This window comes from Glycine max, chromosome 4 (genome assembly GCF_000004515.6).
Source record: "Glycine max cultivar Williams 82 chromosome 4, Glycine_max_v4.0, whole genome shotgun sequence".
In the NCBI taxonomy this organism is placed as follows: Eukaryota; Viridiplantae; Streptophyta; class Magnoliopsida; order Fabales; family Fabaceae; genus Glycine; species Glycine max.
This window is the reverse complement of record NC_016091.4, coordinates 7,342,931-7,483,804: the sequence shown is the minus strand read 5'-3', so window position 1 is coordinate 7,483,804 and position 140,874 is coordinate 7,342,931. Positions and strand designations below refer to the sequence as shown.

The 140,874-nt window shown below is 32.3% G+C and overlaps 10 protein-coding genes, 1 long non-coding RNA gene and 1 pseudogene across 22 annotated transcripts; 5 read left to right on the top strand and 7 right to left on the bottom strand.

The window, feature by feature from the left end:
- Positions 1-19,253: 19,253 nt before the first annotated feature.
- Positions 19,254-20,698, bottom strand: LOC102661301 (uncharacterized). Of its 2 annotated transcripts, XR_005891147.1 has the most exons (4): positions 20,642-20,698; positions 20,175-20,291; positions 20,044-20,078; positions 19,254-19,901 (listed from the first exon to the last, which is right to left on the bottom strand). It is a non-coding gene; the product is annotated as an uncharacterized lncRNA (long non-coding RNA). The 2 variants fall into 2 exon arrangements; XR_413834.4 differs by lacking the exon at positions 20,642-20,698 and having other exon boundaries at positions 19,257-19,901; positions 20,175-20,515.
- Positions 20,699-24,559: 3,861 nt separating this feature from the next.
- On the bottom strand, positions 24,560-29,186 carry LOC100784218 (putative lipase ROG1). 2 transcript variants are annotated; one of them, XM_003523711.5, is made up of 10 exons: positions 28,664-29,186; positions 28,319-28,386; positions 27,656-27,726; positions 27,222-27,491; positions 26,863-27,023; positions 26,712-26,767; positions 26,373-26,425; positions 26,160-26,292; positions 25,180-25,277; positions 24,560-24,980 (listed from the first exon to the last, which is right to left on the bottom strand). In XM_003523711.5, exons 1-10 carry the CDS (start codon positions 28,924-28,926, stop codon positions 24,909-24,911), a joined length of 1,245 nt encoding a protein of 414 aa, XP_003523759.2. In that variant the 5' UTR covers positions 28,927-29,186; the 3' UTR covers positions 24,560-24,908. The 2 variants fall into 2 exon arrangements, with proteins under 2 accessions (XP_003523759.2, XP_025983984.1); XM_026128199.2 differs by having other exon boundaries at positions 26,160-26,286; positions 28,664-29,166.
- A 4,707-nt stretch (positions 29,187-33,893) lies between these two features.
- On the top strand, positions 33,894-47,766 carry LOC100783686 (uncharacterized). Its single transcript, XM_003523710.5, has 22 exons — positions 33,894-35,118; positions 35,721-35,836; positions 36,275-36,483; positions 37,332-37,451; positions 37,671-37,799; positions 37,878-38,003; positions 39,584-39,639; positions 39,736-39,835; positions 39,934-40,051; positions 40,142-40,351; positions 40,470-40,806; positions 42,274-42,367; positions 43,942-44,050; positions 44,297-44,568; positions 44,715-44,842; positions 44,979-45,213; positions 45,577-45,765; positions 45,885-46,171; positions 46,472-46,682; positions 46,789-47,031; positions 47,190-47,278; positions 47,369-47,766. Exons 1-22 carry the CDS (start codon positions 34,301-34,303, stop codon positions 47,514-47,516), a joined length of 4,344 nt encoding a protein of 1,447 aa, XP_003523758.1. The 5' UTR covers positions 33,894-34,300; the 3' UTR covers positions 47,517-47,766.
- Positions 47,767-50,469: 2,703 nt separating this feature from the next.
- LOC100783154 (calcineurin-binding protein 1) lies at positions 50,470-62,121 on the bottom strand. 4 transcript variants are annotated; one of them, XM_041014879.1, is made up of 19 exons: positions 61,791-62,121; positions 61,614-61,688; positions 61,256-61,375; positions 61,131-61,171; positions 60,183-60,394; positions 57,495-59,380; positions 56,990-57,196; positions 56,219-56,878; positions 55,877-56,136; positions 55,520-55,730; positions 55,237-55,392; positions 54,651-54,808; positions 54,371-54,563; positions 53,775-54,157; positions 53,216-53,396; positions 52,108-52,337; positions 51,312-51,975; positions 50,928-50,997; positions 50,470-50,830 (listed from the first exon to the last, which is right to left on the bottom strand). In XM_041014879.1, exons 1-19 carry the CDS (start codon positions 61,791-61,793, stop codon positions 50,595-50,597), a joined length of 5,946 nt encoding a protein of 1,981 aa, XP_040870813.1. In that variant the 5' UTR covers positions 61,794-62,121; the 3' UTR covers positions 50,470-50,594. The 4 variants fall into 4 exon arrangements, with proteins under 4 accessions (XP_040870813.1, XP_040870814.1, XP_040870815.1 ...); XM_041014880.1 differs by having other exon boundaries at positions 57,513-59,380; XM_041014881.1 differs by having other exon boundaries at positions 55,877-56,112; positions 61,791-62,120.
- Positions 62,122-67,032: 4,911 nt separating this feature from the next.
- Positions 67,033-69,778, top strand: LOC100775451 (serine/threonine-protein kinase Aurora-1). Of its 2 annotated transcripts, none has more exons than XM_006578182.4 (9): positions 67,033-67,286; positions 67,436-67,558; positions 68,192-68,338; positions 68,422-68,517; positions 68,635-68,730; positions 68,825-68,921; positions 69,025-69,142; positions 69,226-69,298; positions 69,402-69,778. In XM_006578182.4, exons 1-9 carry the CDS (start codon positions 67,248-67,250, stop codon positions 69,504-69,506), a joined length of 894 nt encoding a protein of 297 aa, XP_006578245.1. In that variant the 5' UTR covers positions 67,033-67,247; the 3' UTR covers positions 69,507-69,778. The 2 variants fall into 2 exon arrangements, with proteins under 2 accessions (XP_006578245.1, XP_003522724.1); XM_003522676.5 differs by having other exon boundaries at positions 67,036-67,286; positions 69,405-69,778.
- Positions 69,779-71,473: 1,695 nt separating this feature from the next.
- LOC100782614 (PLASTID TRANSCRIPTIONALLY ACTIVE protein 6, chloroplastic) lies at positions 71,474-75,812 on the top strand. The gene is made up of 6 exons (XM_003523708.5): positions 71,474-72,054; positions 72,156-72,224; positions 72,313-72,417; positions 73,762-73,881; positions 75,201-75,290; positions 75,370-75,812. The coding sequence occupies exons 1-6, from the start codon at positions 71,569-71,571 to the stop codon at positions 75,484-75,486; spliced, it is 987 nt and encodes a 328-aa protein (XP_003523756.1). The 5' UTR covers positions 71,474-71,568; the 3' UTR covers positions 75,487-75,812.
- A 2,210-nt stretch (positions 75,813-78,022) lies between these two features.
- LOC100819828 (serine/threonine-protein kinase Aurora-2-like) lies at positions 78,023-87,968 on the top strand (annotated as a pseudogene).
- A 1,411-nt stretch (positions 87,969-89,379) lies between these two features.
- Positions 89,380-97,409, bottom strand: LOC100818755 (ATP-dependent 6-phosphofructokinase 6). The gene is made up of 13 exons (XM_003522672.5): positions 97,012-97,409; positions 96,854-96,900; positions 96,718-96,757; positions 95,940-96,002; positions 95,685-95,822; positions 94,880-95,038; positions 94,678-94,731; positions 93,811-93,879; positions 93,552-93,681; positions 92,946-93,211; positions 90,793-90,841; positions 90,475-90,629; positions 89,380-89,988 (listed from the first exon to the last, which is right to left on the bottom strand). The coding sequence occupies exons 1-13, from the start codon at positions 97,114-97,116 to the stop codon at positions 89,734-89,736; spliced, it is 1,530 nt and encodes a 509-aa protein (XP_003522720.1). The 5' UTR covers positions 97,117-97,409; the 3' UTR covers positions 89,380-89,733.
- Positions 97,410-101,732: 4,323 nt separating this feature from the next.
- LOC100819294 (nuclear poly(A) polymerase 4) lies at positions 101,733-107,871 on the top strand. Of its 6 annotated transcripts, none has more exons than XM_041014878.1 (14): positions 101,733-102,132; positions 102,257-102,334; positions 102,574-102,681; positions 103,420-103,482; positions 103,569-103,730; positions 104,380-104,493; positions 104,593-104,655; positions 104,739-105,068; positions 105,145-105,309; positions 105,593-106,053; positions 106,138-106,312; positions 106,399-106,605; positions 107,378-107,420; positions 107,515-107,871. In XM_041014878.1, exons 1-14 carry the CDS (start codon positions 101,992-101,994, stop codon positions 107,517-107,519), a joined length of 2,115 nt encoding a protein of 704 aa, XP_040870812.1. In that variant the 5' UTR covers positions 101,733-101,991; the 3' UTR covers positions 107,520-107,871. The 6 variants fall into 6 exon arrangements, 4 of the variants coding, with proteins under 4 accessions (XP_040870812.1, XP_006578243.1, XP_040870811.1 ...); XR_413832.4 differs by adding an exon at positions 106,706-106,800 and having other exon boundaries at positions 101,735-102,132; positions 105,593-106,312; XR_413831.4 differs by adding an exon at positions 106,706-106,800 and having other exon boundaries at positions 101,735-102,132; positions 105,593-106,312; positions 107,374-107,420.
- Positions 107,872-108,367: 496 nt separating this feature from the next.
- LOC100782076 (receptor-like protein kinase HSL1) lies at positions 108,368-112,069 on the bottom strand. Its single transcript, XM_003523707.5, has 2 exons — positions 109,012-112,069; positions 108,368-108,925 (listed from the first exon to the last, which is right to left on the bottom strand). The coding sequence occupies exons 1-2, from the start codon at positions 111,644-111,646 to the stop codon at positions 108,525-108,527; spliced, it is 3,036 nt and encodes a 1,011-aa protein (XP_003523755.1). The 5' UTR covers positions 111,647-112,069; the 3' UTR covers positions 108,368-108,524.
- A 2,173-nt stretch (positions 112,070-114,242) lies between these two features.
- On the bottom strand, positions 114,243-115,905 carry LOC102661565 (uncharacterized mitochondrial protein AtMg00810-like). The gene is made up of 2 exons (XM_006579004.1): positions 115,769-115,905; positions 114,243-114,867 (listed from the first exon to the last, which is right to left on the bottom strand). The coding sequence occupies exons 1-2, from the start codon at positions 115,903-115,905 to the stop codon at positions 114,243-114,245; spliced, it is 762 nt and encodes a 253-aa protein (XP_006579067.1).
- Positions 115,906-124,749: 8,844 nt separating this feature from the next.
- Positions 124,750-130,234, bottom strand: LOC100780988 (amino acid permease 8). Its single transcript, XM_003523706.5, has 7 exons — positions 130,044-130,234; positions 126,896-127,129; positions 126,644-126,737; positions 126,285-126,502; positions 125,940-126,079; positions 125,598-125,825; positions 124,750-125,382 (listed from the first exon to the last, which is right to left on the bottom strand). Exons 1-7 carry the CDS (start codon positions 130,120-130,122, stop codon positions 124,960-124,962), a joined length of 1,416 nt encoding a protein of 471 aa, XP_003523754.1. The 5' UTR covers positions 130,123-130,234; the 3' UTR covers positions 124,750-124,959.
- Positions 130,235-140,874: the final 10,640 nt, after the last annotated feature.

The following is a 140,874-nucleotide window of genomic DNA, read 5'->3' as shown; positions in this document are numbered from 1 at the left end:
GTATGGTTTATACGGATGAAGTTCATTCGTATAATTCATACGAATCAAGTTGATCCGTATGTGAAAAATCTGTTTACGAATCATCATTCAGTCAGAAAAAGTAACTTAAAAAGTAACAACGAGCAAGGGGCATTTTGGACATTAACAAAAAATACATGGTGCACCAGCCATACTGCTGGGTGCACCTAGCAACACCCGTTCAATTCCGAGGGAAGGGGGTGTGAGCCCACAGCTTTTGTACGCTTAGCCATTTGTGTTGGTATCTATATCACAAGAGCATTCAATCTTGAAGGAAGTGGACCACCTAATACTACAAACAAAATCATTATTGGGTCCAGCCTGACTAATAAAAATGTCGGCGATTCCTTTTCATAACGAACCCAAACTAGCTAAAGATTGGAGGACCAAATAAAATATAGAACAAATTCATATGAAACAATATGTTACTACAACTACAAAAAATTAGATCAAATCTTCTCGACACTTTAATCCTATTTGGCATGGCATCCCAAAATAAGTTATACACTTAACTTTTCAAATTCCTTAGCCAGAAGTTTTTTAATTTTATATTTTATTTTTAAGTGTGGAACATGTAAACTTTACGTGGAAGATTTTGATTATAATAATGTCTTGGCACAAGGCATAATATAACCCAAAGTTCACAGGCAGAAGTATGAAGAATTGTTTACAGTCTGAAAAGAGAAAATATCGAAAAATTCCATGATATTATTCTAAAGTAGTTACTTGCTTGGTTGTTGTAACTCCTCACTAGGCACTTTCCTTGCTTGCCATGTTTGTTGTGTCTCTGAAACGGTCTGCTTATTCGGCTCGTGATTAAGTACAACTTCTGCCGGCAAATTTCCTCAGAAGGGGTGCCTTTACAAATTATTTCCCCAAAAGGGGTCGTTTTCAAAAATTTAACGTGGGGGGGTTGTTTTATACGTAATCTGCATGGGCTGTTCTCCAAATCGCCACATGCAATGGCGACTTTGCTCTGTAAATCCCACGTGGCCTGCAAACCGCCATTGGTATTGGCAATTCAGGTGCAGTGCAAATCGCCAGTGTCTTTGGCGAGTCCGTCGTTGCTTTGGGAAACCGCTAGTTTGACTAGCGGTTGGGTTCAGACCTAGCTTAGGGTAGCGGTGCAGCTACGGTGGTGCTGCAGGGTGGTGCAGGAAGCGCAGAAGGCCAAATCGCAAGTAATGGTGGCGATTTGGCTGTTCAAAATTTTTTTTTTTATAAAGCAATGCAGGAGCAGGTGCTTCCATCCTTCGTTTTTCTTCACTGCACTGCATTGCTTCTTGCTTGTGTTGCCATTGTTCTTTGCTTCCAGTGAACCATATTATTTTTCTGTTGCTACGTTTGTATTATTGGTAAGTATGGTTTTAACTGAATTTTTTTTTTTTGTGATATATGTTTAAGTATAATTGATAAATTTTTTGTATATTGTAGGTGAAGTTTTTGTTCTTGTTTGGCCTACACTTTTTGGTTGAGATATTAATGTCATTTAGGTTAGATTTTTGTAAGTTGTAAGTTATTAGCTGTTATATATATATATATATATATATATATATATATATATATATATTAGGTTAGTTTTAGTTAATTTATAAATATTAATTTAAGAATATTAGTTAGGTTAATATACATATGTTAAGTTAGTATTAATTGTGCTTTAGGTTAGTTTAGGTTAGTTTTTGATAATATTATTTTGTTTAGATTTTATAAATTAGTATGGTATTATTTGTCTTATATATGTGTAGATTTTGGTTAGTATATATATAGTACGTTTGTTTAGTTTAGGTGATAATAAAATTATTTGTGTTATACATACGTTGTAGTTAATTTGTTAATATGAATTGGTTTAAGTTTTTTAATTGATATGTTATTATTATTTGATTTAGATTTTTTACATTTGTATGATATTATTTAGGTTTATATTTTTTAATTTTTCTTGGAATATATGATACGTTGTTAATAATATATATTGTTTAAAGTTTTGTTTCCATTGTATTTTTTGGAATTTTTAAATTTATTTGTCTAATATATGTAATTTAATTTTAATTTTATTAATCGGAAAATAAATTGGTAATTTATTAAATTTATGTATGTATTTAAATTTTTAATTTTTTATTTGTATAGTATTTTAGTAATTTTTGAAATTATTTTAATTTATTTGTGTAATATATGTAATTTAATTTTAATTTTATTAATCGGAAAAGAAATTGGTAATTTATTTAAATTTATGTATGTATTTAAATTTTTAATTTTTTATTTGTATAGTATTTTAGTTAGTATTTAATTATTTTTATGTAATTTAATTTATAATTTTGCTAGAATGTTAATATTATTCAGTTGCAATTAACTTTTAATTTTTATTGGAATATATGATATGTTTTTAATTATATATATATATATATATATATATATATATATATATATATATATATATATATATATTGTTTAAATTTTTGTTTCCCATAGTATTTTTTGGATTTATTTTAATTTATTTGTGTAATATATGTAATTTAATTTAAATTTTATTTATCGGAAAATAAATAGTATATATATATATATATTAGGTTAGTTTTAGTTAATTTATAAATATTAATTTAAGAATATTAGTTAGGTTAATATACATATGTTAAGTTAGTATTAATTGTGCTTTAGGTTAGTTTAGGTTAGTTTTTGATAATATTATTTTGTTTAGATTTTATAAATTAGTATGGTATTATTTGTCTTATATATGTGTAGATTTTGGTTAGTATATATATAGTACGTTTGTTTAGTTTAGGTGATAATAAAATTATTTGTGTTATACATACGTTGTAGTTAATTTGTTAATATGAATTGGTTTAAGTTTTTTAATTGATATGTTATTATTATTTGATTTAGATTTTTTACATTTGTATGATATTATTTAGGTTTATATTTTTTAATTTTTCTTGGAATATATGATACGTTGTTAATAATATATATTGTTTAAAGTTTTGTTTCCATTGTATTTTTTGGAATTTTTAAATTTATTTGTCTAATATATGTAATTTAATTTTAATTTTATTAATCGGAAAATAAATTGGTAATTTATTAAATTTATGTATGTATTTAAATTTTTAATTTTTTATTTGTATAGTATTTTAGTAATTTTTGAAATTATTTTAATTTATTTGTGTAATATATGTAATTTAATTTTAATTTTATTAATCGGAAAAGAAATTGGTAATTTATTTAAATTTATGTATGTATTTAAATTTTTAATTTTTTATTTGTATAGTATTTTAGTTAGTATTTAATTATTTTTATGTAATTTAATTTATAATTTTTTTAGAATGTTAATGTTATTCAGTTTAAAGATTTTTAATTTTGTATTGTATTTTGTTATTCAAATTTATGTATTTTGTTATTTAGTGACATTTTAATTAATTTGTTGTAAGTCGAATAAATTTTTTTGTTGTTAAATTTTTGTTGTCAATTTTTTTAATATATTTTTTTTACAGTATCGATGGCATCTTCATCGTCGTCTTCATCAGGCATACAAATTAAGTTTGGTCCAATAGAAGGAGACGTTTTATGGATGCAACCCAAACATGTTTCAGAACATGTTTGGAATGGGGAACCAGACAGAAAATTGCATATTCGACGAGCGGTCCCATTTATCAGGTCAAGAAGAGATACCAGAGGAAATTATTCTCTGCTTCGACAATCTGGCTTTTACTGGATAATGAAGATGGGCTACCTCAAAATAAATTCGTCATTAATTACTGCCTTAATTGAAAGATGGAGGCCCGAGACCCATACATTTCACATGAGATGCGGAGAGTGTACAATTACTCTTCAAGACGTCTCTGTATTATTAGGTCTGACTGTTGATGGGGCACCATTAATTGGTCAGACTAATCTTGATTGGGGCGAATTGTGTGAAGAATTGTTGGGCGTCAGACCACAGGAGGGTGAACTATAAGGCAGTGTGGTAAAATTAAGTTGGCTCGCTCACCATTTCTCAGAAATAATATCCATGATGGTAACGTAGAATATCTACAAAGATTTACCCGTGCATGGATCCTCAGATTCATAGGAGGTGTTCTATTTGTTGATAAAAGCAGCAGTAAAGTTTCCCTAAGGTACCTTCAATTTTTACGGGACTTTGAACAGTGCCGCACGTATGCATGGGGACCTGCCGTGCTTGCTTATTTATATAGAGAGATGTGCAGCGCCACCGATTACAAAATTAAATCAATCGGAGGTATGTGCATCTTAATCCAAATGTGGGCATGGGAACGCTGCACGACTTTGGCCCCAAAGAGGACTCCTCCTGTACTAGAAAATAAACCACTGGGGCACAGGTTAGTTGTTTAAAAAAAAATTCATTTGAAAATAATCAATAATGTAACGCGTCGGCAGTAATTATTTCAATTTTTTTGTAGGTGGCTGCGACGTGGAAACCAACATATTGGCAATGATGATCTAATAGTTTTCCGTCGCAAATTGGATATCATGAAACGACATGAGGTAAGAAGATCATTATGTATTCGTTAAATAATAAATAAAATGTCATGTTTAAGTCAAAACTAACAATTGTCTTATTGTATGCAGTTTCTGTGGGAGCCTTACACAGCAACTGTTTTGTCGATGTTGCCTCCCATTTGTTTGGTTGGTACTGTGGCGTGGTGCGCAGTGATGCCACTCATTTGTTTCCATGTTGTAGAGTGGCACCAACCCGATAGAGTGTTGCGACAATTTGGAATGCAACAACCTATTCCGGAGCCTCCTTTGCAACCACAGAGTATCCATGGGCTAACGCTGAAAGGCAAAATGGATGAAAATTGGTTCCAGCTGTTGGCCCCATTTATCAGTCAGTGGCATAATCGAGCTGAGTTTAAGGTCGACGTTTATCCTCGACAGGAGGGCCTATTGAGTTTTAACTCGGATTACATGGTCTGGTATAGGCGAAAAACAAAGATGTTTGTCGACCAAAACAATGCAAAGACAGCTACATTGGTATTTATTTATTTTTAAATATTTAACTTCAATTTTTTTTAAAGCATCGACATTAATTTGCTGACCCTAATAATTGCAGGGTGAAGTTGCGGAGACTTTGCAGTATATGGTGTCACCACAAGGGCGTAACACATGGACAGTGGATGATCTTGTGCCTTATGTGGAGAAGCTGACGATTTTATCCGAAGAGCAAGAGAGGATCACTGAGCCTGTGGCACATGGTCCAACATCAGAGCGTCGCTTTCCGCCACAACAGTTTGACATGCTTCCATCCAGTGTGGAAACTCGAGGTTTTGACAGACGAAGGGAGATTGTTCAAGCGGAAGATTTTTCCCAACAAATGGAGCAGCGTGACCATGGAATGTACTACACGCCACCAACATTTTCTCAGTATCCTTCGCAGATGTATCAGTATCCTTTCGAAGGTCATGATACTGATATGTCTGCAAGCTCACATTCGTATGGTGGTGTTGCGGAAACACACCCTCATTTTTCATGGCCGACCATGACCCCTTCGCAGCAACATGATGCCCCAATGGCAACACCTAATGCCCCATTAGCTCCGCAATGGAATGTACCCGGAGCAATACCTGATATGGGTGATTTATTAGGTGTTGATTTGCGTCACGAGTTTTCTGCTGAGGCTGAGCAACAAGGGCGGCGACAGCGGGCAAGAAGAAATCCTGATCGTGAAGCCCGAAGGTGGGATCGATCATGTGGCACAGGCTCACGCCATCACGGACACCATAATGACTGATTTTTATGTCTCTATTTAAAATTTGTGTTGTATCTTTGTAATTTGAATTTCAGACTTAATTTATGGTATCTCATAGTACTTGTTATGGAATGTGTTATGGAATTTCGTTTTTAATGACTATTTGTTATGGAATCACGATCGCGGACACCATAATGACTATTTTTATGTTGCGCATCAAACTAGAATAATAAATAAACTCGTAAAGAAAAATAAAGTAGACATAACCAGGGGGGCACTTTCAAGTATCTGACACGCAGTCAGCTGCTGCTGCGGCTACTCTAGACCATCCGGTTTATATGCTATGGTTTACTAACGAATCATTGAACCCACAAATAAGTCATGTACAAAAGGCAAAATGTTTTAACTACTGAATCATTGAACCCCAAAAATAAAATACATTGAACAAAACGGAAACAAATACAAGTCACGAGACTAACATACATAAATCAAGGATTTGAACAACTCCCACGCTCAGATTGCATTGGACAGCGACGCCTGTTATGCCCTTCGGCTCCACATCTACTGCATTTTGTTCGGTGCTCAGATGGTTCGACCCAATCCATCTCATTTCTTATCCTTGTTGATTTTGGCCGACCTTTCGCACAAATTGTTGTTGGGTTAGGGATAAGTGTCCATGCGTCATCAGAAGGAGGAATAGCCGCTTCATTCCCAAGAGGCCACCATTGTGCGGAGTAAGCTTTTGAGATGTGCTCGTTTGTATAAACAACATCTATGTATTGGTAGTAGTTCATGCTCACATAACCACAAGCTGCAATAATGTGTGAACATGGATAGTGAAGCGCAGAATACCTTCCGCATTGACAATGACGACCATTCAAGTTTACTGCCCACTTTTGTCCGCCACGTTGCGTTATAGGGTTGAAGCTCTCCTCTACTTCAAACCTTGTGGAGTGGATATCATATACGCGAACGATGTGCGTACAAGCTTGTTCTTGATTTTTCCTCAGTTCTTTAACAAGCTTTGAACAATATACTTGGCCTTCATTTAACTGTCTTTGGGCTTGGCGGCCACGCTCAACAAAGTACTTTCGACACCTACTGTACGTTGATTTCACCAATGCTGTTATGGGAATGTTGCGACAATCCTTTAAAACCTTATTGATACATTCTGAGAGGTTTGTTGTCATGTGGCCATATCGACGTCCTTCTCTATCGTAAGCCATCGTCCATTTTTCCTTTGAGATGCGATCAATCCATGTTGCTATGGCTGGACTCAGTTCACAAAATTTTTCTAAATTTTGATCAAAAATGTGCTTGCAAGGAGTGTAGGCTGCATAAAATTAGTTATGAATAACAATTTTAAAGTATAAATGAAAGTAAAATAAATGTGACCATCAAATATGAAATCTTACCCAATTTCTTCAACATTTCTTTTTGTTTGGCATTATTGAATTTTCGATTGAAGTTGCTTGCTATGTGTCGCACACAGTAGACATGGTAACCGTGGGGAGGTTGCCAACCAAGTGCTTCGTTAGGACAGCGGACTTTATACTCGCGTGTCGATCAGATATGAGACAAATACATTTTTATCTGTGAATGTTCACGCAAGTGTGCCAAAAACCATGACCACGCTGTCAACGTCTCACCTTCGACCACGCGAATGCTAGAGGAAGGACGCCCCATTTCCATCTTGTGATGTGGCCATTAAGAGGGTCCCACGGTATTTGCCATACAAATGTGTGTCGTCAACTTGTATGATTGGCTTACAGTACTTGAAAGCCTCTTTACATTGGCCAAAAGTCCAGAAAACTCTATGAAATTGGCGGTGTTCGCGACTAACCGTATTTCCAACGATAAAATCGTCATGTATATTTGAAAATACGATCCGGAGAATGATTTTGCATGTGTGTTAGCCACGACGAAAGTTTCGCATATGACTCATCCCAATCACCATATTCAATAGCAATGGCTTTCTGTTTCGCCAACCAAGCTTTTTTGTACGACACCTTGTACGCAAATTGACTGTTAATCCTCTCTTGAATCAATGAAATTTTTATGATGGATCTTCTCTGATCATGCCTGTCAATAGAATAACAAATTTAAATGACAATTAAGGCTAAACAATAACATAATATGAACATAAAATACGTACCTACTACACAAGTGGCAATTAAATCTGAATCAAGTTTCTCGTGATCTTGGGTCATGGTCATATTGAGACAGTGTGTGGTCCACCCCATTGAGTGACTTTCATGAATCAGTTTTTTTAGATAGAATTGCCCTCATGTAGAAAAGGCAAGGACAATCTGCATTTCTATTCAAGCAACAAACCACATACTTGTCCCATTTGGTTTCAACCACTTTGAAACTTTGATGCACCCTCATAACATATTGTTTGACCGCATTCTTCACCGCATCTTTACTATCAAATTCCATGCCAACATATAATTCTTGGCCAACATTAAAAGTGGATGGCATTCCAAACCACAAATGTCTCCTCATCAGGATGGCTCCAGTTGATATTATTATAATGCAAAGCATCATTCCAAAATGGATTCTGAATTCCTTGTAACCTTATAGTCCAAAAAAAATTCAAATCATACTTATTTGGCATTAAATACAATTGTCGTGAAATAATAAATTATTGACTGAAGTATTTTTTAAGAAAATCATACCTTCTGCTGGGTGAACAATTCTTACTGGTGGAATCATCTCGGGACTTCATTGTCTGTATCTGATATACCATCAACACTGTCATCTTCGTCTAACGAATCTTCAACGTATGAGTTAGATACAAGATAATCATCGTCATGATGATCATCATCTTCGTCAAGATTTAAATTGCTCATATTTGTTGGCGGTTGTGTGTCATCATTAGATACATAATTTCCACATGATGTAAGAGAATTTGCAGAATGAAACATTGAACCACCAGCCACATCCTTTTCTATGTACAATTCTAGAACTGACATTTCTTGTTGTTGTTTAAAACTTTCCAGCATCGTTTCAACGTCTTCGTCATCGCAAATTTGCAAGGCAATATATTTTCCTGACACTAAAAATCTACAACTAATAGCAGAAATAATTTCATTATTTTCTAACTTTACCTTGTCTCCAATTTTTTTCTTCAAAGCATTGAAACTAATTCCACGTTTAATCTGAATCGCTTTTTTACTGCCTTCAAATATTACACCATCATTATCTTCATATACCCTTCCATTAAAATACAACACGGTTATAACCGAATTCATCGTGTACCTACAAAAACAATATTTTAATTAATTATTCATAATAAATTCAAAATAGTAAATATAATATAAGAAATAAAAAAATATAATACTATATATTTTACTACAAACTAATAAATAAAGAAAAATTACTTAAAAAAAATTACTTCAAAGCTGAAATCTAGTTTTAATTAAAAATTACTTTAAAAAATTATAATACAAATTATTTTACTGCAAACTAACAAATAAAAAAAATTACTTAAAAAAATTACTTGAAAGCTGAAATCTAGTTTTAATTAAAAATTACTTAAAAAAATTACGATACAAATTATTTTACTGCAAACTAAGAAATAAAAAAAATTCTTCAAAAAAATACTTTAAAGTTGAAATCTACTTTTAATTAAAAATTACTTAAAAAAATTACGATACAAATTATTTTACTGCAAACTAAGAAATAAAAAAAAATCTTCAAAGAAATTACTTTAAAGCTGAAATCTACTTTTAATTAAAAATTACTTAAAAAAATTATCATACACATTATTTTACTGGAAACTAAGAAATAAAAAAAGTTACTTAAAAAAATTACTTGAAAGCTGAAATTTACTTTTAGTTAAAAATTACTTCAAAAAAATTATCATACAAATTATTTTACTTGAAACTAAGAAATAAAAAAAATTACTTAAAAAAATAACTTGAAAGCTGAAATCTAGTTTTAATTAAAAATAATAAAAAAAATTATGATACAAATTCTTTTACTGCAAACTAAAAATAAAATAAATAACTTAAAAAAATTTCTTTAAAGCAAAAATCTACTTCTAATTAAAGATTACTTAATAAAAACTACAAAATAAAATATAAATCTAATTTAATTATAAAATTAATAAAAACTATACATTCAAACTGCTATAAATAATTACTTACATAAAATTATAACACAAATTATTAATTTCGAAAATGAAACATATTATTTTGACTTTCAAAAAATGAACGTATTATCAATTATAATTTTTTTATATATATATATATATAAGAACATGTCATTTTTACTTTCAAAAATGGAACATATTATTTTTTAACTAATAATATAAATAATTTACACCGATCATGTTTTCATATTTATTTTATTAAAAAAACTTTAGTAACCTATAAATAAAGTAGTATGTTTAAATTTAACATAATTTCAAAATGCACGTTTTTATTCTAGTCAGACATAACCTATATTAATGATACTAAAATTTGTTGTATGGTAAGTATTATTGTTTTCTTTTTTCCTCCTTGTAAATAACACAATAAATGAATTTATTATGAAAATTTTAAAATAATGCAAACCAAACATGAATAGTAACTGTGTCAAGTTGAGCGCAAAATAAAACAAGGGCATCTCCAAGTTATGCACATAAATCCCTAAACACTCATAGTTTTGGAAAAAAAAATTATAACACAAATTATAGTCTCATTCAAATATTTAAAATTAAACAAGCAAATACAAAATTTTATACAGAATTCCTAAACACTCACAATTTAAAAAACTAAAATCTCAATACACAGCAACCTTGAGATGAATTTCACGTATATAAAACCCTTAAATTTAAGTACACAGCAACGTTGAAGAAGCAAATAAGTGCAATTCCAAAACAATCACAATTTTAAAAACTGAGATCTGGGCAAGCAGCAACGTTGAGATGAATTCAGGGTATATATAGGCCCTAAATCGCTACCAGGAGTGGCTAATTGTTGTGCCCTAACTCGCTGGTGGAAATTGCAACTCCCTTACCTGAAAAACGTGCCTTCCGGAAAAGCTGCCTCCCTCTGAAAAGTGAAACTGGAAACCTGCAAAAGCAAAACCGCCAGTCAAACTGGCGATTTACTTACCTGTGACCGGACTCGTCAGACAAACTGGCGATTTGCACTGCGCCTGAGTCGCCAATACCACTGGCGGTTTGCAGGCCACGTGAGATTCACAGAGCAAAGTCGCCATTGCATGTGGCGGTTTGCAGAACAGCCCATGCAGATTACGTATAAAACAACCCCCCCACGTTAAATTTTTGAAAATGACCCCTTTTGGGGAAATAATTTGTAAAGGCACCCCTTCTGGGGAAATTTGCCACTTCTGCCTTTGTTATTGATAATTTGGTACCGAATTCTCCTCTTTGTAAATTTCATATCACTTTTTTTTTCACACTCACGCACTTGTCCCATTTAAAAAGAAACAAAAGCTTCTAACAGCATCCATGTTAAATTGCATGTGGCCTACTAGTACTATCACTATGGGTTGCTCAATCAAATTCCTGTCTTTTAAGTAACGAATCAGAATTTTTATCCAGCACCAAAATCAAGTACATAATCTATTCCTTTTGTAAATGAGACATTTGGAAATGAGCCATGTTCAACTGTAACATTGTCTACCACTTTATGATGACTTGAATTGCTTGGCTCCAAGATTTTCTTCTGCTGCTTTTCTGTTCCAACCCTTTTTAAATTTCCTACCTCTTCCTCTTTTATTTTTCTTAAACCTACAAATTCAAATTCAGAACCTAAACTTTTTGTCACCCTCATGAGAACCCTGGATGCACCTTCTCTTTGTTATGCTTCTCAGTTGTTGCATGTGTGTCTTCTTCACCTTCATCTTCTAATAAGCTCATAAGACCTTCCATCTGTTTTCCCATGTCTTCACCCTCTTCATCTTCATTTTGCTCCTCCTTCTCCTTGTCTTGTTCATCAATAAGATCTTCTACTTCCTCAGATTTTTCCTCTTCAACCTTATCCCCATCATGTATAACAACAACATCATCCCTTTCATGTTCGTTTTCTTCTGTATCATCCATCAACTCGTATGGTTTATAATTTGTCCATGGCTGCAACCCTTTTCTTCCAAGTTTTTTGGTTTCAAGACCAGCCTTTAGATTTTCAAATCTTTTTGCCGACCTTTCCTCGTCTAGTGAGTACTGTCTGAGTTGGTAAAGAACCCACATATCCCAACAATGATCAAAGTAAATATTATAAATCCTAGTTTTACCTTGAAGCCTTTTGTCCTCTGATTTCTGTTGGATAATTGCTTCAACATGGTTTACTCATGAAAAACAGGTGTCAGCAGAATCTGTGTAAGGAAAACATTCGTGTGACTAAAAAGCATACCAAAAGAAAGATAAAATAGAAAAGGAAAACAAACAAAAGCCACGGTCTTCCACAGAGTAAAGAAGCCTTAACTGTAGACAAATAATTAAGCATTCTTCATAACAAAGAAAATGATATCATGTTGCATTGAGGCTAAGGTAAGCAACTGAAAGCGAAATGATTGGTAAGTTTATCTATCACTATGACAATGATAGTCTTTTTTCTTCATTTTTTTCCCCACATTTAACTTTGGATAAGTTAAATTAGTATTTTACTGGGTGCTTGGTTGCTTGGAACACAGGTATTAGAAATATGTTAGTCATCAAAATAGTCAACAAGTAGGAAACAAGGAATTCCGCCAAGTGAAGTTTTTTCACCCCCTCTAAAGCTCTAAACCAAGCTATTCAGTATCACTCTTTCATCTAGGAAATTCATACTTCAAGCCTCCACTTTAAATGGTGGATTCTAAGATCAAATAATCAAAGAGTTTGCTATTTTATTTTGTATTGCTATGATGAATCCATTGACAGAGACAATAGCAAACATTCTTTAGGCCTTCAATCCATACTCCAAGCCTCCACTTTACATAGCAATACAAAAGAAAATAACTCTATGTGCTGAATCAAAGGCATAAAGAAAGTTATCCAATTCAAATAATTTTTTTTTAAAAAAAAATCTGTATCAAAGCATACTTGCTATTTCCAACTTGGAATGATGAGATGGCTAAGCACATTTTTCAAGTCCAAGCTTTGTGGACAAGTGATATTAATATATTTTTTAGAAGAGAGACAAAGCTAGGAAGGAAACAAACCAAGAGAGTGAACATAGGTGCCTGAAGGAAAAGTTGATGGTTTGAACTTTGAACTAACTAATAACTAAATAGTGGATATGATATGTGATAATGAGAGAGACAGTGAGAAAAATGAACCATATCCATATCTCTGATGCTGTGTTTGATGGAGCAAAGGACATGACTGACATATGCTGGTCATGGCCTCACGGGTCAGGCTAGCATGCATTACATCATGCACGTGCGTGTTTTAGCATTCGACCATTAACGGCCAACGGACGTTCGCAACGACGTCGTTCTCGCAGGAAAGGGTATTTAACTATTTATTGTAGGTAGGTAAAAATATCTCAACTTTTAATGCCAGGGTAAACCCTATTAGTCTTTTTAATGCAACGTATGTACATTTATTTTTTATTTATTTTATAGAATACATGGATCTTCGAGAGAGATAATAATGCTTACCCCTGAGCAGATTGTTAAGAACTGTCCAAAGCATAATATTTTATTAGTATAACTTAAAATATGTAATATTTAAGAAAAATATTTATTTTATATAATTAAATTTTGTTATAAATAAATAATTTTAAATACATTAATTATATTATACATAAAACTCGTAACAAATTAATATTTTTAACATATAGATTATCTTTTAAATTTATTATAAATAGTTTATATTGTGATACAAGTTTAATTTAGAAATGAAAATGTAGAAGGTAGATTGAAAGATATGTTGGGTTAAGAAAATTTTCTAACAATATTCTTGTTGAATATAGATCTTAAAAGGGCTCACATACTCTACCAATGAGTATGACTTATATTGTTAATATATAGTCTAATAAATACATCTTTATTTTCATGAGAAATGAGTGGTCGTCTCATTAATATTTTTTTTTATAATAAATTAAGGTATAAAAATAACAATAAATATCGTGATATGTTTCTTATTGTGATAATATGTTTCTTATAATTAAGATATAAAGACATTGTGATATGTTTCTTATTGAGTCAGAAATTTTTGTTATTTATATATATAATAATATTGAACTTTGGAATGGGTTTCATCCAAAACAAAAAAAAAAACAAAAACTTTGGAATGGGTTGGAAGGGCTTGAAGTACAGCATAAACCCATGTATCCACAAAATACATCGAATATAATTTCTAAATCTAAACCCATCAAAATTATCTTCAGATTGGATAGATCAGTAAGATAAGTCAGGTCATAAACATTCCTTGAATTCTATTTAAAAAGTAGAATTAAATAAGTATAAAATTATACTTAAAGTATATTTTATAATATATAAATATATATTTTAAAATAAATGATATCAACATAAATATAATATTGTGTTATATAAATATTATTTACCAAGTTTAAAAAAATCATATTAATATATATTTATTTAAAAAATATTTTTAAATATAATAAATATCAGGTCAAGTTAAAATGATCCAAATTAAAATCCATCAAAGAAAACTGTTAGAAACACATCTTCTAATAAATTTTTTAAATTTTTTTATTAAAAATAATAAAATTTTATGAATCTTACATTATATAATGATTTTTTTTTCAAATTTTATAGTTTTCAGTAAATTACAACCAATAAAAGAAAAGTGTGTTTATCTATCAAATCTAAATTCTAAAACTTATATTAGTTAGGATTGATTTGGACTGAACCAAATTACTGAGAATCTCTGTGTAGTTTAAAAAATATATAATTTTAGTCTGATCTTTAATTTTGTAATATTTTTTATATTTATTTGATTGAATAATTTTTTAATGATACATTAAATAAATATGTTATGTTTAAGATTTAATTAGGGTGAAATAAAAACAATAAAATATATGTAAAATTGAGAATTTGATCAAAATTTTAAAATTTTTAAAATGTAGAGACTAAGATTGTAGAAGAAAAAAAAAAGAGAATTAAAATTAAAGGGGACTATAATCATAACATAGTAAAAAATTAAAAGAAACAAATTTTTTTTAAAATATATTATATACAACTGACCAACTGACATTTTTTTTATTTTAAGAAAACAACATTTCCTAATTCATTTAGTGCGTGCATTAAGTTTTCAACCTACCATTTTGCATCATATTGTTGCAGCATCACTTCACCAATTCATATGGAATAGGGTTATATATGGATATGGATAAGTTAATTATAGTCACATATATACCATCATGATCATCAATCCAGATCTATCACTTTTTCTCATTATAAATATTATATAGTAAATATTTTCTTTTAACATAATTTATTTGAAACTTAAAATTATTAAAATTAAAAAATACAAATTATTATTATTTATGTCAATTATTATTGGTCGATGCTTCGAACCAAAACATGATAAGAAAAAAAATACATTATTATTTGTATTTTATTGTTTTTCACTATTTTTGTTCTCTTATTCAAACATACCAATACTACTTTTTCAGGGGAGACGCAAAAGGGGTACCTTCTGCTATGCCAGTTACCCAACGACCAAGTGAGTGGAAGTATTTATGCTGCCCAAAATAAAATAAAATAAAAACCTAGACAGATATAATTAGATTTTAGATAAATAAAGTCAACGAGAAATTTATAAATTTACAACATATTTGGTTGGAGTAAAAAGGTAAGAGAATTTTTTTTATTGTGTTATTTAGGTCAAAGATTTAGAATAAAGGGAAGAAGAAAGAAATGGATTAAAATCTCGCCTTTCGTATTTTTGTAACTTAATTTTTTTATTTATAGAAATAAAAAATATGTTTTAAAAAATTCATACACTCTACTCTATCAACTTTCCTTGATTTTCCTCTCCGATATTGAAAGATTAAAAGAAAGAGAAAGTGATTTACTACAATTTTTTAAATGTGTTGACTGTATTATTTTATAATCTTTTTTTTACTAACATATCTTTCATTAATTAATATTTATAACTTATAAGGGTAACATAATTTTTTTAATAATTTTCTAGAATTCATGCAAAGGCCAGTAATGACGCCAGTTACATTATTATGTTAATCTTTAACGCCAACTAGTAATAATTACCCTCCCAGTAAAAAAGAAGAAGTAATAAGTGCCCTCAATGTATTATTTAAAAAACTATAGAAAAAAATTATCAACATCCTTTTACAGTTTTACGTAATTTCTAATATAGCTTTAATTTTAAATATTTCTTTATTTATTAAGTTTAAAATCATTCGTTGTAGAATACGCCCAAGTCCTAACAGTAATGTGATGTCCATATATACAAATTTTATAAAGAGAATGTGTTAAAAATTGTTAGAATTATTCCATGATTTCTCATTCCACCATACGGTTTGAACTTTGAATTTACGGACAGGAGTGATGACAGGCTTGCATAACAGAACACGGGGCCATGCCAGCAGCATAAAAGATGGTGATGACGATGATGAATCAATTCATAAATGGTACAGTGCTAGCAGCAAATAAGAGTAACATTAAATATCACGCTACAGTGTCTTGCTGGACCAAAAAGAGATACATTGATACATAATAATGCAACTCACTCAGAAAAAATTCACCAAATCCTTTCCCCACGCTACATCAACTTGTCTTCCGCTTAACCAGAAAATTCCTTCTTCAATGGACCAAATGCCACTTTCATAACTATGTTTCCTCCCACCCGGAACACTCACTTAACACTTAATTAATGCACCACATACGTGCATGCGGCTTTTTTATTATTTACGTTTTTTTTAATTAGAGTATTTTTAAATAATCACCTAAAAAGGTAAGTCGTGTATTACGATTTCTTACAATTTTATTTTTTTTAATTAAAGTCATAAAATTATTTAAGTTAAATCTTTTTTTACGACTTTAAAATCATAAATATTTTTTTTTTCTTTTATGATTTCAAAGTCATAAAAGCTTTTTTTTTGTTTTACGACTTTGAAGTCATAAATTTTTTTAAAAAAAATGTTAAAGTTATTTGTTTTTTTTAAATAATTTTTATTTTTTTACTGTTTTCTTTCTAATTTTTCCAAATTATAAAAAAATTATTTATTTAAGTGTCAAATCAATAGTTTTAACTTTACTTATTAATAGTTTTTATTTAATATGATGTATATTTTTTATGGTTTTATTTTATATGTTGTTAATTTATTTTAATATTTTATTATTTAAAATATATTAAATATTTTTAATATTGTTTTATTTATTTAAAATTTAGATAATCTATTAATAAAAATACATACTAAAATTAAAAACAACATAATACATTAATATAAAATGAACAATATAAATTAAAGAAAAACATAAAAAGTAAAAACTATATTAATAATATACTTGTTTGTATACATGGATAATTAATACGATTATCTCTTTTATTTTTACACAATGAGCATTTCTTAAGCTTGTTTGAAATTAATTCATCTATCTCATTATATATTGAAGTCCATACTAAAATTAAAAATAACATAATACATTAATTTTAGTATGTATTTTTATTAATAGATTATCTAAATTTTAAATAAACAAAAATTTAAATAAAACAATATTACAAATATTTAATATATTTTAAATAATAAAACATTAAAATAAATTAACAACATATAAAATAAAACCATAAAAAATATACACCATATTAAATAAAAAATTATTAATAAGTAAAATTAAAATTATTTATTTGACAATTAAATAAATAATTTTTTTTGTAATTTGGAAAAATTAGAAAAAAAATCCGTAAAAAAAATAAAAACTATTATTTTAAAAAAAATAACTTTAACATTTTTTAAAAAGTTTTATGAGTTCAAAGTTGTAAAACAAAAAAAATTAAAAAAAAAGATTTTGCGACTTTGGAGTCGTAAAAGAAAAAAAAAGAAATACTTACAGCGGTAAAATTGTAAATTTTTCTTAACTAAAGTCATAAATAATTGTACGACTTCAATTAAAAAAAGAGAAATATGAAGTACTAACGGGTGTCACGATGATAACTGCTAAATATAAACTATTTTTTATAATAAAAATATATTGAAATATCTTTAAAAATATTTATTTAGCAGTTATTTTTGGCTTAAATGATAGAAATCGATATTTTTATTATTTATGGCTTGCGGATATGAAAAGGATAGATTAAAAGAGGAAAAGATCGAGAAAATATATTAAAAAAAAAAAATTTTTAGCATCAGGCCTAAGTCCACTTCATCAGCGATTTCATTTACTCCCTTTTTTCTTTCACCCCTTTTATTCCATCCATTCTTATACCCTATGAGTGGCTAAATCCTTAGTTAGGACCTGACAAACCTAAAAAGTCAAGTGATGCATGATGTACTTCTCATATTTATCAATGCAAAAGGAGTCATTTTCAGGCTTTTACTATTCTATGATCTTTTCTAGTTTATCTTGCATTCTCATCTTTACATTCTTTTAGGGGTTAGACACCCAGAGAGGATAACTTCTAATAAAGGTTTAAAGAAAGTATGCATGAATCAGTTTTAGGGGTTAGACAATCGGGGGAGGGTAACTTCTAATAGAGCAACAAAAAATGATTTCATAAGAAGATCATTGTTAGACATAAAATGATAGTTTTATGCCCATGCATTATCTAAACATCTAGAATTCATATTTCATGCATTTTATTTGTCGAGTCTTGTAGGGATTTTGGGAGATAGATAAATAAAATAGACTTATTATCGTGAGGAATCAGGGACAAGTAAATGAATAGATGTGATATAATAGATCCAATTACATTGCCAAAGAAAAACCGTAAACTCATACATCTTAGACCGACAAGGCAAGTCAGGTCTCAACATTATCATATCTTGAATTTATCTTAATCTTTTATCTTTCTCATCTTTCACTTTTCTTATCTTATCTTTTTTCTTTATCTTATATTTTTTATCTTTACCTTTATCTTATCTTCTATCTTTCTTTATTTGCTATTTTAAATTTATTATCTTTTGATTGTAAATTGGGTTTACATTAATATAAGTACAAACAAAATCCCTCTGAATTCGATATTCGGACTTCCGAACATTTTACTGCTTGTGATAAATTTGATACACTTGCTAACGAGTTAACATGCGACTTTAGGACTTATTCCCTTTTGGATAATTATTTAAAAATGATCCCAATTAAAAAATAAAAAATGCATTAAAAAAGACAGTGCATGCTTCAAAATTTTTCATCACTGAAATATTTGTGTCAGCTATTACTAACTAAAACTGAAAGGAAAAAAACGGGAATATTTGAATAAATGAGAGATCCCTAGGCACGTAGTAGTATATGTTTATTTATCCCTTCGAGGTAGGTAGCATTAGCTCATGCTCTCTGAATTCTGATGCAAACATATCTTAATCTTGTAGGATACGAAAACAAGACGCTGACACACTATTTTCTCTTGCTCTTTAGATCTTCTTATCTAGATTTTGCAATGGATCCCAAGATACCATCAACCTATCATACATTTTCAGTTAACATCCCATTGTTTTCCTTTCAAAAGCAACATAAATGGAAAATATGAAGATATACCCAGAGGTTTATACTATATGCTAGTAATTTATAAGTAGAAAACCCTTACAACAGCTTTTCCTTCTGAGGTAAAATTAATTAATAGAATAAATAAAGAAAAATAAATAGCTATGAAGATGCTTCAGATGAAATAAAGAAAAAAAACAAGTTATATTTAAGTAAGAAGAAGACATAATTGTCGACTATAATTGCCAAATATCTACAATATACAAGGTGGGAGGGATCAGGAGGAATATGTATAGATAATTTAAATCATACATTTCTTTGAATTTCTGATTCCCAAACAAATATGGGTGTTAGTTACCCCTTTGGGTCATGGATTGAAAAGGTAGTCCCCACACTTGCATTTCCAACTCATTGGTTTGTAATTGGAAAGATGATCATCTCTTGATGAATAAGTAACAGCTTTGGTTGCTCTTGCTGATGAATAATGCCTTCTATGGGTTTGAATTTGAGGTGCAACCGGGACTTGAACTGCTTCACAGTGCCCACAAGTGTTGCATCTTTTCTCACACTTAGGAGGCCTAGACCCTATCCGAGGTTTTGCCACCATGATTCTCATGTCCTTCTCCTGCATATATATATATATATATATATATGTATATATATATATATATATATATATATATATATATATATATATATATAAATAAGTATACATTACTATATAGTATATTACCTCACGTTAAATATATATGATTTTGATTTTGTACCTGGGCAACTTCTATAAAACTGGAAATTGCTCTTCCTGCATCCATATGGAAACATAAAATAAGCAAAGTTAATTAGATTAGATAAACAAAAAAAAGAAATGAAGGAAAGAAGAGAATAGAAGCGGGATAACCTTGGGCCGTGAAAACAATAGCAAAGAGAATGAGGCATATGAAGGTAATTTGTCTATATTTGTGGCAGGAGACACAGACTTGAGTTATGCTCATCTTCTCTCAGCAGGGGAAAGAGACTAGTGCAGAAGAAAGGATTCAGTCAATTGTAACTAAATACTAAAAGCTTGATAGAAGATAAATGAAGGTGGAAAAGAACAGTGGTGTGTCTACGCGTTTGTGTGTGTGACAAAGAGAGAGAGAGAGGGATATGTGGCAGTGGAGAAAGCAAAGCAGTGCAGCTGAAAATTCTGAAAAAGGTGTCCTAACGTGGGTCGTCAGATATTGAATGCCACCCCTATAATACAAAGGCAAATCACTCACTCACCCCTTTTACCCTTATTATTTCCCCATCAATTGATAAACATATGCACTGCAAAAGATGTATTATAAGTGTTGGAGAGAAAGAAATTACGGGCAAGCAAAGGACCTCGTTTACTGAGCCTCAAAACTCCAAGTTGTGTCGTATGGGGACAAAATCTTGAACTGAGGGGGGCATAATGGCTTGTAACCACACAGCAAACTTATGAATACCAAAATACAAGAGAAAAACCAAGACAGATAACCAAGTTCACATGCAGGGAATGGGTGGGAAGACTATTGCGGGATAAACTAAGATTTGATTTATTATCTTATTAATTTTAATAAATAATTATTTTTTATTTTATTATTATATTTATTATTTTATTAAATTGTTAATTTGATAGTCTTTTGATTAAAATTAGAGATTATGATAATCAGCTTTAAGTCATTTATAATTTTAAATGATTAAAATTAATATTGATAATATGATTTTTGTGAATAAGATAACAATAATCCAGATACATCAATATATATGTAATGATCTTTATTGGATAAAAATCAATAAATTTTATTTATTAAATTACATATATAGATAATATATATGTGGATGTCATTATATCATTTAACTTACTCAATTAAAAATTTCTAATGGTTAATATTATCTTGATATGTTAATAGGAAATTCTCACTAAGAAATATAATAGTTTCCTTTGACATAAGATTATTATAGTAATTAACAAGTTATTTGTTATTTTAATTTCAGACACTTAAAATGATTAATTAAGAATGAATCCATTAATTCTAGGTCATGATCGAATTTGAGCTCTATGATAAAATTAAAACTGTGGTCAATGCAACTGGATGAAAAAAGAAAAAACGTTTCTTAACATTCATTGATTAAATATTAATTAAGTATAATGTGTTAACTTATTAGAATTTGACACTAATATTATACTCTAACGTTAATTTTGGATGGTAAATGATGAAAGGAAATATTTTATTATTCTTCTATTAATTTTTAAAGGTAAAAGGTGTTACTTCATGTTATTTAAACATTAATAAGTGTTACCAGACGCATACCTTGATGAGTAAATTAATTATAATTAATTTACTATTGATTTAGTATTAACCTACGGGATCACACGCGAATGAGTGTTCCAATCTTTGCAATAGAAAAATAATTTATACGATAATTAAATTAGAGAACTTAATTTAATCAAATAAATATTTTAGTGAAATATTATTATATTTTTTACTAGCACCAAGAATATAATTAATATAAACAAAAAATGTTATTTTATAAATGTGGAAGTTATCCATAAAATAAGAATAATTTTTTATTACTCCATATCAGTATGACCAAATCATGTGATTGTAATTAATTATGTGATTATAATTAGTTATGTGATTATTTGAGAATTATTTTTGTCTCATATCAGGAGCTTCCTAAGATAAAGAGGGAAGATGTAATTTTTATTTGTCAAATATAAAGATAAAAAGATATAAAATTATTTTTAATAAAATCACTCCTTCTTTAAAAGGCTCAAATCCATGTGTATTTAGTATTATGAATAAAAGCGTTTACTTGAGCCAAAGTGTACCGACACAAACTAGAAAATTTCAAGTTTAATCGGAAAGTAGAAAGAAAATTTGTTCTATAGAGTTCTATTTTTCAAGAATTAACAATAAAGATTGATTTTAATGTGAATACACGCAACACGATCGAAGAAAAATTTTATTGCTTCAAAAAATGGATATTTGGAAACAAAAATCTATTTTTTCTATTTATTATTATTATTATATGTTTTTAAATACAAAATAAATTAGGAAAACACTTTTATATAACTATTAAAGACTTCATTGATTTTCTTCTTAAGTGAGGGAAAAAACGTGCTCAGCTATGTTTCAACTTTGAACACGTCAAACCCTGTCTTGTAATATTTCCCAAGGAAGTCACGGAGGGTAGGAATCTCCTATAGACAATGACAACTTATGGAAAATTAGGTGATACAAGACCATTACATTCTTGTTAGTATTTACATGAAACATAACTATGCATTATAATGTGTTATATAAACATTAATTAGTTGAGACTTAAGACTACCGGATGCGGCAAGTCAGGATCTTGTGGTGACACAGTTGACACACTGCATAACTCATACCACTTCATCCATAACCAGTGAGCTTCCCTGCATGAAAATAATAAATGCCAGGGACTCTCCTCTTCATCACCACACAAGGGACATAATAAGGCATCACCCTGTGGAACAATTTGTCTTCTGTGGAGATTAAGTCCATAGCCAATTCATTATTTCGCACGTGTCAGCCTTTGGTTCATATTAGACTTAGATGAAAAGACTTTGACGAAGACATAAAATATGTATACATATACATAAAGTATGTTATGTTCACATCATTTAACTTATTCTCAGTTGTATCCACAAAAAAAAACAATTTATCCTCAATATTATATTATATTTTTCTCCTTTTTTCTTTTAGGTTTATCGTTGTTGTAAAACATGTTATGGAAATATATACATAGAATTGATCATGTGTAAATACAAATATCAACTTATATGGAATTATTTTAATATTTTAACGAAATCTCGAGTTAAAATCTTAAATATATAATTACAATTGTTTTAAATAAATATTTAAAGGAGAAATTTTACCTTCTACCTATCCTGCTAGAAGAAAATTGGCTACAGTAATCTAGACAGAAAATTAAATATATAACTGTTACGAAACAAACATTAATGCATCTCCTTCCACTTCGCTCGCTGTTCATTACTAGTTACATACTTTTTGATGGGCTTAAGGAGCCGCTGAATTCAACAGTTGCTTACTGTTATAATACATGGTGACCAGTTGCTTACTGTTATTTATAAACTTTGGAGTCTTATACTAAATTTATTATTAAAGTTAGATGGAATATATTTCATTTATTTTTATTTTAGTTTTTAACTTCTTAGTTTATAAAATTATTTACCGAAGCTTATTCTTTTAATCCATTTTGGTATATAATTGATTTCAAATAAAATTAAGTAATTTTTGTTTAAAATATTTTTGGCAAAAAAAATAATTACAGTATTGCAAACAATATTTTACAAGCAATCATTATACGTATTATAAAAATATAATCTTTTTTAATATGATTTAATACTTCTGGCTTATTAGGTTTTATTTTTTATTGGCACTTTTTCAATATTTTTAATTTTAACAACTAAGGTCATCCATATTTGATGAGAAAACAAAACTTAAACATCTTTTTTACCCACTTGATTAATTTAAATGTTCGTTTCAAAATTTAAAATCAATAGGAAAATAAAATGAATTATTTACATGGGATGATGGAGGTAATAATCAATTAGTAACAGAAAATAAAGTTATAGAAAGAAAGTCTTAAGAGTGAGATAGAGAAATAGGAGAGAAGAGATTATTAAAATACAATTATATACTTAAAAAACGTTTTGATATAAAAAATAGTTAATACAATATACACGTAGAGTAAGGCATCAGAACTATTTACAATTCATTTTAAAAAAAAACAAACTATTTACAATGTCATAAGCGGAGTGTAAAATTTATTGATGTTATATTATGTACATAACAAATATAACAAATACAAAGCTTAAGAACTCGTACAAATTCAAATTCCAAATTCTCCGTCATTACCAATGTTACAAGCTAATGCTTCAGCTTGAGGCTCTTCTGTTTAGTTTGTTTCTTTCTTTGGGGCGTTAGCCCCTTTCAATCAGGAAAAAAAAGTCGACCTAGTGGCTTATTTACAAACCAAAAATAATTTTGTAAAATAAAAGAGTGTAATTTTAAAGATTTTGCTGATTATCCTTGTCTAAACTATTAGATTTGATAAGGTCAAGGGCAAGAGTGTATGTTTGAGAACTGTTTAAACTTTAATGTGTTTTTTTAGACCTAATTTAGTTATTAAATATTTTCTTAGGATTTAAATAGATATTTTATCTTAAGATTTACTTAAATTGAAGTTGTAGATAATTTATTTTATCTTATGAATTAGATAGATATCTTATTCAAATGGTACATATCTTATCTTAAGATTTCTATACATATCTCATCTACAACTACAACCAATTTTAAATAGGATCATTCTCCTTCCTCTACTTTCTATATTCTCATTCCAAATGACTCGAATATATACTGTGCAGTAAAAAAAATAGAACAGGCACAAGAATAACATCTTAGAGTACAATTATACGCCTCATTTTATCCTTTCATAATTTTATGGTTCCCTTTGTTTTGTTTTATAAACATTCTTAGTCTGTTTTTTTCTCCAACTTCAGTCACAAAAAGTGACGAATCCGTCTCAAAAAATTTGCATTGCCCTGTCTGTTGGAAGCTAGCAATATTGGTAAATTTTATATCTGAAAATTGTCAATCATATGTTGAATCACGTCTGCTCCATCGGAATTGATACGATAAGTTTTCACCTGGATATAAAACAAATTTCACGCATACAGAATTACTTAGTTAAGACTTAAAACAAGTGATAATATACCATGCTATCACTATAGCTTTCCAAAACATAAAATTTGTGATGTTGTAGACCCCATCATGGTTCTCCCAGCTGTTAAAGATGAGAAAAGGATTATACTCCTACATAATGTATTTCAAGAAGTAGAAACTTGCCTGAATAGTGCTATGTGCGAGAATTTTCTGCATACTACCACTGAAGCTGACATCAATTCGGTCCCAGCTCATTGTTGTTAAGCTTTTGATCATTTCCTCTAAAATTTAAATATAAAGCATCAATTCTTTTTGTTCAATCCGAATTTGCATAAACATGTATTTAAATTGCAAAAACAACATCCAGTTTGGTTCTCAAGGTTCTTAATCGCTAGAGGACATTCTCAGTGGATATAAGTACTTATACACACAGATTTTCCAAACAAGTAGGATGGGTCCACTATACCCCCGTAGACATCACTTTTACCTTGGCATAGAAACAAAATTAAGACAAATGATTGGATCACTCTGTATCTATGGTCTCCATCAATCTCTACCCAACACATACTTAAGTTTTTCAATTTACAAGAAAGAATTAATAACATTATATGTCTTGTATAAATTAATGAGGACCATGATAATCTTGAACCACCTAATAAATTTTCCCAAATCACAGCTCTCAAACCACAGTTTAAGCACTAAGCAGTTAAAGGCAGCAGTACTCTTTTATCTCATGCAAGCACAAATTCTTTTTCTTTGAAATTTCCTCCTTTTAACAGCATCATGGTATTATAGCATATCTAGATCTGATTCGCTTGTCAAAAATATGTTTCTCATGTCTAACTGCCCCCTCCAGAAAGGAAGACAATTAGTGTCAGGATGTCACTCCACCAAATACCCAGTATAATACAATTTAGTTAAATTGAACAAAGCCAATGTGTTTTCTTTAAACAATCTTCAAATGACATCAACTTTGATTTTATTTGTCATTTTCACTTTCATGGGCCATCTGAACTCACAAAGGTCTACAATAATGCTCATCTTTCGAGCTTCATAACAGACAAAACCTTGTCGTGTTATCATATTAGGTATGCCAAATATATTTTAGATATCAGCAGATATACAAAGATAAAGGTCATCAGTTAAAAAAAAACGTGAAATACCTTCGTAGTCAAGTTTACTGGATCCACTACTCACTTTGGATTCATCAGGAACTTCATCAGCAACAGAAGTAGATTTAGTTGTCTCTACATTTACAATATGCGGGTACTTCTCATGTCTTGAAAGATGCTGGCGCTGAATTAAAAACAAGTTAGACAATGACACAATTTACATAAATTATAGTAAATGTTATATTGCAGAAGCTTGACAATTACCTTTGGAAGCTCCTTTCGACGCCTGATCGATGACGTACTCCATCCAACAAGTTCTATTTAAAGAGTCAAGTTGTTCATGAAAGCATTAACCATGGCGATAAATTGTGTAGTAAAACATTAATTCAGGTCAACTTAATCCTTATCCTTAATATTAGCACAAAACAAAATAAATCACCGTCAATTAATATGATCCCTCCTATTTAATCACTAACATTACTAAATCAGTCAATTTAATAGTACTTATAGTTAATTTAATTATCAAAATCAATAATTAAATTGACAGATCCTATTCTTAGGACTTTAAACTCATTTGGTCTTTTGACTAAAAGACAAGGATACGGTCATAAAGAACATTTGCATAGGCAACACGGCGTTTGAAGGAGCGTAAAGCAGACCTATGGAGGAAGAGGTGTAAGTGTAGACTGTTATTTGTTCATCATGACTCAGAAAAGTCATAAGTGAGTCATAAAAACCAAACCATAAATCTTACAGGAATTTAATATCTTCGGAGTCATGAACCATCTGGAGAAGAAGAGGGGGCTTTCCATTGTCTCTATCCGTTAAAAATAGATGTTTTCCCGTTTTACCAAAAACCCCTGCAACACGAGATACTGCTTTCTCTAGAGAGTAAAATCCACAAAACATAGGAACCTGAAGTATGCATAATTCCAAAAACCATGTCATGACATGAAGTCATTATCAACACATATTAGTAGTAAGGTACTTATATATGTATTACACAATGGTCTTGCACACATTCAAATTACATAATATACAGTAAAGTCGCATTAGAGAACTCATAAAGTCATAACCAGAATATATTGAAGGCTAAAGCTACAAAAGAATGACCTGTTTATGCCCTCTAGAACCAAGGTGTGGCGTTGCAGAGGTAATGAAATTTATGGGCTCTAGTCCTGCAATTTTTCCTTCATATTTTCTATCATGACATTCTTGATCTGAAATCTGACTTTCACAATGTCCATTCCCCTGAGAAAGTTCCATAGAAATGTCTCTACCATAAAGCTTGGCTATTGCATATCTTGCCACCAAGCCACCTAAAGAGTGACCTACAAATGAAATTTTCTGAACACTTGGGTGACGTTTTATAACTGATATAACCTGACAAAAAAAGAAGAAAACAAATATCCTTTATCTTTCTGGATTTGATGCTACAGAGTTGAAGTCAAATGAACATCTTAAGAGCCTAAAGATTAGTATGAAACGAAGGCCAAAATTAAATTATTAAGAAGATCAAGCAGTTGAATGTCAAAGCTATAACACACCTCCTCTGCTAGTCTATCTCCCATTACATCAACACCGTCAAATGTCAACATGGAAGAATTGCGTTCACTGCCTGCATTGCACAATGGTGATGCATTCCATCAAATGGTGGAAGCCAATTTTGCTTTGAAGAGTGCAATAGAGAATAGAAATTTAGAATGAAGATAATTGAATCTGCATAACTTTTTAGCCCATTTAAATAAGAGCAGGGGATGAAGGTTGCTCCTAGTTTGCAGACAATAAAAACATCACTAACCGCACAGATGAGTCTCTAGAGTTAAACAATTTTCACCGACATTCATGATAAACTTCAACTTGCGGTCATTGTCTCCTATATATATGCGGCTACTTCATATTAGAAACATCTATGGAAAAATCATACTCTGATTTCTAATTGTTGACTGAATAAAATCTTTTACACCATGGTTTAATTTGAAAAACATTTGAAAATATAAAATCTAATTTGACAGACACGATTTCTAATTGGTTGACAATGTAACCGGTGGTACATAGAAATCAATCTCTTAGTACAAAAACAGAATCTTTTACCAACGATGCACTGTTTCAATGATATACCACACATTAATACGATTATATTGCTTAAATAATCAAGAACACAACAGGCAAAAAAGGAAGAAACCAGAACTGTGTTTGTGCCTACTTACAATGTACAATAGTATCTTCTGGATACCTTTTCAGAAACTGCTTTGCAGCAAATTTCCAATTCTGTGCGCTGCAGTAAAGAGGTATTGCTACATTACTCAACAAAAAGATTGATAAGCAGAATCACACAACTAAGTGTCATATATGTTTTGGCACAAAAGTTTGCTCAAAGAGTAGAGGCAAATCATCAAGCTTATGTTTGGATTTCAGTTGGGAGAGAGCAAAAATATATATTTTTTTCCAACTTTGATCCAAACATATCCTTAATCATTGTGTTTTTACAGTTATAAAAACTACCAAATAACCATAAATGGTTAAGAGTTAAAAGTAAGAACAGTTAGACAAACCTGCCTACAAGACCATTAATCATAATGATCAAGTGGGTAGGGGTGGGACGCTGACCAGATTCATCAACAACCTCAATATCAAAACCTCCACCAGAAGCATCATGTTCGATTCTGAAACAACCAAACCTGGGGAAATAAGAACTCCTCTTCTTTTTCTTCTTCTTGGTTTCATTTTTTACCTCCATCTTCTTGTTAGTCCCTCCACCGACACCTTCTTGCTCTATTTCCTGAACCTGGGGCAGTGCTCCTTCTGAATCCATCATTGAAGCCACGAAGTTGGGTTGAAGAAAAAAGCTATGAAACAGTGAGGTATTGGTTTGATTTGGTGGCTGGAAAGGGAATCAAAAGTAGAGTCAAATCGTAGGAAACGGTTTAAGTAGTTACAAGATGCATATAGTTGTTATGTAACTAGAAATCAAGTGCTTGAATGGGACAAGGGACTTCAATGACTTTTAGCTTCTGGTTCAACTTCTTGACTCTGATCCTCCCATTCATATACCCATTCTCTTTATTTAATTTTGTATCTATGTATTTATTAATTTTATATTCTATATATCCTTAATCGACGACATATCACATTTGAATTATTTGATTTGATACATCGTAATCTTATCTTACTTTATTCTTAGAGGCTATAGCATAGCATTCGTTGCAAGGCCCATTAAGATTTTGGTGGATCGTACAACGTGGTATCTTGATTTGGATCGTGTAAAAACTAGACGCGTGGGTTATTGCAGGTTTTATTGATTCAGATTTACGATGATTTGGAATTAATTTTTTACACCTAAAGTCTGTCCATGCAGGTAGAAATTTCTTCCAAACCACAATCCCCTAACTTACATTTTTCCTTCTCATTTTCCATCTTCGTTCTAGAAACCTAGAATACTCCATCTAGAAAGAAACACTTGACCCGTAAGTGGTCGCAGTTGTATTTAAATTAGTATTAGTTTAGTATTTTCTTGCCTACTCAAAAATATTTTTCTGCCCTGGTTGCTTATGCTATCGATTAATTGGGTGCGCTTCGGGTTTGTCCCACCATTTACCGTTTTAGGTTCTAACAAATAACAATGGTAGACATAAAATAATAATTCTTTTTGTACGTGACATCATATTAAGATAACTTAATATTTGAGCAAAAACTTTATAGTAAATAAATGTTTGAATATAATGTGTTTTTTACAAATATGTTCAAGAGGGAGACGTTTGGGCTCCTCCATCAGCAATGAAGTTCGTGAATTCCTTGTGACTTAACAATGTAACTTTTGAAGTTGATTGTGAAAGTGTAGTGTATAAAATCAAGGGTTCAGCTGTGGACAAATCTGAGTTTGGACAGCTAGTTTATGAGTGCAGGAGTTTGCTAGCCCATAATTCATCATTTTTTTTATATTAGATTTGCTAAGAGATAAGTTACACCATCTCTACCTAGTGTCTCTACAGTTGCTATGATTAAGTATTGAATATTTTTTTATGAATGAAATGACAAAAATATATTTTAGTAAAAAAAAATCATAGGAATTTTTCACAGATAATCAACTAATATTATAAATTAATCCCCAAGGTTTGTTATTATTAAACAATGGTATTTGACTTGTCACATAAATCATTATTATATATTTTTTATATGTATGGCGCAACCCATCTACCAATACTGAGTCCCCAAGGTTTGTTATTATTAAACAATGGTATTTGACTTGCCAAATAAATCATTATTATATATTTTTTAATATGTATGGGGCAACCCATCTACCAATACTGAGTCAGTGGTGGGTACTTGAAAGAACTCTGACATTTTAAGTTGGTATATGCACAAAAGAATACAAGTTAGGCGAAACATATGTCAAAAACAAATTTCCAACCATTCTTCCCTAACATGACTAAACTTAAAGTATGTAAATGTCTAAAGCCCATACCTTCTTTGTCTTTCCTCATGGATAATTTGTCCAACTTAACCAATTAATTCCTCTTCTGGAGTTTTTATTTAGTGTCCCACCAAAATAGTTCAACATCCTTAGAATTTCTTCTTGGAGGGATGATGGGAGAATAAAAGTGCTCACATAGTATGATGGGATTGTCTAAGCAACTGATTTTATGAGAACCTCCCTTCTAGCTTTAGGTAAGTGTTTTTCAGATCATTCTTGAGTTTGCTTCCAAAGTATATCCTTCAAGAAATTGAAGATATTTTTTTTTCTTCCTTCCTATCATAGAAGACATGCCAATAAATGATATTATTCTCTCTCTTCTTGGCCAAAATATTTTATTCTTTGATAAAATTATAAGTTTGATATTTATACATTATTAATCGACTAGTTTCATAATTTTGTACCAAGAATGAAGAATTCACTACAACTACTAATCTTCAAGAATTAATAAAAACAAAGATAATTGAACAAAATCAACCGGAATATACATAAATTTTTAAGGAAAATGCTTATAATGTAAAAGGAATATGTTTAATTAAGTTAAAAATTTAAGAATATGTAAAAATAATTAAGAATTTAATTATTATAGAAGGTGTAAAAAAATTTACACTTCGATCTATTATAATTCAAAACATGTGTAAAGCATGTGTGACTTTTAATGGAGTGTATTAAATTAGGATTTTAAAGAATTATAAAAAAAGTCTTGTGATATTAAATTATGATTTTTAAATGGTATAAATAAGTCTTGTGATATTCAATTAAGACTTTTAAGATTTTTTAATGAGGGTAAAAAAATCCGGTAATATTGAATTATGATTTTTTATAACTTATAAAAATTCTTTTTTGGTATTTAAAAATATATAAATTTCGATGGATTATTTTTTAAAAAATATTTCAATGGATTTTATCAGACATTTTAGTGTAAAACAACTATTAAACAATTTCATCCCAATTCTTGAGATTTTATTAGATTTTTTTCTTTATTTTATTTATTTGTTACTGAACTTTCTTTCTCTCATCACATATACCATCTTTTTTTTTTAATATTCTTCAAGATATGCTTGCCATATGTGTTTCTCCTATTATTTTAGAATAAAAAAGATGTCAAATATACTCATTCCCTTTGCATTTTTTTGTTTGTTTTTAAATTAATGTTTGTCTTATGTGCTAAGATTAACTATATTTTTCTTATTATAATCATATTCATCATGTGCTTGATGCAATCTTTTTGTGACGGTCACTAGTAATTCTTTTACAAATTTTTCATCCTCACCACTCCCTTTTAGCGTGTTTAAACATGTCATTGAATTTATTGTAAATAATTATAGTAATTAAAAAAATCAGAAAGCCACCCTATAATTTTAAATTTTTTGTTTAAATCCAAAAGTGAGAATGAGAATATTGCAAGAAGAATTAGTATGAAAAGACATAAAACTAAAATCAATTTAGGGATTAAAAGATTAAAAAAACCATATTGATTTTTCTTTTTTTATCCAAATCTCATCATTTCTTATTTTTTTCCATTAATTCTTGTAATTTTAAATGTGTTTTTAAAAATTCACAAAATCTTTATAAATCTACAAAGTCTTTTCAAAAATTCTTTAAATTATTATGATATAAATTCATTAAAATTCAAACTATCATAAAAGTCTTGTAAATAAATTTGATAAGTCATGTTATTCTTAAATAATCTTTAAAATTCACAAGATATTTTTATAATAAAATAACCTTTTAAAATCATAGTCCAATACATCTTAATGTGGTTAGAATAGTAGTCTAACTTTTTTTAAAGATGTCATATTTTGTGATCGATTGAGATCTAATTTTTTTTTACACTATCAATACATACCAATTAAATCCTTAATTTGAACAAATAAACAAATTGATAAACCAATTTGAAAATAATACTAGTTGAGATTTGAAAAATAAATTTTATCATTATTTTTTTAAATGGTAGAAAATTAATATTCAAACAAAATAAATAAAAAAGTATTAGAAAGGTGTGGTAAAAAAATATAAATACAAAGCAACGTTGAAATGAGTTATCTTTGTCTCTGAACCCCCTCGCTCCATCAATTTTAAGAACATAATAACTATATTTCATTACTATAAAGGTCTTCCTATTTTGCTTTATCTAAAATTTTGTTCTTTTTATTTTAAAACTTAGAAATTTGATTTTTTATTTTAAAAAATATGTAATTTTGGTTTAATTCTCTATTTTGTTTATATATTTTTTACATTTTAATTAATTAAATTATTTATTAATTATACTTAAGTAATATATTAAGTTTAGGGTTCAATGGAAACACAATATAAAAAAATAAAATGTATTTTTTTAAAATTCAATCAAAACAGTATTGAGGCCTTATTACATACAAGTAAATTATTACTGTATCATCATTATTATATATGATATAAATTTAATTATAAGAAAATTAAATTACAGTACCGTTAAATAAACAAAATATATATGTATTTGAAAATAGTGTTTCAAAACAAACACATTAATTAATTTGTATAAAAAAAGAAAGGTTAAATTAATCGTTTCGTTCCTATAGTTTTATGGTTCTTTAACTTTTTAGTTGAGAGTGATATTTTTAGTCCCTATAATTTATATTTTAATTCTTTTTTAGTTCTTATTATCTTTTTAATCCTTATAATTTATATTTTAATTTTCTAAACTTTGTAATTTGAAAATTATAAAAACTAAAAAAGTAAAAATCATAAAACTATAAAAACTGAAAAGATCACTTTTAAAATTATAGAGACTAAAAAATAATTAAAATATAAATTATAAGGACTAAAAAGAATACTTTTAAATTATAAAAACTAAAAAAATAAAAATCATTAAACTATAGAAAACAAATAAATAATTTAATAAAAAACAAAACATTAACACATTACCAAAAAGTTGTTGCCATTATTTGTACCATTGTAATCCATAGAAAACATGTAAGAGCAAATCTGTAGCAGCTGGCTGAGCAAGCTTCTTCTGCAGTCTCTTGGCACAGCTAAATGGGTACGCGTGTGCCTTTTATTATTTTTTCAATAACCAATAATAATAATTTTCAAGTGATGTGTGCGAGTGTGCGTGCGTGCTAAAAAGTCCGCTCCACGGCGGCGCCGTCGCTCTCCCCTATCTCCTCGCGGCGTTTTCCCACGCGCCAACGCGTGTTTTCCACGCGTACATGTCGCTTTTCACTTCCACATTCCACATGGGTTTCGTCCATTAATTCATTAATTAGGGGTGTGTCTCTGACGCTCCTTTAAAGCGGCGTGAGGTTCGGTAAACCGAGATAAAATCCCCCACGCTAATGTCCAGAATAATCCCTAACTCTCGTCCATTCTGATTCGAGAAAAATAAAGATCTAGTAAAAAAACACCGGGGTTCACATGAACAGCCCCGTACTGTAACACCCCCTTCTCCTTTACCACCAGAATTAAATAAAGCTCGCTCTTCCCCGTCGTGGTTCTTCTCTCCAAATCGCTTCGATCTTTCGTTTCCGAGAGATTCCTAGGGTTTTCAGTGAGATTGAATTGAATTTCCGTACGAACGCGGAGAGATACAGATACTAGGGTTTTTGTTTATTATTAGTAATTTTTTTCCTCTTCCTTTCTGTTGATGGTGACTCATTGCATTGGTTTCTGAATCAACTTCCACTTTCGCAAATCCGAATCTCAGTTCCTTCAATGTGATGAGTTCTATCGCCGCCGGTGAATGGCTAGATTTCGTTTCCGGCGCCTCCGATTCCTCGCCATCTTCGTCGTCGTCGTGGTGTTCGCGAGTGACGAATTGGAGTCAGAGCGCGAGCTCTCGGTGACCGATTTGGATTGGAACCTTTTCCACCAGGACTACTCGCCGCCGGCTCCGCCGCCACCGCCGCCTCATCCGCCGTCGGTATCGTGCGTGGACGATCTAGGCGGGGTGGGGACTCTGGACACGACGTGCAAGATCGTGAACGACGTGAACCTCACCCGTGACGTGTACATAGCAGGGAAGGGCAATTTTAACATCCTCCCTGGGGTGAGGTTCCTCTGCGAGATTCCCGGGTGCATGGTAACGGTTAACGTCACTGGTAATTTTAGTTTAGGTAGCAACTCGTCGATTGTGACTGGGGCCTTTGAGTTCGAGTCGGAGAATGCTGTTTTTGGGAACGAGTCGGTGGTGAACACGACGGGGATGGCGGGGGATCCTCCGCCGCAGACGAGTGGGACACCGCAGGGGGTTGAGGGAGGTGGCGGAGGGCACGGCGGGAGGGGTGCTAGCTGTCTCGTCGACACGACGAAGCTCCCGGAGGATGTTTGGGGAGGGGATGCATATTCCTGGGCGTCGCTGCAGAACCCTTACAGTTTTGGGAGCCGTGGAGGGTCGACAAGCAAAGAGAGTGACTATGGGGGGTTGGGAGGGGGGCTTGTGAGGATGGTTGTTCATCAAATTGTTGAGATGAATGCAACTGTTTTGGCTGATGGGGGTGATGGAGGGACCAAAGGTGGAGGTGGCTCTGGAGGCAGCATCTACATCAAAGCTTATAGAATGTAATAGTTTTTGTCTATTTTTTTTTACCTTTTTTGGTTAGCATAAACATAATCTTGTTGAATCAGAACTACTTTCGGTCGGCATCTTGGAATCTTCGTTCTTGCTATATTAGCTGCTTTTTTTTTTTTTTTGCCTCTCGTCCAAGTATTTATATTCATTATTTAAATCGACACTTATGATCGAGGCATATTTCGTTAACTTTTATACAAGGTATGACTGATATGACAAGTTACTAGTTGTACATTTCTTTCGTCCGGAATCTTGTATCTGAGGTTCTTTGTTAGCAATTCTTTGTGTTTCCATGTTGTTGCATTTGAGATGTGGTTGTCTATATATATCATTATCACAATGAATGTGATGCCATATGTTCAAATTCCCAAGTATAACTTATATTTTGTAGGAAGCTAACTGAAGCTTAAGACCATAGTCAGCTGATGAATGTATATGTTTAAAACATAAAATATACAGTGGAAGGATCTTTTCTCCCTAATCCCTTATGTTAAAAATTACTCTTGTGCTTGATTGCAATTGAAATGTGATGTACATTTCATGAATCTAGTTTTTATGCTGTTCTATTTACCTGTTTTTTCTTTATGAGCAGGACTGGCAATGGGATTATAAGTGCTTGTGGAGGTAATGGTTTTGCTGGCGGTGGAGGTGGCAGGGTTTCAGTTGATGTTTTCAGTAGGCATGATGAGCCCAAAATATATGTGCATGGTGAGGATTTTAGTTTTTTCACTGGTTAGTTATTTCTAAATATACTTTTCAGGGAACATGCACGCTTGATTGCAGTTGAATGACATTCTCTGTCGTTGATTTGTTAATGACAGATAAGGCAAATGCTTAGAAATCAACCGCTAACTTTTTCCTCATTTTGCACTAAAACTTAGGTTGCTCTCTAGAATTAAGTTTCACTTGAGTTGCCAAATAGGATTTTATGATCTACTCTCTAGGCTATTCATCAACCTGTATCCAAATTTTTGGACAACTGTGGTAGGTAGAGCAAGAGGTCATTTATTAATTTAATGAGTCCATACCTTTGGCCTATAGTTAGATGTCTTGAAATTCTTTTATGACTTTGTTGTTGTGTTGTTGGGACTCCAAACTTATCATCAGCTATGCTGATTGCAGTGGACAATTGATTTCTTATTTCAGGTGGTAAGAGCCTTGGCTGTCCTGAAAATGCAGGTGCTGCTGGGACTCTTTATGATGCAGTCCCTCGAAGCCTTATAGTTGATAACTTTAACATGACAACTGATACAGAGACACTTCTATTGGAGTTTCCAAATCAACCCCTTTGGACTAATGTTTATGTTCGAAATAAGGCTAGGGCCACAGTTCCATTGCTTTGGAGTCGTGTACAGGTTTGTCAAATGAAGATATATAAATTAGTTGGATAATCTCCTTGCTGATTTTCTGTGAATCAACTCCTTTTTTCTCTTCCTTGTTTACTGACACCTGACATTCTGCCCCCCTGTTTTTGCTTCTATTTGCAAGTTTTTTTTATATCAATTTTGAAATTCGTTAGAAAACTCAAGATGAGCATGTGAGCACTTTTGAGTACCTCCAATGAAACCAGGAACGTTTTTGAAAAGATAATTTACTGTTCTACTTTTACCCACTACCCAGTTTGATCAGCTATGTACCTGTTAAATCCTGATCGTTCTTGCCAAAGTTGGCCCCCCTCAAAGAAAGCCAAGTACTGAAAAGCAACTCTGCAGTTGTCGATTTGGACTTTAGATGTTTTTAATTAACTGCTGAGCCAAATTTAGTATCTCCCACGGACAAAATTGTTGAAGATTAAAGCAACAAAGAACCAAAGACAATAACTTCTTGATGTGTGTGTTTTCATATGCCTTTATATATATAAATCTTTCTTCAAAACTCTAATGTATTTGGGAGGATGAGTGATGTCTTGATTAGATATGCAGTGTAATAGGAACTTGGCTCCCTGCTAGTATTCTGGGTTTGCTGCTTCTTAGAGAGGATGCCTCTGTCTTTGTATTATTTTTTGTTAAAAGGTTTTCTGTTTATATTTGCTTTCCTTTCTAATGAATTCTGTCATCCTAAAAAATTGGTAAGTTTCCTCCCCACCCTGTCTTCCTTCATATTGTGATCCATGTTCTTTAATTTTAATCTGTTTTGAAAAAAAAATGTTTATGGCATGTGAGGGCTTTTGTTCAACCGTCTTTTCCTTTTATTCATTATATAGGTACAAGGACAGATAAGTATCTTGCAGGGTGGGGTGTTGAGCTTTGGGCTACGACACTATGCTACATCAGAGTTTGAGTTATTGGCTGAAGAATTGTTGATGAGTGATTCTGTGATGAAGGTAGTTGGAATCTATAAGTGTTTATTTAGTAGATCTTGTTTCTTGAGAGACATTGTTGACTCCTAGTTCCAGTATCTGTTGCATCTTTGAATTGTGCTGTAGAACTAGTAAACATAAAGTAGCATATCATACATAGGCTGCTCTCATTTTTTTATACTGCTAATAGTCACTGTACAATGTCATTTTCTGATGCTTTACTCTTGAAATTTTATGAAAAAGGTATATGGTGCTCTACGTATGTCTGTAAAAATGTTCTTGATGTGGAACTCAAAAATGCTCATAGATGGCGGGGAAGATATAACTGTGGCAACTTCGTTACTTGAGGCTAGTAATTTGATTGTTCTCAGGGTATTTGACAACTCCTTGACTGGACAATACTATTGCATGTGTTATCTTCAAATTTGACTCATCAGGTTTCATTAACAGGGGGCTTCTGTGATACATTCTAATGCAAACCTTGGAGTTCATGGACAAGGTCTGCTTAATTTATCGGGGCCAGGAGATTGGATTGAAGCACAGCGTTTGGTTTTATCCCTATTTTATAGTATTCATGTGAGACATTGTTTTATTTTCACCACCAATCTACTATGTAATTTTGTATAGTCTTGTAAACACTTGATTTCCCCCATCTGATTTGTCTAGATTAATGAATTAGGAGATCTCATTTGTTTTTCATTTGATTAACTTTTTTCCCTACCAATCTTTTCATATTAATGGTTAACTGTAGGAGTGGGTATACAGACCTAGGTCCACGGGCTGGCCCGTTAAGCCTGTAGATAACGGGCCTCTTTTTCAAAAGTCCAATTATCGTATTGAGTTTTTGAGTCAGGCCTGTTAAGCCCGCAGACCTAGCAGGCTATCCGCGGACTCACGGACTACCTGTTTAACCGTTTAACCCGCTTTAGTCCAATGTGCAAATATTATTAATTTGTTATTTTAAGATTTTGATCTTTAATTTAGGTTGTTATTGTTATTTTGTTATGTTTAAAATGTTGATATATTTTAGTGTGATAGATTTTAGCTTAAAAAATGAAGTCAAATTTTTTGCTTTTAATTTTATTCATTTTTCGCTTTTTAAAAAATATTTTTTTCAAATTAATTGTGGACCAATCTGTTTATTCGTGGGTTTTTGTGGATTGAATATGGACCCTAAAATAAAGTCCATTTATTTCGTGGATCAGGCTTATCCGGCCAGTCTGAAATGTGAGCTTCATGGGTCAGACCAGTCTGTATACCCACCCCTAATTTATTGTAGGGCATTTTTTTCCCACCAATCTTTTCATTTGTTTTTCTTATTAATTTGTAACATGTTTCTTCTTTTTTTTAATGGTTAACTGTCGGGCATTTCTAGTGGTGTGCTATTTTGTTCAGTTTTTAAAATAGAAAACAATCTAGTACAGTATTGAATATTCTAATACTACTCAATTGTTATTTGTTAATACCTTTTGGTTATTATTAGTATAATGAAATGATACAAAGAAATTTTCCTTCTGGTCAAAACATAATTCACTTGAACAATGAAATTTTGATATAGTATAGCTCTTCTATTAACATTTATCAGACAAATCTAACCTTGAGCTGAACATCAAAGAGATGATATGGAGACAATCCTATTATGTGCTGATCTAAAGCCAATGAGAACTCCTAAAATTTAACCATTTTGCTCCAACCAAATATCCAAAAGCAATGCATATAAAGCTTAACTACAAATTTTCATCGTTGTTATACCTTCCAAAATTTCTATAGCCAATCCAAAGAAACTGGTTTTTTTGTGTCTATGCTCAAAAATGATGAAAACAGAAACAGAAACTCTCTGAGGAAAATATCATAATGACTACTGAACATGGACAGTAGCTCTCTTTACATCTTGTCAGGATCTTGGGCTTTAGGTGCAATGGACTGTTCTTGTCCATTGTGCCATTCTTTTGGTGGCTTAGCTGCACCCTTCTGATGTTCTTGGTTGTCTCAGTACTTTGGGTCTGTTTCTTGTTAATTCCATCTTTTTAAATGAAAACATTGTGGTAACTTTGTTGTTTTTGACATTAGCAAGTGGTGATATGTGCTTGTGTTTTGGTTGAGCATTATATGGTCTTACCTCTACAACTTGAGTTTGTTTTTGACATTTCTCATAGGTTGGGCCTGGATCTGTCTTGCGTGGTCCACTGGAGAATGCAACAACTGATGATGTGTATGTTTGGATGTTTTCAAATCATTATTAGTTAATTTCTCATTATATTCTTTTATTTCTAGTTCTGCTAAATTTCCATACTTTTATGATTAATAGTACTCCAAAGCTTTACTGTGACAAAGAAGATTGCCCCTATGAATTACTTCATCCCCCTGAAGATTGCAATGTGAACTCATCCTTGTCATTCACACTTCAGGTACTTTGTAAAGTATTGGTGGTGTGGTACCTTTGGTTATACTAATATCTGCCTTTCTAATAGTTGAAACTTGAAAATTCTGTATGTTGGCTTTCTAGATCTGCAGAGTCGAGGACATCCTTGTTGAAGGCCTTATAAAAGGTTCTGTTGTTCATTTCCACAGGGCAAGGACCATAAGTGTTGAATCTTCTGGAACAATATCTGCCTCTGGAATGGGTATGCTTCTTTGTTGTGCGTGAGGTTGTTGTGACTTTTTGATTCAAATAGCTGCAGTTCCTATATTGATTATGTTAAAAAAAATTGCAGGCTGTACTGGTGGTTTGGGCCATGGAAATACTCTAAGTAATGGTATTGGCAGTGGTGGTGGGCATGGTGGTACCGGTGGTGAAGCATTTTATAATGATAATCATGTTAAAGGTGGCTGTTCATATGGGAGTGCAACCCTGCCCTGTGAACTTGGTAGTGGAAGTGGAAATGGCAACTCTACTGGAACCACAGCTGGGGGTGGTATCATAGGTAAGCCCAAGTTTATGTTTGGGTCAGTTAATGTTTCTTTATGAATAATAGAAGATGTTGATTGCCACAAGATCTCTTTTTAAATTCATATTCTTGTGTTGTATTTTCTGTTAAACAGTTGTTGGATCATTAGAACATCCTTTGTCAAGTTTGTCTATTCAAGGTTATGTAAAAGCTAATGGAGGAAATTTTGAACCGCAAATCAGAAACGAAAAATTTGCAATATTTGACAATTTTACTGGAGGTCCCGGGGGTGGATCTGGTGGCACTATACTAATGTTTCTACATATGCTCACCATTGGGAAATCAGCTGTTCTTTCTAGTATGGGGGGATATAGCAGTTCTAATGGAAGTGGTGGTGGAGGTGGTGGAAGAATTCATTTTCATTGGTCCGACATTCCCACTGGTGATGTTTATCTGCCAATTGCTAGTGTGAAAGGAGACATTCAGATCTGGTATGTCTATTGCAAGCTTTTGCTGTAATTCTACCATTTTTTTTCCTTCTGATTGTGCATAATATCTTTGGCTTCAATCAAGTGTGCAAGAAAGAATTTGTTGTTGTGTCTTATTGTGCCCACATCTGCGGAAGAATGTAAGCCAAGCTGTTTGAGCTTGTAGTCTGTTTTTTTTATTAGTCAAACATAGCTCCATTTTTAACAAAAAATAGTCACCGTGTCTGATGTTATCTTTGCTATCTTTTAAATAACTGTTGTTGATGTTAGTTTCATTTCATTTCTATCCTTTCCTTGTATCTCCAACGGAGTTTATTTATTCTTTTCCTTCCCTATCATCATGGTAACAGCTTCTTAGATAGGCATCCTTGCAGAAGAATAATATTATTATGAGAAAGCAGTTAACTATGTTTTTTGTTTTATGTTAGAAATTGAAGTATGATTAAAGAGATAAGCTCATCTGGAACAAGGATAGGCATCCTCAGGAGCTGGAAAAAGTTTTTTTAAAAAAAGAAGCAAAAATAAATAAAGGAAACCTTGGAAGCAGCAAGGCTGCCCAATACCTTTGAGTATAAGAGATGGATGCTCCTTAAAACAGCCTTGGGAAGAACACACGAGAGAGTATGAACATAACCCTATCCTAGACCAAATTTAAGGGCAACAAAATGCCCTTAAAGATTTGTGCACCCTGCTGCAGCCAGATGCACTTGATAATGGCCAAGTTAACACTTTTGGCCTTTCTACTCTAGTCAAAACCTCTTAACTGGACCCTAAAAGGCTGCTCTAGCATAGAAGGACAGTCACAGTGGTCATCACTCATTTCAGATCCTGAAATGTTTGAGGTCTGTGAAACTGTAGCAAACTTTTTCTGTTAACCTTTTAGGCCAATGTATTTCTTTTTCTTGAGTGCGGGGGTTGTAATTATAGAACTTTTTGCTTTTCATTGTTTGCTTTGGTGTTATAAACTTGTAACTTTTAGCTCGCATTTTTTAAGAATTTAATTGGAATAGACAATATAAAGATTTTTTACACTCGTTCAATTATGAGTTGTCATGTATGATTAGATTGTTAACTTTTGTGATGATTGCTTTAAAAGTCATATCTAGGATAATTTCTCGTAGGTTGGTAGTGTAAAAATCCTACAGTCAGTGTATCAAAATTTAATTCTTATTTTAGTCCCAAAATAATTTTTAGTGTGTATATGCTAATGGTAATTATTCCTCTCATGAGGACATGGACATGTTTCTCTTGGGGTTGGAGGGGAACTATGTACAGCTTCAGGGGGTGATTGCAGTCCCTAACTTTTGAAAACTTTAAAATATCCCCTCTTTTTTGTATGAATTTATCAAATTTTTTTTCAGTTAAACTTTTCTATTTTAGCTCTCTATTTCATTTCAGTTTCTGCCATTGCTTTTTGTTTGTGTCATAATGGCAATTTCAGAACTTCATAATTTTATCTGATTATGATAGGGGAGGAAAGGGTAAGGGCCAGGGTGGCTCTGGAGCAAATGGAACTATAACTGGGAAGGCTTGCCCCAAAGGGTTGTACGGTACCTTTTGTGAGGTATTTTTTCTTTCCACTTCCCCCAATTCTGTTGTGTGCTCTAGCTAGGCCTTTTGATCTTGGATTTCCATATTTGTTGGATGTGTGACCTCATTCTTTGTCCTGGTAGTTTGTCTAAATGTGTTACTTTTAATGGTTAAATGTATGTGGAGGGATATTAGTTTTATCATAATGGTCATCATCACTATTTAGGTTATGCATTATTTTTTTCCAGCCTCCATATGGTGGTTGGCTTATGAAGCCAGGTTGACAAGACTCTGGTATTTTGATCATATTTCTGGCAATGAGATACTGTAAAATCAAAAGAGAAGCTGACCTTTATTTGGGGGACCAATAGTGAATATTGGTGAAAATATGTTATGTTTCTGATTACATGTCACCCCCAAAAATCTGTAGGTGTTTCAATATTTATGTTTTGTTTTCTAAGTTTAGTTTCCCTATTAGAAGGAGCTATACTCCACTGTTTCTTACTTGTAAAAGTTAGTTCATATCAGAATGGTATGTTAATTTAATTCCATTCTGTCCCATTACATACCTTTCTGTTCCATTACACACCCATCGTCAGATATTACACCAACCTTTGTATTTTGGTGAAAAATATTCCTTGAAGTCTTCTATTTGCAAAGCTTTAGCACTGCAGTGTTTAAAGACTTTTGGGGCTGAAGAGGCCAACGGACTGGGTTGTTTGTTTTAGTTGAGGCATACTGTCTTTTCTTTTCTTAATTTTTCTACTGTGCCAAAAATATAGTATATTTCTATGAAGCACCAATACTTCAATTTGCTTTCAAGCTTTATATAAGGTTGGAAAAAGGAAATTTTGTCCTTGCAATGCATAGCTCTATGACTACTTAATACTATATTGAAAAAGGTCCGTCTCATACATGTTACCAGGATAGTATAGATTTAAGGGTGTCATGACAGTTGTGCTGGTGTTGAAGGATTTTGTATGACTGAACTAAATAAAAGCCTAGAAGCTTGAAACGTGCTGCTAATAAGTATTGGCAGAAGATGAGTGCTGGATTTGACTGCAGATGACTGGGGAAAAAATGGACTGCAATTTTCATGTGAAGACAGGAGACGGAGGAATGCTTTAACAGGAGCCCACATCAGCGTTTTAGCCTAAAGCTTGTTACCTCTCCTGTCTTTGACACTGACAATGACCTTTAATTTTGTAGTTTCAGCTTGCCTTAGTAGGATCCAGTGCGCCTTTTAATTGGATACACATTGGCTAGTAGTGTTTTAAAGATGAAAACAATTTATTTTGTTGCAATGCCATAGTTGCAAGTTTTTTGTTCATCATGCTTTGCCTGAGAGTAGCCTATTCTGATGTTGCTACTCTGTTGGTGCTGGTGAGCCACTTGATTGGATCTCACCTTCCTCTGCACCTAGACTGACCACTGCTTTGACAACACTGGATTAGAGGAGTCTTACCAAATTAATAGGAGCTTTGTTTTTACCCTCTTTGTCTCGTGTTCTTTTGCTACTTTCTTGCTTTCCATTTTTTGATGATTAACTGATGCTTGTACTTACAAATTTTGTACTCATAAGCTTTTACACTTCTTGCTTACCTCCAGGAATGTCCAGCTGGGACTTACAAAAATGTTACTGGATCTGATAAATCACTTTGTCACAGTTGTCCTGTCAATGAGCTTCCTCACCGTGCTGCTTATATTTCAGTCCGAGGTAGATTTTATAAGTTTAATGGATGATTACGTAAACAGGCATGCAAGAGACTTTTTTCTCATTCAAGTATTATTATATTGTGGATGCTATTTGTAAATCTAGCATTCATTTACTTTATTTATTCTTGGGAGTATGTGGTATAATGTGGCCCCATTCTTGCTTCATAGTATTTTCTAAAAGATACCCATCTTATTTTAATATCTGGTGCATCAATGCATAATTTGCTATCTTGTTTCTTTTGTGCAGGTGGTATTACTGAAACCCCTTGTCCCTACCAATGTGTTTCGGACAGATATCATATGCCTGATTGTTACACAGCCCTTGAAGAGTTAATTTACAGATTTGGTGGGCCTTGGCTATTTGGTCTTTTTCTTATGGGTCTCTTGATCTTGTTGGCACTGGTGCTTAGTGTTGCAAGAATGAAATTTGTTGGGGTTGATGAATTACCAGGCCCAGCACCCACCCAACATGGTTCTCAAATAGACCACTCCTTCCCTTTCCTAGAGTCACTTAATGAGGTTTTTCTCAAATCATGTGGTTCCTCTTCTGTTTCTTTATTCTGATATTTGTGAATAAAGATTAATATGCCCCTTAACAGCAGCTATTTTGTTTTTTTATTTGCAATAATTTTTTATTAATAGCATGATGATGATGTGTTATGTAGGTGTTGGAGACAAACAGAGTTGAGGAGTCCCAGAGTCATGTTCACAGAATGTACTTTATGGGACCTAATACTTTCAGTGAGCCCTGGCATCTGCCACATACACCTTCAGAGCAAATAAAGGATGTTGTGTAAGAAAGACATTTTTCTGTTTGATCATTATAAATCCCATGGTCTAAATTTGAGGATGTCAATTTTTTTATTTGTTAATTATATTTGCTTGGTTATGATTTTGTGATGGATATCTTCGAACATTTGACATGGCAGTTATGAGAGTGAATTCAATACATTTGTGGATGAGATTAATGCTATAGCTGCTTATCAATGGTGGGAGGGAGCAATACATAGCGTTCTTTCTGTTCTTGCTTATCCGTTTGCTTGGTCCTGGCAACAGTGGCGAAGGAGATTGAAGTTGCAACGCTTACGTGAGTTTGTTCGATCAGAGTATGACCATGCTTGCCTACGTTCGTGTCGATCACGGGCCCTCTATGAAGGGATCAAGGTTTGACTTGTTCTTATACTTGTTGAACCTGTGAACAGTGAAATATTTGATATTCAATTGATTTGCTTGTGTCGAGTTAGGTGCATCTCTTGATCTTGTTTTAATTTGCACTCATATGGTCCACTGTAAATGTTGAGTTCATAATTTAATGAAAGTGGGAGACAAAAATTTCTTCATAATTTTCCTATTCTGCCTGATGTCAGGGTCATGTATGTTGCAATTTTGAATGAAAGTGTTGTTTCATTAAGAATAAAAAAATATTTATAAGATAGCTTTTCAACTTCTAATTTATTGAAATCTGAACAGAAGTATTTAATATTAATGCTATGTCATAATGTTTAATTGACCTGTAAAATAATATAGGTAAATGCAACTTCTGATTTGATGCTGGCATATATGGACTTCTTTCTTGGTGGGGATGAAAAGAGGATAGACCTTCCTCCTCGATTACATGAAAGGTTCCCAATGTCATTGCCTTTTGGAGGTGATGGAAGTTATATGGCTCCATTCACCCTTCACAACGATAATATCCTTACCAGCCTCATGAGTCAGGTTTGTTTATCGATTTTGAGGAACTCAATTTTATGCACAGATGCACTTAGACACGTGCCTTACTTTTTGTTCCAATTTTCTGAATTTAATTATATGCATACTTTTAATGTTGTTTGCAGTCAGTGCAACCTACAACCTGGTACAGATTGGTTGCTGGGCTGAACGCACAACTGCGGTTAGTTCGGCGTGGACGACTAAGAGTAACATTTCGACCTGTCCTCAGATGGCTCGAGACTCATGCCAATCCTGCATTGAGTGTCCACGGTGTGCGCATTGACCTTGCCTGGTTTCAGGCTACAAATACTGGCTATTGCCACTACGGGCTAATGGTTTATGCTCTTGAGGAAGGTTATCCAGCCACTGGAGGAAGTGCTGACGGAGCTTTAAGAACTGAGGAAAGATCACGGTAATCCTTTATACTCTTGGAGTGCTACCACATCATATCTTCACGAGAAAAATAATAATGTTCTGATTATGTTTTAGATGAATGTGGTATGATTTTTTATGTATGATACTTCATAAGGAGTGCTAATAACACTCTTTCTAACACCATTATTGGTTGAAATTTATTGAAAACTACAAAATCAAAAGAGATTTATTAAATGAGAAGTGAGATCCACCAAAATTTGTAATTTCTAATAAATTCAGTGTGTTGTTAGCATTTCTCTACCTTTTAAGTGTTAATTATATAATTTTTGGTTTCCAGGGTCCTGAGTGTTATAAAGGAACTTCCTTTGGGGTTTGCAATAAGCAGAGCTCATTTAAGCCCTGGTGGAAGAGTTGAAGACAATTATATGAGGCGACTAATGAATGGAGCTGCTTTAGATGTAAACAATTTGCAGATGCTTGACGAGAAGAGAGATATCTTTTATCTTCTCTCTTTTATACTTCAGAATACAAAACCTGTTGGGCATCAGGTATCTCTTGTATTGATAGTTTCTACTGATTTAATAGACAAAATTGCTTGCATCATTTGATAACTGATTTCTTTATTTTTTCTTTTCCTTTATGTGTTGCCTGCAGGATCTTGTTGGTCTAGTAATATCAATGTTGCTTCTAGGAGATTTTAGTTTAGTATTACTTACGCTGCTTCAGTTGTATTCAATTTCTATGGTGGATGTCTTCCTTGTGTTGTTTATATTACCTTTCGGCATTCTTCTCCCATTTCCTGTCGGAATTAATGCTCTCTTTAGTCATGGACCAAGGCGTTCTGCAGGCCTTGCACGTCTTTATGCTCTGTGGAATCTTACATCCTTCATAAATGTTGTGAGTTATCTATTGAATTTCAGCTGATTACCATATTTGATCCTTCAATTTATTTGTTTGTCAGGCTGATGGACCTTTCCATTTATCAGGGTGGAATATAGTAATATGGATTATATTTTTCTGGTTTTAACTGGGGATCTCGTGTCATTTGTCACTAGGTTGTTGCATTTCTTTGTGGATATATACATTACAACTCTCAATCGTCTTCCAGTAAAAGACACCCGAGCATTCAGCCATGGAGTATCATGTAAGGGTATTCTTAACTTCGTTAAGAGCCTGTTTATTTATTTGGGAAAATCGAACTGGTTATTAATTTCTCAACTGTCTGGGGATGCAGGGACGAAAGTGAATGGTGGATTTTCCCAGCTGGATTGGTTTTGTGTAAATTATTCCAGTCTCAACTCATTAATTGGCATGTTGCCAATCTGGAAATTCAAGACCGTTCCTTGTATAGTAACGATTTTGAGCTGTTCTGGCAGTCATGATGTTCAAAGCATATATTCAACATTAACTTTTTACCCTTTTACCCACCTCTTCTCTCGATCCATCACATGTTCTGAGTACGGTCATCTAGAATAGGTCAAAGATTGACATAGAGATGGTAGTAGGATAACTCGAGGTGGGGAGAAATAGAACTACAGAAATCCAAAGTAGAAGTTGTAGAGGCATTCATTACTGTAACACCTAATGTTCAATAGTTCTTTTTAAAAAAAATTAAATTATTTTCACCTTGAATTCCAACTGTGTAAATATCAAGTAACTAAAGCACATTTTAGAATATGTTGTAGGTTTTGACTCATGACTACCTATTTTATTATGTTTATTTGGCGAACGGCTTCAAATTGAGTAGAATCGGCAGAGAATTTGGGTTTCTTGGGATAAGAATTGTGCTTGATTGAGGCGTTTTATTCCCCTCACCCCCCAAAACAGTTGTATTTTTTTATGGTATCAAAATTAGTAATTGTTTGTTCGTGAAATGGGTTTATATCTTGTTGCAATCAGACTACGTGAAATCCTTTTCTAAAATTTTCCTAGCAGTAACTTGTGTCTTCGCACCTCGTTGAAATATCTTCGACATGATTAAAGAAGAGGTAGTTAGCAGACTTTGGAATTTGTGCTGGTTAATATTGTATATTTCTGTTTCATTCTGCACGAACAATATATAAAAAGACCTCATAATTTTGTTACCTGCGATGACGGTTTTCTAGATGTGTTTATTTACTTTGGTTAAATTTAAAAGGAGGTGCTAGAATTATTTTCATGTTTTTTTTTAATGAGGATTTTCATGTGTTTTAGTTAATGACATGGTTTCTGATTATGCTGTCGATGAGTTTTCTATTTTACCAATTTCCAGGTGGGCTTTGAATGTTTTTGTTGAGGTGGTTTAGTATTATTTTAGTTTGATTCATTTTTATAAAATTGCATATATATTTTTGTAGTAATTCAACCTACATTAGTTTTTAATATTAATGAAAAAGATAAAAAAAATGTAAAATTGAGATTAAATTAAAGTTTTTTTAGAAAGTCGAGAAATTGAAATAACAGCTTTTAATTTTAAGAATTAAAATAAAAGTTTATATACTTTTGTTTTGTCCCTAAAATTTGAATTTCTTGAACATAAAAAAAGGGTGTTTCATTGGCTAATCCGTTTTCATTTTTATTCAAAATTTTATTTATAAAATGTTCATTTATATATTTATCAACTAATAGTTTGGGGGGAAAAATAAAAAATAATTTATAATAACTAATAAGCATACCAAAATATCAATAGCAATTTCAAATTAATGCCCGACGTGTATTTAAGAGTCACTTTCAATTCTACTCTTATTTTATTAGTTAAAGAATTTGAAGTGAAAAAAAAGTATTTTCTTAGGTGTTTTGGTTAGTGAGATTTTTTGTCTATACTGCCATAGTGTGCCATTGCCGTGCTTCTAATTTTGATATGTTTTGTGGAACGGATTCTCGAACAAACTTAGTACTATTGTACTGCATGGTTATGAATGAATTTTTATAACGCTTGTACAAATTAATATGCTTTATTTAATGCTTGCTTATTGTAAAGAATAAATAAATATCAAATTGTGTTTTGAAATATAATAACTTAACAAGTATCTTTAATTATATTCTATTTTGTTTCCTAACTATTATTCTTTGTGCATTTTTCGTAATAAAGTTTTAAATTGAATTGATACAGGTGTCAAGTTCTGTAAAAATATTTATTACATTTAATGACCTTGAGGGTTCGTTTTTATGTAGGCATTTTAAATTTTATAATTTTGTATACATTTGTTTATGATTAGAAGTGTATAACTATAAATATAATTTTAATTTGTACGTATCACACACCTCACACCTCTTGAGATGGTTGCTTTGCTTTTGTATTCTTGTGGCGTTTTTTTTTCTGGCCGTTTGACTTTAATTTCAGAAACTATATACTTTTTCTTTTGGGTTAAAGGACTATGAGAAAATAATATACACTGAATTTTTACACGATTAAGTAATAGAAGATTGTGATGTGTGATTATCCTTTTTTATTTTTATAATAACTATCTTAAAAAAATATTCATAAATAATTAATTATTATTAGCTGCCAGTATAGAATTGCTTTAAACTATATGTGCATAAATTTTAAACTCCGAAGCTATTATTTTTACGTTGTTTCACATTTATAATTTAATAATTGTGTAAAATTAAAATTTTTAGTTGAAATTGAATTTCTTTTTACCCTTGAGTATATGAATTAACTGACACATGATCGTTTAATTTAATCATTAATTTTAAATTTGAATTCAACGTATACAATTACATTAAATATTTATAAGAATTTTATCACCATAAAGTGATACCTATGATGTCTAACAAACAAAAACTTAGACATCTTTATTTTAAGAAACAAAAAATCTATTCATTACCATGAAAGACTCCTCACCCATTATCCCTCTTAATTTATTATTATAAGTTGAATATGTATTATAATATTAAACTTATTTTAAAAATAATCATTAATTTTTTGCAAGTAGTCATTTGCTAACCAATAATTCCAAAACCGTTGATGTAATTGTATAAAATCTCATTGCATTCATATATGAAAAAATAATCTACTTATCAAGATTACCTGTATTCGATCTATTCTGTGTGCAAAATTTCCTTCAATCAACAACAATACATCATGAATGAAATTAATCTAACTCGAGTAAAGACACCCGTCAAAAACCATTTGCTAACAAATATTTTAAATTAATAGCTTCATTAATTATTTTCAGCAAATAACCTTCATGAAAGTATATTTTGAAAAGTTTCAGATGATGCCGGTTAAATCTGAAATAATTATGATATTAAAAAGAAAAAGTAATTGTGTTTACAACTCTACATTCATCACAACTTCAAGGTACTATGTACAGCCGTCATGCGATTAAAACAATGCATATCGTAAAGGTCTCAAGTAGAATCGTATTTACATTTTCTATCACAAAAATGGGATTTACAAGTTCTGTATATATATCATTACAATGTATATCGTAGCTGTCACTGCCCTAATCAAATTCGTCCCACGTACATGAAAGTCAATCTCCCTCTGTATCTCCTTCAAGTGCTACCAAATTGCTTCGTTCTGCATCGTTACTGGTGCATTGATGCAGCTGGGGAGAAGCAAAGAGATTTTTCTGAATGTCATATGAAGGAAGTGAATTCACAAAATTAGTGGTATTGCCACTAGAAACTGAACCGGACCCCACTGTTGTGACATGTGCAGAATCAACGTCAATGCCTCCGGCAGAATTTGGTCCATTTTTACCGCTACCTACAACCAGCAAGCATCGTTAAAAATATTGCCCTTTATTTTTGTATAGACTTTTCTTTCCAAATAAGACCTAGTAATTATTGCGGAGGACAATAACCTGGAAGACTAGGGGCAGGAGATGTGTTTGATAACGCAGGTGACGTTCCACTTCCTCTTTTCATCTTGGACTGCAAAGCAGAGCCGTAAGTAAGGATTAATGGTCAGCAGATAAAAGGAAGAAACATTATTCATTATCAATTTTAACTAGGAAACAAAAATTGTACAAATTTTGCAAGGTCAATGAGTCCTTATGCTTCAATTGTCGTGTGGAGAAGTACTCCTTAACATATAGCTCGCAATTCAATTGCCTTGTGACGATTTGAAAAACTAGTAAGATTTGAATGTCAAGCACCTTTCTCGAAGATGCATGCTATCAGGGTTTGTTTTTGCTAAAGTTGTTCTGGTACAGAAAAGTACTTCAGTAAGCATTTATTTAGCATACCTTCGACATTTCTTCACAATGCTTTACAACAATTGAGATATTTGCACAACGTCCATGGGATAGCACGTAGGCCCACAAGAGAAGCTTCCTTGGTATGCTCAGATCAAGTGCTTCAATCCCAGCAGTACTTGGGTTGAATGGTGTCTGTGTTACTGATTGAGATGGAATCAAATAAAAGTTGAGTCCAGAGGTAAGCACTACAGAAGAACTCTCCCGGTAAAAATTATAGCAAGCTCTGAGCAAAGTGTTTGCAGTTTCCAAATTCTCATCAGAAGCTTTCTTGATAATAATATTTTTTACTTTAGATAAAATAGTGCTCCATTTTGTTTCAATCTTTTCTAAATGAGTTGGATCTTCAAAAGCTGTACTCCATAATTCTTTTGGCTGCAAATCAATACAGAGCAACTGGCTATTATCCATCCCACCATCAGTCAAACTAAGGACCTGAATCCCATTTGAGAATTCACAAGATAATGGAGTTATTTGTGCCAAATTATATACAAGAGATCGACACCAAGCAACAGAAGCATGCTTGCCAACTTTTGCACAATTACTGTCTGAGAACTTTGGATTCTTAGAACGCTTCCTAATCTTCTCATTTGTTGCTTCAAGAGTTTCCAGTTTTCCATTTTTCTCCAACAATACAATATGTTCATGAAGATATCTGCAAAGATTTGAGGATCTGAATTAGTTTTTACCATTGAAAAACAGATGGCAAACGCATTATATATCAGTGGAAAGATGTTCAGTGAACACAAACTGTTCAAAAATATCATATTTGTTTAAATCTTATTACCCATATATGATAGTCTCTGACATATCTGAGCCTTCAATTTCGGGCAAACTGCATATTTCTGGCCATAAGCTCCCTTGCTCCATGAACAATGCAAACATTCTCTCCAGCACATTGTTAGAACTGCTCACTGAACCAGAGGCAGTAGTCTGAGAATGGCACATAGTTGAAATCAGGGCCTTTAGATACCTTCCGATAGCCACTGGTATAAGATCTTCAATACATAATGAAAACTGCATTCGTGGTGGAAGTCAAAAACAAAACAAGCGAAGTTTACAATACTATCAAACCAGAGGATATGATATGCAAAATTGAAAGAAGAAATGATGCTTGTCGTAGTTGACAGGTGACTAATAACATATAAACATTATTGGATTGTAGACATAATAATAGAAATGTTTAGCCTTTTTTTTGTGAGGCAATGAGAGGGATTGTCACAGGACACACCCAAATAAAAAGGACAACAAATAATAAAGCCTCAAAGTCTGCTTAAGAAACACATTTGAAGTGTCTAGGAGAGGAAGAAGCAAATAAATGAATAATTAGTGCAATTCATTGTATTATTGCTGATGAATACATAGTAAAATTAATTGGCAACAGGAACTTCCAAATTTTTATACCAAGGTAAAATTGATCCACTTAGGTTTGGATTTGCTAGTTAACCACTTTAGTTATTTTATATAAAAGAATAAATAAAAAAAGAGGAATAGGAATCCACCTGAGTCAAAGTACAAAACAGAAAACAACAAAGAAAAAAATTCAAAGGAACAACTCTTGGATTATGAATATTTTCCCCTAATATATCTGATGGTAAATTCTTAGTTCAAGATCAGATTTTGCTCTGGTTGTGAAGGGGCTTCCTTCCCATGTGCCTGCATAAACTGTGTATCCATATCTCTAACGGTAATTTTCATCACCTTAATTAAATAAACCAATCTTAGTCTTACTATGTAAAGGCCACAAGTCAAAATCATCAATGATTCACATTAATCAAGTGCAAAAACTGTCTTAAACAAAGAGTGCTTCCACAAGAACAAACACAGCATAAAGTGAAGCTATTATCAATTTACAGACATGTAACTTAAACAGTAAATCAGACACTGGAATTTACCCGTTTATCTGCACGAAGAGCAACATATGAACGTTCGAGAATACATCTATCTCCAGTCTCTTCCAATAGTTTGAGATAAAACAGCAAATACTTTCGAATGCAAGTAATAAATTTTCGAGAACTTTCAGGTAAGTTAACCTCAAGGGATTTTTTGTTCCCAGCAGTACCTGGTGTCTTGCGCCTGATGATATTAAATGCAAAATAGGTTAGTTCTAAGTTGCGGACATATTGATGTTTCCTTCCTCCTGCATAGCATGGATAACAAATCCATCAAGTGTTACTTTATTTTGACAAGGGAATCCCGCAAGTTACACAAGACAATTTGGGTAAAAATTCTTTTCATTTGAGATAAAAAGAAAAGGTTCCAAGAGACCATATCTTTCAAATCTTCAAAGTTTTTGTTGGGACACTAATTAATATTACCACAAAGTATTAGTCATGCATTCTTGGAAATTGCCATAGCATGAGACATCAATAGTTAGTGACAAAATGCCATTTCATTCAAGTTCAATCAAAGCAACAAAAACTTAAAAATGAAAGGATAAGAACAAAATCGTACCTTCCTTTTTTTACTGTGCTATCAATTTCCCACATATTTATTGTAAATGATGAGCGTGAAGATTTGAAGCAGAAAGATAGATGATCTTTTGCCCTCTCTATATCACCACTCTCACCTCTTTTGTACAGTCCTTGAGCCAGCATGTATCTGGCCTTATGGAAATGTTTGAGATCCCCCTCTACGCATGTTTCAAGAGCAGAAAGGCAATCATTGTAAAGCATAGACCATACTGTATCCAATTTGAGCAACTCTTCATGCTTTGTTTCCACAAAATTGGCATCAATATGTCTCTCCTTTGTATTTAAAAATGAGCTATCAATACCAATAAGAATACTTGTGACAGCTTCTTTTACAGATTGATTAAAGGAGTTTGCCGAGAGAACCTGTTGAGGACCAAACAATACTAAAATATAGATAAAGTGCCCAAATTATCTAGTCAATTAAAAAATTGAAGGTTAACCTTTGAATTAACTGCAACTGTAAAGGACATAAAAGCTAGAGATATGACAGTTAGTGCAGTCAGAATAAATGGACAATGTCAAAGACAAATAAATTAATAGCAAAATAGAGTTTAGTGATCAGAAAAGGGAGGGAACCTTCAAAATCTCCAAATTCTGCTTTCCACACTTAAATAATAATTTCAAACGTGAGGCATGCATCCTATAGACAGGATCAACAGCTGATGTGTTCAAAGCAATAGCTTTATTGTAATATGATAATGCAATTTCGTGTGAATATCCAAGTTTTTTGCTGAGTTTACCCAAGTAAAAGGCATGCAACCAATCTTGCCTGTACAAAGAATCAAAGTAGTTCATAAACATCATATTAAAGCTTGAGAAGTTCAGAAAATAAGAATACACAAGAAAAAGGATATACTTAAGTGCGAAGGCTTTCTTAAAATGCTTCATTGAGTTCTCACAAAACATCATCCATGCCGCATCCTTTAAGGGCAAAGCAGATCTCTGATCATAAAATGGGACTACATTTTGAAGACTGTCGTAGTACACCAATGCCAATAACTCGTGTATCTCACACTGGAAATATAGCAAATGCAAGAAAGAAGTTAAATATATAAATAAACAATAATCTTAGCAAGGCAATGATGACATGCCTCAAGATTCTTAGGGTGTAAGCATTCATGTAAATGTCGTAAGCATATAAAGTTGCAAATCCATAACATAAATCTTGAATATTACAGCATATAAATTTTTATTGCACATTTTACTAGCCTTAAAAATATTATCAGACATTTAATGTGACCAAGTAGCTAGCATAAACAATGAATGGCACTGTCTTAATAATTTACAGTGCAGATAACATTTGCAGGGAACTTTTGGGGGTATAAACACTGCTTTTCTAATTAAATTCTCATTTTGATTGAACCCAACTGTTAACAACCAGATGGTAGTGACTAAAGAAAGGGAAATTTTAAAAGGAGTAAACATATAAATAGAGGTAAAACCTGCTGAGCAGATGTATTTGCCAAAGCTAAACTCATTAGTAGGCACCGTCTACTCCTCCTTCGGCTTGTTTCCACTCTCTCGGATAAAGTAGCATTGTTCCTCCACCCTACTACATTAACGTGCTTGCTACCATCATTTAGTAACAAATCTACTTCCTGGTTCAGTACAACAAAGAAACAACTATAAAACTGTATAAGGCAACATATTTAGAAATTAAGACATCATTGTTTACTTGTAAATTTAACGGCATTCAGGGTTTAAGAAGCCCAATATTTAACTTACCTCATCATAAATATTTCCAAGTCTCTGCCAGCTTTCAAAGCGCAGAGGATTGTACATGAGATCATATTTGAAGAGCTTTGCATTTTGTTCAACAAATTCTTCCCCTTCCTTGGTCAGCACAAATCCAGGCCACTTATCTGTTGCACTCATTTCCTCAGACAGAGCCAAGAAATAATACAAGTTACAGTATACCTCCAAATATGGCTCAGACCTGAAAGTCATATACACTTTGAGATAACATTAAGAAACTAAAAACAAGGAATATCATGGATATATTATAGCCATTAAATTTAAATATGAAACAGGTTACGAGTAAAATAAATTAAAAAAGAACCTACAGTACTGTACAATGTATACCTCCTCAATAATGTTGCATTATACTGAGCAAGGCCACCCACATCAGGAAACATTCTCTTAGTAATAGATTCAAGAAACCCATCAGACCCAGCCTCCTCTGAGAGCTTATCTTCACATAGATTAGGATCATCTAAGAACTTATCAATAGGGTTTCCTGCCAAGAGGTCCTCTGGTGGCTGCAGAATGTGCTTCCTAATAGCTCTTAAAACTCTACGAAGTTTGACCAGTCCAGTCCTCTGATACATAACAAAAATTTTAAGCTAAATAAAATCACATGAACTTTCTGTACAATATTCCATAGATGAGCAGTGCTATACAAAATTAGGGATAGAGAGAACTCACAGAAGATGCCTTTGCATAGGGAAGAACATACTTGAAAACATCAGCACATTGTTCCTTGGTTTGATAATCTCCTCGGCTTGTGTTTTTGTGCACCACTAGATCATCCTCATAAGATGAATCAGATCTCAGATGTAATCCATATAAACAGAAAAAGCACTGATCTAAGGCACAGTCAATTTTAGACTCAAGTTCCTCCCGTTCATATTCAGAAAGTTCATCTTCACATTCAATCAATTGATTGCTTAAATTTTCGCCCTTAATTAACTTACTGCCAGTGCCAGCACCTCCATGATTTTCAAACTCTACTTCCTTACCGTCTTTATCATGAACTCTGCAAGATGAAATGCCTTTGGATATTATTCCTTCAGAAACATCCTTTTTCTCTGAATTAATTTCATCAATTTTGGTCAAATCCATCTGGATGTCTAATGCATCCAATTTTGATTCTTCAACAGACACATTGACGAGACTGTTTTTGGACACTTCTTCACATTGCATTGATTCTTTATGGTTAAAGCTGGATTTAAGCTTCGTATCCAAGGCCAAGAGATGCTTTATCGCAAATCTAAGAAATGTTCCTTCTTCACCTTTGCCACCTTCACCCAAACAGCAAAGCCCATATTCAGCAAGCAAGTCATGTGTTGCAACAATTAAATCAACCTGAGTTTTGAATGCAGAAAAGAATGGTAGAGGTTTTCAATTAAAAAAAAAAGGAAACACTAAAACAACAAAATCACTTAAAAGTATAATTCTTTAAAGAAGATAGCTAACTTGAGTCTTGATAGGCATGGTTGGGCTAAGATGCTGGAGTTTGCAGAAAACAATGGCTGCATCAACGAAACAGCTGCTTTCAGCTTGATCAGAAATTACTTGTGCTGAGGCTTTGTTGAGGGCAAGTATGTTGCCAACATAGCTCATGATTAACAACAGCAGGGATTGCATTTGACAAATGCTGCTTGTTGGAACAGAAAGGCCATCCTGCAAGTATAAGAACACGCTTTTTCTTTTTTAATTGCAATGGATAACTTGTTTATCACGTTGATGGCACATATTATGTTTATTCAAAAAGTAGTTACCATTTCTAGATGTTCATTACTAGGCTAATTATTAACAGTCTAATAATAGATAACTAGTAGGTATATTTTAATTAACTGATTTATTTGTTGTGTTCAGGAAGGGAGAATGGCATGTAAAGTTCATGAACTTAATGGATGAACAGGAAAATAATTTTTAAGAATATGCCTCATGGCTATAACATCGTAGAATCCAAAACTACCGGAATGGTATAGCTTACAGAATCTCCATGTTGATCGATAATTTTCTTCACTTGTGAAATACAGTCAGAGAGTGCCTTCACTTCATCCGTGACCAAGTGACTACAGTTCTTGCTAGAACTTTCCTTTGAATCAATATCAAAATTAGGAGACACAGTTAAAATAGGTGCTTGATCAGAAGACTTAAATGATGTAATACATGTCTTTAAACCCATCTTTGTCATAAGTATTTTCAGCTTTCTATAATGACAATTAAAATACATCTCTACATCCATTGGCTTTGTTTTTTGACATGCTTCCATTAGAACATCTACAGCCATAAGTTCAGTGGAAGTTATCTTTTCATCTCTTTTATCAGTCATGGATAAAGAGAATGAATTGGGGTAGACATCCTGTGTGGAGAATAGAAGTGGAGAAAGCAGGGATACACACTCCAAAAACTTTTCTTGTTCCATCATCTTAATGACAGACTTTTCCATCAAGAAATTGACCTTTAATATATTAATTTCATCAAGAACTCTATCAAAGTTTAGCTCTTTTACAGCCTTGCAATGTGGGCGGGGGACTGAACATAGAGAATTTTCCTTTTCTCTCTTCGCCAAAAGTGTCAAAGCAATACAATATTCTTGACATGCTTTTGCCCTGTTGTCATCAACAATAGACAATCTCCCACTTAGCCAGAAGAATCGAGACCAAAGGGGACAGTTTTTCATCAGAAGTGAGCTGTCTAAATTTGAATTGCTCTCAGTCGAGGTATTTATTGTTTTTCCATGGGTCTCTTGGTTACTATCTATTGAAAAACTATTTTCATTCAAGGCATGAGTCAAGTGAAAAGGATAATCTAAAGCTACAGATTCTATAATCTTACAAAGATGATAAGACGTCTCAGAAATAAATTCCAATTGTTTAGAACCAGTGGGGGAGCATGACCCAAAGTCATAATACAGCTCAGCAAGAAAAATATTACATTCAGCAGTTCTCTCCTTTCCCCAATGCCTTGTCAACTTTTCCAACTCCAAAAATTTGACAAAAGCATCCTGATATGTGAGACCTTGTCTTGCAACTTCTTCTAAAAGCAAGTGCCCCATATGATAAGCACCATAATTGTTTGAAGTTTCTCTTAAAAATGCAGAAACATTATAATATTCAGAATTTCCTAAACAGGATACTTTCGTGGTATCTCTATCAATTGTATCTTGACCCCCCAATCCACCAGAAATAAATGGCTCTAAATATTGAATGACAACCTTGGTAGGGTCCTTTCCACAAGAAGAATCAGATTCTTCTTTCCCTGGTTTACGACTCCGGAGCCTTTCAAGTCGAGAACTTCGCCTTTCATGCGGTTGTTCTTCTTGGATATTAGCTTCTTTCTCTTTAAAAGCACTTGATCGTTCTATGTTACCATCACCAGAAACACTATTTTCACAATTGGACCCTTTCATTTCCACAGTGTTCATAACAGCTTCTGAGCTACTAGGTAAGATTATGCTTAGCCTAATATCAGGAGAACTGAATGCTTTTTCAGGATCCATCTTGGAACTTTGTGGTGATAAGATTTCCAGAAGTGCATCAGCAAGAGCCACCCAGGAAACTTCTGTCAGGTGCAGTTCTTTATTCTGGTTCAGCTTTTTGAATGCAACATCCTCATCTACATTCTCATTAGTAGCTTTCCTCTTGTCAGGAAATTTGAGCCGCACATGTTGAGGTTCCAATTTGTCTATGCCTCTTGGAGCAAATCGCAAAGGTTCTGATTCTTCGATGGTATTTCTAACATGCAAAGCACGAGAATGCGAGGGCCAGTGCCTCAAAATCAATTTAGAGACAGAAAGGCAAGCAACCTCATCACCAATTGCAATAAGAACTTCCAAAAGCTTCTCCATGCAATTCCCTGTAGACAAAGCGTGGATCACATATGTGTAAATACATATGTCTGCATACACTATGAGCATGTTTGCATAATCGGCATAGAATTAATATAGAAAAGGAGGTCTTTTTTAAAATAACTTCAAAGGATGAACTTCATCGTTGAAAATGATTATTTAAAGTGATTTTGAAAAAACTAGTCTTGTTTGGATAAGGATGAGATTTGTTACAAGTCACAACAATAAGATTTCAACCTCAGGTCCCAATGCTCACATGGGTAAAAGGATTCACATGTCCATTCTTGCCCATACCTCATAATCACGGGAGGCCCAAGTACTGGGATGCCTTTTTTTTTTGTTATGCTTGGATGGTGTTAGATGAAAATTACTTTTGAAAAAAAAAGTTTGACAACAAATTTAAAATTAGCATTTAAATGCTATGAATGACAACATATTTGTAAAACTATGAGCAAAATATATCAGAATCAATTCTTGCTGAATGCCCATTCAGCCAGAATCAACAAAATATTACTTCTGGCAGAATGGCAGTTCACACTGCTCAAGATGTAAATTTTACTTTTGTAGCTTAATGAGGTAAAAAAAAATGCCAAAAGTAATTCTACAGTCCAAAGTGCATTTTGTAAAGTGCAGAAATCATTCCTCACTTTTATTCAAAAGACACCCAACTGTAGTACATGAAGGGTAATGATAACCCAAAGAGATCAACAAAAAACTGGATTTCACATACAAGAAATACTGAGAAGCACTCCATTAAGTAGCCATTAAAATAAAATGACTTGTTAAGATCTAAGAGTATTAGGTGCTTACAGTTATTAGGGCTACATGAGAGTCCTTGCTCAAATGCCCAACGTGAAATACTCAGTGAGCCCATCAAGCATGACAGTGTTCCCAGCCGGTTCCAGACAACAGAATCTTTAGAATCAATCTCCACAGCTTGAAGATAACATCGTAGAGCATTCTCATAATGTGTAGAGCCTTGCTGAAGAAAAACAGCGGCAAGGTTTTTCAATGCCAAAAATCTGTAGAAACGCCTGTAAGTACTAAGAAACACTGATATAGATATATATATTTGAGTGTATATCACATTCACAATACATTAAAGTAACTTTCATATCCAACCGGTCAACTGATAAAACACTTGTCACAAAAACTTAGTATCCAAACCAAAAGCACTCAACAATGCTGAGTTGATATTGAATTGACCCAGTTAGAATCAGAAGCATTGCCAGCAAAGTGACAACTTGTGCAGATAGAAGAATGAAAACTGCAACAAGTATGAACTAAGTGTATAGGTTTTACCTACGTGATACCAAATAAACTAAGATCCATTTTGTTTTACTCATACCCACAAAGAAGGGTAGTTTTAAAACTAACTTCACCAGTTATGTGCTTCATGAAAATTCAAAATAGTGACAGATTTATCAGGATACAAGAATCAAGCGCCCTAAAACTTGAGGTGAAAGGAATTTATTGTGATATATTCATGTCAAATGTTACTTTAATAGACTAGAAATTGGAAAGGAGAAATTCTTGCACGAGCACAGTACCGATCAAAGGCTGAAGTAAAATATTAAAATAACTCTATCAGACTAGCGCAAACTTTAACACAGACTTTCTTGTTATTTTTTATGCATTCTGGGCTTTTAGTTGGTCGTGCAAGAATTGTTTAATTGAAAGGGGAGATTATGAGCAAACAACAATGACAGAACAGTGGACAACTTGATAGAAAAAATGTAGTATAGTGCAGAGCAAAACCTGAGTTGCAATAGATGACCATCACTGGCACTACTATCCACCTGATAACAGAAAACACATCATACCACCAATCCAAAATGACATTAACAGATTGAGCAAATTGTGCGTTATGCAAAAACCAAAACCTGAGCATTAGCAATAAGAGGATCTTTAAGGACAGATTCTAAGAGCTCGCGAGCCTTCTCATACTCTTTTGCTTGTAACTTGAGAAGTCCTTCATGATAAGTTTGGGAAAGATGAAATTCCTGAAATAACAGAAAAGAAAAGAAAAGAAAAATTATGTGGAACCAATAATGGTAATGTAGCATTTGAATTAAGATTTAAAAAAAAAAAAAAAAAGAATCAATAGCACATACATATATGAATTAACAGAGCTATTAAGAGTATCAAGAGTCCTAATCTTTGTACCCTAAGCAAAGCTATCAGAAGTGCTTAACATCATCATTTATCATAGAAGAGGGTGAAATAGAGAGAGAAACGTGCCTGTGCTTCTTTCGTGGGAGCTAGGGGTTCCCACTGACTTTTCGAGTCAGTGTCATTGATAGCTGCAATTGAGAACTGAAAATGCAAAACCAAAGCCATTTTATCATAACTAATAATTCAACGCTGCGAATTCAAGTAGCTACCAGGATGCATAGAACCTCAAATTTAGTCTCATACCATTTTTCAATCTTCAGAACGTTTAATGATCATGCGGTTTGTATCGCCTCGGTGTAGATTCAGCAAATTAGGGTTTCAATCTTCGATTTCTCAGTTAAGTGTTTTAAATTAAACACTTAAGTTATAAGCGAGCGCGCTCTGAGAACCGCCCTTGAACCATTCCAGAAACGACGTCGCGCTACGGGCTTCTCTGCTAATTTTTTTCAACATACAAACTGAAGAGAGTGTTTCTCTGCCATTACTGTGGTTTGGCTTCCGATGTTGCAAAATAGGAGGAAAATATCTTCCGCAATAACCCGCCTCTGGTTCGTACCGTAACGTCACTCTATGTTTTGTCTTAAAAAATAAAATAGGTTAAATTAGTGGATTGGTCGTTCTAATTTATTCTTTACAGGTTTGATTTATTTCGATATTTTTTTTAGATTCAATCTAATTTTTTAATTTTCAAAATCCATTCAATTTAATTTTATTATTTAAATTAAATCAATTATGTTAAAAAATCATATTGTGTTATTGTATTAATTAAAATCACTTAACAGCAATTTTAAATCATTATAAAATATATATTGACTACTCAAATTAATTAAGAGATTAAGATCAAACCAAAAATATTTTAAATATTAAATGATCAAATTGAATCAAAAAAATAAAAGACAAAATCAAATATAAAAAGAAAGTAAAGAACCCATAAACTAATTTAATGAAAAAATATTGAATTAAAATATGGATATATATATATATATATTACTTAATTTCTGAAAAAAAATCTTCTACTTTAATTGTAGTTTAATTTTAATTTAAATTTAAAGTAAAGTGTATTTATTTTATAAATAGGGTACTTTAAATTTTAATTTTGATTCAATTAATTATTAAATTATTTCTCTTTTATAAATACACACCTTGAATCTTTAATTTTGTTTTAATTCATTATTAAATTTATCTTTCTTTATAAATTGCCTCTTCTTAAAAATTAGTTAAATTATTAATAAATAAAAATCAAACTTTTTTTATTTACAATACATCTTTGTTATTTATTAAGTTATTTTTTGTTATGATTTATTTTTTAGGTTAAATTATTCATTTAGTTCCTATCATTTCACTATTCATATCTTTTTAGTTCTTTTAGTCATTATAATTTAAAAGTGATCTTTTTGGTCTTTATATTTTATATTTTAATTATCTTTTAATCCTAATAATTTGAAAGTGATCTTCTTAGTCCCTATAATTTATATTTTAATTACCTTTTAATCCTTATTATAAAAAATTTAAAAATAATTAGTTACAAATTAGTTATAAATTATCAACTATTTTTTTATTATAAATTATCTTGCGATAAAGTAGTTACGAATTATCTGTTAATATTTTTGTAGTTATTTGTAATTGATAATATTAATCATATTTTTTATGATAAGGACTGAAAGAGAATTAAAATATAAACTATAGGGTCTAAAAATAACACTTTCAAACTATAGAGATTAAAAAAGAATTAAAATACAAATTATAACGAATAAAAAAATCACTTTCAAACTATAGTGACTAAAAATAAAATTAAAATATAAACTATATAAACTAAAAAAATGACTTTGGAATTAAAAAGTTAGGAATCGTGAGTCAAATGAGTAATTAAACTTATTTTTTAAAACATTAAAACATAATAAAAATAGAAGGGGGAAAAAGGCTTACCTCTAAACCAACCCGTAGCAGTAAGAAGCCTAAATGGTGGAAGGATTATATCTCTTCTTAGTTATAATTTATAATTACTTAGGTAAAATAATTAGTTAATGAGGGAATGTAACGACTGAATTAGTTGCATGTTGTTGGTTAGGAGTCCTGGAATTTGGGATATCTAAACGATTTTCATTCTTGTCATATGTAGTGGACAAATGCATTGAAAATAACAACAAAGATATGATTTACTCTCTTTCCCTTTCACTTTCTTCCTTTAGGATACTTCTCCCAGCATGCTCTAATAATTTGGTGTTTTCATCCATCAAACTTATAGCTGATCCTTTGCATTCTAAAGTTTTTGCTACTTCAACAAACAAGATGTAAGAAGCTCTTGCCAAGTTAGCTCTCTCTCAAGCCATACTTGGTAAACATGCCTTTAACTTATTGAAAATAAGTTTGATTGGATTGAATTTGTTTTAATAATGGATTGAAAATTTTAGTCCAATTAAACAATGTAATGGGTTGGATTAACCCAACAAAAATTAAAAATAATAAATAAATTTCTCAATAAGTTGACGTACTAAATATATAAATTAAAATAAACAATTTGAACATAATTTCACAATCACAATAATAATATCTTACTAAATTATCTTAACTCCATTTTTTTAAGAAATTATCATCATGACTTAAAAATATAAAGTAAAGCAACAATATAACATCAAATCCATAATACATTGTAAAACAATGCGTCCAAAAAGACAATATTTGACTGGGAAATCTATGGAAAAAATCTAAAAAAACACATCAATGTAGCAAAAAGAAATCATGTTTTATGCTTATTTTAAAAACAATGTTCAATATTTAGAAGGTAGTATTTTAAATACAATGATTTTCATTCAATCGTTGATTTTTTTAATCTGTTTTTTTTCTCTTCAAAGTTTGATTTTAATTTCTGATATTGTAAAGAGTCATTTATTTTAGTTTAGGAAGTGTTGGCAATTTTAATGCTCGAAATCTATAGTATTTGTAGTATTAATGCAGTGTTTATGTCTTCAAGTGTACAATGTATATTTGTATTGTTTATGCACTCAGGTGTATAGTGCAGATTTGTATTGTTTGTACCTATATAATGCTCTAAATTTGATGAAACCCACTTTTTCATATAATATAATGATTATGTTAGATACTTAATTATTATAGTTGTGATGTTGTTTAATTATGAATTAAGTAAGAACGACTAAAGGTTGGTTGTGTTTGCCTGTTTCATTGTGTTTTAATGTTATGTTTATACTGTATAAGAGTGAATTTTTAATTTGTTTGAATTATCTAAGAGTCAAATTATAATTTACTTCGTGGTAAAAAATTTAATTAATATTATTTATTTATTAATTAACTCTATCCATCATTAAATTGGGGGTAATAATGTGATATTGATATATAAGTACAGAGAGAATACATAGATAAGGACTAAAATAATTATTGTGTAGGTTTGAGAGTGAGTTAAATGTTTTAAAAGATAAATAAACACATAGTATAAAAATGGGTCCTATAATACACTATTTAAATCTTGTCAAATGTCATTCTTAATTGGAATTAGTTCAAATTCTTCGAGGAAGATGTCACGTTTAAATCTTGTAGACGAAAACAATTTGATTGAAAATGAAAATCTTATTAAAGGTGATTACTCAAGACAAAATTAATTATTTCTAAAATTTACATGTATTTCACACTGATATATTTTTTTTAAATATAACTAAATATTTGTTATAAAACTACACAATTAGAAATGCCTAATTAGAAAAAAGTGTGAATTATCATTTAATTAATTTAAATATTGAATGATTAAATTAATAAAAATTAATATATAGAAAAAGTTATTGAAATGAGTAAATAGTTTTCTTAGAGTCACTTAATATAACAATGGATCAAGTTACTCAAAAGAGGGGGTAACTCTTGGTTTTTCAATAACTTTTTCTATATATAAACTTTTATGAATTTAACCATTAAACTAAAAGTTCTTATTGAATATATTAACATTATCATTTTTTTATGAAATTTTAAAACTACGTAGTGCTTCACTAAATAAATTTAATTTACCAAATAATATATTTCTTAAAAAAATATGAATAAATGGTGATTACAAGATTATATAATTAAAAATGTCCAATGTATCTAAAATTTGACATGATCATTGATAAATTTGTGAATAAAACTTCATCGAATAAATACTTCATTAAATAATTTATATAATCTTATTCTCATTTCTACTTTTGTACCACTACACAAGCATTCGTGTGTATTAATTTTTTCTTGTTAATTACTACTTTAAATAAAAATTAGATTATTTTTTAGGTGAGAAGGTTTATAGTCTTTTTTTCTGCAGAAGGTTTATAGTTAACTACTACTTTAAATAAACAAATAAATAAAACTAGGGTGTACCCGAAAATACATGGATTTAGATCTCATAGTGTATTTTATCTCTTTTTTTGTTCTTCTTTCCTTTTTCATACAATACCATTATATTTTTTAAGAACAAAATATTTATTAAATTTATTTACTATCTTCATTAAATTATAATGACACATGGATTTTTATTTGACATTGAATAGTCTGTAATAAAAATGTTACCGTACTAAAATAGAAACAAACGTCTATTATTAAGAGCTGGGTTTGGAACTAGAAATGTCTATATTTAATTTCCATCTAATTTCGTTTCACGTAGGATGCCCATGGAAAACATTTTTTTAAAACAAAATGCATCCAAGTTTATTTTGAGGGATTTAGTTTTTTAAAGAGAACAAATGCGAAACGTAAGAGATTGGAAGTACAACAAAGTATTTTGTAATCTTAACTCATTCTACATCAACAATAAATATATATTTATTTCTTAACATTTTAGAATAGTTAAATCTTTTTTGAGAAATTAATAATAAGAGACAAAAGATCATTCAATTTTTTTTACATAATCATCTAATTACAATTAATCATGATAAATTTATTAATTTTTAAAATAATTATATCAAAATAATTTAAACATTGATTTGTAATTGAAAAAACAATGTAAAATTATTTTACACTATACATAAACATTAAACTCTAATAATAATAATTCTCTATGAGAGAACTTAATAATAAAAGTATAAGAAATATATTTTTTGAATTTTTAATGTATTTCAGTAAATTATAAAGAAAAATGTATCAAAATATTTTTTTTATAATCTGTTTCAATACATTTCATAATTAAATTTATAAATAAATTTGATATGATTTTTTTATACAGAAAGAAGAGCTAAAACCTCAGTTGAATAAAGAACTATTAAATAAATATTTAATTTAATTATTTATTTATTTAAACGCACTCAACTTTAAAAAAAACCTTATTAAAATTCATTAAATGTTTTTTAAATATTTAAAAATTGTAATTATTTATTTCATTCTTAAAATAGCAGTTTCATTATCAAGAAATATCTACCTTTTCATCCTTAACATAACTTTTTTTTACTGTCTTAATATAACAACTTTATTATGGTCTACTCTGGACATATAATTATGGTGTTAACGAAGACGCTCCTCCTCCTGCCATGGGAAAGAAAAGGAAAGATTTGAAAAGCGTAGAAAGTGGGATGGGAACACGTGGCCCGCTATCCGTTATTCGACCGTTGCAGAAAGAAATCTGTTGAGTTGTGTGTTTATGCAAAACGCAACGCATCACAACACAACAGAGGCTCTGTCCATTAAAACCACTCTCCAAAATTTCTCTCTCCATTCCTTGCGCTTCCATCCATCATGGCCATCGCAACAGAGACTCAGCCTCAACAACACAAGGTCTCTCTCTCTCTCTCCCTCTCCATTTCTTTGTTTCTCAAATCTAGGGTTTTCGTATCTCGAAACTAAACTATTCCTCTTTGTGGAATTGATTAATCGGCAACAAAACCTGGTGATGGTTCTGATTCTTTCGTGGTTCGTTTTGTCAGGATTCTTCGGAGGTTTCGGGTTCAGCTGCGGAGCAAAGAAGGTGGACGCTTAACGATTTCGATATCGGAAAGCCTCTTGGAAGGGGAAAATTCGGTCACGTCTATTTGGCCAGAGAGAAGACTGTGAGTTTTCAATTATTTCCGGATTTTCTCTCTCAATTAACAATTACAGTACTAATTCCTGCTGATCGTGGATAGTTCGTGATTGTGCTAATTTCTATGGATTATTTCATTCCCTTCTTGATTTATTTGCCCTGTGTTTACATTTGTTTGGGGAAAAGTTTGCTTGCGCTATTCTTGGTTGCTTTGGCAAGCTTTGTATGTGATTCTCGCATATTTTTTCTCATAAATTTCTCATTGAAGATTTGAATGAGAAACTGTTCAGAGGTGTAGCAGCTCGAGTTTTTGAAATTGTTGGTTTCTGACAAGGTATTACAACCTTTTTGTGGTAAAGTGGTCTAGGGTTTTTCGTCTTTACCACCACTGTTCTTTCTTCTAATTGAAAATTGCATTTCAACACAAGGACCGTAGGGGCGTGAGCTGCTATGCATTTTCCACAGTTAAAGCCCCAAGAGCTACTGCATGAGCATTTAACGTGTCTTCACCTAACAGGATTTTGGAATTGTTGGTTTGATCATAAGAGCTATCGCATTATACATGAGCTTTGTTGATTTCTATATATCTGAAATGGTTTTCTTCACCTTATTGTTTTCACATGTTAATTTAATTGTGAAACTGAATTGTGGTTTGATACAGAGTAATCATATTGTTGCTTTGAAAGTACTCTTCAAGAGTCAATTGCAACAATCCCAAGTTGTGCATCAACTTCGACGTGAAGTTGAAATACAGAGTCATCTCCGACATCCCCACATTTTGCGCCTCTATGGATACTTTTATGATCAGGTATGGTTTTTTTTATGCTGATATTGCTGAAGAGGTTAAAATTCACTGCTATTGACATTTTCTGTGAAATATCTTATTTGCAGAAACGAGTTTATTTGATTTTAGAGTATGCACCCAAAGGTGAACTTTACAAGGAATTGCAAAAATGCAAATATTTCAGTGAAAGGCGTGCAGCTACTGTAAGTATATATCATACAGCAATATTCCTTCTTTTCCTCTCCCCATATGCTGTTATTTGTGGATTACAAAATTTCATTCTGACTGACAAATTAATGTTTATTTTGTGATTGAGGCAGTATGTTGCATCATTGGCCCGAGCCCTTATATATTGCCATGGAAAGCATGTAATACATAGGGATATTAAACCAGAGAACCTTCTTATTGGTTCACAGGTGATCCATACCCAGGCTGCTGTTTCTTATATGGTCCTTTGTTTGTTATCCTCACCTTGTGCTCATTATTATGTTAACATCTTTTCATTGTTAGGGTGAGTTGAAAATAGCAGACTTTGGGTGGTCAGTGCACACATTCAATCGCAGGCGGACCATGTGTGGCACACTGGATTACCTTCCTCCTGAGATGGGTATGCTTATGCCACATGAATCACTCTTTCAAAAATTTTATATGTTACTCTCTCCATAGGATGACACGTCAATATTTCTTCTAAACAATTTTGATTTCAACAGTGGAGAGTGTAGAACATGATGCGAGTGTGGATATATGGAGCCTTGGTGTCTTGTGCTATGAGTTTCTTTATGGAGTCCCTCCTTTTGAGGCTAAAGAACATTCTGATACTTACAGGAGGTAAGCACCAAGCAGTTGAATATAAGTTAGCATTAGCATCATGCAAGACTATTTGAACATATGTAAACCCTTCGATTTTGCAGGATAATACAAGTGGATCTGAAGTTCCCTCCTAAACCAATTGTGTCTTCAGCTGCAAAGGATCTCATTAGTCAGGTATTGCGTCTTGTGTGTAGGCACTATGGTTTTCTTTTGTCAAGTTGTCTCTCTCAAGGATTGCCCGAGTAAACTCTTTTTCCTCTATTCTTTTTTTTATTAGCAGATGCTGGTCAAGGATTCCTCTCAACGTCTACCATTGCACAAACTCCTCGAACACCCTTGGATTGTTCAGAATGCCGAGCCCTCTGGTGTATATAGGAGCTAGTGCACCTTATCATTCTTATATTGTATTTTCTTAATCGTGGAAATCATCAAAATAGCAGCTGCTTCTAAGTATTTGACAACATTTTGGTTTTGAGATGATGCAACTATTTGAAGTAGGTTGCTAGGTTAAGAGAAATCACTTGTTATATGATTGTAAACCCTACTCCTTCAAGGGCTATATAAAGAATAACTGATGTCACTTGTTATTTGATTGTAAACCCTACTCCTTCAAGGGCTATATAAAGAATAACTGATGTCACTTGTTGATTGTAATCCGGTATACTCCAAAAGGAACCGCCCGTGTTATCAATACTGATTTTTTATTCGCGGTATTAAATCCCTGTTCTCGCGACTACACAGAAAATACTGATTTTTTATAGGACAAATTAATATTTTATATGTTGTGGAGCGTATTGCACAGAAAATATTGACATGTTATGGTGCTTTTTGCATAGGGCTTATATCCAATGCTAAAAAGATCTGTAAGTTATACACTGAAGATTATATTAAAACTTATTGAATACTATCAAGTGCATGGAGGAATGGAGTTGTTGCAACTTAAGCTTAATCCGTTGTTTCGAGTTTGTTTGATTCTGTATGTATTACATTTAATGCTTAAAAGGAAAGTTTGTTGGCATAGTGATCCTTTGAGCATGATTTTTTTTATTTATCCCAAATATTCATTAGTTTTGTTGAGAGCATCTCTAATGTGAGTATTTAAATAAATTGTTTAACAAACTTTTTTATTGGAATTGATGACTAGATGATGTGTTATTTAAATTAGATGATGTGTTATTTAAATTAGTTGCTTATATGAACAACTATTACTTAATTGATTATTCTAAAAAAGAAAAAAAATCAATTCAAAATTTAATGTGACTAAAGTTGAGTACTTACTTGAAATTAGTATTGGAGTAAATTTTTATGTAAAATTCTTAAGTTTTATAGGATACTTAAATGAATTGCTTAAAGTTAAGCAAAGTTGTTTAACAATTTTTTTCATTAGGATTGATGAATTGATAATGTATTATTTAATTGAGTTGTTTATATAAATCATTGTTTAATCGATTATTACCCAAAAAGAATAATTTTTCATTCCAAAATTTAATGATTAAAGTTAAGTACTTGCTGTGCAAACTTTAGCCTTTGAGTAAAATTTTGTGTGAAAATCTTAATTTGTGGCATTATAGTCAATATAGTGCTTCCAAAATTGAAGATAAATAATTCATTATTATCAAAAAAATTGATTAATTACTTTTAGAAAGATTTTTTCTCCCAATCACTTTTCCATCCACAAGACTCATGAACATATTTTTTTATCTGAAAAATCCATGATAAATACCTAAAAATTTGAAATAACTCACACTGAACTTCTTTGATTGAGCAAGATTTTAATTAATATTAGTATAAATATAGATTATTTTTACTACTGCGAATTAAAAAGGAAATTTCTACTAAAGATCATGTGAAAACTCATTTAAACATTATGAGAGAGCAAATTTTTACACGTTCCAATAAATTTTTTTCTTTTACTTCCTTAATATTTGCCATTTTTTTATATATAATAACACAATAATCTTCATACAATGTTGACATGTGAGCTAGTCAAAACAAAATTAATACTAACTCCATTCTAAAATAAGTATCACATCTAAAAAAATTTATTCCAGAATAAATGTTATATTTAATTTTTTAATGTAACATTAATAGTTATTTTCCATTAATATTTCTAATAAATATTACTTTAATTTTTAAATTTAATATTAATATTATTATTTTTTATAAGATTAATTTTATAAAATATAATTTTATTTTATTTATTTATTAATTTTTATTGATTTGTGTAAAATAATTTGGCCACTTATTGTGAGCAGGACGGATTAATGGAATATAAATTTAACGTTATTTACGCAATAACCCCGATGGTGTACAGTCAGGATGAATATGTAAATACTGAAATTTCAAAAGACAGCAATGAGTGATCTTATCCACCTTTAGTTCAGTTACTACTTACGAAACCATCTTCTCTTCTCTTCTCTTAAACCCTTCAAAACCCCACGACGATGATGACTACTGCTCCCACTACCTCTACTTTCTTCTTCCTCCTCTCTTCTCTCAATCCCCACCCACCTCGCTCCTTCTTCAGACACAAACCACTCTTTAACAACCCCTCCCTTCTCCTGCGCCCTCCTTTGAGGTCTCCTCGACACTTAACCCGCGCCGACGATGACGACGGCGACGGCGGCGGCCCCGACCACTACGAGATGGACGAGGACGAAATGGAGGAGCTCGACAACAAGAAGGACTTTGACATCGAGTACGACCCCCTCGTCCCCGCCGCCGCCGCCGCCGCCGCCGCCTCCGCCGCTGATGACAACATCGCCTTCGTCGAGAGCAAGAGCTTCGTGTCCACGCAGGGCTGGGACTCCGACACAGTCCTCGACTACAAAATCAACGAGGACGAGTTCCACAAGATCTGCCTGGTCGATTGCGACTTCTTCATTCGCAAGCCCCCCGACCCCGACAACGATGTCTACGATTTCAGAGAGGTTTCTAACCCTAATAATACCACGCTTCGAATCCATGCATACCTCTTCTTTTCTTTGTTCAACTTTTCACCGTTGAGTTTTGAATCTTTGTTCGTTCGTAGATGTATGTTACTCCTCCGGATACAGATGTTTATTCAATTCCCAAGGTTCTCGCTCCAATGCCGCAGAAGGTAAGTTTCACTTCATTTAGATAAGTAATTCATTATTACAAAACTCTATAGTATTTAATGGATACCGTCTTTTTGGCCAAATGTGTAGTACATTAGATGTGCGCAGAGTGATTATGGAAGCTACAATGTGACAGAGCCACCTATTGATGCGCCTCGAGATCCTCTGTATAAAACTGAGAGGGAGATCCTCAAGGTATGGCCAGCTTGATCTGTTTGAGGTTGTAAGTAATATGTGAATTATACAGTTAATGTGCTTCTTACAATTTTAATGAAAATTGGGGATTTAAGATGATGGATACTTATTAAAGGAAGAGTAAATGTGACTTCTTGAAAGATTGCACACTTTAGAGTTTGTCTCCAGAGTTGTGAAATATTACTGAACAGTGAACAGTCCTCTTATGGAATCCAGCCGGACAATGAGCTTTACTTGAGTTATTTGCCTCAAAAAGGTTGTTTCACACTTCTATGTAATATTAGGCTGAGATTGGAGGAGTTAGTGCTGCCATATGCATGAGATTGATCAATTACCAGTGAACCTAGTGAAGTATCTTCCTCTGGGCCTAGGAGCATTCTGACTGATTAATTGTTTTTATGAATCTAGTCCTTCTTCACGAATATTACTCACTGAAAAAATGGAATCAATAACTAGTGTTTGGAAGTATATGTTGGTTTCTTTGTTGTGCTTTAGGAATTAGGACAATGGATCAGATTATATGATTGAAGGGAGTGATTTAGTGGGCTTATACGGCAAGAAGGGATGGAACTCAATTTGTGCATCTTTGTATTGAATAACTACAACGGGTATGCTTGACATGCCACGTTTAATTCGGGAGATGACGGTCCATATTGCTAGTTGAGTTAAAACATTGACAGATATATATAACTTCCTTGCTTCATTTTAGTTGGAGTTTGTGTTGAAAGGCAAGGTTTTAGGAATATTAGATGATTGAACAAGATATGAATTAATGAGGCTGGTAAATATCGTTCTATTCGTCTTAATTCCTCTGGAGATTCCTACTTTTATGCATAAATACCTGCTACAACTACAAGCCGTGAAAATTTATGATCTGGCTTTGACTATGTGGGGATTTTTTCCCCCTTCTCCTTGAAGATGGTAGTTGTTTCTTGCATCTTTCCATATAAATATTGTAGTAGAGGAAATTTTATTAATAAATTTGTAGCAATAAGTCCAAGCATTGGAAAAAAAAATTAACATAGTTACTGAAATGATGCTCTATTAGAGTATTGTAAAGAGCTGCAGTTATTCAACTGCAGACTCACTTAGTTAAGTTAGTTACCTAACAGCTGTTGACAGCTATTAGTTTAGTTAGTGACAGTTAGATGACAGCTGTTATACTCTCTAACAGAACTGTCTACAAAAAGCTTCTTGTAAACTTCAGACACTTGGGTTAATGAATATCATTTTCACTCCTCACTTTCATTCTTACTTTCTCTCTATTCTCCTAGATTAGGAATTCTACGATGCTCTTGGTCTTTGCTAAAATGTCTCCCTCATTGGACTTCTTTCCTGTTACAGGTGTACTTGACAAAACACTACAAAAATCGAAGGAAGGGTGATCCTGAGTTTGTTCTTGATTTTGAAGAGATTTATGTTGTTGATTCCAAAACCAAGTCAATTACCAGAGCCAAAGTTTTGGTAAAAAAATTGTTTGTTAATTCTCAGTCTAGTTGCTTTTGGAATATTTTCTGCTGGCTGTTGCAACTACTTGTCTTCCATAGTCATTTTTCTCAGCCTTCAACAGTGTTATCAATGGCAGATGGCAGAACATGGTGGAAGGCCAAAATTCCGCCATATAAACACGCCATTGCATCTTATGGCACCGCCATGGCGGACCTCCCTTCATAAATTGGCTATGGCGGTTGGCAAAAAATCTGCCACGCCATTCCTCCATGGCTGCTATTTAACAACACTGGCCTTGAATTTAGATTATCTTTATTGTTTTACTGTTTAGCAATTTCTTTGTTAATGCTAGACATTGTATTGTATTCATAGAAGTGCACTTTTGCTTAAACTTAATGTTCTTGCATAAAGCTCTAGAATCTTAGTTAAAATCCTGGAAAATACCACCACATGATGTTCAGAAGAAACAAAAAGCTCTGGTTTAATTTATTGGATTCATGCCAAGTTCTGAGTTGAATGGTTCTTTTCTATATACATAGACATGTTGAAATCCCATATCGATTAGAAATATGACCAATGTAATTGTTATAAAGTTTGAGCAGTTCTCACTTTATAAGCAAGTTTTTTGGGGTTGAGTTATAAGATGGTATCAAAGCCTATCTTAGATCTTTGGTGAGTTAGGTCCCAAACTACTGATGTGAGCTCAGAAATCTTGTTTTTTCCCACCTCTGCATACTTCTAGTTGTTAATTGAGAGTTGAGATGGATATTGTGCTTATACATGAGATTTTGTGTGTTGGTTATATTGATTGCTATATGATTTCTCATACTACAATTAAGCAGGGTGATTTCAGATGGCTTTTCCAATTTTATAGGCTATACATCATTTATTGTATGTAATTTAGAATTTTTTATGTCAAAAAGTTTCCATCTATGTTAAACTATTTTTGAAGAATGTCTCTGAAAACTGATGGCTGTATTAATTGTTTCTGGAAATGACCTTGCTTTGCGTTTTACTGTCTTAAAGAAAACAAAAGAATCCATCCAAAACTAGATAATTCAAGTTGATATTTTAGAACTTAGAACTTGTTACCCTGATTGAATTTCTTTGCATTGCATGGCTCTTGCACATGTAGCTTACAAGTGCATAAGTATGGTTTTCTCATAAACAAGGGAATCTTTTTTTTCTTCTCTCCTCCCACCCTCACCCCATCCAGGCTTATTTTTGTAAGGCAGGTGTTATTAATTAATATGGATTATTGTCAGGCATTCTTGACTTGTCATCTGTAAAGTTAATATTTACACTAATCAATTATCATCAATTGCCTTCTGTAGGTAACAGCTCCTGGAGGGAGAACAAGAGATAGAAGGAGTGACTTGCTTGTTATATCTGATCGTGGGAGCTCCTTCAAAATAATACATGCGGTGACTATTTCTTTCTTGAATCACTTCTTATTTATCTTTACATTACAATTACACCTCTGATATGCCATCTTATTTGCAGAGTGAAAAAGAGGATCCAACGACTGTCATAGAAAAACAAGAGTGGGAGAATAGCAGAGAAGAAATGGAGAGACATCTTAGAAAGCTAAGAGACTTCAGCATTTCAAATTGGTTTTGAGTGATAAGAAGGTATTCCTTTCCAAGAATGCCTCATGGGTATAAACAGCATGGTACAGAGGTCGAACTTGGGCACGAACATACGGGCAATTGGACTTAATCTTTCACTTTTGAAATTGTGTGCTAGCTGCTTGATCGTTTGTATATTTTGTTGTAACTTGTTGAAGATGCGGCTGTTGGAATTCAATATCTATGAGAGTGATCTGCCGATATGCTGTTATGACCTACACTACAGTTGAATGTTCTCTGGATGTATACCTTGGTTTTTTCTCCAAACTCTGATCAAACCTACTGATTTAAGAATGAGAATATATTTGTTTTTCTTCACTGATGCATGCATATGCGAATGAACGAGCGTAATCACAGTTCAAACTTTAAAATATTTTTTTGTGTTTGTTTTCAATTATGAGGGTCCTATGCTTTACTGGTTTTGTTTAATTTTCTTTAAATAGCTTATTGGTGCCTTTTAAAATCCTATATTAAGTTACTAGCTGATTAGTGTCTTCAAACATATGGCTAATGTCTATGTAATTCCTGAAACTAGAATAGTTAGTTATTAAGGGGTGAGCTGTGTTTTTACTTTCTTTCTTTCCAAAGCACAGAATTTCATGGTAAGCATTGAACCAATAAGAATTTGTAAACGTTTGTTTAATCAACTTTTTAAATTTAATGTACTAAAACAAAATAAATGAATGAAAAGTGACATTAAACCTTAAGATTAAGATGGAGTGCAAATCCTCTAAAGTAAATCTGTGCAGTATTTGGTAATGGTAAAGTAATAAGATTTTTTATCAATGTAAGACTTGTACAATTGGACCTAATCACACTAGATCATTTTTTAATACCCATAATTATTTCATTTCATTTTTTTTTTCTTTTTTCTTGTTTAACTTTTGGGGGATTCACCTAATCTAATCAAACCCATCACGCCAGGTAAAGCCAGACACTAGGCTCTGGTTTTCATTCTTGAAATTTTTGTTTGTTATTAATTTATTATTATAAAATATCAAAGGAATGAAAACTACCCTATTTCAAAGCCATAAGGTTTTACCAAAGTTCACAACAGTACTTACTGTTACTAATGTCACGAGAAAAGATTTAGTTCGAAACATTTGAACAGATAGTAGTTACTCCATTATTTAAGTTCCAGTGAAAAGCTTTAGAATTACTACAATTTGATACCAACTAATATTAACGTGACAAACACAAACTGTCCATTGCTGAAAATTATCTCCCTTTCTTTATGTTTTGTGTACTCTTAAGTGTGAACTGTTATTCGGGAAGCTACATTTATTTTTATCAGCTAAAAAACATGCATGATTAAAACAGTGGGTATAATAAATACCATAAAGTGAAAGATGCATAGTTAATGTTTACTGCACGGATCAAGTTGATCTGTATGGTTTGTACGGATCAATATGACCCGTATGAGTCATACGGATCAAGTTTATCCGTATGTTTAAATTATACTTACGGATTAAGTTCATTCGTACAAATCATATGGATCAATCATAGGGTAATTTTGGATTTAACAAAAAATGTTGGGTGCATAAGTAATAAAGCTGGTGCACCTAGCATCACCCACTCGATAGCGTTGCAGAGGTGACCCTACGTCCCTAACACTCATCCATTGTGCCATAATAGCAAAAAAAATGAAATGAAATAATTATGGATATTAAAAAAATGATCCAATGTGGTTAGACCCATTCTACAAGTCTTATATTGACTAATAGTCTTATTACTTTATCATTTACTGTACACTGATATGTATTCATTAGGATCTCTCCGAGTATAGAAAAAAGACAAATGTTAACATGTCCTTTAAGGTATTAATTAAAAAATAAAGCAAAAATATTTTTAGGTTTAAATATATTTTTAATCCTTTAAAATTGAGTTATTTTTTTAGTCTTTTAAATTTAAAATTATTTTTTTAATTCTTAAAATTCACAAAATATTTTTTTAATCATTTTTGCATAACACGAATTAAGTATGGAATAAAAAAAATCATAATTTATGACAATTTTTTACTATCAAAATTTGATTTTATATTTTACATTTTAAAGTACACTTGGTAGTTAAGATTTTTTATAATCAAGTCAGTACAAAAAATAAAAAAAAATCCATTAATTGCTCTAAAAACTTTTTAAATTTTTTTATTGACTTGATTTTAATAATTTCAAACCACCACAAAATCATACTTTAAAGTATAAATTAAAAAATCAAATTATGAGTAAAACTGTAAAAAATTATGAATTTTTTATTTTCTATTTTACTCACTTAAAAAAAAGACCATTTTACATATTTCAAAACTAAAAAAAATAATTTCAAATTTGAAAGAATTTAAAGAAAATGATTGATAACGGTCATGATTATTTTTTTTTGGAAAGCAAGAAAAGAAAAAAAGAATTTGAAAAGGGCATAGAAAGCGGGATTATCCATTATTCGACCGCTGAACAAAGAAATCACGTTAAACAAACACGAATTTGTGTATTTCAAAACACAACACAGCCTTTCAAGTTTCTTTCCCTCCATCCATCATGGCCATCGCAATAGAGACTCAACCTCAACTCCAACACCACACGATTTTGTTAGACCTTGTGGCCTCAATAATCTTAAGAGGGATAGGCTTATAATGCAGAAAAAGTAACAATAATCAATTTAACAATGTTCTTTAAACAAGCAAGACACAATTGATTGCAACAAAATAAATAAGATAAGGAAAGAGAGAATGCAAACACAATTTTATACTGGTTCGGCCACTTCCCGTGCCTACGTCCAGTACTCAAGCAACCCACTTGAAATTTTCACTATCTTTGTAAAATCCTTTACAAAGTCTGAATCACACAGGGACAACCCATCTCTTGTGTTCAGATGCTTTACAACAAGAGACTCACTGTCCCCTAACCAATCTCATTGAATAAGAAGAATGGAAGAAGAAATCTCTCTTCAAGAGAAGAATATTACAATGAAGATCATGTAAGAATCCTTATAGATTTTGCAAGTGTTTGGTCAAGGATTTCTTTTGAGAGAGCATTTGACAATAAAGTTCTTTTGGAATCTCTCTCATTGTCTTTTGAGAGGATAAGACATTTTTGCCAAGCAAAACTCTCTATTGAATTCATGCCCAAGTCACCTATTTATAGGCCTTTGATGACCATTCACAAATCCAATGAAAAGATGTGATTGTTGGCAGATTTTCTGAAAATTCTCCACTGGTAATCGATTACAATATTTGTGTAATCGATTACACAGTTATAATTTGAAGGGTCATGACTTTTGAATTTGAATTTCAAAAGTTTCGTTTCTGGTAATCGATTATAGACATATGATAATCGATTACATGTTGAAAATTCAAATTCAAAACCTTTTTCAACAGCTATTTCTCAACCCTGTCTTCTGGTAATCAATTACACTTCCTGGTAATCGATTACCAGAGTCTTGCATGTCTTGAAAGCACTTTGTTTTAAGGCAAGACTTGGTTTTTAGTGAATCTTGAAACAAGGCTTTGTTTGTTGAAGCAATCTTGAATTATTCTTGAAGCAAATGCTTATCATTTGAAGCAGGCTTGTTAGATTCTTTTTTGACATCATCAAAATCATGTATACATACATTCACAGGTTTCCATTTCCCCTTCTCTAATTTATTTGTATTGCATTCTTCAATTTTAATTTGCTTTCTTCCTTTTCTTTTTTCCTAACAAATTGGCTGAAACCTCAGAGGTTCAATTTGAAGAGAGTTGTTGCTCGAAATTAAACTTTTTTTTTTTGCTTGTGTGTGGAATTAATCGGCATCAAAATTTGGTGATATGTTCTCATTGTTTTGTGGTCTGTTTTGGTAGGCATCTTCAGAGGTTTCAGGTTCCACTGCGGAGCAAAGAAGGTGGATGCTTAACGATTTCGATATTGGAAAACCTCTCAGAAAGGGAAAATTTGACCAAGTGTATTTGGCCAGAGAAAGGAGTGTGAGTTTTCAATTACTCGAGGATTTTCTCATCATTCATAGTTCCTAATTTCTATGGATTATTTCATTCCCTTCTTTTTAAATTTGTTTTGGGGAAAAGTTTGTGCTATTCTCAGTTGCATTAGCAAGATTTATATGAAATATTATTTATCCTCATAAATTTCACATTGATGGTTTGAATGAGAAACTGTTGAGGTGAAACACCTCAAGTTTTTTAGGGTTGTTGGTTTCTGACATTGTATTGTTTACGTATGTGTGTTAGAGATGCAATACAAGAGCATTTAACGTGTCTTAACGTAATGGGTTTTTGGTATTGTTGGTTTAGGATAAGAGCCATTGCATTACACGAGACATGACCATTGTTGTTGATTTGTACTGATGGTTTTTCTTCACCTTGTTTTCATATGTGTTCATTTTATTGTGAAATTGAAATTTAGTCTTCATACAGACTAGTTAGATTGTTGCTTTGAAAGTACTCTTTAAGTGCCATGTGCAACAATCTCAACTTGTGCATCAACTTCGACATGAAGTTGAAATGTAGTCATCTCCGACATCCCCACATCTTGCACCTTTATGGATACTTTATGATCAAGTATATTTCTTGTTTATGCTGAGATCGCCAAAGAAGGTTAAATTCACTGCTATTTACATTTTCTGTGAAATAACTTTGCTGCAGAAACGAGTTTATTTGATTTTAGAGTATGTACCCAAAGGTGAAATTTACAAGGAGTTGCAGAAATGCAAATATTTTAGTGAAAGGCATACAACTACTGTAAGTATATATCATACAACAGCTCTGGTTCTTTCTTTTACCTAAATACACCCATTGCTGGCTGATGTAATTTTTTTCTATTAGACAAGTGACCTCAGTTATCTTAAGAAAGAGGGAGGGGGGGGATTGAATTAAGATACAAAAAGTATTCCCCAATTAAAAGTTTCACTCTTTTTTTTTTGGATTAACAATGCACCCTTAATATGAATTACTCAAAAGACAATTTAAAATAAACTTCTTTAAAGCAAAAGATAAATAGCAATAAATAAAAGAAGTTTAAGGGAAGAGAGAATACAAACTCAGTTTTTATACTGGTTTGGCCACGCCCTGTGCCTACGTCCAGTCCCCAAGCAACCCGCTTGAGATTTCCACTATCTTGTAAAATGTCTTTTACAAAGTCTGAACCACACAGGAACAACCTTTTCCTTATGTTCATAAATCCTTACAACTTAAGAGACAATCGGTCTCTTAAACAATTTCCCTTGAATAAGAAGAAGAAGAAGTTTCTCTCTTTAAGAGAAGGATATTACAATTAAAGATCAATCAAGATTCCTTATTGAATATGCAAGTGTTTGACCAAGGAATATTTTTGAGAGGATAAGACATTTCAGTTCAGAAAAACTTTCTTAGGAATTTCGTGTCCCAAGTCACATATTTATAGGCCTTTGATGACCATTCAAAAATCTCTTGAACATATGTGACTCTTGGGAGTTATTTTCTGAAGAGTTGTGACTCTTGGGAGTTATTTTCTAAATTCTTGACTTGGATTAAACTTGAGAAGCGCTTATCTTTGGCATCATCAAAACTTCATATCATATATGCTTCTACAATCTCTTCCTTTTTGATGATGACAATAATCTGAAATCAAGATAAACGATATACAATTGATAATGCGTGCTTTCAACCCTTACTCCCCCTTAAGATTGGAATTTATGCCTAAGTCCATGATAAATTCTACCCTTAAGTTCTCTCCCCCTTTGGCAACATCAAAAAGTAAAAAATGGTCGGAGAAAAGAACTAAATTAGGAGCTTAACACATCCAGACAATGATAAACCATAGCATAACCTAATTGATTTAATCCATAACATAATTCAAGCAAGTCTAATCAAACCAAGACAAAAGCCAAACAAAGGCTAAAAGATCCAAACACAAAGCAACCATATCCAAGACAAGCAATACAATAAAAAGTAACCAAAGTACTAAGGATTAAAAGCCAAAATACAAGGCTAAGAAATAACCATAAAACTAAGGAAATAAAGCATAATCAAGATAACTAAGAGTCAGTCGGGGGATCGAAGCAATGCCTGACGAAGCTCTTATCATCTTCAAGTTGAGTGATCCGAGTATCCATCCTATCAAAGTGAGTATCCATCGCATCAAAATGAGTATCCATTGCTTCAAAGCGCTCACCCACAAAAGCTTGAAGACCATGGAGTTCTGTGAGGACATCAGTTAGAAGAGAAGTGGAATCACCCCTTTGTGGTGGAGGTGAAGGGGTACGCTCGTCGGGAATAGGTGGAGGCAAGTCTTGTTTGTGAATCCACTAACCATCAACATCCTTTTGGTAACCAGAGGAGGTAATCGCACCGACACCAATGGAAAACAACCTTTTAACCTTGACATATGGTTCATCATCCAAAGGAACATTGAAATGATGAAGAAAAAGAGTAACAAGGTGGGGATAAGGCAGAGGTGCATTGGCCCGTAATGCCTTATGCATTCGGTACTAAATTAGATGGGCCCAGTCGATCTGACGACCAATTTGAAAGATCCACATTAGAATCAAATCCTCCTCAGAGGCTTGAGCAAGGTTTGAAGACCGAGGAAGAAAAATACAAACAATGATATAATGCATGATGCGACAATCAAAATTTAATGACCTAGCAAGTAATCTGCCGGTTATGTCAGCCTGGTCATTGCAAACCATTCAGTGAGCATCATGACTAGAATAATCAAATTTCCAATCATCAACAAGGGTGCCCTCAAAAGGAACACCTTGGCTAGGTAATTTTGTCAATGAAAAGAACAAAGATTGATTAATAACAATTGGAACATGATGCACCTCAGAGAAAATAACACCATCCTGAATTTTTAAGTTATTATAGAAGACTCTAACTAATTCAGGAAAGTGAGGCAGCTTCAGAGATATAAATTCGGTTAAACTAGAATTTTGAAACACTTGGTAACAATCAAATGTTTCACCATCAAAGAAATCAAGATCAAGGTACTTAGGGTCTAGAATGACTCTATTGCAAAATCATAAATAGTACCTTTGGTGTTGATCATCTGAAGAAAACAAGGTAGATGATCGAGGAGATGAAAGGGAAGGAGGAATTTGTGTTGTTGGTGCTCCAACGGTTCCGTGGCGACGATGGCCAGTAGCAGCGGTGGTGGAGGAAGAACCCTTTCGCTTCTTAGATGGTTCTGCCATTTGATGATGTTTTAGTGAATTTCAATTGGTGGGTTTGAAAGAGGATGGAAAATGATGAAGATTAGGCTTTGTGGGATGTGATTTGGTTAAGAAATGAAGGAGATATGGAGTTTTGAAGATTGGGAAGCTTGGAGCGCCGTCACTCAAGGGTCTACGTACGAAGGAGCTGCAAAAGCGTGATATTTATAGAAGAAGATGCTTTGTAATCGATTACAAGGCTTGGTAATCAATTACAGGAGTATGCAGCCTACTGGTAATCGATTACAAGCTTTTGTAATCGATTACAACCTTGTTGTTCTAATGTAATCGATTACAGGAAATGGTAATCGACTACCAGAACATAAGCAAGGCTTTTTCTCTTAAAAAAAACTATGTCTATGTCTAAACTTCATCTAACTATACTAATCAACCATAATCACAAGCATTCAATTCAATCAAGCACAATCAAGCATATTTAATTACACACACTATCTAACTCATCCAAGCAATCAACAATCACAAACAAATCTATCTAGTTAAATTAACAATTAACTAACTATACACAATAAGTTCTATTTCTATTAAGACTATTTAAACAAAGATAATGAAGAACAAATATCTACATGACAAATAACAACTAATATAAATAGTAATAACACACAAGAAACTAGACTCAAAGGCAATCCTCTTAATCATAAGGAGGATAAAAAACTTATTAGAGTTACCTATTGTCTAGATCATTGACATCTAAAAGACCTAATTCTCTCCTAATTGCAAAGAATGTGTCTTTAGGGAGAGGTTTTGAAAAGATATCATCAAGGTGATTCTTTGTATCAACAAATTCTAGAACACAATCTCCCTTTTGAACATGGTCTCTTAAGAAATGATGTCTTATTTCTATGTGTTTAGTTCTTGAGTGCTGAACAAGATTCTTGGATAGATTTATAGCACTCATGTTATCACATCTTATAGGAATATGATCAAGTAATATTCCATAATCATAAATTTGTTGCTTCATCCAAAGAATTTGAGCACAACAATTGCCAGCAGAAATGTATTTCGCTTCCGCAGTAGATAAAGCGACACTATTTTGTTTCTTACTATGCCAAGAAACCAGAGCAGATCCAATGAAATAACAAGTTCCACTGGTGCTCTTCCTATCAGTTTTAGAACTGGCAAAGTCAGAATCAGAATATCCTATTAAATTGCATGTTGAATTTTTAGGATACCATGAACCTATATTCATAGTGCCTAACATATATCTTATAATTCTCTTAACGATATTAAGATGTGATTGTTTGGGGTTTGATTGAAACCTAGCACACATATACACACTAAACATTATATCTAGTCTGCTAGCATATAAATAAAGAAGTGATCCAATCATACCTCGATATTGCTTAATGTCTATTGACTGACCGGTTTCATCTTTATCCAAATAGCAAGCAGTACTCATTGGTGTGGCCATATGCTTAGCATTCTCCATCTCAAATCTGTGAATCAATTCCTTGCAATACTTTGATTGATTGACAAAAATTCCATTTTTGGTTTGCTTGATTTGCAACCAAAGAAAGAAATTTAGTTCTCCCATCATTAACATTTCAAACTCACTTTGCATGTCTTAAGAGAATTCCCTTTTGATATATCACCAATGATGTTGTCAAGAGGATGATATCTAGAAGTTCTCCATTCTCTTCGAAGATCAGCATTTGTTTTGATTTCATCAATGTGAAAATCTTCATTATTTCCATCTCCTTTGCCTTTGTGATCTTCTTCATGAATATGCATTTCTTCTAATGATTCTAAAACATCATCTATTTTCCAACTCCAAGAATTCTACCTTTATTGTTGTCGCCATAAGTCACATGTCCGTTTTTCTTGGGAGAGATATGAGTGAACTTTGATGCATCTCCCGTTATATGTTTAGAGCATCCGCTATATATGTACCAACTCTTCTTCAAGGATACCTCTTCATCGCTTTCATAACTCTTGACCATTAGACTTAGGTTTACAATTTCGTTTTCTGAATCTTCAAATGAGTCAATATCATTGTCATCCCATGTAATGTAGGCCTTATTTGCCTTCTTTTCATTAACAACTTTCTTTTCAGATTTCTCTATTCTTTTCTTGAATATTAGGCAATCAACCCTCAGATGTCCAGGTTGATTGCATTCATAGCATTTTGGAGTAGAAGATGAATCTTTTGCCCTTCTTTTTGATTTAAAATTTGATCTTCTTTGATTTACTCTAACTCTTAGAAATTTGTTGAATCGTTTTACAAAAAGACTAAGATCATCATCTTCGTCTATTTCAATTGAATCCTCCTTATCACTTTCTTCTTGGATTGAAGATGAAGCTTTAAGAGCAATTCCTTTCTTCTTTTTATCATTCTTCTCATGTTGATTCAATATCTTCAATTCCATTTCATGTTCTTGTAACTTTCCAAACAAGGTAGCAGGAGACATGTTAGTAAGATTTCTTGATTCAGTAATGACCGTTACCTTTGGTTGTCATTCCCTGCTTAAGCATCTTAACACTTTATTGACAAGATCTTCATTTGGAAATATTTTTCCTAAAGATGCAAGATGATTTACTATGTGGGTAAATCTCTTTTGCATGTCTTGTATAGTTTCATTTGGATTCATTCTAAATAACTCATATTCATGAGTTAAAGTATTTATCCTATATCTTTTTACATCTGTTGTCCCTTCATGGGTTACTTGTAAGGTATCCCACATATCTTTTGCATGTTTGCAATTTGACACCTTAAAGTGTTCATCTATTCCTAATGCAGATGTAATGATATTTTTGGCTTTTAAATTGTATTGAACTAATCTCTTTTCCTCCTCACTCCATTAATCCCTAGGTTTTTCTATGGTTGTATTTCCCGCTACCATAGTGGGAATGTAGGGTCCAATTTTTATGGCTTCCTAGATATTAAGATCTATAGCCCCTATAAAAATTTGCATGCAAGTTTTTCAATAATGGTAACCCACGCCATTAAAAATGGGAGACCTATTTATAGAATTCCCTTCAAGAAATAAGTAGTTTGATGAGGCCATTATTCTTGAAACTTCTAAACTTTATACAAGAATGAAGCTCTGATACCACTTGTTAGACAAGTGACCTCAGTTATCTTAAGAAGGGGGGTTGAATTAAGATACAAAACTATTCCCCAATTAAAAATTTCACTTTCTCTTTTTGGATTAACAATGCACCCTTAATATGAATTACTCAAAAGACAATTCAAAATAAATTTCTTTAAATCAAAAGATAAATAACAATAAATAAAAGAAGTTTAAGGAAAAAGAGAATGCAAACTCAGTTTTTATACTGATTCGACTACGCCCTGTGCCTACGTCCAGTCCCCAAACAACCCGCTTGAGATTTCTATTATCTTGTAAAATGCCTTTTACAAAGTCTGAACCACACAGGAACAACTCTTCCCTTGTGTTCAGAAATCCTTATAACTTAAGAGACCCTCGGTCTCTTAAACAATTTCATTTGAATAATAATAAGAAGAAATTTCTCTCTTTAAGAGAAGGATATTACAATTGAAGATCAATCAAGATTTCTTATTGAATATGCAAGTGTTTGACCAAGGAATCTTTTTGAGAGGATAAGACATTTCAGTTCAGAAAAACTCTCTTAGGAATTTCATGTCCCAAGTCACCTATTTATAGGCCTTTGATGACCATTCAAAAATCTCTTGAATAGATGTGACTCTTGGGAGTTATTTTCTGAAGAGTTGTAACTCTTGGAAGTTATTTTCTGAAGAGTTGTGACTCTTGGGAGTTATTTTCTAAAGAGTTGAGACTCTTATGAGTTATTTGAAGAGTTGTGACTCTTGGGAGGTATTTTCTAAAAAGTTGTGACTCTTGGGAGTTATTTTCTGAATTCTTGACTTGGATCAAACTTGAGAAACACTTATCTTTGGCATCATCAAAACTTCATATCATATATGCTTCTACATTTTCTACACAATTGTAATGAGATATTAAAGCAGCAAGTAAATACTGAAAGTCTGAAACGACATCTGACTTTAGTAAAATATAATGTGCAATTGATTAGTCATGTGTGTATGCCTGAGGGAGTTGTCTTGTGTTTGCCAGGCTACATGCTTAAAGAGTGTGTTTGAATGCGTTTTGTCCACATTGAACAGGAAAATCTCACTTTCCAAAGCAAAAATGTCAAAGCAACTATGTGGTAGCTTTGATCTGAACGTTCATTTGTGTTGAATTCAACTGCTTCCAAAACACACACTAAATGTTCCACTTGAACATTCTTCTGAGATTAGCATGCTGATGTTTATTTATTTTGTGACTGAGGCAGTATGTTGCATCATTGACTTGAACCCTTATTTATTGTCATGGAAAGCATGTAATACATAGAGATATTAAACTAGAGAACCTTCTTACTGGTGCACAGGTTATCTACTATACCTAGGCTGTTGTTTCTTATATAATCCTTTTGTTGTCCTCATTGTACTCATCATCATGTCAATATCTTTTCACTGTTAGGGTGAACTGAAAATAACAGACTTTGGGTGGTCGGTGCACACATTCTATCATAGGCGAACCACGTGTGGCACACTGGATTATCTTCCACCTGAGATGGGTATGCTTATGTGACATGAACCACTGTTTCAAAATACTTTTTATGTTACTCTCCATAGATGAGGCACCAATATTTCTTCTAAACACTTTTGAGGTTTCAATAGCGGTTAGTGCAGAACATGATGCGAGTGTGGATATATGGAGCCTTGGTGTGCTGTGCTGAATTTCTTTATGGAGTCCCTCCTTTTGAAGCTAAAGAGCATTCTGATACTTACAGGAGGTAAGCACTAAGCAGTTGAATATAAATTAGCATTAGTAACATGGACAAACTCTGTTTTTTATTGGCCGGTTTGTTTAAAATTAAAAAAAAGTGCTTCTAAAAAGAGTGATCTTTTAAGAAGCAAATAGAGTGCTACTGAATCTATTGTACTTCAATGCTGCTTTCCGCGTTCGGTGTCTTTTTTATAATCGACAAACTATTTGCAAACATTCAATATAAATTTGCAGGACCGTACAAGTGGATCTCAAGTTCCCTCCTAAACATTCATTAGTCAGGTTTTGCGTCTTGTAGCACTATGGTTTTTTTTGGCCAAGTTCTCTCTCTCAAGGATAGCCTTTGATGAGATGCGTGTTCAAACATTTTACTGAGAAACTCTTTCCTCTGTTATTTATTTTTTAACAGATGCTGGTTAAGAATTCCTCTCAACGTCTACCATTGCACAAACTCCTTGAACACCCTTGGATTGTTCAGAATGCGGAGCCCTCTGGTGTATACAGGGGCTAGTGTACCTCATAATTTTTTTTATCATTTTGTATTTGTTGGAAAAATTACGCATATGAAGTGTTACTTTTAGAACCCAAAGCATTACACCCAAAATGAGATTTTTTCTCACTAAAGCTTTTCTCTCTAGTAGTTTTCTGTTTGATTTAGAGAAGAAAGTGAAAGGAAAAAATATATATAAAAAAGAAAAAAATATATAAGAAAATAAGATGATTTTTTGAATTGTTTAATAAGAGAAAATAAAAGGAAAAATATTTTAATGTGTTAAAAATTAAGAAAACAAAAATATTGTACCCAAAATGACATAAACACCCTGAAAACAAAATGAACCATAATATGTATAAAATGTCATTTTAGTCTTTTTATTACAAAAACTTATTTTCTACTTTTTTCTCTCTCTCCAATTTGAGGAGATACAGATGAGGAAAACAAACAATTTTCTCTCCACTTTTGCTACTTAAATTTTTCTTTCTTCCTTGTTACTAGATGAACCAAATGAGGGAAACAAACAGAATTAATAAGTTTTCTTTCCTTTACTTTCTAGGTTAAATTAGTTTGTAGATTTTTATTCTATTACAATTTTTAATTAGATCTCTATACTTTATTTTTTTTAATTGAGTTCCTATATTAGTTTTAATTTTATAATCAGGCTTTTATATTAATTTGTTGGGAAAAATCTGATAATCTTAACTATATATTAGTTCAAGTGGTGTTGCTGTTACACGTCAAATTATTTAATTTTTTATTTGTTTTATCTAACGTGTCTAACATTTTTTATTTTTCATTTCCAACCGTCCATTATCTCTTAAACCATATCCAACCCTAAAATGTGAATTCCTTATCTCTCACCTCCTTAATTATCTTTACTAGTTCGTAATTTAGGAGTTATATTTTTATAATCAGCTTAAGTATATTAATTTATAGTTTACATCTAAGTATTTGTATATGATAAAATATTTTATCAAATTTAACATATTTCTCCCGACAAATTAACATAAAAACCTATTTACAAATTTAAAATTAATATAAAAATCTAATTAAAAAATAAAATATATGAACCTAATTAATATTTTTGAAATAGGACGAGACCTACAGACTAATTTAATCTACTTTCTATTCACTCTTCTCACATCAGCCAAAGGATTCCTAAGCCTCTCACTCGTAGAGATATTTTATGCCCGTGTACACACATAACATCAATGAGTATTATTTTAAAAATAAATAAATGAGAATTACTATTTTAAAACATAAATTATTTAAGCGTAAAAGAAGGGAATAAATGTAAATAAAATATGAATATGGATCTAAACTCAATTGAGACGAATATATTGGGAAAATAATCACACAAACTGGATAATGTAGATTATTTGAGAATCACCTCTTGAAGAAGTGAGATTAAAGGGAAAAGAAAAAGTTACTAGAAAATTGTTTATTTATACCTCGTTCCAGCAAAACTGCGTATAAAAACTCAAGTCACTACCAAAACACAGAACAACAATAACCAGATACAGTACCTTCAAGCACGTCAAATAATTCCGTTCCAATCTTAATATGACCTAGGTTAACATTCAACAATCTTCTGAGTACAACAACAATCACGCAAGACGGTAGGTCTTTATAAAGAAAGACGTACCAACTTGCAAAACATTAAAAGGACAAAAAGAACAGCTCCCAACACTCCAGGCTTTGAAGGTTGTAGGGCTTGAGTCAAAATGATAAAACATGTCACCAAATACAATTGTAGTCTTGTAGATGAACAAGTCTAAATCTAATTTTCTGTCTTGATACCATTGTCTGCGTGATTTCCTGATTCTTGTTCATCTTTGGGAGGTTGTTCTTCTTTCCCGGCATCACCAACATCATTGCAATTGTTTCCTTCCAACAATTCAGTCGGAGGTTGTTCTGCTTTCTTGGCTTCTTCTAAATCTTTGGGGCTCAAAAAGCTAGGCTGGTTGGTTGAAGAAAGGAGTCTTGCCCACATTCTGTCAGTAATCACAACCTTGTTCTGCCTCTCATTGATTCTCTGGGTATCAAAATTTGAAGATAAATTCTCAATTGTGAAGGACAATTTTGATCTTGGGAAAATACAAACCACCAATATAAAATTGGAGAAGCAATAAAAAATAAATAGGCATGTTCGTGGGTGTGGTGAAACAAAAAACAAACTTGATGTATATGGTAAATATCATTCTTCCGTCAAAATGATAGCAGCTAAGTAGCAAATATCTCTGCATTTTTTCCCTAGACAGCAGATATTATCCATATGAGACAATCTTGTTCGAGATCAGAACATTCACAGTACGGTTGGACTAACTCTTCCAATATTTTTTTTTCCATACAGATCAAATTCAAGATCTTACTTGGGGGGAATTAAGCATGTACTACTTAAACCAACTACTCATCGATATTAAACAAGAATAGAAAATTATTGTACCCAAATAAAAAAACAGCAACACATTATATTTTCTTAAACAGTTCAGAATTTGGATAATGATATGTAGAAACTTACATTGAATGGAATATAAGTATGTCTGCCGTTGACCAGTCCAACTGTAAATCCAGTATACCCTGCCATTGCACCATGGACTGCACTCTGAGCAAGAAGTGTACAGTAGACATTATCTGATGCATTGCTTTGGATTGCCCGGATCATGTAAGTTGGATCTGGCAGATACAACAACAACAAAGCCTTATCCCACGATGTAGATAACTTGGTTAAAATTAGATAATTGTCAAATTTTAAAAAACCTTTGAAATCCGAAATAAAAATGAAAGACCAAGAAATAAATAGGTCAAAAAGGAAGAGAATGCTGTAAGAGAAACTGACCTATATATTTAAGATTGATGGGAATCTTATCCTTCCTTGCAAAGTGATCCTATTACAGCATGACAAATGTTTATTAAAAGGGAGAGAGGAAGAGAATTGCACAAATTGATTTTTCAAATTAGAAAGACCCTAACACACGGACTTGTAAATATAAAAAAAAAAAAAAAAAACTGGATAAACAATATAAAGTATACAACTATATACAAGTATGCCAGCTAGCAATTGGCTAAGATGGGAAGGAGTATGATAAATGGTGAGTTTTTTACAGATAGGCAAGGATATGTGTGCAGAGGAAACAAAATCTGGAGAAACTCACCCCAAAATGTTTCATCAAATGACGCTTACAAAATTTTTCTAAGCTATTTTCATATTTTCTAACAGTTCAATAGTTAAAAAATGTTTTTAGCACTCAGCCACAGGCGAAGTTCAGAATGTTATGGGTGTCTATCTTAAGGGAGTGAATACAGGCCCCATTAAGTTTGAAATTAATGAAAAGAATTTTGTTAGGTAACCCACATTAGTAGTTAATTACAATATACCAGTTAGTTAGCTTGAACAAGTTGCCTATAAATAAGAAGAGGGAACTAAAAGGGAGGGATATCTTGTCATTTGAGATTTGAGAAAGGATTGTACTCTTAGAGAATGGGGAACGAACAGGTTGAATACCTTGAGTATTCCATACAAATTCATTTATTTTTGTATAATTCAGATCTAGTTTCTATCAAATATTGTCTAAGCAATTAATATATAATTGGCAAGAGCTTCTGATAACTGCGAAATTTGAGCTAATTTGATAGTTAATTTTGGCTAATAATAATAATAATTTCTTCACTTTACTATTGTTTTTAATGAAATAACGAAGAAATTAACATTGTTGTAATTTTTTATTATTTTTTATTAGCAGAAGTCAAAAGAAGAAGAGTTCAAGTGCTTTAGAGGAAAATTGATGAAAAATGTGGAAGAAAAAAAGCCTTAAAGAAAAAGTTGAAAGAAGTGGACTCTCGCTTAGCGGGCAAGTTTAAGCTTAGCGCGCACCTCGCTCAGTGCACAACCCAGGCTTAGTGCGAGAAGATCCACGAGGAAGTCTAAGACGCGCTTAGTGTGAAGTTAGCGTGAAAAATAAGTTACCTCAGGCCTATAAAAGGAGTAGAAAGCAAAAGGAAAACACACACGGAGTCTCAGAGCTCTCCAGTGAAGAAATCCAAAGTTTGAACCTCTCCCTTAGAGGAAACCCTCTATCTTTGGTCATTCCTCTCTTTCTTGCTATTAGTCATTCATCCCCTTCTTCTATTAGCCCCTAAAGTGTAAAACCTCTCATGGCTATGAGAGACTAAACCCCTTTTGTTGGGAGAGCCTGGAGGTCAAACTCTTAATGCAATTTTTTTCCATTATTTATTTAATGCAATTCTGTTTCTATTATTCTTCTCTATGCTTTTTTGTTATTATGGTCTAATCATCCATATAATGTTTAGAGGGTAATGCATTGAAAAATGATTATTTTCTAAAGAACTGAGGAACGGTATCTTAATAAATTCATTGCTAGAAAGAAATAGATAGGCATTTGTTTTGCCCTAAAGAATTTTTGCATCTCTTATCTTAATGCGGTTTGTTATTTTTTTGTCTCTGTAAAGAAATTTGGGAGAAAAGAATAAATAAACTAGGTCCTTCATGCGGAAAACCAAAGACAGGATAATTCAGTGTATGCGAGTGGAAACAGGGATTACATTAAATGGAGAAAATCTTTTACATTACATTATAAGTAGTTTTGACATGTTAGGCCCCAACATCATCACATTCTTACTTCATCTTTTTGTATTTAAATTATTATTTATTTTTTCTTGCTATCTTTTTCTTTTTCTTTTACCCCCAATTTTCACACTTACTCTTTTTTTTCTCTTCTACTTCTTCTCATTGCTTAATAATTGAGTTTGCATCACTTAAGTACAACCAAAATCCATGTGGATTCAACACTTGGACTTCCATTTTAATCTTTATTACTTGTGATAAAATTGACACATTTGCCAATAAGTTAACAGCTCCCCAAGTGTTGTATTCCTCATCAAGATGTATAAATATGCAAGTAGAATTATACTACAAAATTTCTGAGGAAAAGAAGAATTATGTTTTAAGAACCATCTCATGTACAACAATACCTTGATCTTATGAGATATCCATAAACCAACATCTTGAAGTAGTTTGTTTCCAGAAGCATCCTTCTGATCCATGGCTTGCATGCTTTCTGTAAGAAGATCTTGTCCTGCTCCCTCAGCTATGACTATGACCATATGTCCATTTTCTTTCAGCCTTTTCTGAATAAATTCAAAAAGTCCACCCTTTCCTTCAAGGTAGAAGGGCGACTCTGGAATCAAGCAACAGTCCACGTCTCTGCTAGCAAGAGTGGCATACATTGCAATAAAACCTGCAGTCATAGTATTCATCATAACACAGAAAGAAAAGAAAAAGATCCAGATCCTCAAAAGCAACTGGTGCACTTAGAGGATAAAATACACTTACAATTGTTAATTAAAAAAATCAACAGTTGAGTATTATGATAAAATCAAATAAATGTATAAAAAAACTCTGTAGTTACAATCTTAGTAATTGATTTTCTAATCAAAGGTTATTAGTGCACTTAATCCTCCAAATTGAACTTCCCTCACTTTAGAGAAACCAACTCCAAAAGACAGAAGCCTGATTGAAGAGAGCTAAAAGTGAATTAGATGCCTAAAAGATATCAAACAAATGTGAAGTATACATACCACTATAACGCCCCATTAGCTTTACAACACCAATACCATTCTCAATACTTTCAGCTTCAACATGAGCTGCATTAATGGCACGTTGAGCCTCCTCAACCGCAGTATCAAAACCAAAAGATTTGTCAATAACCTAAAGAAAAAGAAGACAATCCGAACATGATGAAGTTTCCTCATAGAGAACTAACACTTCAGATATATTTTAATGATAAGATTAGAGTTCCAGGGAGAAACAAAAATATGACATTGTGAACAAGCATACCGGGATGTCATTGTCTATGGTTTTAGGAATTCCAGCAATTGCTACTTTCAGACCCCGCCGTCTAACTTCCTATATGATAACCAAAATCTGTTCAGAATGCTTACTTCATATATCAAAAGATGCCAAGAATGATAACAGGTTGATCAGGCAGTTATAAAATTTATGCTACCAAGTTTCTTTTAGTAAAATCATGTGGTCCTAGCCATCCCTTGAAACTACCTGTATGCTACCAAGCTTGACCTAACTGTAAAAGGTAGTACTGCACCATACAAACTACATTTTGAAATCAACATAGTTTTAGGTATTAAGATTCCATTGAATTTGCACTTGAAGACATGAGTCAACTTTGCCACTGAAACCACATTTACACGTGACATATAAACTATCATCCTTTGTGCTGTTTTTGGAAAGAAGAAAAGAAAAGGGCCCACATGTAAGAGCAGAAATATGCATACATAATTAAAAAAATACAGTTCCCAAAAGATACTGATTAACAACTTTGCTCAAACTTGGAAAAATAGAAGGCATGAATGTGAGACTTCTCAGTAATTATTAATAATCTATATATCATTTGAAATGATTTTATCTGCACTATCTCTTTGCATGGGTTAGCAATTAGAGTGAACATGTGGAAGTTTATGAATTGTTAACTGAGATGCAGAAGGCAAATTAAATTTGGAGCACCTGATTAGTTAATAAAACATAATCAAGAAATTCAACAAAAAACAAAAATAAACTACACAAATATGTGGATTTGTAATCTTAAAAAGGTATATATTTCTTCTTGAATGAAATGGTATTCTTATTTTTCTTATTGTAGACCAAAGTGAGAAACATTACATTATTAAAAACTTTGAATTGCTATACCTCGTAAATCACAGTCGCTCCTCTCTGTGTTCCATCTCCTCCAATAATATAAACCTGTAACCATAACCCAAACAATGAAAACCCATGCGATGACAATAACCTACTTAGGTTTTAAGTACATGGATATAACAAAACTCTAAATTTATGATTGCATTCATCATCATTAGAAACTTCATTATAATACAGTTGACACATGGTAAACCTGATTAATTCCTCGATCCTGGATGCTGTCAACTATCTTGCCCGTATCATGCCCCCCTCGGGATGTCCCAAGAATTGTACCCCCACGCTTATGGATGTCATTGACCACCTTAGGTGTTAAAGTAATGGTGTTTTTGGAATAAAAGCCTCTATAACCACCCTGTGTAATATTGGATACAATATACTGGTGAAGACAATGGATAAATACGTGCAACTCAGGTTGAAAGACCAACAGGAAAAAACAAATAAAATGAAAAGTAAATTGTCTTCATGAAACCCAAAAGTTTGTTCAGTTTAACAGGTATTGATAGGAAGATCTCTTTAAACACCAGCATTTTCTTGCTAGAATTCACAAAACAATATAATGTGCATGTTTCATGTAAACACAACATCATTAAGTGTATTCTGCAATGCCTTAGAAAAGTCTTAACAAAAGATCCCATAGCTAGAAGCTAATCCAAATTGGGCAACTTACACAACATTTAAGTGTATTCTGCAATGCCTCTCAAAAAAAGGAAATATGGAATAAATCCAAATCGAGTATAATTCCAGTATCCAGTGATTATCCAAGGGTGCATACAAAATTGGAGTCCGTTTGACTGATTGCCTGGTGGACTACCATACAATTTGATTTAGGAGAATAAAATAAGACATACACACAAAGAAGTCAGGGATAGAGAAGCACATCAGAGCAATGTCAGCTTTCTTTCCTAAATCCTAATAGGCTAATACAAATCAAAGGTTATATAATCCAGATAAACAGATAATGCAATGAACATACAACAAAAGAGAATTTACCCACTCACATCTATGCCAAGGACTTTGTTAACACCGTACATGTAGGAAAGACCACAGACAATTTCCCTTATGACAGTGTTGAGGCCAGGGCAGAGTCCACCACACGTGACAATGCATGCATGCACTTCATCCGATTTAAAGTATACCTGAACAGCATATGATTAGGTGTTGGTGAGTGGAAACAAAATTAATTATACATTTTTTAATATTCTTAGTTCTTAATAATATATAATATATATGCACAGACAAACAAGGGAAATGACCTTTTGCCGAGGCCCTGCACGTCGAAAATGTATACCTCTTGGACTATCCTTGTGAACAACAACCTATTGAAAGGCCAAACAAAAGTATAAACACCAATACACCTTGTTAATGCTGAATTGCTGATGTATAAGAAATCAATGCACGGTTTTCATTTGTATTGTCTTTCCTTCTACATTGGAAAAAGAGAAAGAGAGAAAGATTCAGGTCACGAATGATTATCTTCTCACTTTTTTGTTTTTAAAAACTGTTTTGTGAGACAAATTTACACCGCTCCACTATCAATTTTTATTTTTAATCCAAAATCTATTAAGTTTTGTAAATTGTTTCCAAACAAGTGTCTTAAAAACTAAAACAGGAACAGCCGGTAGATGTTTTCTCATACTCTTCTGTTTTCTTCAAGTGCTCTATTCAAGTGCTCAGGGAACAAATATTTAGAAATCGGAAATGTGTCCAGACACACAAATACTTTCAAATGTATTTAAGGGACAAACAAATTTTAGGAAACAGAGAACTATTTTTTAGGACAGTAAATAATATCTCAGTTTATTGTTTCCATCACCGAGAATCAATTAAGTATCAGAAATCATACAAAAGTGTTTCCTGTTCCCCCGCAAATCGAACAAAGCGATATAATACAGTAATTCAATAGCAAAGTCGTTGTTGACACTTAATAGACCGGGTAACGAAAAAGAATACAAAGCAAAAGCGTTTAAGATAGATGAAATGGAGAATTAAATACACAAACAGGTCGCTAGCATAAGTAGAAACAGATAGAACCTTCTGAGGAACAGTGTCGTCCATGTGCACGAAATACTGCCTGATGGTGCCAAAAAAACAAAAATATCAACGTTTCGAACAGAACACATTCCATTTCAAATCACAATCACAACGCAAAATAAACCGATTCACTTACTTAACAACCGAGTAAGCAGGATTGGATCGAAGCGGATTCGGATACGTCTGCAAAAAAAAAAAAAAGTATTACACAAACAATCCGCAAGTGAATGCGTCAATGCGATGCAGTTCGCATAAGTAATCGAAGAATTCCTAAAGAGAGAGAGAAAAAAATACAGGAAGATTTGGAATGTAGTCGGTGAAGTGAGGAACGTCTTCGAGTATGTAACCAGCGTCGCCATGTACGATCTTCATCGGCGAATCGGAATCGTTGGACGGCATTGCTCTTCTTCTCAACAGAATCTTGGTAACTTCGCTGTTTATTATTATTCTTTTTTAGACTGTTTTTGGATTCTGAAGTGAACGACGAAGCAGAAAGAAAATGAGTGGAATGAGTATGAAAATGGAAAGAACGCTTATCGCTAGTTGTGCGCCGATTAGTTTAGTTTCAATGAGAATCTTAGTGCTGACATGTCACGATGGATCTGGACCGTCCGTGTGTATACGTTCTCGTGGGATGGACGGTCGAGATTGAATCTCTTTGTAGATTGAGTTGTGTGTTCGCGAAAAGTGCTTCTGGAATCAAAGGACTCGGTTTTACCAGGATGCGGTGGTCACACAAAACCGGTGGGCGCGGTTTTACCGGATACTGTTCGATCTAAAGTGTTGACACCACCGCTGTTTTGGACTTAAACTTTTTACTTCCTTTACACGAGTATGAAAAAAAAACGAATTATTTAAGAGGATTGAGTTTCTTTTGAACAATTTATATTTATAAATATAATTTTGATGTATTATTTTTATAAGTTAAATTAATTTTGTACATTTTCATGGTTTATTGAAATTATAATTAGTTTTTATATTTTTTTAATTAAATTTTAAGTAATTATCAAATATTGCCGATACGTTATTTTTATGTGATATTTTTTTTTTAATTTAAATATATTCATAATTCACGGGAAAGGAAACTTTGTTGCTTATAGTTTAGTTAAGGGGCATTTGGAAATTCACCTCTCATGGTTTGCATCACATTTTGATGGCTGACTCTGTGGGCATTGTAAATCTTAGGGCGAGCACTTAGTGTTCTTTAAGTTTTCTATATTATAAATTCACTATTTTTTTGTAAATTTTAACATAATCATCAATCTCTTATACAAAGATAAATTAGACTAGAAATAAATAAAAATGTTATGACTCGAGAAAAGTTATGACAAAAAACATGAAACGAAATAACCCATAAGACATGAACCATGATATTGTTGGAAATTCCTCATAACTATGAAACATCATATTCAATAAATCTTAATAACATTAATGTATAAAAAAATAAAAGGTGGAGATTTCAATTTTTTTTTTAGTATTGATAATATTATATTCATCTTAAAAAGATAATATTTTCAAGGATTATTAAAAATATGAAAATTAATTTACATCCATTTATTACTCTTAAGAAAAGTTATATCCTTTTAGTGTATAAATGAAAACTTGTGAGGAATTGTAAGAAATGAGTGAGATCCTTTAAAAGTAACAGAGCGTGCGAGTCTTTCTGTAATCTTCTTTAAGAAAAGAGAATTACATTTTCATCATACTCAATGAGTGTTTGAAAAATATGGAGATTGAAATCATTGTAATTCTATTTCATGGTGATGATATTTTTTAGGATTTAATCTTGTGATTTTTTCTTTTCACATTGAGGGAGGTTTTAACGTTAAATTTTTTTGTGTGTTCTTTTTTTTTACTCTCTTAATTTATTTTTCTTGTTCTTCATCTTAATTACATGAAAAAGGAAATTTATTATTAGTATTTCTCGTCCGCCATAACATGTTATAGTGTGGATTTATTAAATAGACTCAAAATTTTAAAACATCATTCATTCTTAAAATTAATATACTAATATTTTTTTTACCATGATATTAGTATAAAGTATGTATTAATTTTGTTGAAAATTAATTTTAGCTAAAAAATATGAATGATTATTTTTAGTAAAATCTACTTCTAATTATATTTTTTTATCTATAAAATTTAAATTCATGATATTATATAAGAAAATTAAGTCTATTATATAAGAAAAGTGAGTCTAGTATCATTCAAATTAATTATTTATTAGTTAATACGTTAATCATGTATGGGTGGAGTTAACGCAGCTCTTCATATAAAAAATTGAATAAAATGGCTTTTCATTATGGGACATTAATAAATCATTTTAGCACTTCATTAAAAAATGAGTCTACATTATACGTTTCCATAAATATATGTCTTGACATATATGGCAATGATTTTTGTTGTCTTTATTACATTTTTTCCATTACATTTGAAAATAAAGAAAATGAAAATCTCATCCTACAAATAAAATTTCTTCAAAAATATAATTTACAAATAAAATAAATCAAAAAGCACTCAAGAACCTTCAAACAAAATTAGATAAACTCGAAGACAATTACATCGAAGGGTTTCTACTCTTCTCATTATATTTTAGTGTTGCAATTTATATAACTATAATTCAATTTCATTATGATTGGCAAACAATTATGGCTCATGATAAAATAGATGTTAGTAACATCTAAAATTGTTACCTTAGAAAAACATGTGAAACTATCATCCTTAATCTGACTTCAAAAGTAGTATCTCAAATTAATTATTGCGATACCTTTTTTATACCGTTTATATTTTTTTTTATTGTTAGATGATTATACAAAAGCAAGCTTTATTTCATATGTAATTTGTATATTGATTAAAAAATTATGTGATTTATATAAGTCTGATTTTAATTGCGTTTGTAGTTTCACTTTTCATGTTTTCATGGCTCCACAACTACAATCTCATGTTATCCTTATGCCATTTAAAATGAGGACCAACAAAATGAAAAGTATTCATGTGACCTTATTTAATTTCTTGATGGCAAGGTCCAGTCTGAAATCAATTTTTTTTGAAGGAGAGCTTGCCTTTATGTAAATAATAATTATAACATCATAAATGATGTTTGTTCATTTAGGCTATTCATTAAAAAAACATTTATTCCTTTAAGCTAGTCGATGACCAGGATGATGGTATTGTCTACTCTAGCTAAACGGAGAAATAAAACGCCTTTATCCATTTTACTTGTTTCGTAATACATTATTCTAGACATGGTCCACACCTGGTTCTACTAACTTGGGTATAACTAAGTCCCTAACTTCAATGTTGACACCACAACCCTAATCATGATTCTAGTTTACTATTAGTCTCATACTTAGTCAAATCACTTGAAATATTTTACTAAATGATATAATCCTAAATTAAATTAGATGTATGATAATTTTTTTTTTTGATTATCGTAATAATTTTGTTAAAACCATTTTAAAAGTGAATTTTAATTGAGTAACAATATAATTTTTTTATACCAATAATATACAACAATTAAACTTTAGAAATACTGAATTTGCTAAAGCGAGTTAGAAGATGAAAAGAGAAAATACATAATGTCAAAAACATTTTACAAGATCCACTATGACTTATGACATTAAAACGTGTATAGTGCTTCAATTTCATTAAAATGAAAAAAATTCTCAAAATTAATTAGTTAATTAATTAATATTTTGTTATATTTCCTTTTTAAATGAAAAGTGATTTTCACATAGAGTAAATAATGCACGTATTTGTATGGTAAACATCTTTTACATTATTATTTAATTATAAACAGTCGTATCTAATAAATTTATTAACTTTTAATCTACGCTAAAAGTAATATTAAAGAACTTTTCTAATTGTTTGATAATATGTTTTTTTACACCTCAAACTAGAGGCCACTATTTACATCTTCCATTTTTTAATTTTTTTTTCTAGTGTGTAAATAAATCACAAATAAGGTCAAAGTAATAAAAGCCCAAATTTATTTTTTGATCCCAATTTCAATATGATTCTCATTGTAAAAAGAAATCTCATGCTTCGTTAGCCATATTACTCTTGAAATAATATTTGTTATTAAAAAGATAAAACTTAGAATCAGCGATCCAACTGTTAAATATATTGTGAGTATAATTTTTCTTATAAGATGGAAAAGAGTTTTTTTCTGTTGTAAAATATTATTTTAATTCATATTTATGTTTTTAATTTTAATTTCATTTATACTAACATAATGTTAGTGTTTCCTTTTTATCTTTGATTGCGATTCTTTACCAATAAATTGTTGACATTACGTTATTTTTGTTTTTCATAATAGTCACGATTATTGTTACAAAAAATAACTTTTTTATATATTTTCTAATCAATTATTTAAATTCATATTTATATATTAAATCATCTGCAGTTTTTGAGAGTGACATTGCTTTAATCTCTTATTATGTTCTCTTATTGAAAAAATTATAACAATAAATCAATGCTCTCTACGGTAAAAGATCCATGTCCTATTAATTTAAAGAAGTTCACCATTCTCCATTAAAAAAAAAAAAAGAAGATGCCCACCAGTTACATAAAAATATCCAAAATATCATTTAGAGAAAAAAAAAAAAGTTACCACATGTCAGACACTTATTATTTTCCTTGACAGTTTTATTGTATTTCAAACTAAAGATAACACACCATTCTTTATTTAACTTTTAAATTGTTTTTTCACAATATAACTCACATTTTTTTATTTTAATATATATATATATATAATAATATTTTATATGAATTAATTATATATAATTTTTTATAATATATATAACGTTTAAAATTTTATGTTAATCATAATTTTTAACATATGTTTTTTGAATATAAATATACGAGAAAAGAACGGGATATAGAAAGCAACACAATGGATAAGAGATCCGAAACTGAAAGTTCTAGTCCAAAAAAAGACAAAATTATAGTAAGAAGAAGTTAATTTAATTAAAAAAAAATGAAAAAGAAGTACAGGTAGGACGTACCGAGTGGACACAGCAAGCGACGTTTACACAAGTCCGCTCCGCGAAATAAAAATCAGTTCTTAAAGTTACCCCCAAACGCTCCCTTAACCCACCCAAACCCCAAAATCCGAAAAGGCGAAAACCGTCCTATTCCTCGTTCGAATTAGGGGCATCTCTGAACTGGATCAACCAGATGCCAGCGATTTGAGCGATGCACACTGAAGAAGAAGAGGAAGAAGAAGAAGAAGAAGAAGAAGAAGCTTCGTAGTGCGTTTGCGTTTCGTTCTTCCAAATGGCGGTTTCCGACAGTCCCAGCGGCGGCTCCACGCCACCTCAACAGGAACAACAACCCAACAAGTACGCTTTCACCAAGCCCCTCTCTCTCGCGGGTCCCACCGACGCCGATCTCCAGCGTAACAACGAATTGGACAAGGTTAGGTTATTGGTTTATTTATTTCCGATTCGTCTCATCTCATCTCATATACAATTTGTTTAACTAACCCCGCGCCTTCGCGTGAAACGAAAACCTAAAGTCGTTTTGTTTTGTTTTGCTTCAGTTCTTGCTCGATTCGGGGCTCTACGAGAGCAATGAAGAATCCGCGGCGAGGAAAGAGGTTCTTCACCGCCTTGATCAGGTATTCTACTTCTTCGATCTCGCTTTTGTTGCTATTATTACTTAGGCTTTAATTACTGCGGTGCTGTTTCGTGCTTCATATTATTTTCTTCATATTGAGGATTTTGGATTGGAACCTTGCTAGATTGATGCCTGTATATTGTTCAGGGTTCATTATGGCGCCCTTTATTGTTGTGATTGTTGTGTTTCACTGTCCTTTGGGTTTATGTTTTGTAATGACAAAGTTAGTTTACGATGTAGATTGTGAAAAACTGGGTGAAGCAGTTGACGCGCCAACGTGGCTACACAGATCAGATGGTTGAGGATGCAAATGCTGTCATTTTTACTTTTGGCTCTTACCGACTAGGGGTGAGTATGCCGTTGTTACCTTTTCCTGACTCATGACATGGCCAATTGCTAATTTCTCTTGATTGTTTGGAGTATGGGGGATTTTAAATTTAAATTCAAGGCTTGCATTGCCAGAGTTGTAGTATGCTAATTTCTTCTGAGTGTGCTCGTCTTGTTTTGATTCATTGTAGAAATTAATAATGGCATGAATTGACAGTAGCGGAAGGAACTTAAATCCAGATGTTGGAAAGATTTGAAGGAGAAATATTTATGAGACATTATAAAAGTGCATTTGTTATTGGTAATAGCTCAGAGTCTGAGAATACTTAGTCTGGTTGATTGTTTATGCTTAACACTGTCAATATAATTTATAGCTGGCTCAAGAAAGAGACCTCTGATGCTTTTTTAAGTGTTTGCTGATGGATCACATTAATGAGTGCATTTAATTCTACTGGACTGGAGAGTGTTGAAGCTTAATTATATCAGCCTTTTGTTTGTAACAGTAGTCATGTTTCAATCACTGTTGACAAATGACTGATGGGTGATGACTTCGATTGAATATCATTTCCAATCTTTACATAAATGTCTTAAATCTTATTCTTGTAGCAAAAAGAGATGTTCTGTTAAGAAATTAGTTGCAGACAGCAAATGCGTCCCAATGTTGTTGTTTATATATTACCATGTCTGTATTGTAAGTGTCTGTTAGTCTGTTACATAAATGTTTGGATATCTAGCTATAAATAATTCAATCATTTGCAGGTTCATGGACCTGGAGTTGACATAGACACTTTGTGCATTGGTCCTTCTTATGTGAACCGAGAGGTGATACTCTGCTGCTGGTTACTCTTCCTCAATTTAGTAAAGTCCTTGACTTTGGTTATATTTTAGCCAATATCTCTCTTTTGCAGGAAGATTTTTTTGTCATTTTGCATAACATCCTGGCCGAAATGGAAGAGGTTTCTGAACTTCAACCAGTTCCTGATGCACATGTTCCAGTAATGAAATTCAAATTCCAGGGAATATCTATAGATTTGCTGTATGCAAGTATATCACTTTTGGTTGTGCCAGAAGTAAGTTTGGTTATTCATTCAGCAGGGACTTTATATGTTCTGAGAGCACATTTTTGTGGGGGACAATTTTATTAAAATTGCATTTGTCTTAGATTGAGAGTTTGAAGGCTTTCCTAGCATAAGCACACTTTCCTTCACAAACCGAGTTCCTTATTGCTTTTAGAATTTAATCCAATTACATCTCCTTCATCATGTGTCCTACATAAGTAGTGCTATCATTTTGTTATTTATCTTTCTTTTCTCTTTTTATCATGTTCGACTTGAATTGTAGGATCTTATCTTTTCAGCCCCTTAACAGTATAGCAATTGAGTAGATGCTTTTTGTTGTTCAATTTGAAGTGTAGGATATTAAATTAGTACGCTGATTCTGACCTTTATGTAGCACACTTAAGTTTTGCTAAATGTACATTTTTATTGTTGATCTAAATTTATTTATGCAGTTTATTGATTTTGATACATTATATTTGTTCAAAAAGGTTGTTAATCAGTATTATATTTGATATCATGTATCCAATTCCTGTTGCCTTTTGCATTCTAGTGTTCCTTCATTTTTCTTCCCCTTGTACTTTCTCACACTTCTACCTTGGAATCTAGTTTTATTTAAACTTGCCTTTAATTTGATATAATTTTCTAACATACTTATCGACAGGACCTAGATATTTCGCATGGTTCAGTGCTGTATGATGTTGATGAACCAACTGTTCGAAGTCTTAATGGCTGCCGTGTGGCAGATCAAATTCTTAAACTTGTTCCAAATGTTGAGGTTAATATATATGTTCTTTGGTTTGATTAAATGTTGTATTAGATTTAATGGTTGTTCATCTTATTAATTTGATAGTATGTTAACCCTTGATAATGATAGCACTTCCGAACTGCATTGAGATGTTTAAAGTTTTGGGCTAAAAGGCGTGGTGTTTATTCAAATGTAAGAGCAGCACCTACATTTTTTTTAATACCAATGGCAGTAGCTTTTATAATAATCTTAATTACTGTTTTTGGTGTGCTTAGGTTACTGGATTCCTTGGTGGTGTAAATTGGGCTATTTTAGTTGCTCGAATTTGCCAGCTCTACCCTAATGCAATCCCCAGTATGTTGGTTTCTCGATTCTTCAGGGTCTATACACAGTGGCGGTGGCCAAACCCTGTAATGCTATGCTCTATAGAAGAGAATGAACTGGGATTCCCTATATGGGATCCTCGTAGAAACCCCCGAGACAGATTTCACACTATGCCAATAATTACTCCCGCATACCCTTGCATGAATTCAAGCTACAATGTTTCGGCAAGCACTCTTCGTGTTATGATGGAACAGTTCCGCTATGGCAATAAGATTTGTGATGTAAGAGAAGTCAATTTTTCCTTAGTTTTTATTATTTTTGTGACTATCTTTATTTGATTGATACTTCCACTGTTAGGAAATTGAGCTTAATAAGGCCCAGTGGAGCGCACTTTTTCAGCCTTATATTTTTTTTGAGGCATACAAAAACTATTTACAAGTGGACATAATTGCATCAGACGCGGATGATTTACTAGCATGGAGGGGCTGGGTAGAATCTCGGTTGAGACTGCTTACCCTGAAGGTACTGTCTTGTCATAGTTCGGTATAAGACTTCCCTTTATTGGGTTTAACCCAATTCTGTTTTTTATTCATTGAAAATATTTAATTTCTGAACATTTTGGTAAAGTCATTTTTCCCTGAAGGTACAATCTTGTCGTAGTTAGGCATAAGACTTTGTTGTACTGAGTTTAATCCAGTTCAGTTTTTATTTACTAAAAATATCCAATCTCTGAACAGTTTGGTAAATTCTTTTTTTCCTCTATGTATTAAGTATTGACACATGCTTTTCAATTATCTTTGAGTAGATAGAACGAGATACAAATGGGATGCTGCAGTGCCATCCTTACCCAAATGAGTATGTAGACACATCCAAGCTGTGTGCACATTCTGCATTTTTCATGGGCTTGCAAAGAAAAGAGGGAGTAAGAGGTCAAGAGGGGCAGCAATTTGATATACGTGGAACAGTTGATGAATTCAGACAAGAAATAAATATGTACATGTACTGGAAGCCAGGGATGGATATTTTTGTTTCTCATGTTCGTCGAAAGCAACTCCCTGCATTTGTTTTTCCTGGTGGTTACAAACGCACTCGAATGCCAAGGCATATTAGCCATCAAGCTGAAAAAACAGGTGATGATGCCACTAAGTGCTACTCTGGGTCTGGGTCTGGGTCGTCTGAAAGATGCATCAAGAGGAAAAGTTGCCCTGAAATGGTGGATAAGAAGCCAGGCAAACCAGATAAGCGGGCATCTATTAGCCCACAAAGGTTAGAATGTGTTTCTCCTGAAAGTTGTACTAGTAAATCAGGTGGTACAACTCAAATGAGTATTGAGTGTATCGAAGTGGTTAGGTTAGCTGGTTCAACAACCAAGGATGCTAACGACAATTGTGAAGTTAAGTCATCTGATGCACTCCCAGGAAGTGGACTAAGCACTGAGGTAGCTGACATGCAGATTAGTGAACCGGGCTTTGTTGACACCACACATGATATGTTGAAATCAAGGAGTGTTGAAATTCCAAATGAGGTAAGCTGCTGAACCAGTGGAGGAACCTTTGGAAGTTGTTTGGTTCATATGAAGTTCCTTAATTAGAAGTTGGTGATGCGTTTCAGAATGGAGTTCTCAATGGGGACAAAGCTCAGGATCTAGCTTTAGATTGCTTGGAAAGTGCAGAAACTGAATCTACTAACAGCTTGTCAAACTATAAAGAGGGAGACAATGATACGGATCAGCGACTAGACAAAGAATGTAATTTCATCCCAAGGGCTGAATGTTCAGATTATGTACCAAATGCCAGTTCCCAGAACCTCAATTGCGAGGTGAGTTATTTCATTTGAGGACTTTTTTGGATTAGGAACGTTGTGGATGGCAGTGAAAAAACTGGAAGTCTGGGAGATAGTGAGTCAGGGATCTTTGCAGGGTGATGTTTGTGTGGCTGATCCAGATCAGTTCTGAAGAGTGGGTGTTTTCTTGGAAATAGAGTATTTCAAAATATTGGGGCTCAAGAATATAAGGTTTTGAATTTTCTAATCTCTTTGTTTTATCGGTAATAAAGACTATCTGATCTTATAATAATACTTTTCACCTCATCCTTCTTTGCATTATGCCTTTATGGAAGTTACCATATTTCCTGGGTTTTCAGTATAAATAGAGTCTAATCTTGTTCCTTTGGACTTCTTTGATTTGATTTTTTCTTCTTCTTACTTTTGTTATATAGCTTTGCTAGCATATTATAGACATTTCAGATTGCATTCTGTCCCTTTTCTCTTCCCATCTTGTTGGGTCTTCTTACTATAAACAACTGTTTTTATCTTGTATATTCCTGTTTCTTTCAAGATAATTTAACTATCAATTTCCGTGGTAAGTGAATTTCTTAGTGAGTTTTCTGACCGGTGAATATGTGGTCGCAGGTCTTGCACCACTATACGTGCTATGTTTCCAGTAACTGTGCTTAAGAACCTAACTTGTTTTGTGTATAGAGGGGCTCAGAGACCAGACCTTCCTTTTTTTCATTTTATAAGTTTTTTGTTTGATACTTTTTTCCCTAATTGTTATTATTCTTTCTATTTTCTATATTGTGTATATAGCCAGATGTCAGACTCGGTAGTGCTGTATAAATTGAAGAAGGGGCTAGGTCAGAATCTTTGTGGATTTTGTGAAAAGCATGCTTTTCAACTCTTGGCGTGAATCATGTTTTCATACCGTGCTCTTTGGTTTTGGTTTTGTAGGATGATGAGTTTGGAGTGAATCACCTGATATTTGGGAGGTGAATGGCTGAAATTGCTGCTCATGCTGCTACCCTGTGCTATGCTGTGGTTGTTGCTGTGCTGAGATCCTCTGATGTGAAGGGGACTAAGGTTATAATTGAACAGTGAGGAGCTGATACAAATGATGGCTGTGAAAGATTTGAGTTTGGGGTATGGCATTGCGATGGATGGTCGTATGTGTACATAGATAAACCGCATGATGGAGACGCTTAAAAATGTGGTCACATCCTGTTGTGTGTGAAACATGGGCTCATGTCATTTTCAGAGCTATGAATTGTCTCATAAACCTTAAGATATTTACTTATCTGGATTTCAAAAGAGTGGGACCTTTGTTGTTTGCTTGTGATGTGGATGTGATCGATAAGTTATGTAAATGTAACAAATAGCTATTTCGGCTAGGTTATTTGGAAGAGAAAACGGTAAAACAAAAATTATTTTGGCGGCAGAGTCTTATCTATCCTTGCTTTGGAAGTTACGGTGTGGAGGGTTATTCTGTCAATGGGGGGATTCGTTGGTCTTTCAATTTAGTGAACAGTTGCCTTGTGAAAATGGTTTCTTTCATTAGTGTTCTCACACGGTTTTCTTTTATGTTTGCGTAATTAATTTGTTTGGTGTTTAGTTTGGTTCAGAGTATGGGTAATAAACATAATGAAGCAGGGAATTGTTCTGGATTATGCTGATCACTTGGACAATCGTATTGATTAAACAAATCCCCAATATAAGTTATTAAATTGAGTTAATCATATCCAAAACTTGCATGCCTTCTCCAATGAAAGGGTTGAATGATGGAACACAACAAATTTCTACAGCATACTTTCATTTGTAATTCAAATTTTTGTAGTACTCATTGAATTATTCATCACGCATGATTTACACCCAATACAAGCTTCTTTCTTCATTTTTACATACATTACACTCCTTGCAACTAGAAATGTACCTTGTATCACCAAGATGAGTTATTGCTTGCAGCGTTACTCCTTGTAACTATAGATGTACCTTGTATCACCAAGAAGAGGAGCGATATCAAACTCGTTTCCCGCTCTTCTACATGTAGAACCTGAATGACAACATTGGCGAAGAACTAGCAAAATATCCTTCGCGGAAGGCCTAGTTGAGGGTAAAGAACTAGTGCAAAGGAGAGCTAATTTGAAGACACTCGTCATTTGTACCGCATAACATTCATCTTTGATATCCTCATCGAATGCATCGGTAAGGCTCTTCCCTTCACTAAAATGATCCCACGCCCATTCAACTAGGCTGCATGCATGCTCACCTCCTTTATTAGGCTTTCTTCCTGTCACAAGCTCTAAGAGCACAACCCCAAAGCTATATACATCGACCTTCTCGTTAATCTTTGTCGAGTAGGCATATTCTGCAATGCAAGTGAAGCATATAAAAACCAGCTTAGTTCATTATCAATATAAAAAGTATTGTAAGTGGCCATTTGGCATCGCTTACCTGGTGGAATGTAGCCAAAAGAGCCTGCTAGAGCAGACATGGTGTGTGGTTCACCGAGGTTTGCCAACATCTTGGCAAGACCAAAATCTGCTATTTTAGCTTTGAACTCTGAGTCCAACAATATATTGCTAGACTTAACATCTCGGTGGATGACTGGGGGTGAGCATTCATGGTGCATGTAATACAGACCTTGTGCAACCCCAATGGCAATATTCAACCTCGTTGGCCAACTTAACCCGGAAGGTGATGTTTTCTTCTTTCCATGGAGCCATTTGTCCAGGCTCTGATTTTCCATGTATTCATAAACAAGAAGTTTGGAGTCCTCACTAGCATAACAACACAAAAGCTTCACTATATTTGAGTGCCGAATATTACCCAGGATCTCAACCTCAGCCAAAAACTCTTTCTCCAACTTGTCATCCACATCCTTGCGATTCCATATCTTCTTCACCGCAACATACTCACCCAGACGATTTGTAGCAATCCGGTAAACTTTCCCAAACCCTCCACTTCCTATGAGGTTATTGTCTGTCAAACTTGAGAGGAAGTTTATTTCCGTGAGATTAAGCCTCTGAAATGATGTGACCTTCCACGTTGCAACCTTATTATGCCCACAGTGTCTTTTGCCCCATTGTGTTTTTAATGTATAGAAGACCAAGGAGGCTATGGCCAGCAACACAACGACAATGGCGGCCAGAATCAGGGCAAGTGATTTTGAAGATGAATTGCTAAAGTGTGGCATGGTTTTGGTCAAGCAGTTAGGAAGGTTGACGTTTGGATTGTAAGCACACAGATGAGGATTGTTCAAGAAGCTGTTTTCAAATGCGAGATTATTAAACTCATCAGGGATTTTCCCAGATAGCTGGTTCGAGGACAAGTTGAGAAAAACAAACCTCATCCTATCAAACTGAGGTGGGATTTCACCTGATATGTCATTTTGAGACAAGTCCAAGTAAGCCAAGCTAGGAAGAACAGTCATAGCAATAGGGATCTTGCCAGAAAGTTTGTTTCCTGAGAGTGTGATGGTACTCAGTGATTTCCATGAAATAATCTCAGATGGAAGTGCACCAGAAAGTTGGTTACCATCAAGCATGAGAGTACTAAGCCGAGAAAGACACGTCAATTCCCTCGGAATTTCACCTGAAAGCATGTTGTTTCTCGCATCAAAATACACCAAATTTGTCGCCGAAGTAATCCCAACAGATACCGGACCGGAGAACTTGTTGTTGGCGATCTCAATCCTCGTTGTATTCAAAAACACTTTACTAGGAAGAGGACCGGAAAATGAGTTGTTGCTCAAAACCAATGAAGAAAGGTTCCTCGAAGTCCACAAACCCAAAGGAACCTCCCCGGAAAAATTATTATTAAAAACCTGAACCGTGGCGAGGGAAGGACAATTCCCAATCCATTGAGGCAAAAGGCCGCTAAAATTGTTGGAAAAAGCCACCACACCAATGAGAGCACCACCTACACACAAATGCTGCGGCAACTCACCACTGAGATGATTCTCTGAAACCTCAATCACAACAAGCCTCGAATGCAAGCCTAGCTCTGGAGGGAGTGTTCCACTCAAGCTATTGTTGAAAACCCTGAAATACTCGAGACTAGGAAGTAGGCTTAAACTTGTGGGAATCTCACCATACAAATGATTCGAATACAAGTGCAAGGTAACCAAACTCTTCAAGTTTCCAATCTCTCGGGGTATGGAACCCGTCAAAATGTTGTTACCGAAATCAAGTTCGGTTAAATTCAAACCCTGCATCGTAGGACTAGGTATTACACCCGACAACCTGTTATAGTAGAGGTACAAGAACTTCAACTTCCTCAGCGAAAATAAACTCCGAGGAATGCTCCCTGTTAGGTTGTTCCGCGACAAATCCAACCGTTCCAGATTCGTGAGAATATTCCCGAAATATTCTGGAATCTCTCCCATCAAGTTACACTGCGTCATCCACATGATCCTTAATTTTCTTAACCTGGAAAACTCCAACGGGATTTTCGCGCGTTTGAGCTTAGGGTTATAAGCCAAACCCAAGATTTCGAGATTGGACAAGTTTCCAATTTCCCTGGGGATGGTTCCGTTGAAGTTGTTTTTGTAAAGGAGAAGTGTTTGCAGCTCCGGTAGGTTTCCGATGGCCGGCGGTATCTCGCCGGAGAAGTAGTTGCTGCCGAGGTTGAGATAAGCGAGCGTTTCGAGGCGGTCGACGTCGGCAGGGATTGGTCCGGCGAGGTTGTTGTCCGACAGGTCGAGGTGCCGGAGGTTGGTGCAGTTGTACAACGTTGTTGGGAACTCGTCGGAGATGAAGTTGCCGGAGAAGTCGAGCTTGAAGAGGTGTTTGAGGTTGCAGATTGTGGAAGAGAGGTTCTTGGTGGTGGTGGTGATGTTTTTGCCGGAGAGGAGGAGCCTGGTGACGGAGCCGCCGGCGCAGCGAATCTCCGCCCAGTCGCACGGCGCCGACGGTGACGGTATCCATGACCGGAGCGACGGTGGATCCCCCAGTTCATGTTTGAGGGTGAGTAGGATTGTTTGTTCGGTATTTTCTGATTGTGAAATTACTTGAAAGGGTACTATGACGCTGAGCAACAAGAGCAAATGAAAAGGAAACTTCAGCATGAAGAGGTGTATTTTCGACATTTCGTACTTTCAGTTAGGGATTTTGCCGGGAAAACGTGACCCTCAAAATTCCAACATGGGTGTGTGTGTGTTTTCTATATGAGATGTTTCACTTTCATGTTTCTGAGATGTGAAATGAGTTTATATATTGAGTATTATCACGGGAAAAATATTATACGCACTAACAATGAACTTTTAATTACACGGGGTGATGCTGAAAATGATGGAAGCAAGACAAAAAATCTATTGCTTGATTAAACTTATAAGAGTTTCATTCAAACACGGCTGATGAGGATATTATGATGGCCTTTGCTGGATTTTTCCAGGGGATGTCTTTGGTTAGTTAAAACTACACGATTGAAAGGACTTGCCATCATTGTTTTTTTTTTTTTATTTTGGTTCCATTCATTACCATCAATATTGATTCTCTAAAAAAAATAATCTTGTTTGAATGATTTCATTGGTTTCCTTGCCAGGTCTAATGTATCCTTCGATAGAATGAAAAAGAAAATAGAATTGAAAAGAATTTTTTTACTTAAAATAAAATATAAAATTATAAAATTCATACCAAATTTTAAAATTTTCTTCTCTTTTCTCTCTTTCTTTCCATACAATCGATATCTCCATCAAAGTAGAATGAGCCACAAAGGATGAAGGAAAGTTGAAAGTTAGTCAACAGTACACGAGAGAATATCTTTTTGTTACTAGACTGAAGCACGCTACCTTGACACTTTGTAGTTTCTACTTTCTAGCACAGACAAACGTTTTTTTTTTTTAAAGAATATAGATTCATGATGGGACAAATCTTATACGTTATATATTTTTGACGTATTAATAATAGAGTTTTATCTTTCTAGCTCATATAATAAAAATGTCATTGTTAAAAATTATATTATTTATTGAAATCAACTTCAATTTTGATTAAAAATATATGGAGACACTCGTGATGTTTTACTTAAATTTTTTATTCAAATATAATTTACTTAATTGCTCGATAGTCTCATTAAAAATAGATTATATCTTTAAGAAAATTTTATTTATAATGTCGAAAATAATTTTTTATTTTTAAATGTTTCTCTACTTAAGAGAATGCATTTCTTAACTATTTTTTTTTTTGTATTGGTGATAAAATAGAGTTATGGCAAAAAAAAAAATTGAAATAAGAAACTGGAGTTATAAAAATTTGGGTAATTACATTTACCCAAAAAAGAAAGCACAAGATACATTCAACTTGAAAAATTAGTGTGTTTAGTTGAATTTGTTTCTAAGAAATAATCGCTTATTTTTTAGAAACATCATCAAAGAACTTTTGAGAAATAAGCATTGTTTTTCCAAAATTAATCTCGATCAAAAAAGCATTTATCACTTATTTCTCCATAATTATTAACTATAGTTTGTTTGTGTTGATGATGAACAGAGTTTTGACAAAAATAAAAGAAAAAACAGAATTTTAGAAAATGTGTATTTGGAGGTTAAATTCATGTTATTTCAAAGAAATAATCACTTATTTTTATTGGCCTCTTTAGATAATTTTATAAAAAAAATAAACAGTTATCTTTTAAGATTTAGTTTCAACTATACACGTATAAAAAAAAAGAAGAATGTACCAAAAAGAAACTAAGCATGCACTTAGTCTTACATGTATGACCAGAGAAATACCTTCTTTAATAAAAAAGAAAATCTACATAGGTTTGCATGTGGTTTTCCTTGTCGTTGTGAAAATCAGGAGCTGTGATCAAAACAAATTGCTGCGGTGAATTCCCGTGGGCTTACATTGTTTTTAGAGAAATGATAGTTATACAACAATATATACAACTTAGAGAGAGAAAAAAAGAGTGAGAAATTTAAATTTGAAATGTAATATAGAGGAAAAAAAGAAGAAAATTAGGACCATAGCATGTCAACAAGTGACGCTGATGTCCCAAACTTGAGTTTGAGTAGTTATTAATGTTGTTGGAGATATATTAAAGAAAATGAGAGCTGAATATTCTTAAATGACAAAATGCATATTTATTGATTGCATAGGATATTGCTTAAATAGATTGAGTTAAAACTCAAAAACAGAGAAAATAACAACTAAATTAGCTAAACTTCAGCAACTAAGCTTAAGCCACTAAATAACCGGTGCATAACAGTCCAATAACCTAACAACAAACTCCTTAAAACTTGATAAATAAATTAAACATGAGACAAAAAAATAAATTAAAGCTCCTTAAAACTTGATAAATAAATTAAACATGAGACAAAAAAATAAATCAAAGCTACTGATGCACACGTTCAAACACTCTTTCTTGCGCGAATTCCAAGTCTCTCTTAAATCTTCAAACTTGTTTTTTGCAAGAGACTTTGTGAATATGTGTGCCAGTTCTTCAGTGTTGCAATACTTCAGTCTAACTACACCATCTTTCTAAACATCTCCGACGAAGAGTAATTTGATGTTGAAATCTTTGGTCTTGCCATGAAAAACTGGATTGTTTGAGATAACTATAGTCGCTTGATTATCAACCATGAATTTGGTATTCATTTTTTGCTCTAAGTGTATATCATTTTAAATTTTTCTCAGCCATAAAGCATGATTAACAGATGTTGTTGCAGCGATGAACTCTGCTTTGAATGTTTATTGAGCCACAATTTCTTGCTTCTTTGAACTCCAAGTAAATATTCCTATGAAGTTGAAACAAAAACCGGAAGTGCTTTTCATGTCATTTAAAGACCCGACCCAGCCACTATCAGAATAACCTTGCAACTCAAAGCTTGGTGCCAAACAAAACTTAACACCAAAGCTTACAGTTCCCTTGACATATCTGAGAACTCTTTTTGCAGCTCTAAGATGAGACTCATTAGCACAATTTATAAATCTTGAAAGAACACTTACAGCATACATAATATCTGGCCTTGTTGTTGTTAGATACATCAAGCAGCCAACCAAGCTTCTATATTCGGACTCATTCACTTTAGTTGTTCCATTATCCTTGCACAATTTCCCTTTTTGACACATAGGAGTGCTCATACTCTTACAGTTATCCATGCAGAACTTCTTTAGAATCTCATCTGCATACTTTTGTTGACAAATGAATATTTCATTTTGTCTCTGCTTGATTTCTATTCCAAGGAAATAAGACATTTTTCCAAGACCAGTCATCTCAAAGACTCGCATCATGTCTTCTTTGAATTGTTGAATAAGCTCAATGTTGCTGCCAGCGACTAAGAGATCATCCACATATAAGGATACCACAAAAAACCTATCACCGTCACCTTTAACATATAAAGTAGACTCACTAAAGCTTTTAACAAAGCCTAGTTTCAGCAGGTATTCGTCAATTCTGCTATACCAGGCTCTTGGAGCCTACTTCAAGCCGTACAACGCCTTCTTTAATAAATACACCTTGTCTTCATCTCCTTTTGGAGCAAAGCCTTCGGGTTGCTCAACATAAATTTATTCCTTTAGGAAGCCATTTAAGAAGGCTGACTTGACATCAAGCTGACAAATCTTCCATTGCTTTTGTGCTATAATAGCTAGTAACATTCTAACTGTATCTAGCCTTGCAACTGGAGAAAAGGTATCAAAATAATCTACTCCAAAAACTTGAGCATACCTTTTTAACACTAACCTTGCTTTATATTTGTTAATTGAGCCATCTACATTCTCCTTTTTTCTGAACACCCACTTTACTCCAATCACCTTCTGATGTTGAGGTTTTTCAACTAATTCCCAGGTCTGATTTTTTCATAGCGAGCTCTTTCTGCATAGTAACCCTCCATTTAGGATCTTTTTCTGCTTCCTGATATCCTGTTGGTTCAAGCACAACAACACTGCACCTCTGATATATGTCGGCAAGTAATCTAGTGTCGCGAACAGGAGGATGATCAACTAACTCTTCTTGATTCAAATAATCAATTTACTGATTTTTTGCATCGTTCCATCTCCACTTCTCATTCTCCATGAAGCTTACATTCCTACTTATTAGAATTTTTCTTGTGTCAGGTTGAAAAATTCTATAAGCTTTAGATGTTAGGCTATACCCGATAAATATGTCAGACTTCGCTCTTTTGCCCAACTTGCCTCACTTAACCTATGGTACATTAGTAAAACACAAACAACTAAAAACTTTCAGATTTTTTAATTGTGGCTTAAAGCCATACCAGGCCTCAAAAGGAGTTTTCCCATCAACTGTTTTTGTGGGAAGTCTGTTCAACAAAAATACAGTAGTATTTGCTACCTCTGCCCAATGTTCTTTGGGAAGTTCCTTCACATGAAGCAGACATCTAGTCATTTCCATTATGGTTGTAACAATCATTTCTTAACTTCCTTTAAATAAATAAAGAAAATAAGATTAGGTCATCAATTCACTCATTATTTAAATTAACTTTTAACCTAGAGCAACTTTTACAAAAACACATTCTGTTCTTTTTTCTCTTCTTCTGACGCACAAGAGCCTTAACAGAGCAACCAGAGGAGAAACTCTAGAGAACACCAGAAACGCCATCATTACTAACGAAGAACGCTTGAGCGACTACCTCGAGGTAAATGATGAGTTATTGTTAGTCGTCTTTTATGACTAACATTTGTATAAAAAAGTTTTATAAAATTTATATCTTTTCCCCCAAATTATGGTTCTTTTTGTAGGTTTGTACATATTTTTAGCTTAGTTTAGTTTTTATGCAGTAGATACACCCTTCAATGAGCATTAATGAGTTTTCAACTTCAGTTTCAGGTGAAAAAGATGAAGAAATAGAAGGTTGCTGCAGCTGGTGTCTCGCTAAGTGAGGCTAATGCGCTTAGCGAGTATCATCCGCTAAGCGAGGCATTAGCTCGCTTAGCGAGTCAAGGGAATCTGGAAGAGAATCTGCCACGCAAGTCATTTGTCTCTTCCTGCGCTTAGCGCGCCTGGCTTGCTAAGCCAAAAGTCACTTACTCGTGCTTAGTGCGAGAATGGCGCTAAGCGAGCCTTCGAGGTCAGAAAGCCCTTAAAAGCTGAAGTTGGCGAAAAAGGAGGTTTGTTGGGAGAGCTTTGGTAGAAAACACATAGAACTATTACATGAGAAACACAATAGGGCAAAGGAGCACCCAAAACCCCAGCTTTCAAGAGGATTCTAGGTTTTAGAGTAATTTGTAGGTTCCTAGAGGTGGAGGAAACATCCCCACCACTGTGTAATCTGTATTTTGCTTCAAAAAACCCCTATTGTAGCTGAAAGGTGGTACCTTACCATGAAAGGCTAAAGCTTTTGTTGGGAAATTCTACCAAGTCTTGATGTAAATATTCTTTACTATCTATTTAATGTTGCTTTGATGTGTTCACTACTTCTATCTGAATTTAATTCTAGCATGCTTTTGGTCTAATCACCCATTTGTGTGTAAAGTTAAGATTTTTAGCATTGAAAAATGTTTTGAATCCTTAGAACTGGATAGAGCAGGGCTAGAAAACTGTATTATCTGGACACGGAGTGCAAGGACTCTAGTTTTTATTATGCTATGACCTTAATGTTGTTCGGTTAGGCTAAGTTCGACGAGAGATCCGAGAACGAAGTTGAATTAGAATTAGCCCATTCACATGAGACATCGATGCTTGGGACAATTGTCCTCAGTATGGAACACAAAAACAACATTAGATAGAGAAAAACCCTTAATTGCATCAAGTAACTTAGTAGAGGGACTCAACGTTTTTATCATTGGTTTATCTTTCGTTTTTAGATAGTTAATTCTGTAGTTATCTCTAGATTTGCTAATATATCTTTTGTTTAATTTCAATCCATGCTTTTATTATACAATGTCTACCAATTGAATGATAACTTCACTAAATGAAACAAATTTCCTGAGTTCGATACTCGGTTTCTTACCATTTTATATTACTTGATTGACTCAGTACGCTTGCCGATAAGATTTCACAGCCGTACTAGAGCTATGAACAGTTACTCACACTTGTGGATTATAATGAACATATATAGAGATCTCTAGAGGATCAATTTTGGGTTATTTTTATAAATTTTTAATTCATGAACCCTTTCCAATTGAATATTTCATTTGCTAAATTGAGTGTGATATCTATGATCATAAACTTCTGTGATTTTGTTTGTTTAATGTATATTGACATAATATTTTTATTGAAGCGGGTGAATTGTCAAATTGTTATCACTTGATTTTTGTGTATATTAACATTTAAGATTTTTTTTGTTTTACATTTGTGCATTTACCACTGTTTTTGAATTGTCACTAAATTACTATCACTCGAATTAAAGGTTTGGCCCAAACAATTGTATTCCCTTGGCTTGCAATTGAAATTTATGTATTACACGTACATACTATACTAGTTTGTTGAAATATAATATGTATCTCGCTTATGATGTTGACCACGTACGGTTCTTTAGCATATATATATGTATAAAATAGATATCATGCTTTTGTGAAAGTGATCCTATATCCTGCAATCTTTTCTTGTGGCTTGAAATTTGAATCTTAAGTACCATTGTACCTATTCTTTCATATATATATATATATATATATATATATATATATATATATATATATATATATATATATATATATATATATTCTAAAAACATATAAAAATAATATTAAATAAAATAAAGTTATAGAAATTATTGCTTAATAGTGATTATTTTTGCTACATTTTAAATTAATTGTTGTAGAAATTCTTTTTAATTGAAAACAATATAGTTCGGTTTAATTTATACGTGTTTTGTGCCATGTAAATATTACTACTGAGTGATATGTGTATGATTCATGAGATGTGATAAATTGTTTTATTGGGATTATGAAATTGTGATTGAGATTGTGTGTAAGTGATAACCATTTGGTATGTATGAATTGTGAATTACACGGGTGTTGAGATGTTGTATGTATTGAGTTGTGAACTATGAATTATGTAATTATACAACTGAAAGACCCTTTAAGGGCGACGAGTTAATGCGCGATGAGTTGTGATGAGTTCCACGGTGGGAACCCGACGAACTTAATCACTTGAGACGCGACGAGTTAAGATAATTTTGGAAAATAATTGAGATTTTGAAAACAATTGAGTAGTTGTGTACATTGCATAGTTCATAGGTAGAGTCTGTGTGTTAAAATATTTTCTGGTTGGACCTGAATCAGGAGGTAGAGGGTCAGACAGACTCCTCGGAGTCTAGGCATTGGGGGTAAATACACCCGATTTGAGTGCTCCTTTAAGCATGTGCTGATCCCATATGGTTGGAGCATTCTTACAAAACAGAGTGACCCTGATTGGTCTCCCTATGATTTCACTTAATGAGAGTCCCCTGACTTACCCATTGTGAGGCATGTCCCGTCATGTACTCCTAGGCGCCTGACGAGGTTTTTTTATTGAAAAATGGTACCACATTGCATGTAGGCTTGAGTCTAGTGTATTTGTTGCATAACGCTTGTGTTTGAATTTCATTGAGTTAACAATTACGATTTGATGTTATTTTCTGGAGTGTGTGAACTTGAGTGAGTGTGATTTTGTGAAGTGATGTTTATATAAATTCAGCTCTAAGTATTATATGTTTCACATGCTCTAGTGTTTTATTATATACGAATGTGATAACTCATTCCCGGTGTGTGTTTGTGTTTGGGCTGAATGCCATTTTGTTTCAGGTGAACCAACATATGATGAGTTCCATGCTGGAATGGAGAGGTTTAGTCTATTCTAGGAAAATGCTTTGATAAATGTGACATCGGGGCATAGGATTTTATTTCAAATTTATAATTCCAAGAATAATATAGTTATTTTATGTTTTTCGCTTTAGTGTGTCTTCTTTTCATTCAGAATGAGTGATCTTGTTTTGAGTCGAGATGATTTTATTAGTATTTGAACAAGTTCTATTATGATTTCACTATGCGAATGTGAACCTTTTACTCTTTTGAAATGTTTTTATTTAAATGTGTTTTAAAATTTTCAATTAATTCCGCATTCTTATCCTTTTATTATATATATGTGTGTGTGTGTGTGTGTGTGTATGTATGGGGTAGAGGGTGTCACAATGGTTCTATTTTTCCGTTCACTGACCCCATTTTGTTGTGGAGTGTATGGGGCTGTAAGTTGATGCTTAATTCCAGCCTCCTCACGGAATTTATCAAATTCATTTGAGGTGTATTCTCGTTATCTGACCTTAAAACTTGAATTCTAAAGTCACTTTGGTTCTCAATCCAGTTCTTGAATTTGAAGAACACACCTGCAACCTCTGACTTGAACCTGAGAAAATAAATCCAACACATCCTTGTATAATCATCAATTAAAACAATGTAATATTTACTCCCATTGAGTGAAGGAGTTTTATGAGGTCCGACAATGTCTATATGAATGAGTTGCAAGTTCATGTTAGCTCTCTAAGCTCCTTTTTGGAAAGGAAGCTTTGCTTGTTTACCAAAATGACATGCCTTGTAGCTTGGTAGATTGAACTCAATATGGGGCAAGCCACGAACTAACTCCTTTTGCATATTCAAAATTGTTGTGTGATGAAAATGACCTAGCCTCTTATGCCAAGTCTCTGTGTTGGTCATAGCAGTAGTATAAGTTGCTTGCTCCTCCTCCATTGGGTCAAGTGAGAAACTCTTGCTTCTTATTTTAATTATTATGACCTCATTGTCATATGGATTCTTGATCGTGCACTGCTTGTTCTCAAAGGAGACTTTGAATCCCTTATCAAGTAGTTGCCTAACACTCAATAAATTCTGATCAATTCAAGTACATACAAAACATCATAAATTTGTTTTGTACATGCGCTACTCTCTGTAAAAACACTTCATTTTCCCTTGACAGTAATGTAATCGCCATTGCCAATTCTGACTTTGGATGCTTGTGACTTATCCAAATCTTTAAAGAGTTCTTCATTACTAGTCATGTGATTAGTACAACCACTGTCTACAAGCCAACAGTCACTAGAGCTTGAACTGCTGCTTGTAAAACAAGATGCTACGAACAATTGCTGCTCTTCCTCTTGTTCGCTTACTACTTGGGCATCGTCCATTGCTTTTGCATATTCTTTCATGGTGGCCAAGTTTATTGCACTTCCTGCACTTTACATTAGGTCTTCTCCAACACTTGAAAGGAGGATACCCCTTCTTGTTACAATGTTTGCAAGGTGGAAAGTCCCTCTTCTTTTTGCCAGCTGTAACACTTGGGTTGAAATTCTTCTTAAAACTTCTCCTTTTGTCTTTCTCTCCTTGATTGCTTTGTAACTTAGCTTGAAATGCTCCTTCCACAGAATCTTCACTCCTCATCAATCTTCTTTGTTCTTGAGCTTGTAAAGCATTGTTTAGTTATGCCAAGGTGATTTTTGATAGATCTTTGCTATTCTCCATGGAAGATACAATAGCATCAAATCTTTCAAGAAGGGTTACAAGTATTTTCTGAACGATTCTTGAATCAGAAAATTCAGAACCAAGCAGCCTTATTTGGTTAGCAATGCTAAGAAGCTTATCTATGTACTCATTGATTGTCTCTGACTCCTTCATTCACTCTGTATCTCGAACGCACAAATTAGATTGAGCACTTGCATACCTTTATCTTTGTCATCTCCTTCATATTCAGTTTTAAGGAAATTCCAAACTTCAAATGCCAAGTTTTGGTGCATGATTCTAGTAAAAATATCTTCTGAAACAACAACAAATAATGTAGCTTTTTCCTTTGACTTCCTTGATTTCTTTAAAGTATGACTCTTCAGCCGAGCCATGGTCAGATTATCTGTTAAGGGAAGAACTTCATAGTCTTCCTCAACAGCTTCCTAGAGATCATTCGCTTCGAGGTGGGCTTTCATCCTGGCTGCCCATAATTTATAATTTTTACCCTTAAACACTAGTGGCGCTAATGCTGTAAAGGGTGTTTCAGAATCCATGTTATGGATTGAATCAAGGAAGGTAAGATTTGCTATTGGATTACTCACAAATCCCTTGAGAAAATAGCTCTTGATACCAGTTTGTTGGAGAAATATTAAAGAAGAGGAGAGCTGAATATTCTTAAACAACAAAATGCACATTTATTGATTGCATCTTAAATAGATTGAGTTAAAATTGAAAGACAAAGAAAATAAAAATTAACTAGCAAAACTTCAGCAACTAAGCTTAAGCCATGAAATGACGGATACATAACAGTCAAACAACCTAACAACAAACTCCTTAAAATTTGGTAAATAAATTAAATATGAGACCAAAAAAAATAAAAAAATCAATACTACTGATGCACACGTTCAAACAAATGTAACCACTTAAAAAAACTTTTCACCGAATAGGAGATTGCATAATTTGCTCAAACTCAAACTTTGTGACTTTAATTTCGCCCACAGAATGTTCCCATGACTCTCCCAGGTGGTCAATTCTCAATAGGCAACCATGAAACTAATTTAGATTAGTTGCAATGTAAATGTCAAGAAGTACTAGTGGTTAGGAAAGTTCCCATTTCATTAGTATATTCTAATTTCTAAGTGTTGGGCGTTTTTCTTAGCAGAAGTTAACTACAGTGGTGCTTAGTCAAACTTTCAAAAGCTTCCTTCAGTTTAACTACAATGGTCTCCCTTTCGGATTCAATCCTCCTCCAACACTATTCATTTTAAAGTGGTAAAATACTTGTGCTCAGTGCTCTTGCATATTCAGTTTTTTTTTTTTTTTTTTTTTTCTGGAAAGTCTTGAAGAACAAAAATTAATCAAAATAACATAATTCTAAAGTGACTTCAACCTACCTTCTGGTGTAATACTCTACTCTGTCTATTACTCCTTTGAGATTGGAGCTTATATTTATATTCCTTGAATTTACATTTGAACACTACAACTTGTGACATTTACTATAGCCAAAAGAAAACAAAATTGAAATTGGATGTACTAAATATGAGTTTATTTTCGGTCTTAGTCTCACACAGATAATAGTAATAAGTCAATGAGGGTTTGCATTTTAAATTTACCTATCTTTTGAATAACAACTAGTCAGACTCTATAAACAATTTGGTTTGATCTTACCATACCAACCCCACAACTGGTAGATATTTTGACAAATCGGTTTGATAATACCAATCAACCCCACTTCATTATTAGTGTCTTAGAATAATGTTCGTAGTTCTTAGAAGATGCTAATTTGCTTGATTTGTTTAGTTGCAACTTGTTACAGACTAGAATAAGTGCTCACCAATCGACATTCGACAAGGAAAATGAACCCAGGAATTCGTGCAAGTTGTAGATATTTTATATTCAAGAGCAATGCATAGAAACACACCCAAGTTCTAATGTTTAATGGAGAGTAACACACATTTCCAAAAGCAGCTAAAGCCAAAGAAAGCCCCAGTGAACTTGTATTTCCTTTGTTGAGTCCTCTTGGCAACTTATTCTATTTTCCATCTCTCTTGCAGAGAATATATACCCTCATGACTGTAATCAACCAACTAAAGTTTGACTTAGTGTTTGTTTGATTTTGTGGTGTAAAACATTTTGAATTGACTTTGTTTCCTTTCAAATTTGATTTTATTAAGAAAATGCCAATGTTTAGTTATTGTTAGATAAAATTAATTTTACTTTCAAACCTCGACTTGACTAGTAGTGTGTTTGAATAACCTATGAAAATCTATTTAACCCACAAAGTTATGGTGATACTATGAAAAACAAGAAACAATAATTTGTTGCTTTACGTTTAATGTGAAAAGTTAATTGATTTTTATCACCTTATAACTGTCCCAAACACACAATAGAAGTGATAAAGGTTAGTTTTTGTGCTGAGTTGAAAATTTTACACCAAACTTGCTTTCAAAATAAGACATCCAAAAACATAAAATACTTCAATTTAATATCAATTTTGCAAAGACTCAACTAAGCACATGCTTAGACATGAAACAATACAATGGGAATACACACGACTAAAAACAATTTCAGCAATCGATTTGTGTGGCTGAGTAGTATGCAATGTTAAATATGTGAAAAGAAGATAGACGTCAAAAATCAAAATTAGGAAATATCATTACTTAGACCAGGACAGAGTATTTGTTCGCTGATTTGTCACCAAGATGATTAGTCTTGAAAACATTTCACTGAAAGTGGCCCATACCATACTCTGTGAAACATACTTTGCAATGTTACTATAATCATAGACAAAGGAAGTATTTGAAAAGTATAGTTTGGTGTCCACTACATGATTTAAATTTTTGTATATTAGGTTTCAAATGAATGTGATAATAATTCTGATACTTTCTTCATCCAAGATTTACTTACAATTTACAAGTTGAATTCACCAGCTACATTTGAAAGGAATCTCATTGCTCATTTTCAGCAAAACAATCTAGAATTGTGTAATGACGGCTTAGGACTGAATAGAGAACATAATTTATAAGAGGTTAGTAAATTATTCTTATGCGTATCATTTTTATTTAAAAAATTAGGTTAACCACAGGTATCTCTATGCGTTTTGAAATACCCAACTTTAATCCTTAAAGTTAACACTGCAAGGGACGAAACCATTTGATTTTAAGAACTAAAGTTTGGGTATTTCAAAAATATAAAAATGAAAACTTAAGATTTTAAATTCACGGACTAAAACCAAATAGGACACCCATTTTTTAAGGAGCAAAATCACCATTAATCTTATACAAATTTAGTTTATAAACAGACACAGGACAATAAAGTATACTATTCCTTGGACTTGGCCTTGTATTTACCAAGAGCATGGCCCAATCTATGAATGGATGATGCAGCCAACGACACAAGCAAGCACAAAAAGCTCAACGTTTGAAGTCCAAACCTCCAACTATCCAAGTGTTCCTTTTCTTATCTTCTGTTTGACAATGATTCAATTAACAAATCCACTATAGAAACAGCAGAATAGACCACCAAAAACAAATACATCGATTTCTAGGAGTTTTTTTTTCCATTTAATCACCTAGACTTTTCGTTGATTGTTTTTTTTATCAGATATGATATTGTTAGTCATACCTAATAACAAGGGATGGATTTGTTTTCTTGTTTGATTCTAGATCTATTTAAAGAGGAAATAAATAGAGATATAATGTTATTTTTAACTATTAACAATTTTTTTTTAAAAAAAACTATTTAAATTCAACTTAGAAATAGGGATAAATGAAAGAGATGGATGATTAAGAAGATTAAGCATATACATAAACATAAATGAGAGTAATTTGATATAACTGAGGCAGAAATGTTTTGACTAGTTGAAATAATGTTTGCTCACACTGTAAGTTGGAATAATGTAGCTGACAAATAATTTTACTTTCAGATAATTTTCACTGCCTTGTTGAAATTAACTTGTCTCACTTATTTTTCTGCCTAGCTATAGCTATATTCACATATCTCAAATGTGAGACACAAGAATGTGCAACCAAATGCCCTATTGTTTATACATGAAAAGTTTGTATTTTTTTATATTCTTGCTAATTCCACGAATGGAACCAACTGCCGCGGAAACTGTAACTAGGAAGCATGAGAAGCTCAATATTTGAAGACAACACCACTTCAATGATAGTCTTTTTACCTGTTTCTGTGCAATGTGCATTTGTACAGGGAAGAAGACAATGAGAGGCCAAAACCCAATTGCTCCAAGCAAGGCAAGAAACTCATTGAAAAATGGCATGGCCATGGCAATAACTGTAGCCACTACCACATACATTGACCTCCAAATTAGCCTAAACAAGTTGATGTTAAATGTTAAGGAGCCCATTTTGATGGGGTAGCCCTTGTTAATGAAATCTGAACGCGGCCATGCCATGTTAGCACCCATCTCAATTACACGAAACAATGGTTGAGCCATCACCTGTCAAATAACATTACATGGATTAAAAACATATTTAAGTCATGTACTTATTATTATATACTTACCATGTAAGAAAGTAAGAAAATGAGTAGGAGGATGGTATTGGAAGATTTAGAAATATCTTATCTTCTCTTAAAAGAAATTCTCTTCTAATATATTTATATAGAGAGGGAGAAGGAAGGAGAGATTGAATTTCATAAATAAAAGGATCGAACCTGATATGCTCCAACCATGTGGATTACGATGAAAACATTGCCAAGGGCGACCAACCAGAATGGCTCGTAAAATCCAAAGCCGGTGAGGATGTTCCCCGGTGTGTCATGTCCGAAAGCAGCATAGCCAAGGCCACCGCATAGCAGGAAAAGTATTGTCATTGCTGTGATTCCTAACACATTCGCCTTTTTCATCTGTTTGTTTTCTGGTGGATATGACTTCAATGTGTCCTAAATAATCCACTCACATCCATAACAATCAAATTTCACAGAATGACTTATTTCTATCTATTTTCTTAGTATAGTGTGATAGTATAATTACTTTAATAATGTGTTATTACTTACCATTATGTCATAAATAACAGTAGCAAAAGAGCAAGCAAGTGCAATGTTTCCCAAAGCACTGAAAACCTTCCAAACTTTATCCGCTTCAGATAAATCAGGTCCTACTTTGTTTCCAAATATACTGGTTGCTTCTCCTTTACCTGTTCACACCCCAAATGCCTCCCATAGTAAGTAATACATGATTGGAATAAAACTGTCAACGAATCTACTCATAAAACACCCTTCTATACAGGGGAAACCTCCAAAAAAGAAATTGGTGTAGAGACATTCTTTATAAATACTATATTGTATTAAAACTTCGGAATTATTGGAAAGATTTTGAAAAAATATAGGTAAAATTCATACCTGAGACCACCACTGCCAGAGAAAGCCCACTTCCAATGAATGCATAACCGAAAGAGGTAGCAGCAGCAATGGTTGAAAGCCACGTTAACTTGTGGAAATTTGGGATTTGAGACAATAAAATTTGGAAAATCCCAAAACCAATCATATAGGGATTATTTGAAAACTTGCAATAAGCAGCATGGCCTTTTTTGTGAAAGCAAATGGCTTTCTTTATAGCCCTGCCACAATCAGAGTCATTATTATTATACAAAAGAAGATGAATTTCAGAGCCCCTCATCTAATTAATTATTAGTATTATGCACAATCAGCAACACAAATGATTAATTAGTTTATGAATGTAATAAAATAAAATAACGTACACCAAGCTTATAGAACTAGTTATAGTGTAGCCCACTGTAACCCCAGCGAGCTTCCCATATAGGACAGATCCGCAAAACACGTGCATTTTTCCACCTAATTTGTTATATGGAAGTAATCAAACATTTAAAATAGGCAATGAATTTATATATTTACATGATTTAATTTTGATTGATAGAAAATTAATTAATCTATCCTTATGCATGCATAAGAATATATAGGTAGGGAAAGTAGATTAAGTAAGATTATGATACCAAGGTAGGCATCAACAGCCTGCATGTAAGTGTAGTTCCTCTTGCCACTGACTGGGTCAGGATATCTATAGCAATCAGCTATAAGATTGTAAGTGTAAACGGAAATGCATGCAAAGAGGACCATCACGGCTATGCCAGCTATCCATCCAAGCTGAGCCATGGCCCATGCCAGAGCCAACACTCCTGCACCCACCACCACCGTTACTATGTGCGTGGTAGCAATGAACACGTTCCCTGCAATGCAAAGTAACCATCCCAATCCACATAAACTGTTTAGTGTTTAGCTTATTCTGCCGCAAGTTAAACCATAAAAGAATATGATTGATTACTTTAATAAGAAAAGTTAAATAGTAGTAGTAGTTTATATCTGTTTGTCCGAAGTGCACACTCCACACCTGTTTTTGGTGTCAAATCAAATTTTGAGGGAGAGGGTAAAAAATTGCAATTGTTGAAAAAAAAAAAACAAAAAAAAATGATGTATTTTTATTAATTATAAAAATAAACTAAAGTTTCTTTAAAAATGCAAAATAATACCATTTTTTATATGCTTTAGTTTTTGTTTTGAAAAAAAGATGGGTATGATATGATAAAATTTATTATGTGATAGGAAGATAAAAACATGGAGAAATGAGAAGTGCTGAAAGAATATTTAAAATGATAAGATATTTTTATATTATTATTCCAAATATATTTATGCAATCAACTTTTTTGTGTTAAATGAACACTTGACGATGAGTTTACCAACTTTTGGTCAAATCGAAAACTTAACTCCATTCTTTTTTAATCTTAGCTTAAAGGTTTGCTAGATCACGTGTGTGAAAAAAAAAAAAAACCTTGATTCAATCCTTAAAAATTACTTAATTTATTTTAAAAAAAAAAACATAAAATACTTAATTTATGATTTAACCCAAATATTTCGTAGAACAATCCAAACTATTTATGATTTCCTTTTTTACTTTTGAATAGTAAAAAAAGCTCAAATGAGTTGGTCTATAATTTTTAGTTTTTATTATGTACAATGAAGATTATGAAAATCGAACATAAATTTTTCATATATCTACTTAACTCCTACTACTTGAGCGACTTTAGTGAGTTGTTAGACTATAAATTTACGTATCAATACCAATTTTATAAATGAACTCGCATAATGCACCTCAATTTCATCTAATAGAAACCCTAAGAGCTGTGAGTTAGGCAGACCATTTCGCGGCCCATGTGACTATGACTAACTGAGATCTGTCTAGTTGGGCTTAGCGATTCACTTTTGGAAATGGAATGGCATGTGAAACACAAAAGAATACGCGTCTGTTTCCGTACGGTAGGTGTCAAAGGGAGTTTCATGGCCACAATATTTTTCTTCCTTTTGCTGAGAGTGGATCAGCTTCGTTATTTTCACCATTTGCTTTGTCTAAAACTAAAAGATAAAACACATTGCACATGGTTGGTTGGAAACTTAGTTGCCTCCTTGGCCCAGTTTTCCAAAAAGAGTTGATTCCTTGGACCAGTTTTGTAAAAGTAAAATCCCAATCCCATGCATATATGGTAGTAGTATTTTTTATTTGTCTGTTCTAGGTGTATTTTATTTCAGATGAATTTGAGAACTTGTGTAGTTCTTTTTAGCTGTAAGCCTGTAAGCATTGTTCTTAAGAAGGGTATTTGTATTAAATTAAGTTATCGGTAAAATAAAAGAGATTTTTGCTGAACGGGGATGTCGGCATCCAAGTACGAATACGCAATTGCTCCACAGCCCAAAATCTAAAGATTCAAATTGGCTGTCATGTATTGTTTTCTTCAATTGGATAATTGAATGAAAATCCTTTTTTATATAATATTTCACCTTAGCTATTAATTGTTTTTGCTATGTTGTCGCTATTTAATTAAATGGATGGACATAAAAAGGAGAGACAACAAATTTGATTCCAAAATTTTAGGTTATGCTTTCAGTTTTTAATTAGTCTAATATAATTTTTTTATAAAAATATGTAACGTCATACTATCTATCCAGCGTTATGAAAATCTTTCTTGAGCTAATAACAAATACACACTACGGGTAGAATTGATATGATCTATGGGTTAGAAGACATTCATATTCTTTGATTCAGGAGACAAAAAAAAGTAACATGAATTAGTTCGGACAATATGTTATGCCATTAGAGTAGGCAAATCAAGAAACCATAAAAGAGTTGAGCAAAAAGAGGAATGCAATGAAGGAGAAAAGTTAGTTACACTAATCACTAACCATATACCACAAAGCGAGGACTAGCGATATCCATTGGATAAAAGTTCATAAGAGGATGGTCTATCCAACTATATAAACACTTATCATGTTCATGAATTACTTGATGTGAGACTTTTATTAAGAGTAAGGGAAAAAGTGTGTTAAGTTATTAGATCATAATTCCATTATCTCTTGATGATTCTGCTTTCTTACTCTCCGTGTCTATGATTCTGCTTTCTTACTCTCCCTTTCTTGTGATGCAACTATGTTATACTAGTACTCCTTCTTCACTCTTCTTCAGAATTAATACTATAAAAGTAGGATTATCTTACATATTATCAAAGCTTTTTTTTGAATCGGTATGTTCCGAGTGAGTCCAAACTCATGCATCATCTTCAATTTTAAGAATCCTAACCCTTAAATGGACGCGCATTAAGGGAATATCTCAAATAACGTGTTAGTGTTTGTCATCGGTAGATACCATTCACGTGGAATCTTCTGACCCCAAATCACCCTTCAAGATATGTCCATGAAAACTTTTTCAAAACGTTGTTTTTTTCCAATATAATATAACAGAAAAACTCGTAATCATCAATATTAATAATACAGTAGATCTACAACGTAAAACACGCAGTTTTTAGTTAATTTAGGTTTCTGTCTTCTTCAAAAGTATTATTTCGCAAGTTTAGTTTAATTTACCCGATCCCTTTCAAATGGCACATGAACAAATTAATATGTAGATTTTTGGCATCATGTTTTGAGTATCTTAGCCACATAAAATACATGCATAATACTAATAATCTGAAATATGAAATAAAAACAGGAGAATAGAGGAATTGGATACAATTATATATTCAAATTTAATTTTATTTTTAACTTAAATTTTTTCCAATAATATCATAAATGCATTGATAGAGAAAGCATACTAACCGGTTCTTTTGACTCTACCATCGTCGTCGAGTTCCGCTGGGTCTCTTGAAGGAATATCCTTACCTGCTTCAATGTCCATTGATTAATGATGAAGGAATTTGTTATCTCAGAAGCGGGAGCACCTAATATATGAGAGAGCAGAGTCGTGGGAAAATGAGAGAGAATAAAGAAAAATGTCGAAAAAGGAATATGGGGAAAAGTTACGAGCACCCACTGAGTTTATATAAACCGGTTTCAAACTGTTGCAGATATATTTTTGTAACTGCATAATATTTTATTTTTCAGTTTTTAAAATAGGATTTAGTAAATAAGTTGATTTCCTATATTTTAGCGGTGAGTCAGTTTTAATGGATTAGACTAATCAATAAGTGGTTCCTCTTATCTTTAAGGAACAAGTTAGTTTTGTTTTACTAATATCTTGTTATCTAATTAGTTTATCTGTTGCTATTTATTGTATCGCTGCTGAAAACAATTTGAATTAGAATAGAATAATTCTATATCCTCCACATATCCATTGTCTCTCTTCTCTCCTCTGTTTTTTATACTTTCCTCCACAAAACCAACACAAACGAAAAGGGAGTTCACTTCCCCCTTATCCGAGTGTCCTTGTGTATGCAAATGCTCATCTCTGGCACCCTTTTAAACTTAAATCATTTATACTACCTATTTTAAAACTTAAATCACATTTTTAAATATAAATTTATAACCATCAAATATTGTCATGGTTATTGGTTAAATATATGTCATTTTGAACTAAAATATCTATTTTATATTTATCTTTTGTTATCTTCAAAAATCTTAAATATATGTCATTTTGAACTAAAAGAAGTATTAGATAAGGAGGTTTTGACATTTTTTTCTTGTTAAGGAGAATTTTTGGTTATTTTATTATTTAATAATTTATATTGATCAATAAGACATTTAATAGAAAATATTTTTTATAAAAAAATTTACAACTTATACATCATCTCAAGTAATTGACTAGATTCTTCGATAGATTTTAAATCAATTTTTTAAGTAAAAATTTAATTAATCCTATTTTTTAAGGAAAGCACATCAATCTCACAATAAAGATCCACTTATGGTATAAAACATCATTTGTGAAAGGGAAACCAATATCTTTCTCAATATTCCTTAAATATTATAGAAGAGTACTAAAAAGTAAAAATACACTTTTTATCATAAAACTCCAAAGTTTGATGAAGATAATGAAACACAACATAAATGATGGGCAATCACTACTAGAAAATTAACTTTTAACGACAATTTTAATATACATTTAAATATGGTTGTGAAATCGTTTTTGAAACTAACGACATTAAAAGTGATTGATGTATCACGATGGTTATAGAATAAATCATCTTAAAAAATATATATCTTTTTAAGATGGTTCTTATATAAAACTCGTCTTAGAATATGCATCTTTTAAGACAATCTTTTAATAAGAACGATCTTAAAATGTATCTCTTCTAAAACAGTTCTTTCATAAAAACAGTCTTAGAATGTGCTTCATTAAGTAATTTCATTGATATATAGAAACATACTACATCATACCATCTCAAAATTGATATTTATACCAAACTACAATAAAAAAAAAATAAGGCAATGGAAGAATGAAAACAATGACTTCAAAAATGTCAAAAATGTCACAGTATCATTTACTACATCGGTTTTTTTATAACTGATGTAGATAAGACAACGTGAAAAGACACTTTTGTGATAGTGAATGAAAAAAGTTATTGGTCGACCAAGTATTTTTTTTATATTAGCGATTGACCAAAGTAATACTTAAAGGGAGAAGGGAATAATCCCAACAGTTATTAAAAGTTATAAAATTATGCTATTAAAAATAAAGAGTAATAATTATAAATATTTCCTATCTCTAAAAATATTCACACTTAACATGTAATATAGTGATTTATATGCATATAAGGTAAAAAAACTAAAACATTATTAAAAAACAAAATTATTATAATATTTTAAGGATGAATATTTTATTATATTATAGCAAGTTTGTATTGATTTATTTAATTAAATATTTCCCTGTGAATATTTTATTATAATTTTTAAGCTGTTATTTGAAGTATGTAGGGAAATATTTCTTTATTAAATATAATCACAACCTAATATTATAAATATTAAATTGAAAAATCTGCTTAATATTAAGAAGAATTTATTGAAAAGTGATTCAATTATCAATATTTAATATTATATAGCTAGATATGTATGCTTATAATTTAAAACATTAAAAGTTACATATATAGTGGAGCGATACAGTGGTTATATTTATAGGCAGGTGGTGGCATTACATAATGGGAATCTGGATTCGCTGTTCTCCCTAGTTCATATATTCATTCACACAGACCACATGAACTGAAGTCGTTAGATTATAATTGGACACATATATTTCAATTAAAAGATAAATTTAAAGCACACCTTTAAAATCTAAACCATTTAATCTTCATCCAATAAGTTCGATTAAGTGACTACATCAATGCGTGAAATTTTCAATTACAGAAAATCCGTTGACCACACATGGTGCATGCATGAACAGAGGAACATTATTCAGTAGTAGAAGAAGAAGAAGCAAATTGGTCGTGCTATTTGAACGGTCATAATGAAATGCTTGTGATTGACATAGATATAATTTTATAAACTGCATTAGTGGGAGGGAGATTCGAATAAAACAACAAGAACTAATTAAAGTAGAGTGGAGAATGGCTCCAACATTTCAGTGTCTTTCCTTAATATGTTTTGGGTACAGTGGAATACCTTGAACTTAGCCAAAAGGTAGAGAAAGGTATGGTACAGTGAAATACCTTTTCTTACTTTCATAATTATTATTTGACAAAATAAGTAAATAACCAATTGTTTGCTACTACTAACAAAACTTACTCATAGTTGCTTATGATGATGTTCCTAGTGGTATTGTTAGTTACGTGGTGGAAGCATAATTTAGAAATTGGCTAAATTTTCGATTATTCAAGAGGACTAGCGGCGGTTTAAACCATTGGTAAACGACAACCTTAACCGCCAGTAAAACAGCTACCTTTTTTTTTTTTTTTATTGTAATGGCGTCATATTCATAACTTCAAAAACCTTCAAATATCGAAATTACAATTGGATTTACATTCAATGTGGAGAGAAATCAAATGCTTTTCATACATTTATAGTTTTAAATAATCTTAATTTTGTGATCTTGAACAAGATTATAGCTAAATTCAATTCTAGCAAATCATATTACAAAACTTAGGCAAATGCTAATTAGTATTTTTGGATATTGGTTAAAGAATTGAAAAAATAATTTTATTAATTGGAATACTGTTTGTAATCTTTTTTACACTTTCCTATAATTTTTTATAATGAATATTTTTATCTTTTAATTTCTTAACTAATAATTTAAGGGCACATGTTAGTAAATCCTTAAAATTTATTCACACATATAAGGTCTTAATAGAATTTATTAAATCTAGATTTTGACTCAACTTTATGCCATTTTAATGATTTTGTTGAAAGCCATTCAAACACGGCTAGTCAGACAAAAAACTACTCACAATTAATTATTTAATTATAAATATCCCATATAAAATATATTTATTAAAATCAAATGTGAAAAAATATGTTTTGGATACATTTGACTTAAATCAAAACGCAGAAAAGTTCTAAATAAATTTCCATTATCAATAGTTAAAGATGTTTTAAATGATGTTTGATTTGATTGATTTCTGTTTTTATTTTCAAAGAAATCAGAGAATAAGAATAAAAATAGTTTGATTCAAATTTATAGAAAACATATTCTTTAAATATATTTTTAAAAACATACCAAAAACTAAAAACAACAAATCAAATTTTTGAGTTTTTTCTAAACAAGTAAAAACATGGTGACATTTTCGGATATTTTCTTCTTAATATATGTTTTATAAATCTTAAAAATTTTAAAACAAAAACAAAAAATAAACATTCAAACCGAACGTGACCTTAATGTTTCAATATTTTTAGGTTTTTGCTTGTCCACGTGAAAACGTTCAATAACATGAATAAATTTTTATATAGTTAATGTGCTAAATTTAAAAGTGATTAGAGAAGCACTAACAAGTGAGGTCTCTTCAACATTAATTAGCTGAAGATAAATGTTGAAAGAATTTTACAGTGCATACGATAAAACTAAATGCTGAAAGAATTTTATACATTTAATTGAGTTCATTCAGTACGTTTAACTTAAATTAATCAGACATTAAGTGACTTTTAAATATTGAAAGGCCAGACTTGACTTTAAATAGATAGAACCTTTCTTAAATTTGAAGTATAAATTTGACTTATTTACTTGACACTTATTTTTCTAATGAATGGATTAATATTTTTAAATTTTGACCTAATTTTAAAATAAATACATAATTAAATAAACCGATAAACCTACTTTTAAATAAATTAGTTAACGGTCCTAAATCCAAAATTTTAAATGTGGCAACAAATATATAATAATAATAATAATTTAATATATTATTATTATTAGGATAAAGTATAATTTTATTTTTTCTCAAATTTTTTAATTTTGGTTTTAGTTCTCTAAAATTGTCACTCTAAATTTTGATTTGACTTAAATATATTTTTAGTCCTTTAAAATTGAATTAATTTCTTTTTAGTCCTCTAAATTCAAAATATTTTTTTTAAGTACTTGAAATAATAAAATATATTTTGTAGTACTTTTGCATAGCACGAGACAAACATAGAATAAGAAAATCGCAATTTGTTATCATTGTTGACCTCCAAAGTTTGATTTTGTATTTTATATTTTAAAATACATTTCTGGTGAGTTAAAAATTGTTATAATCAAGTTAATAAAAAAATTAAAAATTCATTAATCACTTTAAAAATTACTTTAATTTTTTTTATTGACTTAATTTTAGAAGTTTCAAACCATAAGGAAAGAAATCTTATTTTTAAATATAAAATAGAAAATCATATTACGACAATAAAAAATGTCAAAAATTATGAATTTCTTATTTTCTATTTTATTTTACATATTTGAGGGACTAAAAAAACAATTTCAAATTTAAAGGATTAAAATGAAAGTCACTTACATTTAAAAAACTAAAAACATATTTAAGTCTTTTAAAATACATCACTATTTAAATTATTTTTTTTCTTAAATACTATCTAAATCATTTTTCGTTTTATCGTCATCTAAACTATATTAAGGATAAACGAGGTGCATTCTAAAATTAGAGAGAAAAAAAATTAAGAATATGAAGATGATCTTATGTGCACAGGTGAGCATGATACACTCTCATTGATCCCTATGTATAGATGATCTCATATAGAGGTACAGGAAACAATATGAAGATGATCTTATATACTATGAGGATTTAATTCCTCGCCATAGAGGTGAGACAACAAAAGAAGAAATGTTTATCTCTCACAAGAAATATAATGAAGATTTATACATTAAAGAAGTTCAAGATGTAGGGTTGGTTGCAAGCCAGTTGCTACTCCATCTGTGACAAATGAGAAGCTACTATAAAAGATGATGGAGCACTATTGTAAGCCTATTGTATCTAACACCCACACAGCCAAATTTCATGTACACTAAAGTCTTCTATCAAGGTTCACGTAGAAAACAAGTTAAATTCCTTTCGTGCAACTCAAATAATTTAAAGAAAAAATGGTAATGTCTTTGTTGTTATTTATAAGACATAGTTACCAATTTTTCTTATTCTTTATTGTATGATTTCATTTTATCTTTCTTATGTATTAATTATTATTTTACTAAAATATCTTAAATTATCTTTTCCTCTCTCCTAAGGAGATTGAAAAAAATAAATAGATTTCTAATAAAATTAAGAATAAATTTTAAAAAATATTATAATTATAGACAAATTAATATTAATAACTAAATTAATTAATTAGTTTGGTGGATGACATCGGGCTATGACATAAAAAACAAACAACAATTGCACAACAGAGTACGTGGCAGGCTGGCAGCAGCTGAAGCTACAAGTTAAGATATATAAATTCAGATTATACTTGCAAAAATGAGGGAACAACAAGATGAATCTACCATAATTTACTGTGACAACAAATCAACAATAGATTTATTCCATCATCAACAAACAACACATGCATACAACTATTAAATACCATTTTATCATAGAAGCACTGACGACTAAACGAATCCCACTTATGTTCTGCAGGATAGAAGACCAAATTATAAACATATTTACAAAAGCAATTGCAAACTATTTTTGGAGTTTCAGAAAATTGCGTTAAGGAAGAATGGGATACATATTTCAAGAGAGGAAAAGAAAGTCTTAAATATGGCATGATTACTCTACAATGAAAGTTTTAAAAAAATGTAGAAGTTATGAAAAAAATTGAAACAGACATTTTATTTGGTGGTGGGGCTGAGCTATTGCACAGGCTCACAGCTTTGTATGTGAGAGAGAAATCCGAAAAACAAGAGCTACCAACATCAGGCCTTTTACCAAAATTCTCTTTTTAACTAGCTTTTTCATTCAACTATATATCTTTTAATACTATGTCACTATCACTTTCTATTCTAAAAATAAAAATATTATCAAGAACACTGCTGCTACTTTGGATCAGTGTTCAGCGGAAGATGTCGAAGACGTGAAGAAGCCTATTTCTTACACTCTTGTTGGGGAGCTAATTTGTGGGCCACAGGTTCTTTCAACGCACGTGTGCTGAAATTGACTATCATATATCTGTGTAAGACGAGAAAAGGAGTTGAAATTATAGACATGGGGAGGAACCTATTCACTTTTAGGAACATAAATATGGAATAACTCAATTTTCAATCATTTCATTTTTCTAGATTTCTTGTAATCAAGCCGTATAGAACAAATCGGGCAGTCCACTCCTTAGCTACATTAGCTTCTGATTTTCCAAATGGCTTATGATGGGATAAATTGGGCCAAAAATCCATAACAAAAGCTTAAATCAGATCAATGGATTAGGCCAAACCTTGGACACAATATTAATTGGCCTTTGGACTAATCACTAGGAAAAGTTGTTCATCCTATTATTAGTATTTGTTTTGCATATTTCTTTTGCAATTCTATCATGGATGCCTTGATTTGTTTCTCTCTTGCTACCAACCTTGTCCTTGAAGTTGATATCAAAACGTTAGATATTGGTAGGAAATAGTTACTTAGAATTACTTTGAGAATAGTTATTAGTAATGCAATTCCTTTATTAATTATTAATTAATTGTAGTTACTGAAAAGTAGTATTCAAACTAACAGTGTATAAAATAATTTAATTACTGTGAGTGTATGGGTTGAAAAAACAATTTTCACATGAGTACTATCTAACCTATTATATTAAATTATTAATTAGTTGAAGAGTATTACATCTGCATAATTATCTGCTCAATTTTAACGGGTTACATGTCATTTTCTGTCCATCTACATTCACATATATCCTAAACGTACACGAAAGATAGTAAGTAATTCGCAAAATGGCCTATTGTTTATACGTGAAAAGTTTGTATTTTTTGATATTCTTGCTAATTCCACGAATGGAACCAACTCCGGCGAATACCGAAACAAGGAAGCACACAAAGCTCAATAGCTGGAGCACACACCATTTCAACGATAATCTTTTGATTTGTTTCCGTGCAACGTGCATTTGTATAGGGAAAAAGACGATGAGAGGCCAAATGCCATGTATATTGTCCTCCAAATTAGCCTAAACAAGTTGAAACTGCATGTTATTTTGGTTAGGTATTCCTTGTTTATGAAATCTGAACGTGGCCACGCCATGTTCGCACCCATCTCAATTATACCAAATAGTGCTTGGGCAAGCACCTGTCCCATAATAATTAATGATATCTCACATTAGACATCATATATAATTTAACAAATACGTACACAAGAAATGTAGCATGTAAGAGAGTTGAAAATATTTTTGTCTAATGATACTATTGAAATCAAAGTTTAATGTAAAAACTTTTATACTGTCAGTCAATTAGAAGTCATCATTGGTATATATAATTTTTAAAATAATAATTATAAAAATTAACAAATTTATTATTTACACAATTTATAATTAGATAACAATATAAAAATCAACAAATTTTATCCCATTTAACGTTAATATATAATTTATTTTCTCTTAAAATTAATATTTTTTTTCCTTTCATATACTCACATTAGCTCATATATATTGTATCATAAGAAAGTGGAGGCTCAACATTAAAATTCATAAAAAAGAGGATGGAACCCGATATGCTCCCACCATGTGGGTTACAATGCACACATTCCCAAGGGCAACCAACCAGAATGGCTCGTAAAATCCAAAACCAGTGAGGATGTTTCCAGGTGTGCATGTCATCTCCGAAAGCAGCATAGCCAAGGCTACCACATAGCAGGAAAAGTATTTTCATTGTTGTGATTCCTAACACATTGGCCTTTAATTTTCATCTGTTTGCATTCTGGTGGATATGACTTCAACGAGTCCTAAAACAATGCAGAGATTATCAAATTGAATTGAATGACTTATAATTCGAATTTGCTATTACAATCAAATCTAAGGTAAAAGATTAAATACATCTTTAGAATGAGATGAGAAACTTAGAATGTATCTCATCTCAGTTTGAAAATTAATATTATAATCAACTTGAAAAAAAAGATTGAAACTTGTGGACAGTATACTTTGGGGTTAGAAATTCAAAAATCATAATTATGATGGTTAAAAAAAAGTTAATACAGGTAGATTTATTGCATTCTTAAATTAGACAATATAGAGTTTAGATGAAAAACATTTAATTGTATTTTTGGTCATTTTATTATTTATTTAATTATTATTAATTGTTTTTTTTATGAATTTGATCATTTCATTATTTTAATTGCATAGTTTTGGTCTATTTATTAACTTAACATAATATTTAATAGAAATATCAACATAATACTCTACTGCACTATTATGTCAGCACATTAACATGACATTCTACTGCATTGTCATGTCTGCATTTCAATTGAATATCGAATGAATGTTAAGCTGAATTAAAATTGTACAATTAAAATATTGAGAGACCAAATTCCAAAAAGAAGGGACAAAATTTGCAAAATTAAGAATTTAAAATATAACTAAGCCAAATGAAAAAAAAAAGATTTAATTGTATTTTTTTCTCTCTATGATCATCACTCACTTATTGAATTTGATTTTCTCATTTTCTTGGCAAATTTTATCGGTCATTCTTTTAATTGTTCAATTTTAGTTCGTCTGTTAATTAACTAGACATATACTAATATAATGAAAATGCTAACGTATCACTCTAGTATACATATAAGTACTTCATCATTTTACTGCCACATCTGTGTTTCTTTCAAATATTGGATGCCAAACTAACAAATATGCTAAAAATATGCAATTAAAATAGTGAGAAGATTAAATTAAAAATAGTGCTATCAAATTCGCTCTAGCTCTCAGTCAATAAAAAAAACAAGTGACGATAACACATTCATTCTAACACATACTTATCAGTTTAAATATATTAAAAATTACAAATATATTTATTTAGTTAAGGTATGAGACTCAAAATTTTGTGTTTTTTTATCACTTCAATAATAAAGAGTGAAACGACAGTATTTCACTAAAAAAAATAGCAGCGGGATTTGCCAATAAAAAAGTTTTCGCATAATCCAAATTTAATAAAATAAAGAAGAAAAAGATAAATAGAAAGAATAAATGTAAACAAAAAAAAAGTGCAAATTAAAGACCTCATCAAAGAGTGAACTTCGTATGAAGACGGCCTGTTGTCTCAACTTAGTCTTGTCCATGTCTCCTTTTCTTGAGAGGGGTCAAAGTTTTAGACAAAATCAAAATCAAAGTGCCAACAAAGAAAAAGAAGGGTCAAGTAATAAGGGTATGGGTTTGTTCACTTGTTCTGATGGCTAACTAGGAGGATGTGGCAAGTAATATTTATAACATTGGGATGAGATATATAGTATCAGTACACTACATCTAATGTGATGATTGGAAGGAGAAAAAAAAATCAGAGAATATTATTCACTAAAAAGCTAAAGATTAATCTCATATTAAGAAAAATATGTGTAGTTATATAATATACAAATATTCCATATATACTGTTGCTTTGGCATTGAACTAATATAATTTCTCTTATTATAATCTTTAGCTAGCAAAACTTAAACTATTAATATAAATATTATATATATATATATATATATATATATATATATATATATATATATATTATGACACAAAAAAATGTGTATATATATATATATATATATATATATATATATATTAGCACAGTGTAGTAAATTATGTTAGTTTTGCTGGTATACATATAATTTAATATTATTTTGGATTTTTTTGGACCTATCATGCAGTGATCCAAAAAATTTCCAAAAAATTTATAATATTTTTATAAAAGATAAATATTATAAACTTTCATAAAATAAATAATATCATGAAAAAAATTTAAAATACTCAAATTATGTGTGAATGTTCATTAGTGACTGGCTCACAGTAACTACCAAATTGCTTTTCTGGCTGGCTGATAAAAAAAATTGCTTTTCTCGCCATTCTACCACAGTACCTCTGTATAAGACATTTTTATGTCTACAGGTACATATTTAAGTTTTATTACTCATCTCACACATTTATTGGCATAAACATAAATGTTTGTGCTAGTATTTGAGTGTTTGTGCTAGTATATTTGATCATTTCATTATTTTAATTGTATAGTTTTGGCATAAACATATATGTTTGTGCTATTATATTTGATCATTTCATTATTTTAATTGTATAGTTTTGGCATAAACATATATGTTTTATTACTCATCTC

Bases quoted from the DNA above. Each gene is read 5' to 3' on its own strand.
- LOC100783154 (XM_041014879.1), bottom strand. The intron at 59,381-60,182 runs GTAAGCACCTAA...CTTTGTCTACAG, and splicing joins CTCATGTAGCCCTAATAACT to GGAATTGCATGGAGAAGCTT. The intron at 56,137-56,218 runs GTGAGTTCTCTC...GATTTTATTTAG, and splicing joins CCTATGCAAAGGCATCTTCT to CTTAAAATTTTTGTTATGTA.
- LOC100782614 (XM_003523708.5), top strand. From the start codon at position 71,569: ATGATGACTACTGCTCCCACTACCTCTACTTTCTTCTTCCTCCTCTCT. The intron at 72,418-73,761 runs GTATGGCCAGCT...TTCCTGTTACAG, and splicing joins CTGAGAGGGAGATCCTCAAG to GTGTACTTGACAAAACACTA. The intron at 75,291-75,369 runs GTGACTATTTCT...TCTTATTTGCAG, and splicing joins CCTTCAAAATAATACATGCG to AGTGAAAAAGAGGATCCAAC.
- LOC100783686 (XM_003523710.5), top strand. From the start codon at position 34,301: ATGGCTAGATTTCGTTTCCGGCGCCTCCGATTCCTCGCCATCTTCGTC. The intron at 40,052-40,141 runs GTATGCTTCTTT...AAAAAATTGCAG, and splicing joins AATATCTGCCTCTGGAATGG to GCTGTACTGGTGGTTTGGGC. The intron at 44,051-44,296 runs GTAGATTTTATA...TCTTTTGTGCAG, and splicing joins TGCTTATATTTCAGTCCGAG to GTGGTATTACTGAAACCCCT.
- LOC100780988 (XM_003523706.5), bottom strand. From the start codon at position 130,122: ATGGACATTGAAGCAGGTAAGGATATTCCTTCAAGAGACCCAGCGGAA. The intron at 126,738-126,895 runs GTATCATAATCT...ATAACAAATTAG, and splicing joins GGCTGTTGATGCCTACCTTG to GTGGAAAAATGCACGTGTTT. The intron at 125,383-125,597 runs GTTCGATCCTTT...GTTATTTGACAG, and splicing joins ACATGGTTGGAGCATATCAG to GTGATGGCTCAACCATTGTT.
- LOC100819294 (XM_006578180.4), top strand. From the start codon at position 101,992: ATGGCGGTTTCCGACAGTCCCAGCGGCGGCTCCACGCCACCTCAACAG. The intron at 102,335-102,573 runs GTATTCTACTTC...TTTACGATGTAG, and splicing joins TTCTTCACCGCCTTGATCAG to ATTGTGAAAAACTGGGTGAA. The intron at 104,656-104,738 runs GTAAGAGCAGCA...TGGTGTGCTTAG, and splicing joins GGCGTGGTGTTTATTCAAAT to GTTACTGGATTCCTTGGTGG.
- LOC100818755 (XM_003522672.5), bottom strand. From the start codon at position 97,116: ATGCCGTCCAACGATTCCGATTCGCCGATGAAGATCGTACATGGCGAC. The intron at 95,039-95,684 runs GTGAGTGGGTAA...AATATTACACAG, and splicing joins ACAAAGTCCTTGGCATAGAT to GGTGGTTATAGAGGCTTTTA. The intron at 93,212-93,551 runs GTATGTATACTT...CTATGACTGCAG, and splicing joins GCTAATGGGGCGTTATAGTG to GTTTTATTGCAATGTATGCC.
- LOC100775451 (XM_006578182.4), top strand. From the start codon at position 67,248: ATGGCCATCGCAACAGAGACTCAGCCTCAACAACACAAG. The intron at 68,339-68,421 runs GTATGGTTTTTT...TCTTATTTGCAG, and splicing joins ATGGATACTTTTATGATCAG to AAACGAGTTTATTTGATTTT. The intron at 69,143-69,225 runs GTAAGCACCAAG...TCGATTTTGCAG, and splicing joins CATTCTGATACTTACAGGAG to GATAATACAAGTGGATCTGA.
- LOC100784218 (XM_003523711.5), bottom strand. From the start codon at position 28,926: ATGATGGATTCAGAAGGAGCACTGCCCCAGGTTCAGGAAATAGAGCAA. The intron at 26,426-26,711 runs GTATCCTTGTCT...CTCTTTAAATAG, and splicing joins TGCAAATGTTCTTTATGACC to AACTTGTTGGATGGAGTACG. The intron at 25,278-26,159 runs GTATTTCACGTT...TTTAAATTTTAG, and splicing joins CAGTAAACTTGACTACGAAG to AGGAAATGATCAAAAGCTTA.
- LOC102661565 (XM_006579004.1), bottom strand. From the start codon at position 115,905: ATGGAAATGACTAGATGTCTGCTTCATGTGAAGGAACTTCCCAAAGAA. The intron at 114,868-115,768 runs GTATGGCTTTAA...TGACGGTGATAG, and splicing joins AAAACTCCTTTTGAGGCCTG to GTTTTTTGTGGTATCCTTAT.
- LOC100782076 (XM_003523707.5), bottom strand. From the start codon at position 111,646: ATGTCGAAAATACACCTCTTCATGCTGAAGTTTCCTTTTCATTTGCTC. The intron at 108,926-109,011 runs GTAAGCGATGCC...CTTGCATTGCAG, and splicing joins TTTTGGCTACATTCCACCAG to AATATGCCTACTCGACAAAG.